Source organism: Cyrtonyx montezumae, unplaced genomic scaffold, assembly GCF_038088225.1.
Source record: "Cyrtonyx montezumae isolate F1298 unplaced genomic scaffold, pur_monq_1.0 scaffold_11, whole genome shotgun sequence".
Classification (NCBI taxonomy): domain Eukaryota; kingdom Metazoa; phylum Chordata; class Aves; order Galliformes; family Odontophoridae; genus Cyrtonyx; species Cyrtonyx montezumae.
Genome location: NW_027071837.1, coordinates 10289482 through 10430761, shown reverse-complemented (window position 1 = coordinate 10430761; position 141280 = coordinate 10289482). Strand labels below are relative to the sequence as shown.

At 48.4% G+C, this 141280-nt stretch overlaps 7 protein-coding genes across 7 annotated transcripts in view; 1 reads left to right on the top strand and 6 right to left on the bottom strand.

The window, feature by feature from the left end:
* The window catches only part of LOC136044291 (gamma-aminobutyric acid receptor subunit gamma-4), a 31598-nt gene extending 1480 nt beyond the window's left edge, over positions 1-30118 (bottom strand). Inside the window, exons 1-8 of the mRNA XM_065729531.1 lie at positions 29915-30118; positions 25101-25249; positions 24829-24896; positions 6788-7008; positions 6115-6197; positions 4690-4827; positions 3130-3282; positions 1055-1257 (exon numbers count right to left, since the gene is read on the bottom strand). Of these exons, the coding sequence (XP_065585603.1) occupies positions 1055-1257; positions 3130-3282; positions 4690-4827; positions 6115-6197; positions 6788-7008; positions 24829-24896; positions 25101-25249; positions 29915-29973 (1074 nt within the window). The 5' untranslated portion in view covers positions 29974-30118. The remainder of the gene's footprint in view (positions 1-1054; positions 1258-3129; positions 3283-4689; positions 4828-6114; positions 6198-6787; positions 7009-24828; positions 24897-25100; positions 25250-29914) is intronic.
* Positions 30119-39279: 9161 nt separating this feature from the next.
* Positions 39280-40386, bottom strand: LOC136044494 (heat shock transcription factor, Y-linked-like). The gene is made up of 2 exons (XM_065729819.1): positions 39877-40386; positions 39280-39624 (listed from the first exon to the last, which is right to left on the bottom strand). Exons 1-2 carry the CDS (start codon positions 40384-40386, stop codon positions 39280-39282), a joined length of 855 nt encoding a protein of 284 aa, XP_065585891.1.
* Positions 40387-41356: 970 nt separating this feature from the next.
* LOC136044493 (syncytin-A-like) lies at positions 41357-42862 on the bottom strand. The gene is made up of 2 exons (XM_065729818.1): positions 42856-42862; positions 41357-42168 (listed from the first exon to the last, which is right to left on the bottom strand). Exons 1-2 carry the CDS (start codon positions 42860-42862, stop codon positions 41357-41359), a joined length of 819 nt encoding a protein of 272 aa, XP_065585890.1.
* A 2328-nt stretch (positions 42863-45190) lies between these two features.
* LOC136044492 (heat shock transcription factor, Y-linked-like) lies at positions 45191-46384 on the bottom strand. The gene is made up of 3 exons (XM_065729817.1): positions 45872-46384; positions 45382-45619; positions 45191-45297 (listed from the first exon to the last, which is right to left on the bottom strand). Exons 1-3 carry the CDS (start codon positions 46382-46384, stop codon positions 45191-45193), a joined length of 858 nt encoding a protein of 285 aa, XP_065585889.1.
* A 618-nt stretch (positions 46385-47002) lies between these two features.
* LOC136044491 (heat shock transcription factor, X-linked member 4-like) lies at positions 47003-48391 on the bottom strand. The gene is made up of 2 exons (XM_065729816.1): positions 47660-48391; positions 47003-47407 (listed from the first exon to the last, which is right to left on the bottom strand). Exons 1-2 carry the CDS (start codon positions 48389-48391, stop codon positions 47003-47005), a joined length of 1137 nt encoding a protein of 378 aa, XP_065585888.1.
* A 9830-nt stretch (positions 48392-58221) lies between these two features.
* On the bottom strand, positions 58222-116997 carry LOC136044290 (gamma-aminobutyric acid receptor subunit alpha-3-like). The gene is made up of 10 exons (XM_065729530.1): positions 116849-116997; positions 109576-109704; positions 106519-106640; positions 88600-88667; positions 85767-85987; positions 77825-77907; positions 72781-72924; positions 71515-71667; positions 69112-69323; positions 58222-62095 (listed from the first exon to the last, which is right to left on the bottom strand). Exons 1-10 carry the CDS (start codon positions 116995-116997, stop codon positions 61766-61768), a joined length of 1611 nt encoding a protein of 536 aa, XP_065585602.1. The 3' UTR covers positions 58222-61765.
* On the top strand, positions 75041-76210 carry LOC136044476 (heat shock transcription factor, Y-linked-like). The gene is made up of 2 exons (XM_065729802.1): positions 75041-75553; positions 75806-76210. The coding sequence occupies exons 1-2, from the start codon at positions 75041-75043 to the stop codon at positions 76208-76210; spliced, it is 918 nt and encodes a 305-aa protein (XP_065585874.1).
* Positions 116998-141280: the final 24283 nt, after the last annotated feature.

Below are 141280 nucleotides of genomic sequence, written 5' to 3'. Positions count from 1 at the left end.
TTAAAGGAAAAGAAAATGCAAGAGAACATGTTTTATACACCAAAAATTATCAAACTGGCAATTGGTCAGTTCATAACATAGGCATAGCTGGCTGGAGTGGGATGACTGTTCATCTCCCTTCTCTGCATCTGATGGTAGCTAATCCTTGGCATGCTGTGGCGACTTGGCAGTTACCTGCACAACTGTGAATTTCCTTCCTGCCTCATAGGGCACAGATTTAGGCAGCAAAAATCTACTTGCTTCTCCAGCTCTGCGACAGTCAGCAAGTAGGGTGTTTGCTTTCAACTCTACTAGCCCCTTCCATCATCTGAGGGCAGAGTACACAGTCCAGATATGCCTTCTGGTTGCTGTCATGTGGTGGGGGATAGCTGGGGCAAGGCTGTTTGCAATTCTTAATCTCGTGCCCCAGTAGAGGAGGCATACCACCAACCTCCCAGAAGAGTTCCCTCCACCCATGCTGGGAAATGAGAGTGGGAAGGAAGAGAACTGTCTTTTTGTTTTCAGTTGTGTGTCGGCGCAGAGGCCTGTTTCATCTGATGTGTCAGATGAATCTGCACTAAGCCTAGGCAGATCTCAGGAGGATAATGGCAACTCTGGGTTCGCTGTCTCCACACTCAGCAGATTTTCTGATGACAGACCACAAAAGACAGCAGGTCTCTGCATCTCTGTGACTGAAGATACTTACATAATCCTTAAAGATTAAATCAGTAAAGACTGAAGAGCCTGGGTGTGGATTGCTCAATCTTAAATATTTAGTTTTATTTATTTTTATATTTAGTCATGTAAACTATACTGATAAGCTCTCCAGCAATTGAGCACAGGATTCCTGGTCCCTACAGAGACCTCCTTGCTTTCTGGGGGTCTCGGGGGATTTTTCAGGTTCTGCATGAATTTCAAGTGCTCTGACCCAGCACACAGATTGGTTTGAGGACCTTATGAACAAAGTACATGTAAGGCACTAAACAACTTTCCAGTGCAGGCTCAGGAGAGATATTCCTAAAGGACTCAGAGTTCTAACAGCATGCAGCTCTGCTGGCTGGCTGCTTCAACCTACCAGCCTGGCTTTCCTGCTGTTGTGCTCCAGTGGCTTCTTGTTTCCTACCAGGTAGTTGAGTGTAGCGTACTCCATGAGGGCGGCGAAGACGAAGATGAAGCACACAGACACAAAGAGGTCCATGGCTGTGATATAGGAAACACGGGGAAGGTGCTTGCGGGAGATGGTACTCAGCGTGGTCATTGTTAGCACAGTGGTGATACCTAAGAGGGAAAAGAGCTAGTTAGGGTAAAGAAGAAAAGCACTTCTGTCTTCAGCATGCTCCCAGTCCCTCAAACACCTCAATTTCCCTTCTTCTGTGGGAGAGAAATGCCTTTAGATGTTGGTCCCTGTTTCACTCTGCTTAATCAGATTCTGGTCCTGCAGTAACCTCTGACAATATGCCATGGAAAAAGAGCTGTTTGAAACCAGAACATTGCACAGGCCATCAACCTGTACTGGTAAAGGAGCATGGAACTTGAACTCTGTTTAAGGCTGCATGCAGAGTGCAATGGCTTGGATACAAGGAAATAACTGCTAATAAGCAGCAATGCTGGGCAGATGTCTTTGGGCAGGCAATGGATGAATTGTTCTCCCTTTGAGTATTTGTCCCCAGGATAAAATTGGCCCAATGGCTCATCAATTGGATGGGAGATGATAATGAATCTCTTGTGGCTCAAATGGGGCTTGGAATGGATTTCTAAGTAGCACTAGTACTCACAAACCTGTTTTCAGAGATCAGGCATTAGGAACCAATACACGATCAGCTCCAGGAGTTGGTTTTGTGCTCTCATCCATTGTTTTTAGCAGCTATTTCACCTGCTCCTCTTTCTCTAGCACTCATCTAAATCCACCTGTCACACAGGTGCTCACCCCAGTGGCTCTGGGTGGGAACATAGCATGAGATTTTCATATTTTCCTACTGCATTTGCATTAGCAATTGCAGTGTGACTTCCATATAAGTAAAATGCCAGTGGAACTGGTCTGGTTTACATCGCTTTAATGTAGGCTGATGGGCTTGAAATGTAGTGTGGATCATATATATGAAGAATATATTACTCTTGATGTGCCAAGATCATTTCCTACAGCAAAGGCCTGCCTCCTGAGGGAGCCTGACTCTGTTTTTGAGACAGTCACCACAGTGGTGTCCTTTTGCCTCTTGCTGTTCACTCCTTCAGCAGCCATGGACTATGGTGTACCTTCACCTCCATTGGAAATGACACCCTTCTCCTCCTCCTGGCCCTATCCAAGGTTCTAAAGAAATCGATTTTGATAAGGAGGTGGAAAGGAATGTTCAGAATGGATGGGTTCTGAATAGCCCTGCCTGACGTTGATGGCCCCTTGCCACTCCTCACCCTTCAGAGGCCTGCAGGCAGGGCTGGAAATGCTACCTTCAATTATATGGAAAGTCAGCAAGGCTGGTTGGAGGTACAGCACTGGGAAGCAGAGCTTGCCGCAAAATACAGATGCAGCTGAAGTGCATCAAAGATTTGTAAAGCTCTCTCTAGCTCCTAACAAAGCAGGAGTCAATCAATGTAAGCTTTTATCCTGCCTCAAAGAGCCACTGCAGATGGTGGAGCAGATCTAAACAATAGGTAGAACTATTGCCATGTGCTGAGCTGCCAATATGGTGTGACTGATGAAGTCTGCCTACTCAGCTTCTAGCTCCTGCCAGAGTCTGGGACTCTATTTACATGGCCAAGCAACTTTGCTCATTACCTTACAACCTTGATGCCACTGGACCTACACTGAGTGCCTGGGAAGTGACAAGGTGATCTTCAGTCAGCACTGCATTGCCACAGTACTCCCTTTTCCTCTCCCTTTTGGAGCATAAGAACACCACACTGTCAGCTTGAGAAGACTGTGTTCAGAACTCAGATTAAAACATTAGCCTTTTGCCTTCTTAAAGTAGTCCATGCAAGCACAGATAGAAATTCAGCTGAGCTTGAGGACAATGGTATGAACAGAAAGAGGGGTGGACTTCACTAAGCTGAATAACACCTAAATGCTTTAGGAGCTTTCAGAATCCAGCACGTCCAGTCTGCTAGCGTTGCAGCAGTCAACAAGCAGCATATATGAAACAGCCCTTCTCTTACCCAGAGATGTCCTGGCTGGTGTAGAGTCTCTCTTGATCCAGAAGGAAACCCAGGAGAGAACAACAGTCAGGATGCAGGGAATATAGGTCTGAATGGCAAAGTAACCCATACGCCTACTTAAGTCAAAAGAAACTGTCATCACCATGTACTCCCCTAAAAGAAAAAAAAGAGAGAGAGGGACATTGGAATCATAACATGTAGCTTACTAAAGTACAGAAAGCTTCAGAATTTGGAGTGTTTCTGTTGCAGTTTACTAGTTGTTTTAAGTGTCCATCTGGCTGTTTTTGTGCCTGACACTGTGACTGCTCAGCTTGCTAGCATCATGGATAGCAGTGTGCCTGGTTGAGGTAGGTTTCGTGACTGGCTGGTGTTGTGGCTGACTTGCTGTTTTAGCAGTTGCCTAACTGGCCAGCTGTCTGGCCAAGCACACTGAATACTCTGTCAGGGAAAGTTTCAGGGAAGAAACTCAGGAGAGTTTTCATCTTCAGCTGATTGCTTCAGTGGTTTCTTTTCTATAGAAAGCTTTTTAGCTATAACAAGGCTGCATGGCCTGACTTGTCAACTAACTTCCTGAGCTGCAACAAAGGAGGTATCCGTCAATCAGTTCTTAGACTCTGGTTCTACCCCTGAAAAAGGTACGTGGTGGTAGACATCCTAATTGTTCATTTGGCAACTCACAGCAGAAGTTCTTCCTCTTTTTCAGAGGCTTATAGTGAGGACTGAAAGAAAGCAACCTGACAACTCTGGGGTTAAGACGGAGCCTGCAAGCAATTACGAAGAAAGAGAATTACAAAGGGCAAACTGGTGCATTCAATACACTGTTACTGCACCACTCCTCATCCTGGTTTGTGCTGCTTTTCTATCCAAGTTAGAGGCTGGCTGACAGCACTGGCAATAGTAGCTCTCCCCAAGGTGGGAAAAGCACTGCTTAAACTCGCTGCTTCAGAGGACTGAAAAATATGACCCACACACGTTTGACCACGTGAACAGGGATGCAAAGAGGCTTTCCTCAGTTGTCTGTGGGAAAGAAAGGGGATGTGAGCTACTATTAGGAGGAGCTGAAGGGCCTCCATCTCTTTGTTTCTTCACACATACAGCATTGTTTCTGGCTCTTAAATTATAGTTCAGGCATTTATCAGCCTCACACCACTTTACAGAAGGAAACACCAAGACAGAATTGAGATCTGCAAGTTCTGCTTTCTCCATCTGTGTTCTGATTATAATCACCCAGGAATCTACATAGCGTCCACATACACTATCAAGAGGGAATCTGAACTCCATCTCTTCTCCCTCATGACCCTTTGATTAAGGTTAGTTTCACTCACATCAGCATTGTCACCCTACAGTTCCTAAGTGTCTGTATTCTGGCCTGCTTTGGCTTCACTGCACCTTTCATGTTTATTACTTCTACTTTTAGTAAAGGTTTCCATTCTCAATGTTCCTCTAACTGTACTGTTGTGACCTCCCCCTTCCACCCACAGAGCTGTCCGGTGATCTCTTTGCATCCCACGAGGTTTCTTTTGCACTGATGTTTCTGTGGGCTGTCTCCCTTTGCCTCACCTGCTCCCGTCCTGAGAACTTCCGAGGTGTTCCTCAGCCCTGTGAAATCAAATTGGTAGAGCCTCCAGGTGCGCTGGTCAGAGACCTCAATGGAATAGCGTCTCCATCGGTAGACAATCTCCTCACGTGGGTAGCCATCTGGGGAAAGGGGAAAGATATCAACAAGAGAGTACATGATGTGCTCTCCCTTTCACACATCACCTTGGTTTACAAAAGTACTTGCACGATATTCTAGATGGTTTGTGAACATGAAGTTTTCAGGTAGATATTTCTGATGCCCTTGATTAGATTACCTTAGGTGTTCCTACATTCAATGGGAGCAGGGACTGCATTTCCCTCTGTTGACCATTTTCAGTCCTAGGGAAGGGAAAAGCAATACTAGAAATGCAGTCTTTCCAAGGACTAAAGTGCTGGGAAGTAGACTTGAGTTGGTGTAGCAGGACTCCCCCAGCATGAAATCTTTGAGGATTCCAGCACCCCTTGGGAACACGTGGCCTTCACCAATCCTCAAGGCTACTCTTCCTTCCCAGACATCAGTACTCCAAGAATACAAAGCTTCCAGTGTGGGAAGAAGCATGGCTGCGCCTGCTTTGAGTCTCTGTACCTCTCACACTGGGAGCTGATCTACGTATGGAGAAGGGTTGTATCCGCAGGCTGGAGAATGGCTTCTCCTGGTTCTGCCTTTCTTGGCAAAGAAACAAGCCTACTGTGAAGAAGAGACCTTGACACCTACAAGGAAGCTCCTCAGAGGAGGGAAGGAGCAAAGCTTGGCAGCTAAATCAAAGTGTGTTTCTAATTATCAAGACCGCATAGCATGTACGGTTAATTAGCAAAGAATGAGAGATGGCAAGAGATGAGGTAATGGTATCTCCTCAGATTGTTGCTTCCTTCTGAAGCAACTCAGAACCATGTGAGTTGCAGCTCCTCTGTGGCAGGGTAAGCAGGAGAGGCCAAAACAGGACTACAGTGACTAAATCAAATTTCCAACCAACGCATGAGGACAGGAATCTCTCAGTGCAGAAAGACAAAATTACCAATGAGATACAGCATTTCTGTACCAGTGGGTAGGGTCTGTGCAGTCTTCCTTGTTCTCTCCCCTTAGAAAGCAGAGGAGAATGGAGTTGCAATGCAGAATATCTTGTTTAGGAGGTCAGAATGAACAGAAAGTCAGTGAAATAAATAACTCCAAATGTTCACTCAGATAAAGAAGAAACTCAGAGGTGCTGTGAAATCTGTATCTGAACACCTCTTCTAGACCAAGACTGGAGGATGCTCTAGGGAATGATCAGTAATGGCCTCGGAAGAGGAACACAGAAATCAGGTGAAAACACAGATAAAAGGGAAGAAGGTCTTTAAAAAGAGTTTTACTGTGCTGAAGTTTCTCTACTTGCCTTCTAAAACTATTTTTAAAATACAGATACTCACAACTAGAAAAAACCAAGGGGCAGGAGTGAGTGTCCATTGGGAAATTCTGCAGCTGGAGCAGACATTCAGCCTCGATCGTCAGCCTGAGAGAGAAAGGGAGAGAGAGGCTGATGTTTTGTTTTAGTTCAGGTGGTTTGATTTCAGCACCATAATGTGACAGAGGGATTCTCGCTTCCTTAAAAGAGAGACACTAATTTGTTGAAGATCAGCCTGGTTGCAAGAACATTTCAAAACAGCAGCAAAACAAAGCATATGTTTGGATATTTTCAAAGTGAGGAAAAACATCTAATTTTCACATTCAGCAAGCCTTTTTGTTTAGTGAGCTTTTCAGATTCATTTCTGAGAGGGAATTTATGGGAAAAAGCACAGATGTTTATTATCAAATCAAAATAACTGGACTGACCAACACAGAGATTAAAACAATTTACACTTTGGAAACCATTTATACTTTTGGTTTTTTTTTTTCTCATACGATACAGAAAAATAGTTTAACGTTTTAGGGGGGGCTCTTTTCTTAGGAAGAGGAAAGACCATTCTGCAACCAGTATTGCATGTCTGGAAACATCAGCACTGGGAACCATCTCCACTACTCTGTCCCAGAACATCTGGAAAACACAACTTAACCATCTCGTTTCCTCACCTCAGCACCATCTATTGTACCATATGCACATACCTGAGTGTGTAGAGCACTTTTCCATCATTCCAAATGCGGAGGAGTTGATTCGGAGTGGTTATCCAGTGGGAATCTGCCCTCTTGGAGTTCCTAAAAAAGGTATCTGGGATCCAGATGCGGCTCACCATGTTAGTGTTCAGTGTGAGAGCCTTCAAGGTGCTGTTGAAACGAAGACGTCGGTCGTACCACGTCTGAGCAAAGAAGATATCAATGGTGTATTCCTGTGAAAGAGAAAGAAGAAAACACCTTTCTGAGAGGGATTCAGGCAAAGCAGAGCCATGTCCCCTGATCTGAAGGCCGCCAATTTGTATGTGTAGCCATAGTGGCGATATACATTAACCCAGTGAAATACCGACCTAATTTATAAATCATTTATACGAATAACTGAGACACTAAGGGCTCCTGGGCAGTGCTGATGATTAGAAAAGGAAGCTTCGGAAGAGCTGCTACGGATACATCTCATTTTTTTGTCCAACTGGTTCAATATTTGTTTTAGTATTTCGTAGATGGAAAGCAGGATTTCCAGCGTAATGAGAACTGGTTTTAGTGAGAGACAGAGTACCCAGGTAACCCCTAACTAGCACTTCTGGGAGGTAGCTCCTCTGGTTTTAGTGAGAGACAGAGTACCCAGGTAACCCCTAACTAGCACTTCTGGGAGGTAGCTCCTCTTTGGATTGGACTTGCACTAGTTTGCATCATTAGCCCAGCATTCTGCTGCTTGCTGCTGCGAATCAATTTGCTCCTTACCCTTTTTTTTTTTTTTTTTTTCAATCTAGTGGAGAAGGTGCTAATTAGTGCCATGCAGGAGCGTGTCTGGCACTCAGTGGTTGTTTGAACCAGGCCCCCAGCCTGAATCCAGGTCCACCAGCCTATACTGATGGCTGTCACCTGCTCCTGACTGCTCCTCTATGACTTGGTCTTTGTCCCCCTTCAGCGTTAAACAACCATGACCACAGAAGCATTGTTTCCTACTCCTGTGAGCAAAGGAACCACATCTGACTTCCTCATCTCTCCCCTTCTCTCTATTGATTTATCTCAGTGGAATTTTTATAACTGTAGCATGTCCTCCCTCACTGCTGGTTCAGATCTCACTTCTCAAACCACACCATTAAAATAGTCCCTCGGACGCTGTGTCCTGCCTGGAGGAGGCAGAGCAGGGCAGCATACAGCTCCCTGCTTCTTTTTCCTCACCCTTGCTCCGCTGTCAGCCGACCGGTAATGAATGATTGGAACCAGAATGTCCCTTGCATAGGAATGAGAGCATGAGAAAAGAGCATTTGCCATCAGGTGGTCAATTCACTCTCTGGGCTGGTCCTTCACCCTGGTTAGACAAGGGGATGAGCCAAGGTAATGAAAATGAGGTCCTAAAATAGCTCTAAATAGAAACAGATGCTGCACGTTAAGCTAAAGCAAGTTAAAAGTGATGACATTGCCTCCACAGACGACTCAAAACAGACACGAGGAGGCACAGCATTCCCTTTCAGAGGCACAGAGCTCAGACAACAGCAGTCCTCAAAGCCAGGTATGCAAGCATGCCCTCTGCCTGAACACTGGTGGTGGGGAAAGACCCTCTGGCATCTGAATGCTCTGGATTCCAGGTACTGCTGGGAAGTGGGCTATCTGGTGACAGAGGCACAGCTTATACTGCAAAACCATGAGATAGGGCTCACAGGCAGGCAAAGAAGCACTGCACAGCATGGACGAGGCAGGGGAGTGAGAGCCCAAGAAAACAATACTGACGGGGAGGGCTGACTTCATTCTCCCTGAGGAGATTTTCTTTTCCTTGCCAGCTTCTAGAGCCAAAATAACACAACACTTGATGTTCACCCGAAACTTCTGAAAGCCCTGTTAGAGTCACTACAAACTTACATTACTCCTCAGGAACAGGTGTAGGAGCAAGCAACAAAAAACAATGCAACAACATATCCAGGTTCCACGCCACCATCAGTTCTACCACTTAACTGGAAAACCCTGAGAGACCTCAGCAGTGTTGGCTGCTCAGGGCAGAGGCCCTGCTGTGAAGTTCATTATTCAGGTCTAGGACAACCAATGCTAAAGTTTCAGTAGAGCTGAGGGTCAGACATCCCATGGGTTTAGTGCTTGCTGTCAAGCCCAGGCTTTCAGAAGGGATCGGCATTAAAGAGCTCCTCTTGTGCCATTGACAGCCCTTGCAAAAAGCATAGCACACAAGTCATTTAGCTCTTCTGAAAAATGGGAGCTGTTATTGTCACTGTCTTGTAGTTTGATCTAATTTCAGTGGCTGTTATGCATGAGGAAGCACTCACTAGCTGAGGTACGTCCCTTGCCTTTAGATGGGGAGCCCATTGGGAAACATTGGTATTTACAAATGTATTTTCATTCAGAATTATCAGAGGCAAGATTCATATGAAAATGTATAAATCTGGCATTTGGGCATCTCACCAATAATTCTTTCTGGCTATTACTACGAATAACTCATTGCCTTTTCTAGATAGCAAGTCCTTAGATCCTTTAGATATTGTGCTTTTCACATTCCTCCTTCCTCCAAGGAGGCATTTGTGAGGGGAGTGCTCTGTGGTTCCACAACGACCTTCTGACCTTGTGCTTCACATCTTGTCAGGAGACTATCATGTGCATGGAGTAACACTTTCTCTTTCCATGGATCCCACCTCAGATGATTCACATCGCTGTGTGAGATCCATTCAGAGGAGCTGGACTCCCAGAAAACAACCTGCTGCTCTCCAGGGGACTTGGAGGCAGGATGAGCTCAGCTCCTAAAACTCGAGGACGTGCCGTTTCCTGAATTCATGCGTTTTCTCTCTGCCACTGATTCATTCTCAAGCATCAGAAGGAGACTTCTCTACACCTCGATTTCCCCATGTGAAAAAAGGTTATTGTAAAAAACGCCTCCAACATTACGGTACCATCTGCTGTGCAGCACATGGAGGTTGTTAACTTCTCTGGAACAGCATGGGCTTTTTAGGATTTTCAACAGAAGGAACTAGAGAAAAAAGAGGTATCGCTCTAAGAGTTGGGCTGTGCCATTTGGATCACATGTGGAGTAGCACACACATTTTGGCGTGAATGCAATCTCACGCTGAACTTCACTCATAAAATAATATAGCAATCTATCAGTAGAGCAAACACTGAAATACGTTGGAACACATATACACCATCACATGCGTTTATCTAAAGCCAAGGAACAACCTGCAGCATCAGCATTGCTGGTTGTGTAGGCTTGGATCTGGCTCAGCCTCCCAGCATGCCCTGCTGGCTATTGGGCACCCTCATCAGCAGGCACTGCCCCCCAGCTCGCTCCTTCCTGCACCTCCTCTCTCACCACTGTGCACATATGGGGAATCAGCCAGCATTTCCAGTTGGATTTGACCCAGGAGCTCTAACCAGGATTAAGTTCCTTGCTGTAGACCACGCCGCCAGATCTAATGCAAGTGAGGGCTGCCCGGTTTCAGACTAGCAGCTTAAACTTACAGGGTTAGCACGACACAGTCTGAAATCCACATTTTGCATTTTCAGGTTACCTTGTGCACCAGGCAAACACAGCTGTGCATTGCCAGGAGATCCTTGTGTAATCTGCACATCGACACCTGTATTGGCACCTGTCCCCCTGTATTCATCTACGAGATCCTTCCTCTGTTTTCTTTAGAGCTCAAGTAGCTGACAAATACCAAAACGAAAAGAAAAGCCACAAGCTGAAGGTAATTCTCCCTAAATTAGGATGAAGCTGAGGATTTAAAGACTTCTTTCTGCAACTTCAGTTTTTTGAAGGCATGGGGTTTTTTTTGTTTCTTTTTTTTTTTTTTTTTTTGCATTCAATAGCAACAAGAAATCTCAAAATAGAAGAGACAGAGACCTGGAAACGGTTTTCATTTTCTTCTACTGGAGAGAGACCTTGGAAAAATCCTAAATAACAGCTGGGGTGAGGGATTAATACCCTAGCTGGTCTCATTCTAGCTTTGATTGCTCTGATATTTTTCTCCATTTGTGGCACCCAGTTCCCTCTGCATCTCCAAGCACATCCCTTGTGCAGCACTACAAAGCAACCTGCTTGCTGGGAAGCATGGCTAGCACTTCAGGTAGGCTGATGTGAATCTGATGGGTCCATGCTGTCACTCCATCACAGAGTGAAACAAAGCAGCTATTTCAGGCACACCCTTTGGGATGCTGCAACTTAGTGAAATCTCAGGACTTGTTGGAGGAGACCCAGGAATGGGGTGCATTTCTTTCAAGGCCTGGTGGGTGCAGCTCACGCTAGGAAGCTTCTCCTCCAGATCTAGCTGCACTGAGCAACTCTCCACCCACACAGCCTTGCGCAGGCGAGCATTTCCCTCTCCACAGCATCCCACGCATCCCTCCCTGCCTGCAAACAGATCTGACAACACCTGAGCCGCACCCCGCAGTCAGCTTCATGCTGTGGGGAGCACACAAAAGGTCTAGAGAAGCTCTCCACGCTTTGATGCTAAATGAAATAACCTTATTTCAGAATAACCTTCAAATCTGATGCAAAATTTCTTGTCCACAGACATTGTGAGCAGAAACTTCCTTCTAGAATGATGTGTATGCACTGTTAAAAGGCAGCAGAGTATACATTTACTAACAGCATGAGCTGCTGCCTGACAGAGGTTGGGCAGTGCCAGGTTTTCCCTAGTCCTGTCACTGACACACAGTAATGACCACTTTGCTCTGGAAGCCCCCATTTCCCCACTCTGGTGCTGCTTCTGAATGCAGGGTGTGATGGAAAGGAAGGAACGAAGCTCCAGTGCAACAGAATTGTGCAAATCTCAAAGTGAAGAGAGACTCAGCTTTGTCTTCCCAACACAAAGAGTAAAAGAAGGAGAATATAAATTCCACAATGTTTGCAAGGTCCTCCTCTCTCCAAGTCACACCTCTGACAACTCTCTGGCCACGATGCTGGAGTGACTGGGGGAGCTCTCAAGGACAACAGGAACGGAGCTCCAATGATATGTGTTTTCAAGGTGACACACTGAACTTCCCATCTGTTTCACTTCTGCAGTGCTGTCCTTGTCTGAATGTCTTTTGCCTCTGCCCAGGGAATCTCAGTTGAGAGAGTGTTCTTTTTATAATACATCACCACGTCCTGTGCTCTTGTCAGGTGCCTTCCAACAGGACATGCTGTACACGCTATGCTGTCGATTGCAAACTCCCCAATCATGCTTTGCTCACCTTTGCAGTCTCTGCAGATGGAACTGGACAGGGCTTTCAACACCAAACACTGCCTCCTGAGATCTCTGCCTGCCAGCTCCCACACACCTCTGCTCATGCCTGCTCCCATGCATGCGCAAGCAGGGACGCGACGCTCAGTCCCAGCTGCACAAAAAGAAACCTAAACTTTGAGATATCCATCCCGCAGTGCAATTCCCTGTCAGAGCTTCCTTCACATCAAACTGCCAACAGTGGTGACCCGTAGAGTTACAGATTCCAAAACAGGCAGCTGTAGTTCTGGCAACTTACAGGTTCCCAGCTGCAGACCACCCAAGGTCATGAAAAATTAACTGGTTTGCTGGCACAGAGGGCTTTGAACATGTTTGAACACTACTCATCCTGTTTTTGAGTAACTGCTCACCAGGAAAAGCAGGCTTTTATACCCACCAACAAGCCCAGATTGCTTCTTTCCCCCAAACCCTTCCTTCTGAGCTGTTCTCTTGTAACGCCACACGCTGTCCTTCAGTATGTTATCTCCTTATGTGAAACCCCCATGACAGCTGATGATATTCATTGTACCTGCTCCTCTGTTCATGGGAATGTAACCCAGTACACAGAATCTGTCACTGCGAGCTACAGGGGCACGTGACCTAGACGTGTGTCTGTTGTAGCATCTGATTAACAGTCATTACCCAAAGGATCAAGGAAAGTCCTTGAGTCGAGACATGACATCAGCCAGACTCTGGTTTATAGAAGCACGATCTGTCTGCACTGTCCCCGATGAGGCTATTATTGAAAAGGCAGAGGCATGCGATGCTATATACAGATGGGACAGAATTGATTAAAGAGGAAGATCCTGAACACTTAATGAAGTACTATGCAAAGCACCACAGGGAAGAAGCTGCCTCTTTCCAGTTTGTATTCACACCACCCTCAGGACAAGGCATGGCCTGGGTGGAAATTCACGTGTAAAGACCTTCAGAGCCAAGCAAGGATGCAGCCCAGTTACTGGAATCTCTAGGAAATGCCTGGGCTGCTTGCAAAGCAAAGCCATGCATGGCTGAAATGTTGTTTGCATATCAAACTTTACCTCTGAATGCTTGTACACCCTCCATGATGTTTGTCTTGCAGCAACTCTGTGTCAGAAGAAGAAAGCAGGTGTTGGGAGAGACAAGGTGAGGACAGAACCTCATAGGATAATGGGAAGAGAATTCTTAGCACTTCAGGCAGGAGCTCTTGTTTATTTGTCCTTTAAGCTGATGGGGTGTTTGATGAGACAAGAAGAGATTTCCTTTGCAAGGGCTAAAAGCTGAACCTTCTCACTGTGTACAATTAACTCAGCAAGGCTGCTCCCTCAGGACAGCCTCGTAAGATTCAGATGAGATGCTGGAATTCCTTTAATTGCACCTCCCGTTCCCATGCCGCTCACTGCAATTAAAATGAAGCACCACGATGGGCACAGTCCGACTCTGCCTAGGACTGCAAGAGAGGCTGCTGCAGCCCCCCAGGTCCACACAAAGGGAGGTGGGTGGTCCCATTAATCTCCTCCCAGGGAGAGCAGTCCAGAACACTGTCTGAGATTGTCATGCCATCCCTGTGGAGATGTCTCTGAGGCTCTCATTGTCTGGAACGTGGACTACTTGGACCTGCTCCTTGCCCCCTAAAAAAGCAGAGGCAGGAGCAAGAAGTGTGTCCTGTTGCAGAGAAATGGCTCACAGGTGAAGTGAAGGAAAGCAGGCAAGTCCACCAAATGCTAATAAATGACATGAAGCATGTAGCTGTGCTGTTTCAAAGCATTAAATCAAGCATCCTGCTGGGTGTAGGGCACACCAACTGGACGTGTCCCTCTGCCTACAACCTGGCACCTCACATAGAAGGGGATTTTGGTTTGGCTGTACCACTGCCTTTTTACCAGACCCAAGCACAGCCTGCAGCTGCTGTTGGTTCACCCAATGGAGGTGTTGAAGTCAGCACCGTCTCTGAGACTTAGGCTCTGATTCTCACTCACACCCAGTTCCTTCTACACTACTTGAAGGGAGCTGAGAATCTTACAGAGGCCAAGTAGTTCAGTGAAAACTGTAGACCTCTACAGAGGTCTCAGCACTCTGCTTTGCTTCTCCTGCTTTCAGTACCCCACTCTGTAATCCTTTCAGGCAGTAGCTCATGACTCTGCTTTTCTGCCTCATCAAGAAAGCATTGCTACCCTGCCCATACGCCCCCACAAACAGAAACAGCTTCAATTATAGTGGCCCTATTCAAGCATCACATCATTTCCCACCCCCTTGGTACCTTCTTAAGGGACTTTGCTTCATCAAGTAAGGCATACACTCTCCAGGGCAGCGGCTGATTCTCTCTATGGACTGGAACATGCCTAATGATCTCAGCTGGATGCTAATTGTCATGCAAAAAGAATAAAGAAAGTCCCTCCCACTCCAGACTTAACGATGGAGAAATTGCTACAGAAGCTGAGATTTGAGGTCAAGATGGAAAGGAAAGGGTGGCAGAGAAAGGGAGCCACGAGAGCTTTGCTTTCTATGTGGATCAGAGCTGGAAGCATCCTCCCAGCGCAGAAATCTCATGGCATGGCACAATGGTGTGCAAAACCAGAGAGGATAAGAATAGGCAAATGACGTCAGGCAGTGTCCTCTTGCCCCAACAGACTCCTACCATGGCCAACTGCAGGAGTTTAGGGACAGAGTATGCAGAGCAGGGAATGCACTACAAGCTTTCCCTAATTATGCTCTCCTCTGAATGACCTACTTGCTCCCAAAAAGCACTGAGCTCTCACACAGCCTTTTCAGGCAGCACGTTGGCAGGATGTCCTGAAGAAGCATTGCTAACCACAACCATGCTGTGCCTAGGGGATAAATCACAGGTTGTGGTGAGGCAGCAGACTTCCCAGGGCTGCCCCACACAAGAAGTCATAGGATCATTTAGGCTGAAAAAGACCCTTACGATTAATCCCACCATCAACCTAACACTACCAAGTCCACCTCTAGATCATGTTCCTAATGTTACATTCACAGCACAAAGCCTCACGAGGAAGAAGCCTTGCTTAGGCAGCATGGCTCAGCTCTCCAAGAATCAGTGAGCCAGGATGACACTTAAAGAGATCCATGTCCCAGATGCTGATGCTACAATGTCCTCTCACCAAAACAAGTTTCAGAGGGCACAGTACATCCCTACTGCCCACATCTCTGAGATTCTGTCCATTGTAAAGAAATACGTGTGCTGGCCAGGAGGAAAACCAGTGTTTGTCTGTAAAAATCCCTTTCTAACCCTCAACTCCAAGGGAAAAAAATTACATACCTAAAATTAAAAAAAAAAAAAAAGAATCTGAGGAAGTTCTGCTTTCACAAAGTGGGAGGGTTTTGTGCCCTCTGCAGAAATTGTCACTCCTGACACTGTGCTCTCCTGGTCCTAGATAAAGAATGAGCATTCTCTGTTCCAATGACTCTTTCAAGGAAACCTGTTTCATCTTGTCTCTCATGCCCCTTGCTGTGCTTGCCAGTTTTCTCTCCTGGCCCTGCCAGTTCCTCAATTTAGCTTCTTCTCCCTGCTTCATGTTGTTTTTCCTTTCTCAGTTCTTCTTTTCAAGCTACCATAAAAATCACAGCCCAGCCTAATGTGATTTAAAGGGAGCACAGGCTGAGGGAAGCAGCTGGGAGAAAGGAATCAGGTTACAGAAGAAGGACAATTTCTGTATCAATTGTTGAATATTCAAGGGCAAAGCAAGCTGGATCACAGTTACGGAAGGGACACCGAGCCAAGTGATGCTCCTTTCCAGCAGCACAGCCACTTTTCAGCCATTTGGAAGCCAGGACACCAGCCACTGGGCAGTGAGGTGGTTTTCCTCCCCCACTCCTGTGTTTTGATTCACACGTACCCCATCCAGCTGCCTGGGAGCCACCATCACCACCTGCCATTCTCCTATTGATCAGAGATCATCAGTCGGCTAATCCACTTCCAGCTAACTGCAGATCAGAGAGCAACCACAGAACCCTCACAGCAAAGCCCTCTTTGCATGAAGATGGACATAAAATGTCCCCAGCTACCATCAGTTCCACACCTTCAGCATATGCCCATTTCTCCAGGCCCTACCTGCTCCCTCACTTGTGACCCTAACAAATCTCCCACCAGCACAAAAGGTTGAAGACTGAGGCACCCAAGACATGCATGGGGGGAAGCAGAGTGAAGTGGAGCTCTTCTTCAGCCCCTCACTGAGGCCTGCTCACGTGCAGTTTGCTTCATGGGCAATTAGACAGCAGCCCCTCACATGAAGCTGGGGTGAGCAGTGCTGCCCTGACACCATAAGCTCCATCTCCACCTCCCAGCACCTCTACCAGGATGCAACAGTCCAGATATTCAGCTCTGAGCATCAAGGCACGGAGAGGTTCGTGATGCACATTGCCTGTGGTCCCACATGGCTGCTGAATTTGGAGAAACATGCCATTTCCCTGCACACTTACTGCAGGCAAATTTCACGCAGCCTTTAAGGGAGATGGTAGGACGCCTTCATCTGAAGGTGAAGGAAATAAATAGAACCAATATCTACCGAAAAAACTTCTGCTGAAAATAAACTAAAAGCGTCAAAATCTAAAATGAATTACTGCAACCACATCATTTCACTTAGAAACTTCTTTTTCTCTTTCAATAAGCTAACAAAATATTTTCCTTTACCCTTATCTGATTCATTTCATTTCAACTTCTATTTCCCAATCTTCATTCTAATGCTTTAGTTACAGGGCAGAATTTATCACCGTATGAAAAGCAAAGCAAAGCATTCTGATGATGCCACATGTAAATGTTTTGGTTGTCCCTCAACCCATTCTCCCTCGGAAATGCTGAAAAAATTTTATCTGTCTCAGCAAAGGTGGGAGTGAGAGCTGCACCCCAGTGCAGTGAACCCCAGACCACAAACCCCAGACTCTGCCACCGCACTGACTTTCCTCTCATGCACCTTAAATATCCTGAACTCTCCTGTGGGGAGATCTAAAGCCTTCAGCTCAGATAAATCAACTGCCTTAAAAATAATTCAGCCCATCAAGTGACAACTATTGGTACAGCTCAGAGCCTATATCTTTCAAATTTGACACAATAGTGCTTTCCCTTTGACTTGGGAGAATCAATTTAATGAGGTTCAGAGCACAGATTAGTACTAGAGTCAAACACATGCTTCCTGGCCCGGCCACAAATCCACGTCTGTGCAGAGACGTCAGCCTCTGGGTACCTGAAGAGCATCTCCATTAGCTGATGGGTTTGTGATGAAGACAGCCACATCCACACTCCTCTCGATGAGCTGCAGCTGTGTGGCTGCTCCAAGCTTGCATCCCCAAGGCACATCCAGGCAGAATTCCTACTTCTCATTGATCCAAGCCACTTCTACACCTGTGCACCCAGCAAAGCCTCTTCTGATGCTCTGGCATAGCTCCTACTGACTGAGACAGATCACACCAGAGCTCAGGGATGTCCCTGCAGCCTGGCTACCCTACTCAGAGCAAGGAGAGCTGGCTGTTACTGGGAAGCTGTCATTAGGGTTTTTTTTTAAACAACAGGAGACCCGGTGCTGGTGGAGATCTCTGGAAAGAGAGACCCAGATGCAATGGTTGCAGCTATGAGATATGTTAGAAAGGTTTTCTGTGGTTAAGGGTGAGGAATTGCATGTTACGACACAAGCATCTCAGCTCACCACACAAACATCCTTCCCTACCTGCAAGGACTCTGGGCTACAAAAACTTGTGTTAAGATTGGAGAAATCTCCTTTTTCTTCAGCCAATGGCTGGCACAAAGTAAATGCAGAATGGAGCCATTTCTGCCAGCAGAAGGCCAGAAACCAGATCTGTGAAAGAATTTACAGAAGCCACTTGCTAAATTACTTGCATTAGGTCTGATTTTTGGGCAGTCCTTTGTGGAGCCAGGAATTGGGCTCAGTGATCCTTATGGGTCCCTTCCAGCTCGGGATAGTCTGTGGTTCTATGAATTATGAACGTTGACATCCCACACTGCCCAAGGTCTGCTTCCTGAGTGCTGTATTGACACTGCACTTTGAGAAACCCAACAGGGCACAGTCACCATCTCCATTTAGCATCTGATTGGGGATGTTAATTAACTCTGGGGCTTTGTTCTCCAGAAATGCCTCCAAAAAACAGCCTTTTTCCTCTCCAGAATCCATCTGTCCAGGTTGTCATCTTCTATTGAGCTCCAGATTCTAGGAGCAAACCCCCAGCTTTTTGTTCATCTTTGCTGATAAGAAACTCCTCGTGTTTTCTGCACAATAAACAGCCTATAAATAAAATGCCGACATGGATGTCACACAGAAAATATCTGGAGGGGATTAGTGTATGTTCTAGATAATAAATGGAGCTGGTTGAATTATTCATAGCAAATAAATCAGCCCTTATCTGGTTTGGGAGCAGACCCTGAAACTTGTGAAGCTCTTGGGATATGTCCAGGGTGGGAATAACTCATTTACTCCATTAGACCCTCTGTGCAGCTCATGATTTGTCCCACACATAACACATGACCTCCTATTCCTCAGTGGCCTCGTGGATTTTTTCTTAAGACAATGACAGATTTTGTTTCCAGGAGGGCTGGTGCCCTTCTCTGCCTACCTAACTGCACCACCACGGGAACATGAGCAGCTACATGGGGAGCAGTCCCCCTCCTAATGCTGGGGCACGCAGGGCGAGGCTCAGGTGGCTGATTCTGAATGCCAAGGAATTGAGAGATACGAGCTCCCTGAGCAAATGAGTATTTGTGCAGCTGTTAGAAATGCACCGCCAGCCCCAGCGAGGAGCTGCACCGAGCCACCACTCAGGCGTGGAAACCAACAGCCAGGAAAAGCACCAGGACCCTTCATACTCATTTCCCAGCACTTTAGTTTTCTACAACATACGTCTTTATTGGGACCAAAACCTGACCTTGCTCATTACACGAGTGTTTCCTGTGCTGCGCACCAGGCAATGCAAGTCCTTGGCAGAACACCGCTGCGCACCGTAGATGCTGCAGTCCACCCCAGCCGTGGGTGCATCTGGGCTGTTGCCTCCTAAACAGATGATTTGTGAAGCGTGTTTAAGTCCTTTCAGTTGAGAAGAGCTGCGCAACTGCTGGAGTGTTATCAGGAAAGGAGGGGGAGGTAACACATTCCCTTTACCTATAGGCTTATCTTGCGCTCCAGAGCACAGCGTTCAAGCATCTTAAAAAGCAAGCCATTTTCATTTCATTTCCTTCCTACTTATTCCAAAGCAGCTGAGGCTAAGTATAATCAAGACTTAAGTGTTCCTCAGAGCCAGACAATTATTACCGGTCTCGCTTTCCCCATCTATTAAGAAGGAATGAAGATATTAACCTGAGCCTTGCAGCCTGACACCAGGGCTGTTGCTCCGGGCTTCCTGCAGTGGTTCCCATGCTTGCTGCCTTCCCACAAGCCCAGCTCACTGCTCAGGATGCAGCTCTGCTTCTGAGCGAGGTGCCACTGAATGCCGAAGGGCTCTCAGCAAGGCTTAGCCAGGTAAAACCCAGCTCCTCCCTTGGAGATCTTTGCCCTCGCTGCTGGGACAGCTCAGACGAGCACAAGCAGCTGCCGACTCACCGCACGCAGTGGCACCCACGGGGATTTTGCTCCGAGAGCTGCACTTCAACCTCTCAACCACCCGCAGCTCCAAGTGGGGAAGGAGCAATGAGGGAACAGGGCTGTGCGGGCAGCCCCTGCCTCCCCGTGCCACTAAGGCAGCCCTGTGCAGAAACCTGCAGGTGGTGGTGAAGAGCCCAGGCCCCCCAGGCCTGCAGCCCCCTCCCACCACTGCCCCACATCAGCTTCAGCTGTGGCAGCCCGACCTTCCCTCCCGACTCCTCAGGATTTCATGAAAGCAGTCAGTGGGGAGTTCTCCTCATTCACGCTGTGCTTATACTTTTAAATTATAAAGTGTGTCAAATGAGGATTTAATTTATAGTTAACAAGACAACGTTTGTAAATTAATTATTCATCATCTGATAACGAATAAACATTTCCCCTGTTCTTCCCCCACCCCTCCTTCCTTCTTCCCAGGGTTTCACAAATGCATCATACATGCAAATCTATTAAATCTATTCTGCAATACTCTAGACACGGGAAAATATGTTCTTCATCCTCAATTTCGTTAGTGTGTTGCATGGTAACTACTGCAGCCAGGCACAGCATTATGAATTTAATCGTGCGTAGCTTCTCCTACCTAAAGAGGGGAGGGAGGGAATGTTCAACACGTGCATTTGGATACATCACCCTCCTTGGATGCCAGTTTCCCCCTCAGTGGGGGAGGTAGGACAATAATTTGTCGCTACAGTGGAGGCAGGAGCTCAGTGCTAGCCCATGGAAAAGGCATACTCTTCAGGAGCAGCAGAATTTGGTGATTCCTGGTGAATGGCAGAGCCACCTTTTGCTCTTTTTGTCTTTGGTATCATTATGACCAACGATGGTTTACAATCTCAGCAGAACTTTCATCAAGTTAGGCTACAGAATTGCATGCACAGGGGCATCTTCTGTTTTTAACACCTTCGTATGCACCACAGAGGAGTCTCCAGCACCAGAACTAACTCAACCTTCACTACCTTTAATCCTGATCACCCGAAGACACCAAGGCAAGCCCCTGTCTGAAAAACATGTGTCCACTTGGCGAGGAGGCTGCTGCAGTGCTTGCACCATGTTCTCCACATTAAGTCCTTGTGCCTCACATTTGGTTTTGCTCAAGAAAGGAAGAAAAGTACATTGCAACTCAGATCTCTGGGAGGACATGAAGAGCAGGACTTGCTCCATTGCAAAGCTAGGAACAGAAGCAGTTTTTCAGTCCCACCCCTTGCTGATCCTCATGGACACTTTCAGGACTAAAAGACACTCAGCCCCAACATTTGGCAAATAAATTCTTTCTACAGAACCATTTCCTGAGAGTTAAGCATTCCTAAAAGAAGGTGATCCAGAGCTCTAGGCGCCCTTGACACCAGTGAAAGCCATAATCCTTAGCAATAATGCCATTACCAAACAAAACCAGGAGCAAATACCTTCAGCAAACAACCAGTCAGTGACAGATTTGAACCCAGAGCCCCACCCCTAGGTCCCCAACTACTGCAGCCCTCCCTAGAATATCTGCCTGTGAACACTTAGAGAAGAAGCAAGGCAGGTTTTTGCATCATGCTTAGTGACACGCCAAGGACACCTAACATCATCTGTGTTAATGGGAATCTAATTGGGCATCCAAATCTGTGGCACAGCCTGGAAAACTACAGCACTGCGGGTGATAACTCATTTGGCTTGAGGCGCTGCTGGCTGGCACCCAGTGGCAGCAGGCAGCCCTGGAAGAGCTTGCAGCCACGTGCCTTTCCCCAAAGGCATCTTCCCAATACCCTGGGAAACCCAAGTGCCTCAAACACAACAGGTTCAGACGATAAGAAAGCCACTTGTGCCCCTTTCAAAATCCCAGCCCACTCAGCAACCAGAGTATGAAGCACTGGGGCCCGACAGAAACAGCTCCTTCTCACACCTTTTCCTCTCAGCGCATCTACAGAAGGATACAACCCTACAGAGGCCTCAGGCTCCTAAATACTATTCCTTTAATTTAACCATCTCCTTGCTTTCTTTCTGGAGACTGCCCCAGAGCTGGCACCGCTTAGAAAGTCCTTTTCATAGACGAGGGAATACAAAATATGCTCAAGTACCTAAATAGGAAACAAGACTGCCATTTTGATCTACAAGAGATACCAGGAAATCACTTCACATTTCTTCGCCCTCCAAACCTGCCTGCGTTCTGCTGACTCCTGAATGTTAATGTTATTTATGACAAATGATTGATGAGAAGGATGCAGAATTCACACTCGGCGCAGGGCATTTTCAAATCACCTATTCATTTTTAAGGACCGGAATCAGTTTTGCATCCTGACGTGATTTATCATTTGGAGGTTGAGCAGCAGCGACGCAGGACCAGCTCCTAAGCACTGACAGAGCATCACCAGGCTGCAGACAGCAGTGAGTGGTTAACCCTGTGAGGGGTGAGCAGAAGATCACAGGACACTAGTAGTCAAACTGTGTTGTTTTCCTGGAGCTTCCTCCCCTGCCAGCATATCAGATGCTCCTTCAGACGTACAGGTCTAACCCAGTAGCCACAGTCATAGTGCTGTATTTCTTAAGGCAAAACTGGGTGTTTACCTTCTATACAGCCTGGCCTCGTGCAAGAGAAATGTTTACACCCAAGATGCTGTTATTGCAATGCTCCTGAAAGAGATCAGTGCATCATTTCCCCTCCAGTGTCTTTTCAGCTTGCATGAAGCTCTGTGTCTGCAACAGGCACCACAGACGCCCAGGTGGAACAGCTAAAAGAAATCTCACCATGGACTCAGGAAAGATCTAGATCAGAGATTCTTGTTCCCTTCCCCATGTATTCCCTCAGGTTGTTTATGAGGGGAAAAGAAAAAAAGAAATGAAAGTTCGGGTATATGGGACAGGCCTGACAGCTGAGAGAAGGCAGAGCTTTCCTTACAGAAGGAGCTCTAAAAATGGGAATGGTACATGCCCAGCAAAGACGATCTTGGATCACACACTTGATGCCAACCTGCCAGTGGCTGGCACAACCTTCTGAATGACTTAATTTGTTGCATCAGTGGGGAAGAACAAACAGATGAAGCAGCCAAGTTCAGCCATGACACTGTGGCAGTTTTGTTACAGCCCTTTTCTCGTTTTTCAGAAGTTACAGGCAGGTGCAGTCTCTCTCCTGAGCCAGAAGAAGAATACAGCAGTGCAGATGGCAGAAGGCTGCCAACCAAGATTAAAAGACCTAGGTCCAGCAGTCCTCAGGACCTTTAGTATCAGCCCAGCATCTCAGAAAGGAAGGTTAATCTTAAGGGCATCCCTGATTCAAGCTTCAGAAGTTATTTCAGAGGATGGGGCAGCAGAGATTTTCCCCAAGTACACTCTTACAGACATCATATGGAAGTGTCTTCAGGTCCCTCCCAGCAGTGACCAGAAAGTCCTGTGACCCCTCTGAGATGCTAGGATGAGAAGGAAGCAGTGGACACAGCTACTCTATCTTATAGATTTCCCAACACAGTGAAGAAGCTGAACATGCCTGAAGGCCCAAGATTTGCTGCCAGATTATCAGCTCAGCGGATCAAAAACTAGTGAAGGACTGGGATGGGCGCACATACTCCTCACATACGCATCACTATGGCATAAGCTTTGTTTCTTAGGAAACCAGACTAACAGTGCCTGTTGCCTCTGCTTTGAAGAAGAGATGAACTCTGAATGGGTTCTTCTGAGCCACTCTTTGCTCCCCACCCCCACTTGTGGTCACGCAGAACTCCGAGGGAAATGGAGTTTCCAAGAGATCGATAAAAGGGTAAGGGAAACAGATGAAGAGGAAAGTGGAAGCATGAGAATATGCACTGTGGCTTGGCTTGAATTTCTTGGCACTTCCAGGCAGGTCAAAGCAGATGTGTGCTGACAGACAGAGGTGACAGCCCGGGTTAGGCACCACCAGCTGTGGTTCTTCTCCCAGAGACCTGACCCACAAATATAGGGATAGGAAAGGCTGCTTTGAAATGATTTTGGGATTGAAACTTGTCCTACATCTACAGTGCCATTCCTCCATCCCCTGAAGACATTGCTTAGTGGAAATTTTCTACTTGGGAAAATAAAAAGGTATCCATCCTGAGAACTCTCTTTTTTTCCCAGCTCCTTTTTAGGAGGGGGGGGGGGGGACGGGGGACTTGTTTCTGCTCCATTTTGTATGGAGAGAGACAAAGAGTTAGGCTATCCTGGCTCTCTCCCTCATCCTCTCTACCATGTTGCCCCATGTCTTTCAAAGTCTGACAGAAGATGAAAAAAAACAGTAATGAAAGCTTCCTGTGAAAAATAATCAACACTTGCTCTCCAGTGTGTGGCCTGGAGGCTCTGCAGAGCAAGGAGCATCTCTATGGAGACTTTCCAGAGCTCCCAATACAGCAGAGGCTTGAACCATGAGCAGAAGCCATCACAGTGACAGTGGCATTATCTAAGGTGGCAGGAGCAGAAGCAGAGTATTGAATATGAGACATTCCCCTCCCAGCATCACAGGCTTTCTAGGTGTCCATACATGGCAACAGTTTCTCTCTCTCCCAGCGACTACAGCATGAGCTCTGACAGGGCAGAGCAGTTCACCTGAAGCATCCTGGTGCTCATGTTCTTCTCGGCAGAGCAGGAAAACCAGGCAGCCACACGTGGCTGGTGGAGATGAGAAAGCTTGTGAGGATGGCAGGGTCACTGAGCTCACTTTGCTCCTCTCCAGAAATGGCAGTAAAACCATCCACACCCCAGTTATCAGCAGGTCAGAGCACTTCTTCACAACAAATCCACCTCTTAGTATCATAGAAATGTTAAAGTTGGAGAAGACCTCTAAGATCAAGTAGTCCAACCACCAACCCACTCCCCCCATGCCCACTAACCACATCCCTCAGTGCCCCAGGGGCAGCAACTCCACCAGCTCCCTGGGCAGCCTGTTCCTGTGCCTCACCACTCTTCTGCAGAAGAAGTTTTCCAACCTGAACCTCCCCTAGCACAAATTGAAGCCATTATCTATTACAGTTACCTGGGAAAAGACGCCAACCTCCATCTTGCCACGGTCTCCTTTCAGGGAGTTGTAAAGAATAACAAGGTCTGCCCTAAGCATCCTCTTCTCCAGAATAAACAATCCCAGTTCCATCAGCCACTCCCCATAACACTTGGGCTCCAGCTCCTTCGCAGCTCCATTGCCCTTCTTTAGGCATCTCCAGAGCCTTGACATCTTTCTTGCAGTGACACCAGTGAGACACAAGCCAGCTGCCTCCCACATCCCATGCCCTCAGCTGCAGCGTTCTGCTCCTACAGCAGAGATGCCACTCACCATTTGGATGACAGACACAGGCCCAATGCTGTTCACGTAGATATCCACATCAATAAATGTAGGCTTGACTGTAAAGAAAATAAAATATGTAAGAGAGCTGGGAGCCAGAATCACTAGTGAAGGACGAGGGGGAGTTGTAGGTGCGCAGCAGGGAGAAGAGTGGCTCAACCTGACCAAAAACCCAACTACAGCAGCCTCATTCTTTTAATGGAAAACCTGGGCCAGGTCACCATCCACTGCCAGGCTGCCCACGAGAGCTCAGGGACACTTACTGCCAATGTCAGGCCTCAGCTTGTTGTCGTAGTTCTTCAGCAGTGAGTTAAGGATCTGTGTAGCATCTGTTTCCTGTGCCCTGGGGGTGAGGACCCAGGTTTTATTGATGCTGAGGTAATCGTAATCATACTCCTCTGTGCTCTCACACCTGGAGCAGAGACAAAAGCAACATCACTGTGACATCTCTCTGGTGCTCAGAGGGAGTGGGGGCACAGCTGAGTTTCACAGGCACTAAAAGGGAGGGAGGAGGAGGAGGAGTGCAAGGAGCTTGGAGATCTCCACTCAGCAGTGCTGTGGAGATGACACACCTCTGCTCATTGCTGACCCAAGGGACCTTAGCTGGGCTCACAGCTGCTGACACCTGGAGCAGGCATCTTCAGGGAAGGCAACAGTGACCAAAAAACATCTGGGGCAAAAAGTGTCTATAAAGAAAACACTTCAGAGAAGAAGTCCTAAAGCCACCAATCCCTGCAAGCCTGGCTCACCAGGCACGCAGCCATCTGCCCTGTACAGATCCTGGGAAATTAAAGCCTTATGCAAACTCCTCTGCCCTCGGGCTGTGATCTGCCACAACCCATTCCTACTCACCAATCCTTCCTTCTCCACTTAGAGATGGAGAAGCTGGAGCATCTTTCAGTCCCAAGCCAGTATTTGTCCCCCTTCAGACATTGCACCGAACAGCAGTTTCTCCCCACCCCTTTCAAAAATGCCCTCTCTAAACCCTTAGTACCTCCCCTTTTCCTAAAGGAGCTTTCCTATCCCCCTCTCTAATTAAATTAGGCCCACGTGCTCACAGTGCTCTGGGCAGCTCATTCACAACCCAGTCCCTACAAAGACACAGCCATACAGGTGAGAGGATGCCGAGCAATCCTACCTCCCACCCAGCTCATCGTCTGACGTGTCAGCGTGTCCCCCGCTGCCGTGCCAGGCAGGGGCTCAGCAGGAGCTGCCTGCTGCTGACACCTCCCAGCTGGAGCCCGCAGCTCCGAGGTGTAAGTGGGCACCTCCGGTGCCTTCAGTGCCAGGCAGATGATGAGGGGAAGAAAGGCGTTGCGCTGACGTGCTGCCATTCGTTTACCAGAAGCCCCTCTTTTAAACCCCCGATGCAAGTTGCTTTCACAGCCTCTTTCTGACTCCTTGCATCTCCCCGGCTTTCAGGTGCTGGAACGCGTCTCCCGGCAGGGGCTGGGCTGTGTGCGGCTGCCTGCCTGCCGCTGCACGTTAGGTGCTGCTACATCAGCTCGTCGTTCCCCGTCTGACTGCGCGCTGCACTTCCTAACGAGGCTTAAGGAGTCTTAAGCAGGGCTGTCAGGTTGTGCTTCCCTACCCGAGCCGGAGCAGCACCAGCTCGCAGCCTTCCAACTGCGGCCCAGGGGCAGCTCTGCAGTCCTGGGACTGCACCCACCCCAAACCTGGCTCCTGGGGCCAGGGGGACAAGCAGGGGAGAGTGAGAGTGAGCCCAGCTGCTTTCCTTGCTGCCTTCAGTAAAGTGGGAACACAGCAGAACCTCGTGCTGGGATCCAACCTAGGATCCATCACCTGAAGCCATTCTGCCCTCTTGCTGCCCATCTGAACCCAGCTCCTGCAGCTCTAGGGCCGTGGCAGAGCACTAAACGTTCCCCCTGGGCTAAACCAGGCCAGGCTGCATACTCTGACCTCAGCTTTCTGGCTTTCCCCATTTTGCACTATTGCTGAACACCCTGCAGTTTGGGGTAGGAGCCACATCCATATTACAGATGCAGTGACACTACCGAAAATATATTTTTTTTCTCTATCTCTCTCTCTCTCTCTTTTTTTTTTTTTCCTAATGCAGCTAATCCTGGGCTACTAAACCACGCTAAGCCATTTTAGCATAAGCAAGCCAGCTTTTGCTGGAGAAAATATGCTTTTGCTGAATGCATGTAAGACATACAGAGCAGCTCTTGCCTGCCAGATATGATTCTGGTGCCACTCTCGAGCCCCCTGCCTCCCCAAAAGTGGCCCTAGTTCAAACCAAGAAGGGAAGAGCCCAGGAGCTATCACAGAGGACAGGAGCTAAGGGATGGAGGCTGCGCGTGTCCCACTCGAGCTGCAGATGGGAATGTCACACCACAAACCTGCAGCGATGCCCAGTGCTCCTGTGCACAGTGCTGTCCCCGTGGCTCTGTCTCCTCGCTCTGGCTCTGGCTGGGTGACAGGGGAAAGCCAGCTCCCATATGTCTCCGTGCAGCCAGAAGGAAAGGCAGAGCCACATTTCCTCACCTCTGCTCGTGGAAATGTCAAAACAGCCACCTCACAGCACTGCTCCTCACAGCCACAGGGTGCAGCTGGGAGAGCAGTGTAGGGACAGCGGCACAGGAGGGCACAGGGACACTGCAGGGCAGAGCTGGGGACCTGCGGGGAGCCCTGCTCTGAGCAGGCAGCCTGGCAGGGAAGTGTCCTGTCCGATGTGCCCATGTGTACAGATGGGATTGGACAACACTCCTTGGGCAACCCTGGGCATTACTGCAGGACACTGCCAGTTGCTTGCCTCCCTTATTCTGCTTTACTCAAGCAGGCACCTGTTTTGATGAGGTTCCCAAGAGCACTGATGGGCAGATTATAAGCCAGGCCAGCAAAGTGGGTCCCAGCAGGTGCAGTCCCAGGTTGTTGAGTACTTGCTGCCCTTCTGCCCCTTTGCTGTGGACCTCAGCTCCGTCCTGCCCTGCTGCATGGGCAGGGGAACTGAAGGGAGGCCAGCAGAACCGAGTGCTTCTCCCAGCTCTGCTGTGACCCTGCCCAGCAGCCTCAGGTGTGCCAACAAAGTCTGGAGCTGGTAGCATTTCACACTAAGAGATGCCACCATCGGGGTGCTGGTGCCTGCCCTGAGCTCCGTCCCCGGTCCTGAAGCAGAGATGTCCAGGAGAAGGTGCTGACCCCGGGCTGTGAGTGTCCCACCCCTCTGCAAACGCAGCTCAGTGCCTCGCCTGCACCACAGGAACAGACAGCAACACATCGCAAGGACATTTCACCTGGCTGACACAACACTGTGCTCAATCCCAATTACCACATGCTAATGTGTCCTTGTCACCCATCCCAATGCCTCCAAGGGCTTGTAGTCACAGGAACGTTCAGGCCAATTAAACTAAATCAGAAGTATGCAAAGAATTTAGGGAGAGGGGGCTCACTGAACAGTACTGTGTGTGTTTTACCTGTCCTCATACCTCTCCTTGTACAGCACACTCACTGAAGCCCTGTTGGTGAAGCCTGCACTATCAATCTCAGCTTTCTGGAGGTGTAACATTGTGCTAGATACACCTCCAAGGTTCTGAGCTGGGTGCCCCATCCCAGCCAGGCAGTGCCCTGGGAAATGCTGATGGGGAAATGGCCTAGGGATTGCTGAGTCACAGCACAGAGCATCCAGCCCACCCCATGCTGGGGTCTTGCAGCACATGCTGAGAGGAGAGCTTGCACACACTGCATCTGATCCTAGCCCGTCACCCAGGCACCCACTGTTAACGCAGGGCTGCCTGCAGCCAAGAAAATGCAGTGAGTGCAGGATGAGACCCCAGTGGTACTGCTTGCTCCTTTACTCCTTCTTCTCCCGCAGTCTTCCTCTGCTGCTCCATCGCCCCCACACCAGGCACAGCTGCTTCTCCTGGCAGCTCAGGGAAGAAGTAGGTACTGGCACCAGGCAGAAGGGAACCTGGGCCAGCTGTAGGGTATAGCTTCTCGCTCAAGGGCACGTAAATACAGGACTTAACACCACCTCCGTCCAATTTTGCAACCCGTCCCGTCTAAGCACAGTGTGACAGAGGAACTGGAACCATCACAGGCCCCTCTCAGCTCTGAGCCCCTCAATTAGAGCTTGGGTGCCAGGCATGAGCCGTGGGGCTGCTCTCTCTGTCCCCATGTTGGCACAGCTGATCTCTGGAGGACACCAGCACGGACCGGAGTTCAGGGAGTCTGGCAGAGGAGACCATCAGTAGCAGGATTCGTGCTCCTTGCCCCTGACTGCATTTGTAATGGGATTTGATCGGCTTTAAGGCGGCTTATTCTGTCAATTAGCTTCAGCCAGTGAAATCCCTCTTCTCTCGAGCCCCGGGGGCAACAATCTGCTGACTTGTTCTTCCCCGATCCAGCCATTAAACTCACCAGAGGGGATAGCAATTGTCAAAACGATAGTAATAAATAAAAAATAAATTAAAATATAAATAAGAATAAATTGGGGGGGGGGGGGGAAGAAAAAGGAAGGAGAAATAAAAAGATAAAGAAACTTAAAAACCCCTCGTGCGTGGGGCCTTTCATTGCTGTTTACAGAAGGGTGCTGGGGGAGAGCCATGCCCCCGGCCCCGTGCCCTCGCTGCCCCCTCGTCCCTATCCGCGCAGCACCCAGGCCGGCCCCGGTGCCAACCTGTGGAGCGGGGCAGAGCTCGCACCGTCCCCTCCCGATAGATGGGGGCAGCGGAGGGGCGCCGCTCAGCTCCGGGTGGAAATGCTCCGGTGATGCTCGGAGCGGCCGGGGCATGCCAAGCTCCCTCTGGTTGTCGTGTCCCCCCCCCCCCCCCCCCAGAGCTCAGCCCTGGGCGGGATTCGTGCGGAGAAGGGATGGCGATGCAGGGAACGAGGCGTCCCCTCGATTCGGGGCGTGCAAAATGGGGGACCCGAAGCGCAAAGGCACCGCGCGAGCACGGTGCGGCGGGACGCGGATCCTCGGGGCGGACTGCCAGGAGCAGCCGAGGGAACGGCGGTGCCCAGATCCCCGCCGAAACCGCGCCGCAACTCCGCGTCCGTCATCATCACCCCGACGGGAAACTGAGGCAGCGGGCGGGCGCCCGTCCGGCGGGATGCTCACCTGGCGGAGCGCAGCGCCGGCCCTAGGGCCAGGCAGAGCAGCAGGACCACCGCGGGCATCTCGGCGAGGCGAGGGCCGGATCCGGGCTTGGGGGGAGCGGCGGCGGCGGGACCCCCCCGATGCCCGCTGCGCCGCGCTCCAGCCCCGCCGCCTCCCGCCCGGCTCCGCGCCGCCGGGGAGGCAGGGGAAAGTTGGGCATCTCTTCTGCGAGTCGGCGGCGGGCGGAGGAGGGGCTCCGCGCAGGGTCCTAGCTCCCCGCGAGGGGCCGCCTCCCGCCCCCAGAGGGCCGGGCAGCAGCGGAGGGGGGGGTGGGGGGGCTCCTCGGAGAGCCGCCGTCACACAGCTGCCGCCACCGACAGCGGCAGCTGGCACCGGGCTGGTTCTGTCCCCTCTGCGGAACGATGGGCGGCGAGGTCCTCACCTAATTGCTTTCAGTGTATAGGGTTTTCTTCTTCTTCATTTATTTTATTTTATTTTTAGAGAGGGTCGTCATCATCATCATGAAAATAAATAAATGAAGAACGCAAGGCACGCGGTGCTACCGTGGGTTCTGCCTCACCTGTTGGGCTGCGGCCCTGTGAAAACAAGCTGGTGGGGTGCACGAGGGGCTGAGGGTTTTGGTCTGCTGCTCCCTGCTCCTGCTCTCCCTGGTTTGACGAGCATCTCGGGTATTTCTTCTCTCTGCTGGCATCCTGCGTGTAAACAGGAGTAACAGATTCCTTCTTGGCATGTTGTAGGTCAGAGTTACTGGGAATCAACTTTGTTACAGCTACATGCAGGAGAAATAATTATCTTCCATCAGCTGACAGCCTGTGAGATGCAGGAGCCTGCTCCCCAAAGGGCCTGCTCCTGCGTCTCGCAGAGATCACAGAATGGCTCAGTTTGGAAGGGACCTCAAAGCCCATTCAACCCCCATCTGTGCCCCTGACTAACTCAGGCTGCCCAGGGCCCCATCCAACCTGCCCTTGAGCACCTCCAGGGGTGGGGTGCACACAGCTTTTCTGGGCAGCAGTGCTGGGGCCTCACTGCCCTCAGGTAGGATCACAAATTGGGATTTGATGACGTCTGATGAACTGCCACCATGGGCAATGAGTTCCCTCGGCTCTGCCACAGCCTTTCTGCCCCAAGGCACAGGAAAATCTCTTCTTTGTTCTCCACTGGTAGCATGCTGGTAACCACTGTCTCATTGACTCAGTTCAGCAGGACAGGGACGTGTCACTTCCCCATGCTCACTCAGTGTCTTACAGCCAGGACCAATCTCGGTGGGGATGAGGAGGGCTGCAGCACACCCAGGGGATTTTGCAAGACTTTTCCTACACAGACTCTCCCTTGCTGATTCTTGCAGTGATCACCTTAACCCTCAAATATGAGATCTGAGCAGCATCAAAGCTGTAAGAGGCAGCTGCAGGCATCGCAGCTCCAAGATGGAATTTCCTTGTAACGGAGCAGCTGCAGCTGATGTTCTTTTAGTGCATGCACAGAAGCCACTCTGGGATGATGGGTTTATAGGAAGCACATGTCAAAAGAGTAAATAATGAAAATCAAAGCAACAGTGAAGGTGAAAAGAGCTCTTTCAACTTCAAAGCAAGGCACCAGATTGCCCCAGCAGTCCTTCAGGGACCCAGATGAAGATGAAGTAGGGAAAAACGCAACAGGAGGATGCAGCTGTTGAGGAGTTGTGGGCTTGAACAGATCACAGAAAATCCAGGGGTTCATACATGTGCTCTCAGCTCCCCCTCAAGACGCAGGATGTGAAGTGGTACGTGTGGAAATTCATTGCACCAATTTATTTGACTGCCTCTCCTGCAACATGAGGATGGAGAGACCTGGGGCAAGATGGGGCTGGCAGAGCTCAGAATGGCCCAAGGAGAGGCTGAGGATCAGAACATTCATTTCTGGTGCTGTTTTGGGGACACCTTCCAGGTGGTTGTATGTGCTGGGGGCACTGAACAGCTGTCCTCCCTGCTCTTCTTCACCGGTGCTGGTTTCTTGATTCAGCTGCTATTTACTTGTGCCTAAGGTAGGGATGAAGCATCCCGGTGGTGTGTGTAGGAGAGGAAGGGGAGGAGGGCAATGCCTTTCCAACACCTGATTTACCAACAGTGCAGGCTCAAGCAGGAAGAAACCTCTTCAAATTCACAGTGAATGGTTTTGAACAGAAAAGAAACAACGCTCAGTCTGAATGCTGAGAAGCACAAGATGTCCTGCATCAGTGTGCTGGGAGGAAACAGTCCCTGTTTTCCACTTTGAAGAGACATTTGTTTGGAGGTCTCCTGTTGGGATTCTCTGAACTTAAACAGGAAATGAAATGTTTCATTCAAGAAGCTTTTCGTGCCTTCTGGTGTTATGGTTTAGCTGGCAAACTGATAAAACCAATTATTTACAGAGTCCTCATGAACACAGAGCCCAGGGGACTCTGCTGCCACAATGAATGAGGCTTCCACCTGCGCAGGGGCTGCAGAAACAGAGCTGGGAGAAGCAGAGGCAACTCCAGCACTGTGCCAAGTCCCCTACGGCGCAGGGCTAGCAGGTTTCCCGAGTGAGCTGCCCCATAACCAGAGCCCTGTGCAAGTCTAGGCACACCTGCAGCCCCTTCTGAATTCTGCCGGTCTCAGTCCAAAGCTCCTTTGCAGTGTCGGCCGTGCTTGGAACCGCGGGTTGGGGCTGCGGGAGGCGGAGCGCTGCCCTCGGGCAGCACCACGGACAGCGGCCGTGTCCCGAGCAGGCAGCGATTCTGGGCTGCGTCGGGAGGGATGTGCCGAAGGAAAACCGATGCAAGTGCGGGAAGGTATGAACCCGAGGCGTTTATTCCCTCCTCCTGTCCGTGCTCTGCATCATCATCTGCAGGAAAGGGGAGGACTTGAGTTGCTGTCGCTGATGCTCGCACTCCGGGGCCATGCTGTGACCTGGAAGCTGTGGTTCCCCATGGGTTCCCTCCCCGTTCTCAGAGCTGTGGGACATCCCAGCAGAAGCTGAGTCCAAGGGGTCCACTTGGAAAACTCGGAGGATGAAAAATTCCTCGATAAATCTAAACTCTCTTCTCTGATTTGGGGCATGTCCTGCATGGTAGAAACATTTGTTTCCTCTCTGAGGGCATTTGTTGAACACAACCCAGGTTTTGTCTGTTCAGGCTCACCAGGCAGACCGGGCACAGCAGCAGATGCTGGGCTCACGCGACATCAATAACTGCTCCAGCTGGGCTCCAGCTTCCCACTGATAGGAATGGTGATGATGGATGAAGCAGAAAGGACACAATTTGAATTTTAGGTGCTGGAGTGAACTTGCAGATTAGAAAAAAAAAAAAATCATTTGGAGACTGAAGAAATTCGACATGAAGATTTTCCAAGGGGAATTAAAGGAGTGGGAGGACAGCCCAGGCCGAGAGCTGATGCAAGCTGTCCCAGGGGGTATTGATGGGAGCAAGAACTTTGCTTTCATTCTCTGCTACTACATCCTGAAAGAGCCTCCATGTCCCTTTCCAGTGTGAATAATCCTTTCAAGCTAGTTAGTGGGAAGAAATCACCAAGCAGATACACAATCTGATCCTGGGTGTCAAAACGGTTCTTGCTGTCATCCTGGGGATAGGAACAATGCCATCACCAGCTCTTTTTTATGGTTCTGTTCTTCTGGCACTCTCTCCAGCTCGGGGCTCAAAATGCTATATTCCTCTTTGGGATCAGTGTATGAAAAGAGAACATGTACGTAGGAAAGTGTGTGGAGGTGAAGAGAGTTGGCAGCATTTGGTGAAAAGGGAAAAAATCGCAGCAAATTGAGCAGCAGGAGTTCCAATGCAGTTTCAAATGGGAATTCATAGCTATGCCATCCAAGCACTGGATGTCACACGTCCAGCACAGGACCAAGAGCTGTGCTTTGGTGTGTAGACAACATCACAGCTGGGTTCAGGGCAGAGCCTGCACATGCACAAGCTGGCGTTCATGGGAAAACCCCATGGGGAGACACAGCCAGCCAGAACACTGCCTGGTTGCCTCCGTACTGCAGCTCTGCAGGAACCCACTGGCCTCCCTGGCAGGACTTAAAGAAGGAGCACAGTTTATATGTTGTTAATGCCCTTAGGCATTTCTGCCTGGAGCTGTGAGGTTTCAGTGACTTCTTTCCACGCTGAATCGGGAATGTTTATACAATAGTAAATAATGCTAACTGCTCATCTGTGGCTGAGCTCAGCTGCTGCAATTGTGACAGATGCCTGCAGCAAGCCCATGTTCTCACACCTCTTCTTGGAAGCTGTGAGGCATTTCAGGGTCCCTTTACTTCCCTCTCTTGTGAAGCTCTGACATCCCCCTAGCAGGAAGGAAAAGTCCACACTCAAGTGCCTGAACCCCAGGAACACATTTTGCAGGGGCTTGCTTCTGCCATGGGCTATGGATGCAACACGTGGGATGCTGTAGACCACAGTGCTCCCCATCGTGGCTGTGCTGGTGAGAGCTCTCTGGGGAAGTGGTTCCTGGGCAGATGAGACCTCGCATACCTCAGTGCTTTCTGATGGGCTGCCTGTACAGCCAACTACTCTCACCTGAAGCACTTAAGGGAAGAGATCATCTGATCTTACCACCAACCCATCCCCACCGTGCTTGCTATACCATGTCCCTCAGTGCCGCATCTACACTTCTCTTAAACACCTCCAGGAACAGTGACTCCACTACCTCCCTGGGGTGCCTGTTCCACTGCCTCACTACACTTTCTAAGAATGAATATTTCCTAACATCCAACCTGACCCCCTCGGTGCTCTCCCCCACCACCTCAGCCCCTCCAGCTGCCAGCAGCAATCAGAGGCAGCTGAGGCACAGAGAAGCCAACACAGAGCTGTGCTCAGTGCCCTGCGGCCTCCACACTGCAAAACCAATGGGGCAGAAATGCCTGCATTTCTGGAGAGAGATTCTGGCACTGGGGTCTAGTAATTGCCAGCACATCAGGAAAGAGAGATCTTCTCCTAATGCTGGCTAAGCTCCAGTCTTAATCTTGTTTGCCGCTATTAAGTCTCAGCAAAATCGAGCTGATGTGGTGAAAGGAGGTGAAATAAAAAGATTGGAGAGGAGATTGGAAGTCTGTTCAAAAAATGGAAGAGAAATAATCTTCAAAGATGACCACACACCCTGGACAGGGAGAGCTGCACAGATAAACACTGTGAAAGCAGCAGGAACCTCGCAGGGTGTGTTTTCGATTAATAGATTGTGGGAGGAAATATATTTGAGGCTGGAATGTCAAGGAACAGGAATGAGAGTGGAGTGACCAGAGCTGGGTCTTCAGGGTATGAAGCAAAGAGGTTTGAGAACACACATGGGGTACAGCACTATGGTCTCTCCCCTCCATACAAGCAACGACCAGGTATTCTCACAGATGCAGCTTCCACAACTCGTGCTTATCACCTCCTGCTGCTGGGTACATGTATCCTTCCAACAGCCTCAGGCAATGTGCTGCAGTTCAGTAAGGCTATGCCCCAAAGGCACTTCCCTTCACTTTGCAGAAAGTGCATCTGGGATGAAGGTCAGGGAGCATCTCTTGGGCAGCTGCATGCATTCAGTGCACAATGCTGGGGTATGTGGTGAAGAGACTGTGGCGTGGGGGATACGTCAAGGCAGAATGGAGTCCAGTGGTGTCCACATGGAGGGCAGCATGCAGAACAAAACCATCAGCTCCTGGAATAGCCATGCAGCAATTTTCCCTTCCATCATCACTAATGAGTTTGGTGGACAAGGGACTCTGTCTCCCAGGAGGCTGTTAGAGAATGCCTCCCAACAGCAGTCAAATCCCCCCCAAAAGAGCAAGCCATAATTACACCCACACAGCTCTCCACACACCGCACTAAGCTTCACCCAACCCCCCCCGTCAGAAGCATCCATACTGATGGAGTGGATACGTTGATTAAAAATCCCCAAAAATGAATAGATCAAGAGAAATGTGCCATATCCCTGCAGCAAGGGTGAAGTGCTTTTTAATTAAGGACAAAGAGATGCAAATGTCCTGAATCATCACAAGCAAATAGCAAAATAGCACCTGTCAGAATATGAAAAAACAAGCACTCAGTGTTCCCTTGTGATTAGCTTGAAGGAGGCATGGAGTTAAAAAAAATAAAATAAAAATAAAGTAAATCCCACTGGGAACTGAAAACTGAGATGGGGGAAGCAGACTTTCATTTCTGGCACCCAAAAAGATTCCTGTCTAGATGGAAAGGATGTGGGGACGTGGTGCTGCGGAGCACCCCATGCACACAGCTGTAGGACTGCATCCCGAACAGTGCCCTCAGGCATCCCCTGGCTTAGTGCCACCACTGTCCCATCACTGAGAAACCACTACTGGGCAGGGGGGGGGCACGAGGGAAAGGCAATGAAAGGAGCAAGTGTTGGGAAGCACAGTGAGAGCCAGCATGGCTCAGAAGGAGTGACAAAGGGCTGTGAAAGGAAGGCAGAGCGAAAGGGAAATGCCTGGAATAATAAGTGACGGACGGATGCCTTTGAAGGGGACTCGGGTTTCTCGGGTCTCCAGCCTGACCTACTTAAAACTGTCGTAATCTGATGAAGGAGCATCCTCTGGCTCTAAATATAAACTTCACTCCTCTTCACTCACATCTCTTCCTGCTGCCACTCTGTGTGGTCAGCAGCAGACTGTGAGGTGCTGTGTGCATCCCATAGACCCCAGAGGGATGAGAAAGGGCACCCCACCACCATGAGGACCCCACAGGGCTGCAAAGCTCTTTGCCCATGAGGAAGGGTCTCACAGCAGCACCGAGTCCAAGGAGACTGCGCTGGCACTGCATGACTTTACAGCAGTGTCTTTGGGAACAGGAGCAGCACTCTGAGTTGCCTGTGCTGCAGTGCTGCCAGGTAATGGTTCTTGGTATAAGCAATGCAGAAGCATGCATCAGGACCCAAAAATAAGAACTCCCAACTCCTTGTACACGTGTGATTTGCAGTCAAACGTTTCTTGCTTAAAATGAATCATAAATTTAGTTGCATGACAGAGTCCTGCGGCATCTAAACAATTAGCAAATTTAGGCAGAATTTGGCAATTAGTTTTAGCTAGAAGAAAAACAAACAAAACCATGATCCAAGAATAAAGAGCAGCTATCAAAGCACTTTTTTTTTCTGCTCTGTTTTGAAATGAAATGTTTTGCTTAAGAATGCCAAAATGTTACATCTATCCATTTTCTAAATTAAATACTTCAAGTTCTTCCACCTCAGCACACCACTGCTCATTGAAAACGCGACCTTCTCCGAGTAAAATAATGGAAAAAGAACCACTGTTTTGGCTGGAGCAAAATACCAAGAGGACAGGACAATTTTTTTTCATTTGCCCCATTTCGCTGAAAAGCCATATAGGCAAAATTTCCACTTCATAGAGTCATAGAATCATTAAGATTGGAAAAGAACACGAAGATCATCAAGTGCAGCCTGTCCCCACCATGCCCGCTAACCATGACCCTCAGTGACACATCTACACAGTTCTTGAGCACCTCCAGGGATACTCCCCCACTCCCTGTGCAGATTGTGCCAGTGCCTCACTACTCTCTCTGAGAAGGAATTTTTCTGATATCCAACAGGAACCTCCCATGGCATTATCGGCAGATTGGAGAGACTCATCATACTGTCATATCAAGATATTTCATCATACCCTTGCACCCCACAGATAAGGTCTTGAGGACTGATGAGCTGTTTGGGAACCTTCATACACCTTTACCCAACTTCTTTACTTTGGAGGCAAAAGCCTATGTGGGAAAGAAACAATTACATTTCTTTAAGAAAGTCATTACAGAAGCTAGCAGGCGGTGTCTCATACCACCAGCAGAATGAGATAGTTTGTTCCCTTTGTGGCGACAGGCCCCGTTAATTTTCTTGGCAGGACCTCCCATGCTAAAGCAACAAAGCAAACGTTTGCTTTGACTATTTTTGACAGTGTTTGTGAACACTGGGAAGCTCAGGGTATGTATTGCTATAATGCTATAAGGTGATGGAAAGTACAGCAATAACAGGCGGATGGCACAATCCTAGGCTGCAGCAAATGAGGACAAGTCCAAAAGTAACAGCCAAGGACACAAAAACATAGGATGAAAATTTGCCTACAATTGGAAGACCTCAGGTAGGCAGGAACATCCAGCATAAGCCCTCGTCTGCACCACCACCCCATAAACGAGGTCTGGGAAGGGTCACTCAATACATTGCATGCACCTGAGCTCCCCTTGGTAGGCCCTGCCTTCCCACCAGGTGCTCAATCACTGCTTCAAGCTGTGACTTAGCATTTCCACTACAGGGCAATAAATAAATAGAAAACAACAGATATTCTCTTAATGTGAAATGCTATTCACGTTAATTTTGGCAAAGCTCAAATTTAGGATAAAATGGGAGCTGACAGATTCTCCTTGAAGGGGGAGGGAGGACAGAAGAAAATATTTAGTAAAGAGAAAGGGAAGATCAGACAGGCAAAATGGATTTTTTTTAAAGCTTGCAAGGAGATGCTAAGCTCAATAATCAGACAAGAAAGGCAGTGAGCAGCTATCAAAGCAGCACCATTTTAAGAGCCATACTCATCTGAAAGCAACTTTTAGTTCTCAGGAAAACTGCCGCCTCAACAGCTGTCCCAATTAGAGCCAGCCGGAAATTTCCCAATAAACCAACATTTTGTGAGAAAGTAATTCGCTGAGTCTGAAGCGCTCTGAGTTGGCTGAACTGCTGCTGGATATGAGCGGGGCTGCGGGGGGGCTGGCATTCAGCTGGCAGCTCTCTGTCACCAGCAGGAATGGGGAAGGGAAAGGCAATGCTGGGGAGCGGCTGCAGGTGCCAGGAGGTGCCTCGTCCGTGTCATTTACGCTCAGGATTTGGTTTCAAAAAGATAAAAAGGCAACCGAGTTTCTTATGAACATGAAGTCGAGCCAGACAGATTTGTTTACGCCACCATCCCATATGTCTGACCCCATTTTAGGATCTGGAGCATGAATCATCCCGAAAAAACCACAAACCGAAGTGCTGCCGAGTGGCCCATGCTAGAAGCATCACGGGACAGGCGGGCATGCTCATGGCCATGAGAAAGTACGTTTGCCCTCTGGACAGCAGGGGGCACGCCAGGGGGCTCTCACGTGGACTATTTTGCTGCAGCTCTGTTATTCATCGCATGCATTGGACACTAAGGGGCAGCTCCAGCTCACACCCTGTACCTCCCCGCTACCACCGTGTGCTGCCATCTTTGCTGGGACCACACCAGAGAAATGAAATCCCCCTCGTGTACCCCCTACCCTTGGGCATAGGAAGAGTAAGCACCAAATGAAGAAACAGGACAGGACAACTGGAAAATGTTCAGAACATTTATTTCTAGAACTTCTATACACTATTGCTCGCTACATACTTTATCTGTTCTGCCTATAGCATAAATTGTGCTGGCAATCCAACCTCATCACCTCCAGCTCCGCTGTCTGGTCCCAGCCATGGTGGAGGAGGACGATTTGGTTCAGGAGAGGCAGCGTGAAATGCAGGAGCAGCAGAGGCAGCAGGAGCAGCTTCCTGGCTGCTGCCGCAGGGCTCACTGCCCGCTGATGCCGCAGGGCCTGGCTGTCTCTTCGGAGAGCTGCTCAGGTGGTCCTCCTTCACATCCAGCTCTGGTGGGAATGCAGCTGGTACTCTCCGTTGAATGACGGTGCTGTGCTTGAACTTCCATTGCAGATGGGGATAATCTCTCTGGAAGTAAGGACTGTAGTAGCAGAGGAGCTGCAAAATGCAGAGGAGAAGAGTTAGATGCTGCCATTTCCCAATTGGAAAAGCAAAAGGTACGACAGCTAATCATTAGAATCTCAGAAGACAAACAGGGAGGGCTCTCAGGGAACACGAATGGAGGACTTCCACAAGTACAGAAGTGGGTTTGGAAACCCCACTACCACCAACTTGCAGCCGCCTCAGCTGGGACCGGCCACCAGTGCCACCTGTCCCAAGCCATGTTCGATGGGAAGGGGGACTGCGTACCTCGCCAGAAGCAGGCATGGCTCCGGCTGCTGACACTTTAGCACGTGAGGCCGATGTTGGTAAATCCGCTTCAGTAATGAAGAATTTGTGCAGATGAAGCCAGCGGATGAATGTTATCATGCTGCCGATGTTGAAAGCACTTAGAGGCCCTGTTGTTCCCAGCACTTCTGTTCTGAACAGGTTTTCCTCGATCACAATGATGTTTCCATCATCGCTCCACCAAATGGACTGAAAGCGATCACTGTCCACGATCTCCCGGAGCTTTCTCAGAAAGGAGGCTGACGAGACACTGCCTCTGAGTTTGCAAGGGCCCTTCTCGGGAGGATTCAGCTGTTTCCTTGCACAGGATTCCTCCTGTGATCCTCGAGAAGTGTTTTCTTCTCGTTCTCGTCCTAAGTCAGCTTTGTGAGCTGCTCTTTTACCCCGTCTCTGTGGGGCACGAGAAGCTGAGACTGTCGAGTCAGCAGTCTCGGCAGAAACTTGAGGTGTTTCTGAAGAAGATTTGTCCATTATAATGACTGATTGTTTGGCCTGACAGAAAGTTCTGCACTCAGGGGTTTTCCCAGCCGACAAGGATCGTCCTGCCAAGCAGCACGATGGAGCGCAATGGCACCGTGGGGTGAGGAATGGGGAGTGGGTTGGGACGTTCACAGAGGTCACCACGGTGATGGTGCCACATCACGGTGACGTCACAGACAGGTGTCTGTTTGCTAGGGAAATGGGGCGGCGGCATCCTTGTTAATTAGGGAAATTGGTAAGGACCGTATCGCTCTGTGCAACGACCTGAAAGGAAGATGTATCAAAGTGGGGATCAGCCTCTTCTCCCATTAACAGTGATAGGATGAGGAGTAATGGCCTTAGGACACACCAGGGGAAGTTCTGCTGCCTTTCCCATGTCTTCTCCCTGAAGAACAGGCAGCTCCAGCTCACATCCTGTACCTCCCCACTACCACCGTGTGCTGCCATCATTGCTGGGACCACACCAGAGAAATGAAATCCCCCTCGTGTACCCCCCACCTGTCGTCACTCCAACAAGCCTGGGAACTATACGGTGCTGGTGCTGCCTGACGTAAAGGAACTGCACCAATATGGTGTGGCAAAAATTCCGCTTTTATTGTCTCGTACATCTCCTTATATCTTCTTCCATGGCTACGCCTCTTAGGGTCTGTCCCTAACTTTTCTACCAACCCCGTATCGACACATTTTCTTCTTTTACCTCCTACTATTGTTTATGCTTAGTCAAGCCTAACCATTAGTTACTGTGTAAGCTTGGTCATTAGTTACTGTGGTTACTATGGTCATACCCTACTGCTTTTTCAGCTACTACATCTCCCCCCCTTTATGCCTATATCTAGCGTGCTATTTTCTGAGAGGACCCTAACCGCGTACACCCCGAAATCCCTGCATTGCACCTATACATGCAACAGTCCTCTCAGGCAAGCCTTGCCCCGTTACACTGCGATTCGCAAAGCTATCCTATTTAAAGTCTTGCCTGCATCCTACGGTACTCTTCCTGTTGGTGAAACATGGCCTGCATCATTTGCTGCATGCCACGTTGCAAGCACTGCAGGAGACAGGGTAAGCAAAGCATAATCAGCAATACTACTATGATTCCTGAACCAACTACAATCAAAATATGCTTTAGCCATGGTCCTATACCCCCAAATAGATTTGATAACCAGCTACCCAACGGGTCGTCTTCAATCCCAATCTTGTTCACATGTTCCTTCAGCCAGTCCAGCTTCTTGTGCATGGATTTGCTGTGGTCACTCAAGTTGAAGCAACACATGCCGTCAAAATCTTGGCTTCCATGTCCTTGAGCAAGCAGTAAGAAGTCTATAGCTGCTCTATTTTGAAGTACAGCATGCCGGACTCCTTCAACATCCATTAGCAACTCTGACAGAAGTTGAGAAGTCGCGTTGGCTTGTTTTACCGACCAACACGCTAGTCGTTCAATCTCTTTGAGAGCATGTGCTGTTCCAAAAGTGGGTAATATGGAGGCAAAAATATGTGCTGTGAGATCCAAGAGGCGAACCTCATCCCCACAGTCCTCCGTCAAATGCTTAATTGATCTCTTCACCTTATGTCTATCGCTATCATGTTTGGAAGTCATTACCTTCATCAGCGCTTGAGATAGATTCCCTAATTGATCATGTCGAGGGGAAAATATAGTTAATTTTCCTATGTAACAGGGGCCCCCAAGGGGGTTTCTTGGAATGCCTTGCCATGCTCTATCCCCACATATCAGAAATAGTCCCGGCGATAACACTTTCGCCGTGGTATTGTTCCATACTACAGGGGGAACTAGTGGCATTGGTCCCCAGCAACACCCATGCCCCTGCCTACGATTACAGATTGGTGTGCTTGCATTGCCACCCCCTGGCAGGGTAAAGTTATACCTTGTTCCATTAGGGAAAAATACTGCCGCTTGGTCGGTATAGTTGAGACAAGATGTTGGGTCATTTCCCTCTGCATAATACATTACGGGGGCAGAGTAACCACAATGTGGTCCCCAATGCCTGTAAGCGGGATGGGTTGGATTGACCAATGTAAAACCCACGGTTCTGTTGAGACTTGGTATCCAATATGGGTTTTTTGGGCGCATAATCTGTAGTATCTGCTCTGAGAATGTTCCAGGTACATGCCAGTGTCCCCATGAAATGCAAGCAGCTGGACATTTCCACTCCCCATCTTTCCATTCATCATTACCGACACTTCGTGAGCCAAGTAGCCGTAGCTCAGGTGGATCACGAGGAAGGGTAACATTCAACATTCCCACCAGGCACCTTACTGTGTCTGACCAATCAGTTACATTATGCTCTACCGTTGTCATGAACCTCATTGTGATGTTACGTTCACAACTCCTCTTCCCCTCATATGGTTCCCAATCCCTCAGTCGCCAACCTCCGGGGGTCCCAATCAAACATGTTCTAAAGGGAGATCCAGCTGACTGTAAACCGAGGCAAAAATCTTTCTGACCCGTCATGTTCGCCCATGTGACCCAAATATTCGCAGGCTGCTGTATAAGGTGGGCCGCAGCAACCAACTCAATCCTTAACAGAACGACAATAACAACACACCAGCACCCCAAACGACGGTAACTCCCCACTCACTCCAGGAAGCAGTGCCCATTCGGTGGTCTGGGGGAGGGGCCCTGGGCCTGAGGCACCCTCCCGTTCCCGTCTCCCTGCGGCAGCAGGACAAACTTTCAAACAAATGCAAATGCTCAAATCACTCCTCCATTTACTGAGAGAAGCATGCAAAAGACGAAGATCAAAGAAAATGCTAATACGTAAATCGCTCCTTACTTCTCTGTGAAGCCACACAGAGGGAAAACTTCAAACCCCACACCTAAGTTCGGAGGTACCCTTAAGTTTCGAGAATGCACAATAATAATCTTCACGGGACTCAAAATTACTGAATAGGTTCCCGAGAGGCACACACACAAACAGTTCCAAAGACACAGTTCAGTTTCAATATGCGGAGTGATCTTCCTGGAGAGGTGCTCACGTTAAAATTCTCAAATTATCACTCCTTGCAACTCCAGGAGGTGCACACAGGAAAAAGATCAGCTTTACTTATCAAGTTCCCACAAACACAGCTAAGGTTCAACATGCGGAGATCGTGGTGGGCGATCGCAAGCCCTTTTTCCCTATCGTCTCAGCGAGGCGAGTCACCGCTTTCGGATTCAAAGGGATCCAGTGCGGCCCCTCCGGGCCTAGCATAACCAAACAAGCCACCCTCAGTCCTGACTGAGTTCCTGCCCCACTCTAGCCCAGGGTGACTGATAAGAGAGGGGTGGGGACTCCATGCCGCTCCTCTCCAGGTAACGCCCCTCTGGGGGCTGAGGGCTGTATGTGGGCGGTGCCGAGGAATCAGCTCCACCCTGTGGCAGGGAAGGATATACCGATGAGCTGGCAGGCGCAGGAGGCGGGCCAGATGAAACTTCTGCGTTCCGCTGCTCGGGTACGCGTGAGGAAGAACTACCTTCTTTGCTCTTCCCTGGTGGTTTCCAGGGAGGGGCACGGGGCTCCGGCGCCATCTTGGAGTCTGCAGGAACAGAACAACCTCCCCTGCCTGACCCCCCTGTACACCCCCCTGTACACCCCCCTGTACTCCCCCCTGCACCCTTATCTGAGTCTCCACATCTTAACAAAATGCGTGCAGCCAGAGCGATCTGTTTTTCATCTCGAGCCGCTTTAAGGGCTCCCAAAATCAACCCCCGTGTTTTAAGCTCAGCTGCCTTCCGCGTAGTCATAGTATGCTGAGACAAAGTTGTTGTTAAAAGAACCCATTTGTTGGGTTCATAAATCTCCATTAAGGAGGTCAGTAATCCTTCTTTCTGAAGCAGCGTTAAAACAGCTGCAATCTCCTTCTTAGAAGGCGCGTACTTACCACAGTACTTTTTACAAAGTTGGAGCAATACCATAATCGCGGATTCCATCGCGGCACCTGGGACGTTCCGCTCCCCCGCCGCCTTTCCCGGTCCCTCGTACCCGCGAGAACCAGAGGCTCCAAATCGGCGCCTAAGCCCCAGAATGTGGCCAACCCCCGCAAGGCTCCTCCACCGCTTCACCACGGTGGGCTCCTGCATCCGTGTCACAGCCCGTCAGCAAGCAGCCAGCACCGTCACGCGTGCCCGTACCTCACGTCGGGGTCGCCATTTATCGTCGCTCCGACAAGCCTGGGAACTATACAGTGCTGGTGCTGCCTGACGTAAAGGAACTGCACCAATATGGTGTGGCAAAAGTTCCGCTTTTATTGTCCCGTACATCTCCTTATATCTTCTTCAATTGCTATGCCTCTTAGGGTCTGTCCCTAACTTTTCTACCAACCCCTTATCGACACATTTTCTTCTATTACCTCCTACTATTGTTTATGCTTAGTCAAGCCTAACCATTAGTTACTGTGTAAGCTTGGTCATTAGTTACTATGGTTACTATGGTCATGTCCTACTCTGTGCAACAACCTGAAAGGAAGTTGTATCAAAGTGGGGATCAGCCTCTTCTCCCATTAACAGTGAGAAGATGAGGAGTGATGGCCTTAAGATACACCAGGGGAAGTTCTGCTGCCTTTCTCATGTCTTCTCCCTGAAGAACAGGCAGCTCCAGCTCACACCCTGTACCTCCCCGCTACCACCATGTGCTGCCATCTTTGCTGGGACCACACCAGAGAAATGAAATCCCCCTCGTGTACCCCCTACCGTTGGGCATAGGAAGAGTAAGCACCAATTGAAGAAACAGGACAGGACAACTGGAAAATATTCAGAACATTTATTTCTAGAATTTCTATACACTATTGCTCGCTACATACTTTATCTATACTGCCTATAGCATAAATTGTGCTGGCGTCCCACCCCGTCACCTCCAGCTCCGCTGTCTGGTCCCAGCCATGGTGGAGGAGGACCATTTGGTTCAGGTGGAGGAGGACCATTTGGTTCAGGTGGAGGAGGACCATTTGGTTCAGGTGGAGGAGGACCATTTGGTTCAGGAGAGGCAGCGTGAAATGCAGGAGCAGCAGAGGCAGCAGGAGCAGCTTCCTGGCTGCTGCCGCAGGGCTCACTGCCCGCTGATGCCGCAGGGCCTGGCTGTCTCTTCGGAGAGCTGCTCAGGTGGTCCTCCTTCACATCCAGCTCTGGTGGGAATGCAGCTGGTACTCTCCGTCGAATGACGGTGCTGCGCTTGAACTTCCGTTGCAGATGGGGATAATCTCTCTGGAAGTAGGGACTGTAGTAGCAGAGGAGCTGCAAAATGCAGAGGAGAAGAGTTAGATGCTGCCATTTCCCAATTGGAAAAGACAAAGGTACGACAGCTAATCATTAGAATCTCAGAAGACAAACAGGGAGGGCTCTCAGGGAAGACGAATGGAGGACTTCCACAAGCACAGAAGTGGGTTTGGAAACCCCACTACCACCAACTTGCAGCCGCCTCAGCTGGGACCGGCCACCAGTGCCACCTGTCCCAAGCCATGTTCGATGGGAAGGGGGACTGCGTACCTCGCCAGAAGCAGGCATGGCTCCGGCTGCTGACACTTTAGCACGTGAGGCCAATGTTGGTAAATCCGCTTCAGTAATGAAGAATTTGTGCAGATGAAGCCAGCGGATGAATGTTATCATGCTGCCGATGTTGAAAGCACTTAGAGGCCCTGTTGTTCCCAGCACTTCTGTTCTGAACAGGTTTTCCTCGATCACAATGATGTTTCCATCATCGCTCCACCAAATGGACTGAAAGCGATCACTGTCCACAATCTCCCAGAGCTTTCTCAGAAAGGAGGCTGACGAGACACTGCCTCTGAGTTTGCAAGGGCCCTTCTCGAGAGGATTCAGCCGTTTCCTTTTCACACAGGATTCCTCCTGTGATCCTCGAGAAGTGTTTTCTTCTCGTTCTCGTCCTAAGTCAGCTTTGTGAGCTGCTCTTTTACCCTGTCTCTGCGGGGCACGAGAAGCTGAGACTGTCGAGTCAGCAGTCTCGGCAGAAACTTGAGGTGTTTCTGAAGAAGATTTGTCCATTATAATGACTGATTGTTTGGCCTGACAGAAAGTTCTGCACTCAGGGGTTTCCCCAGCCGACAAGGATCGTCCTGCCAAGCAGCACGATGGAGCGCGATGGCACCGTGGGGTGAGGAATGGGGAGTGGGTTGGGACTTTCACAGAGGTCACCACGGTGACGGTTCCGCATCACGGTGACGTCACAGACAGGTGTCTGTTTGCTAGGGAAATGGGGCGGCGGCATCCTTGTTAATTAGGGAAATTGGTAAGGACTGTATCGCTCTGTGCAACGACCTGAAAGGAAGATTTATCAAAGTGGGGATCAGCCTCTTCTCCCATTAACAGTGATAGGATGAGGAGTAATGGCCTTAGGACACACCAGGGGAAGCTCTGCTGCCTTTCCCATGTCTTCTCCCTGAAGAACAGGCAGCTCCAGCTCACACCCTGTACCTCCCCGCTACCACCATGTGCTGCCATAATTGCTGGGACCACACCAGAGAAATGAAATCCCCCTCGTGTACCCCCTGCCCTTGGGCTTAGGAAGAGTAAGCACCAATTGAAGAAACAGTACAGGACAAGTGGAAAATATTCAGAACATTTATTTCTAGAACTTCTATACACTATTGCTCGCTACATACTTTATCTATACTGCCTATAGCATAAATTGTGCTGGCGTCCCACCCCGTCACCTCCAGCTCCGCTGTCTGGTCCCAGCCATGGTGGAGGAGGACCATTTGGTTCAGGTGGAGGAGGACCATTTGGTTCAGGTGGAGGAGGACCATTTGGTTCAGGAGAGGCAGCGTGAAATGCAGGAGCAGCAGAGGCAGCAGGAGCAGCTTCCTGGCTGCTGCCGCAGGGCTCACTGCCCGCTGATGCTGCAGGGCCTGGCTGTCTCTTCGGAGAGCTGCTCAGGTGGTCCTCCTTCACATCCAGCTCTGGTGGGAATGCAGCTGGTACTCTCCGTCGAATGACGATGCTGCGCTTGAACTTCCATTGCAGATGGGGATAATCTCTCTGGAAGTAGGGACTGTAGTAGCAGAGGAGCTGCAAAATGCAGAGGAGAAGAGTTAGATGCTGCCATTTCCCAATTGGAAAAGACAAAGGTACGACAGCTAATCATTAGAATCTCAGAAGACAAACAGGGAGGGCTCTCAGGGAAGACGAATGGAGGACTTCCACAAGCACAGAAGTGGGTTTGGAAACCCCACTACCACCAACTTGCAGCCGCCTCAGCTGGGACCGGCCACCAGTGCCACCTGTCCCAAGCCATGTTCGATGGGAAGGGGGACTGCGTACCTCGCCAGAAGCAGGCATGGCTCCGGCTACTGACAGTTTAGCACGTGAGGCAGATGCTGGTAAATCACATTCAGTAATGAAGAATTTGTGGAGATGAAGCTGTTGGATGAAATTTATCATGTTAATGATGTTGAAAACACGTAGAAGTCCTTTTCTTCCCAGCACTTCTGATTTGAACAGGTTTTCCTCGATCACAATGATGTTTCCATCATCGCTCCACCAAATGGACTGAAAGCGATCACTGTCCACGATCTCCCGGAGCTTTCTCAGAAAGGAGGCTGACGAGACACTGCCTCTGAGTTTGCAAGGGCCCTTCTCGGGAGGATTCAGCTGTTTCCTTGCACAGGATTCCTCCTGTGATCCTCGAGAAGTGTTTTCTTCTCGATCTCGTCCTAAGTCAGCTTTGTGAGCTGCTCTTTTACCCCGTCTCTGCGGGGCACGAGAAGCTGAGACTGTCGAGTCAGCAGTCTCGGCAGAAACTTGAGGTGTTTCTGAAGAAGATTTGTCCATTATAATGACTGATTGTTTGGCCTGACAGAAAGTTCTGCACTCAGGGTTTTCCCAGCCGACAAGGATCGTCCTGCCAAGCAGCACGATGGAGCGCGATGGCACCGTGGGGTGAGGAATGGGGAGTGGGTTGGGACGTTCACAGAGGTCATCACAGTGACGGTGCCGCATCACGGTGACGTCACAGACAGGTGTCTGTTTGCTAGGGAAATGGGGCGGCGGCATCCTTGTTAATTAGGGAAATTGGTGAGGACCGTATCGCTCTGTGCAACGACCTGAGAGGAAGATTTATCAAAGTGGGGATCAGCCTCTTCTCCCATTAACAGTGATAGGATGAGGAGTAATGGCCTTAGGACACACCAGGGGAGGTTCCTGTTGGATACTGGGAAAATTGTTGTTTGTGAGCATATGCTTGTAACACTCTTGCCCTCATAGCGTCAAATCTTCTGCTGTCCCTTTGTCCCATGTCTCAGTGCCTAATTGTTCTGTTTTTCAAAGCATCCATTTATCTCCTGCCATAATTCTGGTCTTTGTTTCACACGAGGCAATAAAGCAGTGACTGGACAAAGAGAAATCAGACACTGAAGGGCATATGATTCCGTCCTTTGACCATGCACACAAAAAAGTCAGATCTGTCTGCATTTTTGTTTGTCAACATGCGTCTGGTCCAGGGAAGATAATAACCACAAATATCTGGGGCTGGGGTGCAAAGAATTGGGAGGGGGCACTGTATTGCAGCTGCATGAGTGGTTCAAACACTGGCATAGCAAAGCCTTTTGTCCATTTTTTTTTCCCCTTGCAGATTACTTTATGGTCTGCCTTTTGTGATTCCCCCTCTTTCTCCAACCACCTCATTGCTCATTTTGGAGGATATCTCCAGAAGTTTAGGGCTGGCAAACCACAGCCAGGGCTTTCTGTGTCTGAACCTCCACTTGTATGGGTCCCATTAATTTTAATGAGCAATGTCAGTCACAGATGGTTTCATCCATCTGCAAGGTGATCCATGTGCTGCACGACCAGCCAGCCAAGCCCCAGCTCATTCTTTCCTGTCCTTGATTAAATGATGGTATGTTTTTCTAATCAGTAGAACCAGAGAAGTCAAATAAATGAGATGGCGGGGAAAAAAAAATCAAATTAATATTTATTTATGCTAAAACACACCATTGCTTTTATTTGTAACATATCCATGTATCTGAGGCACTATGATTGCTTTGAACTTCTCTGATCAGCTCAAGCTCAGGAGATTTGGAGATATGCCATGCAAGCAGGTTTGATGCAGGGAAATATCTTAAGAACAGAATACATTCATATCTGATTCTTGGATTCCCCAATACTCCTGCTGGTGATTAAAATGAGTGGGAGGGAGGGCCTGTTTAACTATGGAACTCCAAAATGGCCATAGTGTCCTCAAATGTTTTAGAGAGTGCTTGTGATACAGCAAGAGCCAGGGATTAAGCTCTAAATCCATGTTTTGTCCTCAAAAAGCTGTTGTGATCACTAATAAAGAAAACTCTGTGCTCTCGAGAAATGTTTATCTACATCATTTAATCTCTCCACTGTTGTTGGGCACTACTGGCAGGCAGCAGCCAGGAGCAAAGTGGTCAAAGCACTTCTGTGCAAGATGGAAGCATCTAGCTGAGCAGGGCAAGGGGATGGTGGGAATAGCCTGGGTGCTGCTGGGGGTGGAGAGGCCTCATCGGAGCCCTGACAACACCACTAGCAGCCCTGGTGACAGGGACGGTTGCGTTAGGGCAGAGCTGCAGAGTGGGACTTGGAGGCAGTGGTTCCTTGCACCCTGCTGCCTACATGTAGCTTTTGTCCACCTGTTCTTTGTGTCAGTCTCATTTACTTCAAGCACTGCAAGCAGAGAGCAACACACATTCAGCAGGCTCCGTCAAACAGCAGTGCTTTGCCAAACGGGCTCTGCTGTTTCAAAGCATCTTCCAGGGATGAGAGCACTGAAGACTGTGCCCTCACAGCCTGAGCAGGGAGAGGTGATTCCTCCCCTTAAGTGTGGGCTCTGGTCAACTTCTGCCACTTAAGTGAGAAGCTGCTTTGCACCACCAGATGATAGTACCACGGGGGCATGACTGTTAGCTGCAGCCCTTACAGAGGGCAAGAATAAAAGGAAGCAAGGGGGTTGAGTCTGGGTGCTGTGGGAGAGGTCTCAGCATGTTCTGTGACTCCCTAGGTTCTGGAGTACTGCACATCCCACTGGTCACAGGGAAGTCTTGGCACATGAGCACAGGGTCCTGGGTGTTTTGCTGGAGGAAGCATCACTGGAGACGCTCCAAGGAGCCCTAAGTCAGCTCTTCCAACTGAAGAGATGCTTACATGGAGACAAAGTGCACAAAGCCTAACTGCATGATTGCATGAGGCAGGGAAAGAATGGGTGAGGATCCTGGGCTCCTGTTTCTAAGGCAAGCTCATCAGTGGTCATCAAATGAAAAGGGAAAAACATCATCCCCCAAACCTAAAGGAAAGTTCTTCATCCCATTAAGAAGCAGGGAAAATTCCCTCTGTGATATATGGCCACAGGTATGAGTTTAAGGTGCTCCAAGATCAACTCGTGGAACAACAGCACAAAATCCATTGAGAACTGTTAAGCACGAGGACTTCTGCTGGCAAATCCCTGAGCCACAGATTGCTAGGGGCCGCGTGAGTGCTGGGGCTCTCATGCACTTTAGCCTCTCATGCATCTGTTGTTTGTCTGGTATCAGGAAGCGGATACTTTTAAGCCAAGAATTTTAGCTTTCCCACTTTAGCATTGGTACCTGGGAAATTGTGAGCCCAGAAAATACCTGCACTAAAGCTAGTTTGTTTTAATACCTTCCTTCCCCATACACATAGCTGGGTAATATTTTTTCAGCAAATGGCTTATTTGCTTTAAATACGTGCAATTTCCAGGCATCCAAAGTGATGCAAAAATCCAGGTCAAATTCCCTGAATAGCTTCCACCACCAAAAAAAGCAACAAACGCTCTGAAGGGTTGAGCAAATCACATGGAGAATGGTTGGAGTCCTTCCGAAATCTCCTTTTTCACTATTTCCAAAATACTTCTATTTCAGGCACTTTCTATATCCGCCATCCAGCAATAGGCTCTTTGTGAGCACAAGTAGTGCAGACCCCATTCCCTGCTCTCCCCAGGGTTGCAATGCTCAGGGCTCCCTCCCCAGCTCTGTTCTCACCTGCTGCAGCCAGTGCCATTCTCTGGAGCTGCCCTGAGCACCCATTGGTTTGGGGCAGGACACAAAATGGGCAGGAGGTGATGCCAGCTCTGCCAAAGTCCTCACAACAAGGTTCTCCTTGTCTTGGGGATGCCAGGTTATGGAGCTGAAAAAACTTGCTTTTCTCTGTGACTTGAAGTGTCTTTCTGTACATAAGCTTAGAGGCCAAATGATTCAGCTTTGAAGGAGCTATCTTTCCACGTGACCATTGTACTCCAGGCAAGTGAAGAGATGCAGCGTTTCAGAGAGGTACCAGTTAGACTGAGCAGGGCTTGGATAAATGCTGCAACCCACTTTCTACTGACATTAACACACCAACCCCTTCTGACATGCTGCAGCCTTTCCAAGTAACTCTGCTTGTAGGTCCTTGGGTGCCCCCATGGAGAATCTTTAGAGACCACTGAAACAAATCCCCTGTCCACAGTATCAATGATATTTCACTTTGAAACAAAGTCAGATCGGTACAGCTTTTGCTGATGGCACACAACATCCCCAAACTGCATGTCTCCCATCAATCCTAGGGCTTCCCAGTTAGAAACATCTCTCTAAAACCCTGGACCAGGTTGACTCGTATTATAGAAACACAGAATGGTTGGGTCTGAAGGGACCTTAAAACCCACCCCGTTCCAACCCCCTGCCGTGGGGGGGGGAGGTTGCCCCTTGCCAGAGCAGTCTGCCCAGGGCCCCATCCAGCCTGGCTAACACCACGCGAGTCTGATTTCCATGGAAGCTATGAGCATTCACAATCATAATGGCTCATTATAAACAGGTAAGCCTTGAGCTCTGAGTGAGCCGTCCAAAGAGCTTTGGCAAACACAACACAAATTTTGGGAACAGTGAGGTTCTTTGATCCAGGCTGAGAAAAGCACAGCACACTTCAGGTTAAATTTGAAAGTAATTAAAGATTTCTGCTATCAGGTACGCATCCATCATCCCTCTGCATAACTCCAGAGGCACTGCAGCACACGAACGGGTCCCTTCCCCTGGCTATGGGACCAACATCCCTCACAGGGGAAGGATGGCTTTGGGAGCGATGAAGCACTGCACATCTCATTAGTGTTGCACTCCTGGTGGTTGGTGGAATGCTTCACAAAACCTTCCTCTTTGTAAAAGTATTTTACTCAACTGAATTCCACACAGTTTTCCTCAAGGCAACAAATGAATTTTGTTTACCAAGTCTTTCAACAGGACTCAGAATTTCATTTATGGAAAGGTGGCTTGAGCCTTCGGAGGCATTTGAAGCCATGCTGAAATGTGGCAATTTCAAGCACTTACCTGCCTCCTTCCTGCGAGCCTTCAAAGCAAAGGTTACCAGGACAACAGAGCCCACTCAGTCCAGCAGAATGAATTATTTTGTAGGTGATGTCATTATTAGCTGGAGACCAACAAAATTATGCAGATGAGCTCCCCAGACATCAGGAAAAAGCCCGACAAGAAACACAACTTCCCTCAATCAAGAAAAAGTAATGCCACGCAAATCCTAATAATTAATATCTTTAAAGCCTTCCTGAGGAAGCTGGCCTCATCCCAGCACCCCTCCTGGTAGGGCCTGAGCGGGGTCCTCCAGCACCAGTTGCTTGAGGGTTCCTAATTGATAACAAGTGTGTTCTGACAGCAGCTGTTCGCTGGGAGAGGAAATCTCTCAGCACTACGTTACACTGCTATGGATGGTTATTCAAGCTTAATAAATCCTCCTTATCAACCCTGTCTTGCTACCCCTCATAATTTAAGCATGGTGTAATAAGGCAGTGTGAAGTCAAGGGCTAGTTTTATGGTCAAACTGGGGATTACAGTCTGGCACAGATATTTAAAGATTCACAACAGCAAAGAGAAATTGTAAGAGGAGCCTAAACAACTCGAGCTCTGGGAGACGGGCTGATGAGTTACGGTCATTTCCAGTGCAGGGCTGGGCTGATGTATAGCTGAGCTGGGATCAGCCCTGAGACTTACTGCTCCTCGTGCAAATGTAAACCCTGCACATGTGAAAAATTATGCATTGATTTCAGAGGAGGTATCTGTCTGCACTACATGTATTGTTCTCTCTCTCTCTCTCTTTTTTTTTTTTTTTTTTGGATCATGAATATTGCATGGTTTTCTTTCTTTCTCTGAATAAACTCAGCAGTGGTGTTTTTTGGACACCTTTCCCTTTGTAAGTGACTTGCCTTGCTGCACAGAGTGAGGAGCTTTTGCTCTCTGATCACCTCGTTATAGAAGCCAGCCCAGTCCAGCCCACTCCTTCCCAGGTCTAAGCCTAAAGTTCATTGCACCACATCAGAAGAAGACTCTGTGGTCCTGACAGCTTGGCTTCCTTTCCCTGTCTGTGTTATCTGAATAATAAAAATGCATTGCCTCTTCCCACCAGTTTTTCCTCATTTACATCCTTACACTATCACATCTACAACTCTACCTCAGCTTAAGCCACAGCTGGTCATTCCTAGACTGTTATTTATCAAGTGCTCAGCCAGCTCCTGCATGTCTCCTCTTCCAAAGGAAATCACCCAGTACTGTTTTTCAGATGTTGTCTCTCTCGCACCCTGGAGGGGTGACATTTCCCACTGACAGCAGGGAGGAGCTTTCCTGTGGTTGATAATTCTGTGGTTTTGATGCCGGTATGTATTCCACATCACAGCATCATGTTGGGAGTTAAAGAGTTAATGCTCTGGTGGGGAGCTGAAGACGGGTGGAGCTGGCACACTGTGATGGATGAGCACAGTTGCAGCTAACTGCTTGATGCTGGTGTGAAGGTGGGGGAGGACATCTCCATCCCCACGAAGGAGTGTGAGCATCCACAAGCGGAGCTGGGAAGCAGTGTGCCTTGATGCTAGTGCTTCACCTGTCTGCTTAGCGTGACAAGAGGAGGTTAGGATGGGGCAGGGGAGAAGTTGCAGCCTTTTTCCTCTTCCAGTTTGCAGGAGGGTATGCTCCAGGTGCCAAAGCCTGGTGCCCCCTGTGAGGCCCCTGCAGCCTGACACTGTGTGGAAGTTTAAGGAGTGAATTCCAGCAAGCCATAAATCCAACTATCTCGGGTGTACTCCATGGAGTGGAGCGACTGCAAAGTCTGCTGACAAGCTGCTGATGGACGAGTTTGGTCAGGAGCATCAGGGCTTTGCAGAAGAAAGCACTGTTTGCTTGCAGGCAGACAGCATGGAGAAGGAAGAACCCCATAAGCAGGAGTCCTGAGGCATCATCAGCCCTACCTGTCTTACAGGAAGAAGGGGAGAGCAGCTCACAGAGGGAGCCCTATGTTATATTGGATTTCTGATCTCAGCACCTGGATGCGTGAAAGCTGACTGAAGGCCTGTGTTGGGCTCTCACCCCTCCCCATGAGGAGGCAGTACGCAGCTCTGTGGTTGTGGGGCTGTCTGGGCACAGGGGACACATTTCTCTCTTCCCAGTATGGTGCATTGCAGGAGCCACACATCAACAGTTCCCTCCCTGAGCACTGCTGTGCTATAAGCACCTAATAATAAAAGCTGGCTACTGCTTCCCTAAGACACCTGTCAGCTTGTGTGCTAAGTGGCAGGGTAATAAATACTTGTTCTGCTCTGCCTTTCTTTGTGAATTCTCCCGGCTCTGCCTGTTTTCATTAGTATTTCTTTTCTGTGGACACTGCAATTACACTCTGTTCCTCTTCAGGGCCCTTGTTCCAGGTTCAAATAGAGAAGTGATAATGCAGGGAAGCTTTTTACATCGCTGTTTATTTTCGTCTCCTGAGTCAGGAAGATCTTTTCAGGCTGGGTCCGACCCTGTGCTGTTCTGATTGAGGAGAACTCAGGGAAAGGGGTGAAAGCTTTAATCACTGAAAGCACAGTGGGCTCCTTCCTCATATGCTCTCACTGAGATCATGATCTATGCTCCTTCCTATGCTCCTTCCTTGGGAAGACATAAATATGCAGCCTGTACTGCTAAGACCTGTGGTAACCATCCATCTGCCACGGCAGCTGCGAGCCCGCCGCTCCCGAGCCTTTTCTGTCATCTGAGTCTGAGCAAGAAGGAGGATTCAGCTGAAAGCAGCAAATTCAGATGTGCAACTTTCCTGTTCAAGGTTGCAATATGCTTGGAGATATTGTCCCGCCAGCAAGTCCCTGGTGGAGCTTCCAGATGGTGCTCGGGGAAAGGGGAGAGAGTTTCACTTTTTCAAGCGCAGAGAACTAATGATCCAATTGGGTTCAGAGGTCCAAATGAAGTCCCTACACCTTAACCTTCCTTGCTAGCAGACAGCACAGTTGCCTGGACATCCACCACTGGCTGGGTGTTGTGGCATGGTCAGCTAGCTGCTATTAATTCTCTAGAACAAGGGCGGCCACAATCAAAACGCTATCTGAACTATGGCAGATCTTCAGTCACACCTGGGAGCTGCATGAAAAACCAAAGTGATGCTGGTTGTTGTAACAGCTGAGCAGAAAAAGTAGCATGGATTGAATTGCCCACCACTTTTCCTTACAGTGTGTTCAGACTAAGGGCTAAAGGCCTTCCATGTCCTTCTGTCCATCAGGGTCACTTTATGGTATGCTTCAGCTGAAGAAGCTTACATGGTATGCTGCATAAAACACCGTCCTGGCCAAGGCCTCTTCTGGTTGCCCCTCATACAATGGAAAGCACAATTCACGTTGCATATAGAGAAATACCAAAGTGCTTTACTAGAAAACCAAGGTCTACCCATAGCCAACACTACAGGCAAGGAGCACACCTCCAGGTCTCTCTGTTCACTTGCCGTACCACCACTGTCCTGCCTCGGGCTGGATCCCAAACTCTCCAGCCAATTGGCCTTGAACATATATTGTGCTTTCTGCTGCTGGAAAGAAAAACATTTTAAATATGGTACAATGGCAACCGTAGCATACCTTCAAGCTTTTTTATTTTCCCCTGGAATACTCTTTTTTTTTTTTTTTTCTTAGAGTAACTTGTCTGCTCATCACAGGGACAAACTCTCCAGCTGTGCTGGCCGCCTTAAGCCCAGAGGACTTTCTCTCTTTGGTTTTGAGAACCAGACCTTAGAAAACAAGCAAACAAACAAACAACAGTGCAGAGGCATGGTTGTTTTTTTTTTTGTTTTTGTTTTTAAATATGAATTTTTATTTGTTGATCAGAGTTCAAGAGAGTGGGTAGAGTGGAAAAGCGGAGTGAATTCATTCAGTGAAAAGGTCTAGTCCTGCCTTAGTGTTAGGTCAGGAAGTCAGTAGGTGGTCAGAAGAGTCCTCCTCATCCACTCAGCCTATTGACGTCATTCACATAGCTCTTGTCTCTGACGTTTTCTAATCTCTCTTCAGAACTTCACTGTAATTTTTGAGACATTTTTCTGTTGCTTTAACTTGCTGAAAAAGCTAAAAGCTGAAAAAAATCGCAGGACTCAAAATCCTGCTCATTAGAATGGGCAATATTTTTTTTTCCAGCAAAGGTTGAAAAATACGGTTCAAAAATACAAACAGGCATTGAACATTGCACCAAAAAGCATCTGAAACACAAACCTCGGAAAGAGAAAGAGAGAGAAAGAAAGGAAAAACAGAGTGAAAGAGGAAAGTCACAGTTTCCATGAAAAATCCCTTAAGAAAGTGGCTACCAGATAGTCATTAGAGAAAATAAAGTCAACAAAAAATTTAAAAATGTTTTTTTTTCCTAGTTGTTAATTATTTACAGCTGTAATAACAGGATTGTCATGCATTAAACTGCTGCCAGCTAGATTCTTTCTAACAGTGAAATAAAAAGAGTCTCACATGATGGAAAACAAAACAGAAGACATAGCAGGAGCACGGATTCAACCTGAGGCAGTGAAAATGAGCATACTCTCTGGCATTTTGTTGCGATGTGCTCTTTCTTTCAATGGGCTGCCCTAGTGTGATGCTAATGCAATGTCACCTAGCAGCGGACGCCAAGGCTTCAGCTAATAAGCAGCAGGTATCTCACCTTCAAGACAGGACACTGGCCTGTGGGTATCCCAGAGTTCTAGCTGAAATCCTAACTGATGTGGGGGGTACTTGTGGCAACCTGCCCAGATTTGGTGGGCTCAGAACCTGCCCTGTGCCAACCAAGAGAAACTTTTCCACTCTGAAGACATCCTGGCAAAGGTAACCTGGTAGTGACTCAGGTTTCCCAACTTTACTCTTACTATTTTTGTAGTTGCAAAATCAAGTTGTTCAATATATGATCTCCTTTACGTTTGCTGGTTCCCTGCAAAAAGACTGTAGAAGGCGACAGACTTTTCAGAGGAAACAGTGCTGCCAGCAGTGTAATGTGAGCCAATGGGCTTAGCAAGCTGACAAGACCTTCAGGCAGCAGCAAAGAGCCAAGAGCCTTCGAAGACAGTGAGAGCATCCTGGCTCATGTGGCCAACTAAGGGCCCAGCTTCCCTCTCTAGGTGGATGGGATCTTTAAAGCTCAGGTGCTGCTCTTACCTGCAGCATTCCTCTGACCATGGGGATGACAAGAATGGATCCAGATAGGCTTTGTGCTCCCTCCCAAAGCAGGCTCAGTCTGCAGCCCTCTACTGCAGCACCTCAGCTGCATGCACCCGGGTTGTGCTGCTGTGGGAGTGTTAAAGGTTCATGGCATTCAGCTGCTGAAAAAGTTACACTGCCTTCCTGAGCTCACCCTAGCATCTGGGGCAGGAATAAAAAGGCTGCGTTAAAGAAACTGTGACATGGGGCACTAACGTTTCCCAAAAGGTGCTGGGCAGTGCTGCCAGCAGTCACCTTGGTCTCAGCTAGCACGTCTCCATTAAGGGCTGGGTGTGGAGAGATTCTCCTGCCTTGCTCTTCTCACTCCCTCTGCCTCCCAAAGCCACCTGAGGATCTGCAGAGACAGATCACAGAAGATTTAGTAAAGAGAATGGGAATAAACTAAAAGACCTGAAAGTGGCAATTTTCCCTCCCAAAGAGAAAGAAGTTTGACTTTTTGATATAAAGAGTTTGTAAGCATAACTACACACACACACGTGTATATATATGTGTATACGTAAAAAACCTTGACTGACTGAACAACAACAAGGTCAAACAGTAAATATTTATACCTTGAAGCCATCAATCCCATCTGTGCTGTGGCATCTCGCCAAAAATGCCTTTGGGGCAGTTTAGCTTGATACAGAGAGAAGCTTAGTGAACTGTTCAATGTTTTTTTTTTCCCCTACATCAGCATTAATAGAGCATTTACATTCTCATGAATATGCCTCTCCCCCTGGCTGAGCCCTCCCCACCACCAAGGAGGCAAGGAAATGCCTCTCTCAGGGCTGCAAAGCCTATGCAGATATTTGGTTCAAGAGAGACAGACCATTTAGGCTACGAAGCAGGGGTGAAGAGTAACAGATTGCTTTGGTCGCCTGTATGGACTTGTATTTCCCTTCTGGGAGACTCTCCTCAAGTCAGAGGGCTTTTGGTCTTGCAGAAAAAAGATAAATATCGGCACATTTAAGTGACGCCCAGAGCCAACTGTGCACAACTGGCTTTCTGTGGAGCAAACTGTTGGTGGCTGTATGCAGGTCCATTCCTGCACAGCCCTAGTTATGAAAGCAAGGCCCTTAGCTGCTGCCACAACAAGGATCCAACCCTAGTGGCTGGTGCTGGGTTAGCTCTGTAGAAACAGGACCCATCAGCAGCCTCGTGTTAGCTGGGAGGGAAACATCCCAATTTGAGCCTCTGACAGAACTTAAAAAAAGAACATTATCTTCTCTGTGATGTCTGCTGGCAGGAGATGCTAAACCACTTATTTATAACTATCTTCCTGAAATGCTTCCCTGCTTGGAAGCCAAACTACAAATCCTGTTTGGTTTGTTGTCTTTAACCAAAGGATGCCGGTACTTCTGCTTCCAGTTGGCAGGAAGACTGAGCACCAGTGCCAGGCTGTGGTGGGAACAGACTTGGCTTTCAAGGCGCATTCACACTGATCCAGGGAGGGATCCTTTTACCCAGCAGAGAGCAAAGTTTTCAGAATCAGGAGAGCGAAGGCAGGCCAGCAGGTGGGTGGCACTGGCGGAGAGCATCACTGGGAGGAATGAGAGCCTCAGGCAGCAGGAGGGGAGAAGTGGAGAAGTGCACCTGACAGCACAATGAGCTGCACAATGAGTGGGATCACCCTCAGGCAGGAGGGATTCTGGGGAACGCCTGGGTGAGCAGAGGGGATTAAGGTGGAGACTCAACTGGATCCCATATTTAGGCTTGCCTTTGACATAATCCCATCAGTAAACACAATATACTCTTTGTTAACATTTTATTGTGTTTGTTTTGCTTTTTATAGGGTTTCTATTTCATTCACTTAGGCCTGAGTATTATAGTGACATGAATGTTTTATGAGATACACTTCATCTAGCTTATTTAAGAAAATGACATCCAAGTACAAACCAAACAGCCTCGCAGCCAGTTAGTGCAGCAGAGACTGCTGGGGAGCCCAGGAGATGGAGGGCGGCAGCAGTGGCACTCACTGCTGGAGGGGATGGTGCTGGTATGGGGAGAGCACGAAAGTCCTGGGGGGGCAATGGGTGTGGGGCAGTGCTTGGGCGGCTTGAAAGCAGCAAGGCTGTGGCCCCATCCAGCAGAAGAGCTGGGGGTGGTGCACGCTCCTTCCACTCCTCCAACCTGATGCTGGGGCTTTTCCCTCCTCGCAGCCCTTGGGAATGAAAGGCACTGTAGAAATGTCATGGGCAGCTTGGGGTCAGAGGCTGGGGACAGAGGTGGTTTCCTTAGCAACTGCTTGGAGAATGTGCCATCTCTCACCCCAGGCTGCCTGCTGGTGGGGAGAGTGCTCATGGATGGGCCACACCAGGGGCTGAGCCAAATGACTGAGTTCCTCTCCTCATGCACTGTTGTTGAGCCAGCAAGAGAGGTAAGGGACAGGCAGGACACCACCAATGCCACACAATCTGCAGGATGAACCATCCTGCTCTGCCCTGCACCATCCCCATGGATATTCCAGGTGGGGTGAGCCCTGTTCATGCACCAGATGGAGAACTGAGCTAGGTGCATAGACTCAAAGCAATGCTGAAGACATCAACCTGGGGGTTCTGGGTCCCTGGGGTGGCTGCGTGGACCCAAAATGTGCTGGGGGCAGGTCAAGATGGGCAGCAGAAGGTACTGGAGGGCTTTTCTTGGAAGAGTTTGCAGGTGTTAGAGCTGGGTCTCATCTCAGTGGTTCTGTGGGATGGCACCTGACTCACACATCTCTGGGATGTTTCAAAGGGCCACTTCTGCTATCACTGGGTAGTGAGAATGCTCAGCTGCATTCATGGGGGACAGGTAGGTTCTTGGGAACAACTGCAGCCTCAGGTACCCCCACAGATGGCAAGGTGGCTCATGGTGCACAAGGCAGGAAAGGGCCTGCATCAGCACTGCTGCTGCTGCTCTAGTGCATCAGAGAAGGATGCACCATGGGACATGTCAGGTCTGTGCTCCTCCCTGTTGGTAAGGCTCCCCTGGGAAGCACAGGCTTCTATGCCTAAATGCCCCTTCAGACAGTGAGATATTGCTGAGGGTGCTGAATAACCAAAGGAAGATGAATGGGGAGCACAGGAGATGCCAAGAAGGGAATGTGGACCAAGAGAAAGTGATAAATCACCCATCTGAACATGATCTCTATGGCTTCCAGTCCTGGAGCTGAATGCATGCAGCCTCACAGCTACAATATTCTCTCAAAGGCATTAGAATTGACTTCAGTTGCTGACTGACCCTGAGAAAAATTATTTCTCTGGTAGAAAACGTCCCATCCTCTGACAGGAATTGCCCCAAGAGTACAGGATGTCTGACAGACAAGACCTTTCTCACCTGTTCTCATCTGGAAAGAGACATGGAAGAAACCAGCAGCTGGGTTTGGTGGTGACAGAGAAGAGGAAGCCCTGTAGATACCTACGAGGTGCTATTACCCTGTTCCACCTTTGCCATGGTTCTTCTGACCCCAGGGCACTGAAGAGCAGCCCAGCAGACTGCCTCTGGAGGCCTCCATGTCCTTGAGTCCAAGCCACCATGAGAATCCAACACGCTAGGGCAGTCCATCACAGAAGAGGAGGAAGGGGCAATAGTAGCAGCCCCCAGTGGAGTGGTGCATGAGATGGCAGTGTTGTGCAGACCATGCAGACAGCAGGAGGTGGAAGAGGAGAGACGGAAACACAGGGCGACTTGGACAGATGGGGGACATCAGACTCACGATGTCAGAGGCACAACTTGTTATGATCCTTTTCCTTTTCTTTTATCATCAAAGTAAAACAAAAATAAACATATACAGGATTAAATTAAAATCACAGTTTTGTTTACATTATAAAAGAATGGTCTAATAGTAATAATAGTATTAATTTCAAATGAACAATAATAATTAAACAAAAAAGGAAAGAAGAAAGCCCTGGAGAATTCCTGCCTGGATGGTGCTCACTGATGGAAGGTTTGTGTGATCGGTTTTATTGTTTGGGGATCATTCCTTTGATAGCTGACTCCCGGTTTACGTAGGTGGCCCAATAGACTAAGTTGAAAATGGCAAAGAGGACTGGAAAGACGATGCGGGACATCTTGTCTACCTTGCTGACGCTGTTGTATGTCTTCTTACTCTCTGGGAGCTTCTCCTCTAAGCGCGGCATCTTGGGGGGGATGTTGGTGGCAGTAGCAGTGGCAGCAGCACTCTTGGAGATGGTGGGCAGGCCGGGGTCCTTGGCAATGTTGAGGGCATATGTGGTGCCAACTATGTTGTAGGTGTTGTTGGTTTTCTTCGCTAGTGCCACTGGTTCTTTTTTCTAGGGAAGGTGGAAGAAAAACATAACAGAGATGAGGTGACTGTAGAATTACTCAGAGATCATTTGTCCTCTGAGTTCACCTGCCTGTCTGGATGAGAAGATGGGAAAGGATGCAAGGAGCAAGAGACTGAGAAGACAGCATTGTGGAAGGAAAGGAGAATGTGATGAGAAGGTGACCAGAACTTGTGACATCTGCCACATGAGGGCTGCAGGAACAGAGGGATGTGCTGAAAGTCTCCTTCCATTACATCAGCTGTTCTGTGTAAGCCTAGCACAAAGCAGCTAGGTGCTAGGTCTGGCTCCAGGTCCAATAACTGTAGCAACACAGCTGTGTTTGCAGCCTCCTTGCAGCCCCTAAGATCAGGGCTGTGGCATGAAAAGTTGTGTGCAGCTGCACTCCAGCAAGAGCTCCCCAAGATGGGTGACCCTTCAGTTGGCCGAGTGCTTCCAAGTCTATGTTGCATATTTCCAGGTGAGTAGAAGTGAAAGCAAGCTCAAACTATACACAAACTCGATTCTAACTCATTTGGGTTCTGTTTCCTGTTATATGTAAGATTCAGCCATGGAGAGATGAAGCAGGAGTGCACTCCTTACAAAGGAATGAGACCCAGTGTGGTCATCCTAGGAGAATAACCTGATTTTCTGCTTTGCCAGTCTGTTTCCTGAATCAGGTGAGAGGGAGAGACATCTATTGACAATTATTTTTATCTCCCTGTTTTTGTTTTTTCCCCAGCAGAAAGCCAGTGGCCTTAAGAACATGGGTGACCGCATTGCAGTGTTTTTGAACCACGATACTAAAAGGCCATATCTTACACTGCCTTGGTGGCCTGAATATTTCACAAGGACATCACAACGTCCAGAATGCCTCTGGGATTCTTTAGGACATCGCATGGCCTCCCAGGTATGATAAAGAACCAACATAAAGCATCTGCAGTAGCCCTGGATTTGAGTATTTCAGATGGTATAGGAGTGGAGGGAAACCTTTCATCTTGTCTTCATATCGAAGGGCTGCTGCAAATTGAGGGAGATAAGTGCAGCCCTGCCACAGGCTGCAGGGACATCAATGCTGTCTGTGCTGAAGGGTGGAGAGCTTCTCAAAGAAATGGAAAGGATGCACTTATGTGTTTGATGTGGTTTGTCAAAGGATGAAGGAGAACGCTTAAGACAGAAAGTTCCAATGTTAATGAAGATGAGTGGATGGGAAGACAGCTAGAAAGTCATGATGGAAGTTTACCCTACTCTGGGAATCCTTTTGTTGCTGTCAGGGACATGGGACCAGCTACACTATAGGCTATATTGTATGAAACAATTCATATCTACTGGGAAAAGCCCATTGAATGAAATCTGTTCACGTGCAGACATCAGGCATCCTACACAACCCAGCACCTCTGTGTGCCCATGTGGTGTCCACTGTAATTACACCAGGAGTCAGAGCTAGATGCAGCAATGATTCACAGTGGGAATATAAAATCTAAACTCAGAACAAAGTGTCACTTGGGATCTCGTCTTCTATTCAAAAGCAACTGGAAGGTAAGGACCATCTGGCCATTTCCCAGAAGTGCTTGGTATGGTCTTGCATGTATGCACATGGGAACCATGTGTAAAGGGACAGCTGGGAGAAGAAGAGAGTAAACAGCCAGCAGGATGTGTTTGTCTCAGCCTCCCAGCCTGGGAAATGGTAGCAGGCAATACCTCTGAGTAGCAGTAGGAACTGGAAAGGCCAGACTGACCATCCATCCTGTAGAGATGCTCCAAGGGTCTTAGCTTTCAAGCTGCACTTCTGTTGTAAATGCATTCACAACTCCAGGAAAATTTCTGGTTACCTTAGGAAAAGCAGACTTCTGTGCAATCTTTAAATCCCTCTCCAATAACACGTAGCTTGGACTGCAGCCTCACGGTAATTACAGCAATTACAGAAATTAACCTGCTGTTAGAACAAGGTCTTCAGAGTCCAGATCAGACCAAACCACTGATCAGACCATACTCACACTCCTTTATGGATAATGTGGAAGAGGTTGTTATGATTTTTAATGATTAATTGAGTGACTGATTTCTGCAATCGCTGGAGCCATGTCAGCCTTTACCCTCTATACAAGAGGTGAACTTTTCCTGCTAAAAAGCTGACAAGAGGTAAATAAAAGACTAAAGATGTTCCACTTTCTAAAGCATTCAAATCTGTTTTAGTACAATTAGTTATTAACATAGCTACTGGAGGTAATTAAATAATTAACAATCAGTAATGAAATGAAAAACACTGTTGTTTGCAGAATGTAATTTGAAGTGCACTGTGATTATCTGAGCAGTAATCAGCCACATTACACAAATAAGATGTCTATAAGTGACATGACATTCTCAGCTTGGCTAGCTTCTCTGCCCCAGAACTTTCAGAGTGGCTTTTTCCAGTTGTCCAGTGGTATCTTCTGCCCTGAACAGAGCTGGGAGCCTGGGAAGCCTTTCCTAAACCTCCAGGGCACCAGCTTTCCATCAAGGCGTACATATGTGAGAAAACAGGCTCATGAGATATCAGAAGAAATGGCTCAGCCTTAAGTCAGTAGACTGGATTTTATAGATAAGTGTTTCAGGCAAGATTTTGATAATTAAACAAAGCTAAATGTGCTTATCAGCTGCAAAGTAGCCCTCTGCTCTCCCCCTGCATACTTCTCTGCAAGGAGTTCCATGCTGGACTGAAACACAAGGAGAATAGAAAAACAGGAGGAAACCCCACATTTGCATTTGAAAACTTGTCCTAGTTAAAACATCTATGCCGAAAAGCTATTCCTGATAGTGTGGCCCAGTTTGGGCTCTGGGAGACCAAGCCTTTCTGAGCTGCTATCTCGAGGGAAAAGCTGTGAAACCTGGTCTAAAGATAAATATGTTCCTGCATACTGTAGTCTGACAAGTTCTTCCACAAACACATACACTGGAGTACAATGGCATTTTTGTTAAATATTCTTGTCCCCCAGTCCCTCTGTTGAGGAGCTAAAGGCTAAACCCCTGCAACTGTGGGAACTACCTGTTCTGCCAATGACCTCTTGAAGACTTAGCTCTCTGCTGCTGCTCCCTGGCTAGAAATTTCAGTTGGAAGCTTTCTTCCTCTGACAGGACACTGAGAGTCACAATCACAGGTCATGAATTGTACAGGAGAAATGCAATGTATGTGCCTCTTGCCATTGCAGAGAAAAGTCACCTTAATGCCTCCAAGTAGCTCTGGTCTGGGTATATTTGTGCTCTATAATTCAAAGTCCAGTAACCACAGTCGATGTTCCAATAAACATGGCACCCCTTCCGCATGCCAGCCATAGCTGCCCTCTGGAATGTGCCAGAACTTTGATTGTGTTTGACTAATGGGGTGTATTACACTTAGATGTCCGCAGACTGAGAAGAGCCAAGGGCTTGTAGCAATGCAGTATTGCACTAACAAGCAGACTGTGCTGAAGCCAGGATACTGTCACCTGCTGGTGTGACCCTTGGCATCATGGAATCAGTTACGCTGGAAAAGACTGATAACTGAATCACTTGCAGTACTATGGGGAGCCACAGGTAACCGAGAACATGGCAGGACAAAGGAAACATGGGCTGCAGAGCAAGGGAAGAAGTCCCATCAAAAACATATTTGTCATAGTGAAGTGGAAAAAAGAAAACAGATGGGTCTGAACTGCTCCGTGAGTCTGTAAATTGGTTGAAGATGGAGGCCTATGAAGTTTTGTTCTAGATCCTCTCTATTGGAAGGAGGGAACTGAAACAAAAATGCCATGGGTTGAAAGAAACAAAGGAGGAAAAATAATGATTCTCAGGTGACCTTGGTCAAGGGGCAAACTTCAGAATTGCTGAAGTTGGGACAAAAAAGCTTGGCTTCACTCCACCTGAAGCGTGTCCTTATTTGTTCTCATGTGTCTGAGTGCAGCTAATTGAATTGTTTTTATTGTGTCTTTCCACCACCCAGCATCGGTGCAGGATAGTGCACAGGTACAGAACTAAAATGGACTTTATGCACAGTTGTGACACTGCCAGTGGAAACAGATTTAGGTTACTGTCTTCCAAGCATGCTTCATCATGAGGAAGAAAAGACAGGGTTCACGAGTTTCCAATGGAGAAATCACCATTCAGGGCTACCACTCCAGATTCCCTATGTCAGCTTCCTGAGAAATGACCTCGTTGGCTCCAGAGATGGCCAACCCTATGGCTGAGATGGATGAGGTACAGCAGGGCCTCAAACACAGTCCTTCTGTCCTGAAGTGGATCCTTTTAGTGAGATTTGTTAAGGATGCTGGAGATAGGGAGTTTTGCTGACCACTGGAGTCCATCTCTTTGTCCTTTCACTTCTCCCCAGCTACTGTTGTTTTCTACCTTCTTCCTGGTGATGTTTTCTTAAAATTCATGTCTACTAACAACTGTTTTCTGCACACTCTTTCCAGTTTAACTGGCATCTCTAGGTTGGCTGAAGCCACTATGCCACAGAAAAAAAAAAAAAAAAAAAAACAACAAGAAATTATCTGCAATGAAAAAGTAGTAGTAGAGAGCAGGAAAAACTTGGAAAATATTTGGCCCCAAGAAGCATTAGTCAAATCATATTAGACTATGCGTTAAAATAATTTTTTTTTGTGAGCTCTATGGTGATACCTGTCTGACTCACATTAGAGAAGGACAGCAGAGTGTATGCAGAGTAGCTCCCAGCCAGAATCAAAACCCAGCTGTGGTTGTAGCCACGGCACTATCATTTATGATGCAGAGATCAGCAACTCACCAAGATCAGCCCATTCATTAGGTTATACCCCAAAAGACTTACTTTTCCCCACGGAATCCTTCATCTGAATTGACGGAATGGATGACGAGGACAAAGAAAGAATAGGATGACCCCAAAGAAACTGGATGTGCTGGACCACCTGTCAGCAACCAGCAGCTTTTGCAAGGCAGTGATTTCTTCTAAATCAGAAGGGAAGCATTGCTGCTGTGCCTGCATTTGAGGTGATGGCAGGGCTGACACCTATTGATTTTGCTCACATCCATGCAAGGAAACAATCAAACCTGGAGTGAGTGAGGATCCTCACCACCCCATCAATGAAGAACACTCTTTGGCTGGGGGAAGGCTCTCCTGGGGCCAATGCTCAGCGTGGGCTTGTCACTGGCAGTTTTACTCCTCTTTACCAATGCTTAAAAATGCCAATAGTTATTATTTTGCCTCCTCTTTCTTTCGTGGTTTCAACCACCTGGCTTGTCAATTGTTTCCAGAAGAGCTAATTAAAGGCTGGAGCTAAGCCAATTAGGCACCTTTACTGTGTAGCAAATTCACTGCTTGGAAATATTAAGTAGAATAAAGATGAAAGCAAATATAGTGACACATCATATTCAGCAAGCTCTCTGAAAGTCCACAGCTGGTCAGGGAGTTCTCCTCAGAGGGGTGCTTTCAGATGTGACTATTTGCATCACATATAAAACTGTGATGGAGAGAATGGGACAGAGTCAAAGCTTCTAAGCTGCAGAGAACAGGGGTGGGTGAACTGTCTGACTTTGGATCAGGGTTGGCTTGAAAAGGCATCTACAGATTTGGAGTCCTTCCTGATTCTTCAGCTGACAGCAAACACACAAGAAGTGCTCCCTCTGAAACATTTCTGGTCCTGTTTTGTTTTCTTGTTCAATTACCATATGTACAAACACTTTTACCCTATTGTTTCAGCATGATTACTTTTGCAGTGTTAGGTCAATAAATAAATTGAGGAGAGAGCCACTTTTATGACGAATCGAAACCTTTGGAGCCCTTGCTGCTTTTTTGACGGTGCTCAGTTCACATAATTGCCCACATCTGTGTGAATCCTGACTTGGCACTGAAATGGGCACAGTTGCTCTGAGGACCTACTCTGATTCTTTGTTCATGCCAGTGACCCAAGAAAAGTTCCTCTTATCCCCGAGAAAAGTTCCTCCCATCTCTAGAGGCCCGGTTACTGTACACGATGGATGTGGAAGACCACCAGCAGGCCTCCTCTGGAGCCCTTCTGCCATTGAGTCTGGTGCTCAGACCACAGCTGCAAAAGCAAATGGAGAAAGTCCAAGAAATACAAGACAGAGGCATTCAGCACCCAGTGATGGCTATGGTTCTTCATAAGGCCTCTGTCCTCTTGCTGTGATCTCCATACCAGTGAGAAGACTGACTGCCATCCTCCCAAAAGTTACAGCAATTCTGCCAGGTAGAGCCCCACAGTTATAAACAACACATTAAAATGCAAAGGAGAAAAATATAGAGGCTCCAGAACCAAGAACAAGGACAAATGTGATTTTCAAATTGATTCAATAAATACAAGCAAGGAGCAGCATGCTACGGTAAGCGATTTCTCTGCGCAGCTGAGATAAAGTCAGTTAGGAGGGAGGGGGATAGAGCAGTAATGGTGATGGCTGTCAGGAAGGATGCTACCAGAGACGCTGAAGAGAAAACGTGGGTGATGCCAGGCACTTTTGCTGCCAGTTGCTGTTTCCGATTGCTTGCTTCCCACCCACCCTCTTTGCCCAAGCTTACAAAGCAGCAGCTGTGGTCAATAACACGAGTGCTAGAAGCTCTCCACTGCTGCACCATGCTTGTCCATGCTGAGGGAGACCTACGGCGAGGGGCACCTGCTGCAGGTACACAGCAAGGTTGGCATCCCGTGGTGTATTTATGTTTGTGCAGCATGCAGGCAACATAGAGCGGAGATAAAGAGATACAGAGAAAGGAGATCACCAGAGGGCAAGACCACAAGATGCATGCATTTCCTTTTCCCCTGGCAAATGGTCATGCAGAAGGACAGAGTGAAAAATGAGCAGTTTGATATGGGTGCTTTTCTCCAGCTAAGCACAATGTCCAGCCCTCCTCCCTCGTCCCCCAAGAACCGCTCCAGTCAAGACCCGAGCTGGGAACCCCAGTAAGTAGCACCCAGCCTCCTGAAGTGCTACGAGGCTGCATGCTACCTACTCCTGGTCCCGGCGCAGCTCTCTTGTGCAGCGTTTCTTCTCTGTCACTCCACCCTGGCCTTGGCCGTGGGGCTCACCTTCATCTCCTGGGCCTCCAGCACCTTCTTGCCATCCCAAGCCCAGCTGCGCTTGGTGAAGTAGTTGACAGTGGCAAATTCAATCAGCGCAGAAAACACAAAGGCATAACAGACGGCTATGAACCAGTCCATGGCCGTCGCGTACGCCACTTTAGGTAACGAGTTTCTTGCGCTGATGCTTAGTGTGGTCATGGTGAGCACAGTGGTGACACCTGTGGAAACACAGCAGAAGATGAAAACACTGACAGACCATGCACTTGCACTCAACCACTTCTGGCATGTTTGTCGTCTGCCCTTTCTAGGGAGGAGGCAGCAAGAAATCTTGTCATGGGTTACACTAGCCTGACCAACAGATATGTTGTCCCCACAGAAAGGGGGACATCCTGTCCACCATACACATGGTCAAAGACAAGAACTGAGGGCAGGAGCCCAAGTGGATGGACAGAGGGACTCCAGGTCCCGTCAACATGTTCAGGCACACATCAGTGACCCAAGCTGCCAGAATGAGAGAAACAAGGATTTATCTTATAAAATGATCTGTAGCAAAATGCCTTTTAAAGGTTTTTTCATTAAACCAAGCAACCATTGCTATCCATTTTCCCCAATAATATGCTTTTCAATTAAAAATGCATTAAAAACATTATAAAAATATTGACTAAATTTCACTTCCCTTAAGCTATACTCCTGGTAATTGAAGAGTTTCAATAATATTGTTGGCAATACTTTCAGAGAGGAAAAAAAAGAATAAACAATTGGAACTCTCATTATTTTCTTAATAGCAAAGCAAAGCAATTTGGGAGCTAGGACATTTTTCACAAAGGTAGCTTTTAATTTTTCAATCAGCTCTCTCCTGCTGAATCCCAGTTGCTACTTGAGGAAACCATTCTAATTGCAAATATCAGGATAACATAAAAGGGAATCAAATATCTGCAGGCAGGGTCTTGCCCCAGGCACTGGGAGAGCTGGTGCAGATGTGGGAGCCCACCTGAGGCACAGACAGGCAGTGGTGCCTGGGTGTGGGCTCTGGAGGGGGAAACTGCAGATGATTCACAGCTAGGTGAGTGGGAAATGCTCAGCGGTGCATCTCTTTGTGCAGGTGCTGGTCCTGTTTTCCTTGTGATATCTGTCTGAGCTTTGAGATGTTGGAAACCATACCATTTTCTCTCTCAATCAAAAAGATGAGCTAGTGGTAACAACTGTCCCCTCTCTGCTTGGTGACTTTTGTGCATTATGCTCTGTTGGGCTGTATCTGCATGGCACTGTTATTTCCAGGAAACACTCCTTTTGGCATCAGCAGAGTGGGGTATCAGGACAGACGCCTGGGATGGTGTTCCAGCACCAAGGCTCCAACTGCCCCCTGGCACTGAGGTATGGTAGGGGAGTTTGTGTGCATGAGGTGTCTATCCTGAACTCGAGGTCTTGGCAGGAAAGCACAGAGCTGTTCTGTTACATATTTGTGAAAGCTATTAATGCAAACGCAACGCCTGAGACTTTGCCTCAGAGAAGGAATCTGAAACCAGTTGAAGAAAATAATAATATATTTACCATGCAGTTATACTGCCTCAGCTCAGAAGCCTGTTACATAGAGGTCTGACCAGGGGCACATTAGCAACTTCAAAGGTAGTGCATTAAATGCCTCCCTATGTATCTATCCTCTCCTCAACTCACAAGCCAATATAGATAAGCAGACACAGTCAAATACATATAATTAGACGATCAATACTTTGATTACTGTTAATATTTATGACTTGGCTTGTAGCAAAAACATGGATAGGGGTATTTTTGCAGTGATTTAGTGGAAGAAGCACTAGGAAGAAACTGAGAGCTATTCTGAGAAAGGGACATCAGCTTCATCAATGCCAGCAAGTTGGAGATCAGAGAAGACTAGCTCCGATGGCTGGTCATTCCTTTCTCGTTTCTCAGCCATCCCCTGAAACCTGTTCCTTTTTGTTCCCATCGGCTCTTTTCCCACTCTAACAACTGCCCAAGCAGGACACACTGACTCAACTCGTGGCAGCCTATGTGCACTGGAAATTGGCATTCTTGATAATTTGGCTTTTTCTGCCTGCTACGTATTAATAAGGCACCGCATGGAAGGGGAAACAATCTATAGGGGTCCCAAGTCAAACTCCCTGGAACAAAGCAGCCCATACACTGCCTCAGGTTGTCTTCTCTCCATGGCTGTAACACTTTTGAAGCCGAGATGCCATCAGCCCCATCAACGTGGGCCAACACCCTGCAAACCCCCAGGTTACTCAAGCAAAGGGAGCTGTGTCCAGAGTGCACTGAACTTGTCTACCTCCCAGAGGGATAGTGCAGGCAAACAGTCCACTGCATGTGCCACATTGCACATCTCTCTTTCTCCCCCAGCCTGACTGGGGACCCCCATGCTCACAGACTCACCAAAAACCGTTCTGGCAGGGACAGACTCCCTGTTCAGCCAGAAGGAGACCTGGGACAGGATTACGGTCATGATGCAGGGCAGGTAGGTCTGGATGACGAAGTACCCAATCTTCCTCTTGAGGTGAAAGTGTGTGGTCATGACAACGTACTCCCCTAGGGACACAACCAGTTAGAGGCACAAAACCACTGCGTGTTTCAGGATGGGCCAACTGAGCACTGAGCCCATCTCCAAAGCAATAAAGGTCCGTGTTGAGTGAACCTGTAAACTCTTAAGTTTTCTGTGACAATCCTGAAGATATTCTGCTTTTCCTCACTTTAATCATCTCAGAAAATAGGGCAAGTTCTGTAGTTCAAGGTCTGGGCTGTAGACCAAAAGAGCAGCTGTCTCTATTTTCCTTCAGTGCCCTATTCATCCTCTCAAAGAAATGCACCAAAGCTTTGAATGTTTTGCTGGATTATTGTGCCTTTTTGTTGTGAGTATGGCTCTGCTAAGTCATTACACACAAGAGCCTTTAGCAGCTTTCTTGCCATTTCAGGTTATTCATCTGTACATTTTACTACAACTTAAGTAGAGAGATGGGCCAGATATGATGACATTTAGTCCCTTGGACTCCCTATATTTCCCCAAGGGAGGTGATATGAGTTGTTACAGACAGACACTATTAAAATCAAGTGCACCAGAGAGGAAATATCCTCAAATGAGAGAACTACTGGTGCATACAGGAGAAAAAAAAAAAAGCACAGAAAATGGGAAAAATGAGAGAAACACACAGAATAACAGAAGCTATCAGTACCTGAATTCAATGGGAGAGAAAGATGATTAATATTGGTCATTAATCAGAGGAAGCATTTATCTGGGAGAATCTTCTATTAGCTATGATAATATTTGTGTAAGCAGATGCAGTGAAAATCACACATCATCATGTTCCATTTGCCTCCCCTGCCTGCAATGCTTTCCTGAGGGGCTGAAAAGGGATCCAAGATAAATGAACCTGCAGTACCAAGGACTAGCTGGGTAAGATGGGGCATATTTTCTATACATCATTTTTAGAGGGTATGGGTAAAAACACTGAAAGCTAAACAACTTACTGTCTCGTAGAGGCTGCCCCAGATGTCCCTAGCTATATTCTCCAACAGCACCATGATGCTCACAGCCTGCAGGTACTACCTCTATCATTATGTCAAATAGTGGTATTTAAAGCCCATGGGTCCATTTTGCCTTACAGCAACCTCAACCTGTGCATCTTATTGTGGCCCCACAAGTACCTGTGCTGGATCGGACCATCTCTGTTCCAACAACGTGGCCCAGCAGGTCGTACTGGTTCAGGCGAGATCCTCCTTTTGCTACTTCTACTGATTTATCTTTGCCCAGTGTCCAGGTGTAGATTACCTCTGTCTTTGTGTAGGCATCTGTGGAGGAAAAAGAAGAATGAGCTCATGTTTCTGGCTGACCTAAAATACACCAAAATTAGCCTGTGGCCAAATTAATCCTTGCTGTGCATTCCTCAGAGCCACATGGCTGAGCACAGCCAAGCATGACCAGAGACCAAGGCAGTTCAGCAGCTGCTGATCAAATGAGCCAAAGGGAGCTACAGTTTTGGGAAAGCCCCACCATGACCTGACAAACACTGGGACAGTCCTGCTGGGAGTGGCTGTGAAGACAGCTAACACACAGATGGGGTTGAATTATTTGCTGCTTCATTTAAAAGCAAAAAATTAAAAGCATTTACCTTCAGAAGAAACCCTCTCCAAGCCTCACAGCTCTGGAGGTGGCGTGCCCTTCCACCAACCTGCATTTTACACTGCATGATCCTGTGCTTGCCAGCATGCAGGCAGCCCTCCTGGCAGTGAGGGAGGGCACTGCTGAGCAGAACTTGCCATCACTGCCACAGAGGCAGCCAGCAAGGGCTGCTGGACTGCTGTAAGGGGCAGCGTTGGGCTCAGAGCCAGGGCAGCCTTCCAGGGATCTGTGAGCTTCCCTCTCCATCCAGCTTGCCCAGTGCTTCTCTAAAACCAACACGGTCATCACGGCTTTTGTAAGCCTTTTGGTCCAAAAGCCTGCTTGTCCCCACAAGTGCTCCCATTCCCAACAAAACCCACATACTCTCAGTGTTGCAAGGCCTACAGTATTTAGAAACAATTTTTTTTCACACACTACCAGGGGCCATGACTCTTCATAATGCTCAAGCTTCTTGTCTAGACCCACTTTGCACTACTGCTCTTGGCAAGAACAAAGTTCACTATCTGCAAAATGCTTTAACATGAAGTTTTTCATTCATTTTTACCACCACCTTCTCATATTGAGACATCTCTGCCTGGGGTCAGGTCAAGCCTACTATGGAAATTTCTGGCCTCCTGTTTTGTTGTTGATTGTATCCTTAGGTAACCAGATCACAGAATCATAGAATCATAACGAGTCTAAAAGACCACTAAGATCACAAAGTCCAACTCTCAACCCATCCCCACATGCCCATTAACCACGTCACTCAGTCCCAAAACCAATTGTTTCTTGAATACCTCCAGGGACAATGACACAACACATTCCAGACAGCCTGTGCCAGCACCTCACCACTCTCTCAGAGAGGAATTTTTTCCTAATATCCAACAAGAACCTCCCATAACACATCTTAAGGCCATTACCTCTCACCCTGTCACTGTTAGCTGGGAGTAACACAACTTCTTTTCAAGTTAGTTATTGCAAAGAGCGATACGGTCTCCCCTGAGACTTCTCCAGACTAAATGATCCAGATTCCCTGAAGGGGAATGTCATTTGTCCATTTTATTCCACATCAGGACAGCCCGAGTCACCGGTGCTGCACTCTGTAAAACTCAGTGAAAGGACAGCGTGTGGCTAACCCAAGAGCTCCACAAGTAGCCAAGGATACACAGCAGTACTTTACAGTGAAGTCTGACAATGGAACATTAGGTTTGAGAATAAGAAATCTGAGTATGTAATCATAGTTCCTGAATAAAACACCCATATGTAAAGAGGAAGATGGCAACAGCATGTGAAACTGGACAAAAAACCTGGGTACTTTCCAAGAGATATTGCTCAGTCAATGGCTCAGATTAGAAAAGCGAGAGATCTTTATTAATAGAATTAGAGAACATCTAAAGCTGGCATAAAGTCATCTAGAAACAAAACAAAGAGGGAATAGTAGTCCCAGTAAAGTTAACCGATGGAAACAAACTTCATAAAGAAAAATACACAATGAAGATGTTACTGAAAACATCAAAGAAAAATATGGGATTCTTTTTGCCTACTGGATCATATTTCTTTACCAATTTCCCTAATTAACAAGGATGCCGCCGCCCCATTTCCCTAGCAAACAGACACCTGTCTGTGACGTCACCGTGATGCGGAACCGTCACCGTGGTGACCTCTGTGAACGTCCCAACCCACTCCCCATTCCTCACCCCACGGTGCCATCGCGCTCCATCGTGCTGCTTGGCAGGACGATCCTTGTCGGCTGGGAAAACCCCTGAGTGCAGAACTTTCTGTCAGGCCAAACAATCAGTCATTATAATGGACAAATCTTCTTCAGAAACACCTCAAGTTTCTGCCGAGACTGCTGACTCGACAGTCTCAGCTTCTCGTGCCCCGCAGAGACGGGGTAAAAGAGCAGCTCACAAAGCTGACTTAGGACGAGAACGAGAAGAAAACACTTCTCGAGGATCACAGGAGGAATCCTGTGCAAGAAGGAAATGGCTGAATCCTCCCGAGAAGGGCCCTTGCAAACTCAGAGGCAGTGTCTCGTCAGCCTCCTTTCTGAGAAAGCTCCGGGAGATCGTGGACAGTGATCGCTTTCAGTCCATTTGGTGGAGCGATGATGGAAACATCATTGTGATCGAGGAAAACCTGTTCAAATCAGAAGTGCTGGGAAGAAAAGGACTTCTACGTGTTTTCAACATCATTAACATGATAAATTTCATCCAACAGCTTCATCTCCACAAATTCTTCATTACTGAATGTGACTTACCAGCATCTGCCTCACGTGCTAAACTGTCAGTAGCCGGAGCCATGCCTGCTTCTGGCGAGGTACGCAGTCCCCCTTCCCATCGAACATGGCTTGGGACAGGTGGCACTGGTGGCCGGTCCCAGCTGAGGCGGCTGCAAGTTGGTGGTAGTGGGGTTTCCAAACCCACTTCTGTGCTTGTGGAAGTCCTCCATTCGTCTTCCCTGAGAGCCCTCCCTGTTTGTCTTCTGAGATTCTAATGATTAGCTGTCGTACCTTTGTCTTTTCCAATTGGGAAATGGCAGCATCTAACTCTTCTCCTCTGCATTTTGCAGCTCCTCTGCTACTACAGTCCCTACTTCCAGAGAGATTATCCCCATCTGCAATGGAAGTTCAAGCGCAGCATCGTCATTCGACGGAGAGTACCAGCTGCATTCCCACCAGAGCTGGATGTGAAGGAGGACCACCTGAGCAGCTCTCCGAAGAGACAGCCAGGCCCTGCGGCATCAGCGGGCAGTGAGCCCTGCGGCAGCAGCCAGGAAGCTGCTCCTGCTGCCTCTGCTGCTCCTGCATTTCACGCTGCCTCTCCTGAACCAAATGGTCCTCCTCCACCTGAACCAAATGGTCCTCCTCCACCTGAACCAAATGGTCCTCCTCCACCATGGCTGGGACCAGACAGCGGAGCTGGAGGTGACGGGGTGGGACGCCAGCACAATTTATGCTATAGGCAGTATAGATAAAGTATGTAGCGAGTGAGTGTATAGAAGTTCTAGAAATAAATGTTCTGAATATTTTCCAGTTGTCCTGTCCTGTTTCTTCATTTGGTGCTTACTCTTCCTAAGCCCAAGGGTAGGGGGTACACGAGGGGGATTTCATTTCTCTGGTGTGGTCCCAGCAATGATGGCAGCACATGGTGGTAGCGGGGAGGTACAGGGTGTGAGCTGGAGCTGCCTGTTCCTCTTCCTCCTCTCTGCCTGTCCTCTCTGGGTGGCTGCCACGCTGGCAATGAGCCATTCAGCTCGTGGGGATCCCTGGTGGTCACGGAGGGGAATTTGGCTGTTCTGTGAGCAGCATGTGCCTGGCAGCAGTACTGCCCTTCTGCTCACCGACCTGAGCCATGCTGAGCTTCTTGCCAGGGAGCAGCTTCCAGCTGTGGGCAGCTTTTTGGTGCAAGTGCTGATTGAATCCCACTGCAGCATGAGAGGTGAGCTCAGACAGCACGCAGATGGACGCTTTAGAAATATTCTTACTGACATCAATCAGAGATAGCTCTCTGAGCTGATGTGTCACAACTCCCAACATTCAGAGAAGAAATCAGTAAAAAAAATACCCAGAGGAGTCCCAAAGGGTGTTCTAGCACAAATAAGCACATCTGTCTCTTTTCCTCTCTGAGAGAGTAATTAGATATAGAGTCATCTGCCCCTTTGAAAGTCACATAGTAATCCCAAAGTCTAAGCCTGAGGTCTGAGATTTTATATCCCTCCTTACAAGGTCTATTAACATTAATAAGTCATCCTGCTCTAAGGCGTGTTAATTTACTGGCCTTAGTGATGCCTTGTGGCAACTAGTTCTACATTTGTTAGGGATTGCTGGAGAAATTACTTCTTAGTTGTAGTTCTGAACAATTCAATTTCAAGAACGTATTTTGTTATGGGGCAGAGTGGCAGATGCACATGCTGAATGTGATTTTTTGTGATGTCAACCAAACTTCTCAACTTCCCCCTTAGTTACATCCCAGACAGTTACAGGAAGGAAGTCTCCATTTGAAAAAGTTGTGATAACTCTGTTTTCTCAGAGTCCAAGAGGGGGATTACTGGTAGGGCTCATTCTGTAGGTGAGAGCAGGTGCTCGCTTTGTAGGATGTGGAAGAGACTCCATACAGAGCTGGACTAGGAAATGTACTTCTACATTATGATGAAATTTATTTCCCACTTCATTTAAGAACAAAAGTGGAAGAAATATTGCTTGCACATTGGTGAGAAAAGAGAATTTGTTTCCAGGCAGGGGACAGGAAGCCCAGGCAGATGAGTGGCTACAAGCATGGTAGGCTGGGAGCAGCCTTCACCCCACCAAGAAAATCCTCCCTAAAAGAGGACTTGGTAGGTGTTGGGACTGAGACTACCAGTCTGTAAGCCCTTCACTTGAGAGCAACCTGCCTGACAATGTTCCTTGCTTGTTTCTGATGACAGCAGGAATTACGTGTGAGATACCAGAAACAAATATTTAGTCAGTTGTGTTCCCATCAGCAATAAAGCTATAATTAATAACACCATTAATAAAACACTGGAAGGCACTGGCCACGTGAAGGACTGTTCTGAAGCCACATCCTTACAGAGGCTGATCAAGGTACTTACAGCTCCCAAATTTCAGTGGGCATGCATGCACATCCATTGGGAAGTCCTCCAGGTGCATGGGGCACTCTGCATGAATGGTTAGCCTACAAGACAGAACAAAGGGCATGATCAGAAACACCAGGCTGCAGAGAATCCCACTTGGCCCTTCTGCCATGACATCTTCACACTGCATCCATCAAAGGCAACAAAGGCATCAGTGTGGTCACTAACCTCTGGGTCTCTGGGCAGAAGGCCATCAGCTGCTGAGCACAGCAAGCACACCAACCTGGCCACATTGTATGTTTTATGAACTCAGCTCTACTGACTGAGTTTATCCACTCAGTGTAATCAGAAAATCTGTCAAGGCTCAGGACTTGTGTTTGCTTATGAACTGTGCAAAAAGAGCTCATTAAAGCCTGATGTCAGGGGATATCTCATGGACCATACTGGGAAACAGAGGAAAAATGCTTCCAGGGACAGCTAACATGGCTTTTTCATCCCAGTGGCCTGGAAGAAGCTAAAGACTCAGATTATTCAGTGAAGCCACAGTGTGCTTCAGGTATGCTGAACAAAGTCAGAGCCACGTGCATGTGGGGCACTACAGCCCGTGTCCCCAACCAGTAGTGGTGGCATTGTAGAGGATGCACAAGGGAGATGAGGAATTGAGCATTGTGGGCCTGTTGTGGGAGTGCAGGATAACTCTTGCCCTTTAAGCATCCATCATATCCCAGTGGGATGCCCTGTCAGGAAGCAGCCTCATGAAGGAGGCTCAGCCATCATCACAGCACGCTGCAGAACACGGGGCCAGGCATTAAAGGATCCATTATAAAGGGCTCTAAAAAAGGAAGCTCTAAACTCTTCTTCCTTGTTGAAGTATTAAAAAGCCTGCAGACTAGGAGGGAGAACCAGAACAGATGACTTTCCAGGAGACTTCTTCTCTGGTGGTAAAGTTTGGTCCAAAAAAGACCCACTTCTGATGGCTCAGAAATAACAGCCTCTTATACAGAAGTAAGAGAGGGATGCAAAGAGTGAGCGCACAGCCTGAAGGCTAAAGGTTGCCTGTGGAAAAGTCAGGTCAAGAGGCACAATGGAAAGCTTCTAGAAAGACATATTCCTTTAACTGCAAAATGGTCTCCTAACAAAATGAAGACCTCCTAACAAAATGAAGTTGGGATTAGTTACTGTCCACGGAAAAGTAGAGAGGAGATGTTTTCATGGGTGAAAGGATTCTATGAAAAAAAAAAAAGTTTTGAAGTTGCCATCAAAGAGTTTTGCTGGACAAAAGCAAACACTTCCCAGGTCACTCTGAGCACCTCTCTGGGGAAACCAAGCAGAGGGAAGGTGGTTTGGGGCCAGTGGGGCTCTGGGGCCACTCAGCAAGGACAGAGGCTGTGGTGATGGTGTCTGCAGGCGGCAGATGGTTCTGCAGGAGGCAGGAGTGAGCTGTTTCAGGGATGGAGCAACAGCACACACCTGCAGAGCTGCTCCACTTCTGCTGTACCCTGGAAACATCCCATCAGTGATTAAGTTTGCTCCACTGGGCAAAGAAAGGAGACTGGTGATTTTGGACTTGTATCCAGCTTCCCCTGGTGCTTTTAGAGGATGTGCAGAAGCTGGCATCCCAGGAAGAGGCACTAAGGAGGTGGAGAAGCAGAGCTGGATGCTGCTACAACTTTGACGGCATAAAGTGGCCAAAGTGCATGAACACTTTGGAGCTCCTGCAGCACTCACAATGGGTGTAAAATCCAGCAAATCCATCCTTTGGAGAGGTCTGCGAGGATAGGCACATGGCCCCATTGCAGTCTACATCTTAGTCTTATATGACATGGCAAAGGAAACAGGTGAGGAAATTGGTTTCCTGTGGCCTTCTGCATCTCTCCCCCAGGTAGGTCTGTGGTACATCCCTGCTCTGTAATTCAACAGAAGCAAATGCTCATTTCTGCTGCTTTTCAGTGCCAGGTACCACCATCCTGCCTCCAATGGGCACATCTGCCCCAGAATCAACCACACAAACAGCAACTCCAACAGTCAGGACAGGCTCTGTTCTGGTAAGCAGTGCTCAGCTAACTCAGCACCAGCAGGACATGGCCCCATACACCCCACAGAGCTCTCACCCCAACCACAGTTGATGCAAAGCTGCATACTCTGGCCAAATAATCATAGGTTTAATGTGTCTGTGCAAGTATACTCCATGTAAAATAGAGGAGACCAGTGGATGTTTATGAAGAAGTAAAAAACCCAGGCAAATTCAGAGCTTTTGACAAGTCTATGAGCTCAGTGGTGCAAGGATTTTCTTCCAAGGAACATAAATGATGCTACCAATCAACTCCTCCTTCACTTTTATGTCTCTTTTTTTGCAGTCTGGGTAAAAATTAAGACTTCATGAAGCAGGTATAAAAACCTGGTAGCAAACTATGGGTTAGACAGTCTTGCTCCTCTCATTCTGTTTCTTGTGAAATGTGCCAGCTTGAAGATGGAGAGCTTCATTGTTTGCAAGCATGTTCTCACCAGCTTTATTACTACATTCTTTCTCTTTCCTTTCCAACTGCAGTGGACTTTTTGCTTCTAGTATTTGTCATTGTCACTTGCATAAAGGAAATGCTGATGCACAAAATTTAGCATTCCACCTGTCTCCCTCAGGAGGCCAGACAAGACTTTTCCTTTTAACCTTCCTGATGTTTCTTTGGCTTCATCAATTGCTTTATGATTTCAAAAGGCTCTTAGCTGGATGCTCCCAAAGCCAGCTTTTCCAAAGGACTTTTCTTCCTGCTCAGCGCTTTACTTCTGATGTGTCCTGAATGCCCAAAAAGCAGAGTGGCCTTTTTCATCCACTGTACTGGCTGCAAATTTTGACTGTCATCAACAGCTATGGATAAGGCTGACCACAAACAACTCAAGGGAGCAAAGATTATGGGCTCAGTAGCTGTGTGCCACTCAGAACAGCCAGAAAGAGTCTCAGAGGGCACGAGGCAGCAGCAGAGCTGGGCACAAGTTGGCCTTGGCTGTACCCTCCTTCCCAATCCAGGCCATGGCTACCATGAGCAACTGTTGTCAAGGGAAGGAGACAACTTTATAACAGTTCTGGATGACTTTAGTTGTGTGGGAAAACAGCAGTCACATTTTACATCTGGAGTGCGTTTTATTAGCTGAGTCAGTAAGAAAAAAACAAAATACAATAAATCCATCAACAAACTACTGAAAAAGCAACCTAATCATCCACCTCTACCGCCCACAATTGGAGGAGGGTTTTTAAGTCTCCTGAAATTAAATAAAAAGGAAAACACCATATCATCCCAGTGAGATAAGTCTAGTTCAGCAATTTTAGCTAGCCTGAAGTCAGCACGTTCACAGACAACGCTTGCTGAAGGGAAAAGGAGTGCAGCAATCTTGTTCTCAGATACTCTCCTTGGCCTGAAGCCTCTGCCTTCACCCCACGAGTGCTGGCTCCCTGAGATGCTCTATCCCACCACCCTGTATGCACTACTCGCTTCTGCCCACTCCTCTGCACCCCTTGGCTATCCTTCACACCCCTTCACCATGCCCTCTCCTGCATGCACTCATCGTTCAGTGCACTAATTAGCAGCGGTATTTAGGTGAGCTGTGGCATCAATCACTGCTCAGCAGAGTGCCCACATCCCCCTCCCCTGCCTAAGCCTTCCCTGCCACCTCTTGTTGCTGGAAGAGGACTCCTCAGCGCCATATGCTCTGCCTAATGAAACGTCAAAATGTCAGACTAAGAGGAATGTATCTCACTTCCCAGACAATTACCGCGGCCTCTGCTGCATTTGGGTAGAACGGTTTGTTGCAGAAAGCCTCATCTTTGCCCCTGACCCTATACAAGCTAGCCACGGAGGTCTGGACATCTGAGCCTTGAAATGCCTTCACAAAGCCTAACCAGAATGTGAAAAATAGCCGGACTGGCAGCAACCACATCCTCCAGCTGGTGTATCCTTCGGCTCTTCTGTCCCAGCCACCAGCAATAACTTGTGCAGAACTGTCTTAGAATTGAACTGCAGACTCCTCGTGTTTTCCCTCTGCTTTGCAGCCACAGCAGCACCAGAAGCGGAACACCCAGCGAGAAGCCATGTTTTCCTCTTTAAAGTCATGGGAAGCCCTTTGAACTGCTCGACACAACGGCAAGAAGCGTGAGTCAGGCTAAACATACCTCTCCCAGGGCTGGCGGTACAACAAACCTCTTCAGCTGCGTTCTCATGGTTACCGGCAGCTTAGCAAAGCCTTTGATGTGTCATTAGAGCCCCTGTCGTTACCTGCCTTGTGCTGCAGGATCAGTGAGAGCCGTGGTCCAATTCCTGGGACGCAAAATGTAATAATCCTTCGGTGTACGTGTGGCACAAAAACATGACAGCACCCCGCGCAGCAAAGCCAACTTTGTTTATGCCAAGGATATTGCTTGAGTTTTGTCCTGATTTATCCTCCAAGAGATTCATTAATAACCACAGTCAGGACATGTAGGTGGTGGTTATGATTTGGGCTGCTCTCAAATCTAGGTTAGGTTTAATTGCTGGGGTTTGAGTTTAAAAGTCAAGCTGCTTCTGGAATCCTTGTGCTGGATATTAAAGCACCGAATTCACTCTGCAGCCTCCGGAGATTTCAGCCCGTAATGGCAGGAATGCAGGGAGAAGTGGTGATCTCTGAAGATTTCTTCCTCCTGGGACAGCCTACAGATAAACCAAGTCTAGGTCGTTTTTGCCTTTGGATCCACTCTGGAAACTGTCTGGAAGGGAAAAGCTTCAAAGTGGCTCTGCAAACCTCAGCCCATCTAATCAGCTGTATGCGTGCTCAGCAGTCTGCTTTTGTCTGCTTCGGTCCATTTGTGCTGCTGACTACAACTGAAGACAAGGTGGGAAGAAGCCAGAGCTGCACAATAGTCCGAAGTGCCCAGAGGAGCTGGTTTTGTGGTGTCTGAGCTGCTCCTCTGGCAAAGAACTATGGCTGTGCCTCCATCATATGGAGTAAAGACAGTAAAGACAATCCAAAGGCTTTGCTGGGAGTGACCCTGCGAGACCCGGTGACTTCAAAAAGCAGGCTGGGTGTCCCTGCTGCTTTGCCCCCAACTTATCCAGGGCTTCAATTTTCCTTTCCAGGTACTCGCTGCCTTTAGCAATACAGGTTCCTGAGACACGCAGCTGGATGCATCACCCCGGCAGTAAAAGAAAACATCCTCTGAGTGCATAACTTGAGCACATACTGTCTGGGAAGCACTCTGACAATAAGCACAAAGCCTCGACATGCCACTCCAACAGCCCCTCTGAAGAGCAGAAGAGCTCTTTAAAGCCTGGATTCACATAGTTGAATCCCATCAGCACAGCATCAAGCTTTCTCTGTTTTCATGTTTCAAGGCCAGGAAGAACCAGAACATTATCGATGTGCCCCACACAATTTGAGGCAGAGATTACACTGCTGCAGCAGGCGAGTTTTTGTCCGTGCTTTATGTAAATCCATGCGCAATCCCCAGTTTGCTGCACTCAGCTCTGACACCAGAGCTTTGAGGCCTTGGTCGGGCTTTGCGAGCTACTCAGATCGTGTAGGAGCTCCAGAAACAAGACAGCAGAGGCAGGGCTACGTGATAAGGCTGTGTTTCCCACACCCTCGAAGGCAGCCAGAGCAGCAGGGAAGAGGCTGAGGGATCAGTAATCCTGTCCATGCCTCAGCAGCCAGAAGGATGGGAATACAGAAACACAATTTTGTGCTGCGGTCACGAAGGTCATCTCATCACCTCGGTGCCAAGCCTGAGCCAGGGATCAGATGTCTGTACTGTGGCACTGCACTGATCTGAGACAAGGCTGTGCTGTGACTACAGGCAGCCTCTGGATGCCCAGCTACAGCAAGTGTGCAACTCCTTGAAGCTCCGTTCAGTGACAAAGAGGCTCTCTCCGGGAGTTATAAATATTGTCACACAGGTGTAATTTTGCTGGATGCATGTGTCAGATGATCTGTTCCACCAGAGCAGCTTCATCCATAAATGTAAGCCTTGACTAAGAGAAGTTGGCTTTCACAGCAGGATAAATAACAAGAGACACGTCTCTAATTGCACATCAGCAGAGCTGATCCCTCAAGGATATTGGCTGGTACAAGGTAAAGGAGGAGGATACGTCTCAGGAGTCAAATGCGTGGCAAAGTTCCAGTCCTGACTGAACGTGGAAGGGACTGCCTGGGCCAGAGGCAGTACACAGCCCTGACAGCCCTGCCCTGACAGCATGAGGTTCGCACGTACTACAGTTCTCAGTGATGGGCAGTGCAACCTGTGACTTGAGCAGGGTCTTCCTTGCAAAGACATATATTTAAGAGGGGCAAAAGCAGACACAAAAGTAGGTCCTTTGTGGCTTCCTTCATGCCCCCTCCTTCAATGGGAGTGGGCAAAGCTGAAGGATGTGCTGAATTTACCTAACAGTCCCCATGACTCCGCTTCCTTCAAGAAGCTCATTCCCAAAAGCCTTGTGATGCTGGCACCTGCCCCGCCCTAAACAGAAGAGTAAATTCAATACTTTCTCTGTCACACAAAACTTGCAAAAGGTAATGGTTGTTTGATGAATAAAGAACAAGCAAAGTGATATTAAAAACCCTGAAATTAGGTCTTTTTTCTGCCTTATGCCAGTAGCTCTTCTAATACTGTACAGTCAGACAATGATACAAAGTGGGGGAGCGTTAGTCATCCACATGCAGGTCAGACAGCCGGGAACAGAACTCAGCCCTCAAGTCAAATTGGGCTTCTCTCTTCATTTACCCCATCTGCCTCAGTAACATGAGATCCCTGATGTTCAGAGACCCAAACCCCCAGGGCACTGGCAGGATTAACACATATCTGAGAGCTGCTGCACAAAAGCAGAGCATTGTTTATCAATGTAGGCTGTAAAACTTGCTGATGCTGTAGATCTGCAGCCAGCATAGCGATGAAGAGATGAAATCCTGTCTGGTCCTCAAAGAGCAGAGGTGAAAGTGCAGCATCTCAGCGAACCAAACACACAGAGAAGCATGCTATTGGCTTGAAGATAGAGGCAGGGAAAATAATTTTTGAAAATAAAAACGCGCACCTTTCCACAAACACCTCAGTACCATTTTCTACCCATCTATGAGTAGTTTGCTGCTCCTCTTATAGATCCATTTACCTTGGAAAGTGGATTAGCACATTGCTCCCAGGTGGAAAACATTATTTACATGGGTGAATAGCTTTTAAGAATATGGGAACCTCTCAACAGTTCCTGGATGAACATACACTTAACCCAACCTCCACCTGTTGCAGTTTCTAGTAAGTGTATATACCAGAGCCATTCTTGAGAGACACAGAGCGTTCCCAGGCATGGTTCCCAGCAACCACCCATATGCAGAAGGAAGGCCCCATTGCTGGAGCTCTCAGCTGAATGAGGCAGCTTGTAATGCTGCCTGAGGACTCACGCTGCACAGCTGTCCTGTGGCTGGGACTTCTGCTGGAGACCAGTTTTTAAAAGCTTGTGAGTTTTTTCCTAGTGATGACCACTGATTACACAGAATGGGATTTTGGATTCTGTGAAGTAGGAAGAAAACCCTTGTTCTTGCAGGCAAGCCTCACTGGACTCTGGGGTAATATGCTGAACAAATTCAGATCTGTTCTCGAGCTAATGTTTCCTACCATTACCAAAAACCTGACTTCATATCCCATCAGAGACCAGGAACACAAATAACCTCAGTGGCAAAGAAATTCCACAAACTATAAAGACTTCCACCTCATCACAGAAAAGAAAGAGAAGTCAACACAAAAGATGAGAAAAAAGCTACTTGCACAAATGTGCTGAAGTTGAAGACCAGTGATGTTACGTAGGTAGGAAATAAGGATAGCAGGGGTAGCAGCAGGCTGACACTGCTATGCTAACAGCCAATAAGAGTCCATACAAACAGATGCTATGTACCCTTGGGGTCCCATGATAGCTTGCATATGTATCTGGAAGACCCCGACGCACAACCTCACCTCATGGTGTACAAGAGCGTGCCGTTGTCCACCAGGCGCAGCAGCTTGTTGGGTGTTGTCATGTTATGGGCAACTGATTTCTTCCCGTTGTGGAAGAAAGTATCTGGAGTCCAGATCTTACTGGCCAGCAGGTTGTTCAGGGGAAGGATCTTCATGGGACCATCGAACTTCAGCCTCTCATCTCTCCAGGATTGCCGGAAAAAGACATCAATGGTGTATTCCTTTGTGGAGAAAGGAGAGAAAAATGAGTCTTACCCTTTTCTGTAAACACCTCTAATACTTTACAGTCAGTGATAGAAACTGGAGTAGTGTTAGTCATCTACAAGCATATCAGACAGCTAAGAGTCAGACCAGAGCAAAAACCCTACAGCTCAGTGGAGACCCCAAGGCAAAATGAGATTAGCATGTGGTGCCTGCATGTGGGCTGCCATTCCTCTGAGCCACGCCACCCTGTGCCCTTTCTGGGTTCGTGTCACTCAAGGGAACTGCCTGATGCCATCAGCATGAGCTGCTCCGCTGCTCACCTCTGTGACATGTGCCTCTTCCTGCTAAAAAAGGATCTCATTAGTTCCCAAGGTTTTCAGAGAGAGATGAGGACTTTGGAAAATCTGTCCCAGCTGTTCTTCCCCTGCCGCTGCAGTTTCATAGTCTTTATTTATGGGCTCCTGGAGGCTGCAGAACCAACTAAACTTATCATTGTGAGTGATTTCTTTCCTGCAGCTCTTCTCAGCAGCATTTAAAAGCTGCTGCGCATCACTTTCCTATAGGTCACAGAAATTCCTACAGGTTTTGCAGCAGATGGCAGCTAAACAAAAGCATCTCAGAAAAGAAATTCAGCCTCACTCCCTGGCTACAAAGCCATTCTGTTCAAACATGAAGAGAGAAAGAGAGAACCTGATGGTCCCACAGCTCTTTACCCATATGGGATATTCTGCCCCTCCTCAGAAGGTGACTCTCCTTCAGTATCTTAAGTTCAGTGAAGACATGAATCCAAATGAATGAGTCTGTATACAGCCACAGGAGGTAGGTTTGGCAAAGTACTTAGTGGGATAAGAGCTATCTTCGTTAGAAACCTTTGTTCCTATTAAAGCTAAGGAAATACACCCAAAGAAAAGAGATACCATACAGATATTCTTCCTCTCTATTTTTTATCCTTCCCTCCACAAGAGCATCATTTCCAGATCACCCCTTCCAAGAAACACACTAATTTTTAGGCTATGCTCCTCTCTGCCTTATGGAAATAACTGAGCACACAAAGACTGAGTCCTCCTCCTGATTCCATCCACCAAAGCTTAAAATTCTCTTGATTCCTTCTTTTTTTTTTTTTTTCAAATTTCTTGGGGACTAAGGCAAAGCTGCAGGAGCTCACTACTGAAGATTTGGGCGTATGTCAGGTCCCTTCAGGCTCTCCTTTCCCAACCAAACTGAAAGTGAGACAAGAAGTCCCTCGGAGCACCTCTGGGAGAAGGCGCACACGTCCTCCTCCGCGCTTCATTATCAGCTGCTGTCCTCCGCGCTGCACGGCAGCTCTACCTGCCTCTCCTCCATCACCATAATTACAGTCTGTGTCTGCATCACGGTGCACAGGAGCAGCTTTCCATCGCGATGAGTAATGGCTGTGGGAGGGACGGAGCCAGCTCATCAGGCAGATGTGAGCAGGGAGGGAGGGACTTCCCCGCTCCCGAGATGAAAGGAACCCCCACGGAGGAGTGGGCTCTCCCCATGCTTCCCGGGGAGGTGGGTTTTTTCTCACACATCCCTGAGAACATTTTACACCAGAACGGCATGCTCAAACACATTCTCCATGCATTTGTAAAATACAGGGAACCAAAGCACGCGCTGGGGAAATAATTTATTATTCTTTAACTGTCTCCCTAATTTTAAATTCATTTTGTCAAATCACATCGCGGAGAATACCTTCCTCTTTTCGATACCTCATATTTCTTCTTCACAGTTCATTATACACGCTCCCTTAATCAAATATGCTCCACCTTGGAAGTAATTATCAGATACTCCCCACGGGCTAAGATTGCTGAATGTATTATGGGTCTCTGCTGCAGCAGGAAAGCGAGAGAGATGAAGAGAACTCAGCTGAGATTCACACTTGACATTCAGTTAACCCCTCACCCCAGAAGAATTGGTCTTTCCAAAGTCATATGGGGCTGTGTGTGGGGTTAGCACCGCAGAGAAGCTTAGATCTCCATCAGATTGTTGGTGGGACAGCCAAAGAGATGCACGTGAGCGTGGAAAATTAAACTTTCCCTGCTTTGAAAGGACTGTGAGATGCCAGACAACACTGCTTGGCCCAACTGGAGGGGGCAATGGCTGCTCCCTGCTGAGCTCAGCTCCCTTCAAGCCCAGAGCTTCCCGCCAGGCGGCCCCAGCAGCCAGAATCCATCTGCAGAAAGGGCCATAAATGCACGATGTCCTCATGTGGCAGCCCTGACACTCTGAGCAGCCACAGCCAGGCAGCTCCTGCGCAGCGGGGCGCGCATGGAACTCAGACTGCAAGACACGTTGTTGAGAAAGCTCACTATTAATTATGCTCCACAGTCCTGTTTTAATTAGAAGACAAACTGATGTGGGAATACAAGCCTAGATTCAGACCTCAGGCCTTTTCATTAATAATTTTCCCTGAACATGTCAAAATATCACAGTGAGTTCACTCTTCTTTCTACTTTGCCTCCTTCCTGGCTCAAGCACTGGGGACTGTTCATTAGAGGAATCCATCCTCTTCTGGCACTGCCATCCATACAGGCTGGACCTGAGTGTCTTCCCCTCTCCCAGGACCAAGTACTCCTGCCCTGCCAGGCAGCTTCCCAGCAGCACTTACCATGTCTGTGTCTGAGACGGGGCCAAAACTTGTCACGTAAATATCTGTCTTGACTTCGGTTACACTGTCTAGAAAAAAAGAAAGAAAAAAAGAGGAAAAGGAAATTAGATAACAGAGTTCATTTGTCCAGCAAGAAGGTTGGGTTTTCACAGCAGATGCCACCCTGGCAAAGCCCTTGGTGAGTTCGCACCACGCTCTCCACTGCACCTAGCATGACAGCTGCTTTTATCACTTGCAGTCAAGCAAATCCCTCTCTGAGCAGCTCTGGTGCTCCCCAGTTACACCAAGATGAGTTTGTCCCACGCAGCCTGACGCTGTTTATTTACGAAACGCACACAGCTGCTCAATGCATAACACAGTACAGATCCATTTTCAGTATAGAGGTATGCGCTGAAACGCCTTTTAATCTGCAATCCCTTTGTGCCTCCCAGTCTTATAAACAGCCGAGCAATGTTCTACCAGTTTTAGGAAACCTGGGTATTGTTACAGCTTCAGGCTTGTCTGTACATAGAAAGAATCAATATTCGGATTGCCTTTTTTCTCGTGCCATGCTTGCTGTTCTCCTGATGAGCAACTGCACATGCAGAGCTGCTGCCTCCATGCATCACACAAACAGCTGCATCCCAGTGTGCTGCCCCCGGGGATGCTGAGCTCCAGACACTGCCCATTGCCTCGCTTCCTTCTTGGAGCATCAAAACTTGGGGCAGTGTTACTCATGTGCCTTCAGGTCGAGATGAACCGAAGTGCTGCCCTGAACAAGGCCAGCAGCAGGCATTATTCACACCACACAGCACACACATTGCTCTCATTTTGACTCCCTTCATTACAATCTCGGCATGTTCGCTAAATCAAATCTCTGCTGCTGTCCCATTTTGCAGGGAAAACAAGGCACAGCAAGTGGGTGACATTCTGGATTCACATCGCTGTGCTCTCTGCCCACTGGGTTATACTGGAAAATGATGAATGAGATGAGTTCAGCACTACACTACCATAAATCCTTTCTGCTTTAGGGATAGATCATGCAGTTGTGCTCCTTTTGTATAGCACTGGCTGGCTGAGAGCTACTTTCCCAGCGGAAGAATCAATTGAGAACCACAAGTAAGAGCTTTATTATATATATTTATCTGCAGTGTCCCATTGTGGCTACTGCAACAGCTTTGAAGGTAGCCTGGATGGCCCATTGCTCAGCTCAGCTATGGAAATCCTTCCATCCTCTGACAGTTACTTTGCCATATTATGAAGCTTAGCTTTGTGCTTCAAAGTTTTGTATCCAAAAATAAGATAATGCATTCTGTCAGGGTTTTCTCCTTAATGGCTCAAATATACGTATACATGTCTTTAGTTATTATGGCTGGCAAGCATCTGACGCAGCCTGTGGCTGGTATTATTGTGCTATATAAGTAACCCTTGATCTTGTCTGGATGTGATAAAAAGAAGGTTAAAGAGAAATATGTATGCAATACATATCTTTCTGAAACACCCAGAAGCAAATGAGACAGCATCCTAAAGTGATCTCTGCAAAACATAAATACTTGGGGTATTATCTCCGCCTTCCTCCAAGCAAGTCCCCAAATGAGATATACAACAGAAAAGAAAACTACCGCAAAGTGAGGCTGTTCAACGTATGCTGCAAGAGAAGACATTATATTTCAGCGAAATCACAATATTTCTCCCTCACCTCCTCTTTTCCTGGTGTTCAGCTTGCTCACCATAAATAATTTGCAGCTGTACATCTCAGAGCAGCTCCATGGCTGCCCATGCAATGCAGCAGCCAGGTGAGCCTAGTGGGAGCTCTGCAAGCTGTGGGGCAGCTCCAGCACTGTCACACACTGGGGTTATGGGCTCAGACAATGAGTTACTATCTGTCCCATAAAATTGGGGAAACTGGGCTCCCTGCATCCCTCATGGCAAAAACCAGACTGAACCTTCCCATTAATATGTGCTCTTAAGGCAGGGCAAAAAACAATGAGGATCTGGAGGGATTTCTGAAATTGAACCATTCCCAAGCAGAGATTTCAGCAGAGCTGGGGAATCCTGTGATGAGGAAAACACCAGCACAGCAGCTCCAGCCCCTGGGATGCTGGGACCTGAGGACGCCTGCACTGCTCACAGCCTTGTGATGGTGAGACCTGCTCAGCCCTGCAGCCCCAGCAAGAAGGATCTGCACACACCTGGACAGCACTGGGGCAGAACTGCCTGCCCCAGTTCCAGAGGCACAGCAGAGACACCCCGATTCCTTCCCAGCCTGCAGCGCAGATGCCAAAAGAGATGTGATAACTAAGCAGAGGGTTAGCACTATCCATAGATCTCTTGCCGATCATCTAGCAGCACCGTGTTCCTGGCTGCTGCCACCTGGGGACTGGGAATAGAAAACAACACCTGGAAACAGCCATGGGACTAAAAAGCAAGCGATTTGGGGGCTCAGCATTGTGGAGCACGAGCAGAGTTAAGTCACCCAAGTGCTGCGTCCTGCTCCTCAGCCATTCAGAACCATGGAATAATTAAGGCTGGAAAAGACCACTAAGATCATCTGGTCCCACTGCTGACCCATCAGCACTGCCCCTGCTCTCCCAGGCACTAAGTCCCTCCGTGTGGGTAACGCTTTGCTCCCGCTGCACACATCCCACTGCTGGGCAGATCTGCAATGCAAATGTAAAACAAGTGCTGTAACATCCCTTCCCACGGCGTTACCATGGCACTCCCTACACCTGCCTGCTCCTTAAAGCCGCTCCTTTCTTTCTTCGGGAATTTGCTACGTCCTGCGTGCAGGCAACAAACCCTCAATTAGCATTATGCAGAGGGCTGGATTCTGCCACCCCATGCCAGCAGGGTGGGCTGCCTCCCTTTCACATGCAAGTGCAAAGCAATGCTTTGAGGCTTCCATTCCACAGCAACCACTCGCTCATCCCCTCCCAGCCCTGGTTTCTCTGTACACAGCCAGGCAGAGGCGGGCATCCCCCTCCCCGCACTCCCCCCCTTTAAGTGCTCACGGCTCCCCGGGCCCGTGAGGAGATGGTTATTATTTACCAAATGACTGAGTGCTATTTTTACTGGCTTCTTGGAAGCTCTGGGAGCAGAGGCAGAGCCGGAATACAAATCACTGCGCCTCTCTCCTCCCGGCTGTGGATGGCAGCGCTGCCTCGAGCGCGTATAGGGGGACTCGGGGGGGGAGGGATGGGGGATGGGGGTGGGGAATGGCTCTGAAGGCTCTTACTAAACGTCTTGATGCACTCAACGAGTGCTGCTTATTAACGAATCTCAGCCGCGTTATAACCGACTCGTCCGATTGCGTTTCGGCTCTGGATGTGCCGAACACGTTCTCGTTTCCCAGCCAGGGCTCCCGGAGCCGCAAAGGGATGTACCGGAGGTTCCCCGCTGCTGCGTGCTGAAAAAACAGGGGCAAAGCCGCCGCAGCTCCGTGCTGGGGATTCCGGGCTGCCATGCTGACGTAGAGAAGGCTGCGCAGCCTCAGCTCGCCGAGAAGCTGGGTGAGAGAGGGACGGGGGTTTCTGAGATAACTGCACTGAGCAAAGAAAAGGACGGTGTTGTTGCAGCACCCAAGGGTACCAGCCCAAAATCTGCTCCTGGACAGTCCCTGTATGCGTGCCGTGAGGTCACCATGCACAGCCATCCCTGCAGCATGTCACCCAGAGTGAGTGCATCGGGTGGCACGGTGCACTGGAGCCCAGCATCTCCAGGAAGGGAAACACCGAAGGGCAGTCTGTACAGCCAGCCCCACCCTCCTGCCTTCCCCCAGGCTCTTGCCTCGATAACTAATAAGCAGCAGCGGATCATTTTTGCAGCTGCTTTTTGTGTGTCTTCATTCTCATTTTCTCAGCTTTTCACTGTGGGGGATTTAATTTCCTACCGGTGTCAGCCTCTGGAACAAATGAGGAATAGGACATCCACTCCTCCCACACCCTGTGCTGCAGCCCCAGGAGAACAGCCTTTGAGGAACACAGAGCTGATCTGTGCCTGGGTTGTGCTGCCCTTGGAAGTGGCACACTGCAACCCCACACCTCACCCTGAGCCCTCTCTGCTCATTGGCATCTCAGTCCCATTGCACCAAACTCAGAGTCTGTATTTCCGAATGCCACCTGGCTGCTTTAGTGCCTCAGCATCCTTGAATACAAAATCACTTGTCCAGAAGCAAAAGCCACTCTCACACCACATGCGTGTGCCCAGGTTTCACAAATACATCCTCTGAATTTTTCCCTAAATTGGATGACAGGATGCACAGGTATGCAAAATAAATAAAAACACAAGAATATACATAAGATGCTTTAGTCATCTAATCCACTAAGAACACAAACAGCAGAGAGCTCTATGATGAACCTTGCTGTCTCCAAAGGGAGACCTGGCACCTCTGGCGACATTCACCTCTCTCTAGTGAGAACAGGAGGAGAGGAGTGCGAGGGTCCCAGGGACGAAGGCTGGCAGTAGCCTCACACTCCAACCTATAAAGGGCAATGGGGCTAAAGACAATGGGATGCTCACCCACTGCAGAGGGGGGTCAGCCAAGGACTGTGCATAGGGAAACTTGTTCTCTGCAAAATAAACCACAGTGCGAGGAAAGAAACAATATAAATGTCTGAAATAAATGTCTAATCTCAGCAAAAGCAGGGGTGAGTAAAAGCCTGCAGGGGATTGCCAATGAGATGTTTGGATCAGATCTGTATCTAGCTCTGCTTATATGTCATCAACTATTTGTCTAATGTGGTTTGCTCGGCTGTTAGCTTGTTTTCAGACACGGTCTCACAAAGTGGAGATAACTCAGCCTGTGTAAGGGATCTGACCCCCCTCCATTAGACTCCCAGTGACTTCTGAAGATTTGGGATCAAACAGACTTCACAAACATAAAGGAAACAAGGCTGTTGGTCACTCTCCTTGAAAATATCAGCCAATTGCACCCAGTGCCCTTCACAAGAACTGGACAGGGGACCAGCACCTCCATACCTGACAGATACCCATCCCCAAGGACCACTGCTACCACCCGGGTTCAGGCTCTTCAGGTTACACAGGGAGGGCCAGTTCAGCCTTTGAAACAAAGCAGCCTCCCTGCCTCTTTGTTCCAATGCCTTACACCATTTGATCCCATCCAGCAATCCCTTATTTTTTTCATTCATCTGCATAATTTCACAGATCTTGCAAGGACTTGACATCTTTGAGGTACCTGCTTTTCTGCCAGCCTTTGTTCAGGCCTGCAGATCAGCTCTAAAGCTTTCAGAAGACAAAAGGCAGAAAGAAAGCTGTGATAAACCTCACCCCATTAGGAGCCCAGGCAGAAAAAACTACCAAAAAGGCTTTATGGAACCATGCGCACAGCTCATGTAATTTAATTTAGTTTTCCCTCATTGCTCCACGCAGACACGCACATATTCTTATTACTGCATTAAATGAGTAACATTAAATACATGCTCAGAGGCAAGAATCAGTATACGGTGCAAGCTATTGGCAATACATATATACATATAAATTAAAATATCCATGCAGAGAAGAAGCAGTGTGTGAGGATGTGCAGTCATGGAGGCTTCACACACAACCCTCGTCCTCACACATCCAGACTACAAACAGAGACTACAAATTAGCTGAGCTATTTTTGCTACAGACAGAAATGAGAGAATGAACAAAGCTACTGTAGTTACTATTTTAAGGACTCAGGACACCCTCAGATGCCGTAAAGACAGAGGAGGAATATGTGTGCGCGAGCGTGCTTTTAGAGCTCCAACTCTTTGAAGCCCCGTGGTAACAGAAGAGAGATGCTACAGAAATGTGTTTGTTATGCGTTATAAATACCGTGAGAAATGCAACCGTAAATTAGCATATGTAATGTCACACATTCAGCACTGATATCTGCCCTTGATGGCTCAGCCAGGGGCGCTTAGGGGAAGGCAGTCCTGGCATGGGCACAGTGCTGCTGCACCTACCCCAACCCCATTGGGTTGTCACACACTCTGCTTAGCTCAGACACAGGAAGCCCTTCTTCAACACGAACTCACCTCTTAGGTCCTAAAAGGGCATTCATGTGCTCAGATAGGAGCTGCAAAAACCTCATCACATTGCCAGTGAAATCCTCAGCTTCGTACTGATTGCTGAGCTCTGTAACTCATCAGAGCTCCAGGAAACAGGTAACACGAGGGTGAAATACAGAACTGCTATTCCTAACCTGATAATCATTGAGACATAGAAAACCACTGGAAAGGCTGAAACCCCAGGAAACAAGCAGGAAAAAAAAATCAGAGACTTGCTGCAGTACATTAATTTTATGTCAATGCAAAGGGAGAGAGAACAATACACGTGGGTTGCAGGCTGAGCTCAACGGTAGCTCCAACCTGCCCTAGGAGAGCCATGCAGCTCTGCTATGCCTCAATTTCCCCATGTCCCTCAGCACTGCTTTCCCATGCCCATAGCTGTGCCTTGTCCCAGGCTGAGTGATGGACAGCAGTGCACAAAGACCAGCAAAAGCAAAAGGCGTCAGCTCCTGGGGCTTGCTGTATGGCTCAGAGCAAAAGCCCATTTAATTTTCAAGCCTGTCCCCCGAGGCCAGTGCCTGGTACAGAGAGGAAGATACAAGCAAACCGTAGCAGGGAGCAGCACGGTAATTTGCACGCTGGCTCCCTTATTTCCCCTGTGAGCTCCTGCCTGGCATGTCCATCAATGGGAGAACTCAATCAGCCCCTGCAGCAGCGTGCTGCCAGTGACACTGCGGGCACCCTTCACTGCTCCCAGTGCAGTGGCACACACCCCAACACTACTGCCTTTGCCTTTCTGAAGGCTGAGGTGAGGTTTCCAGGTGCTGTCTCCTCCCTGTGATGCACAGGTTGCTTGGCTGCACTATCTCTGCTCATTTCGTTTGCAGCCATGCTGATACGTGGTACAAATAAACTTTTAGATTCACATTGCCTGGCCCTGGTCAGCTCAGCTGCTGTCCCACCCCCAGGTGAGGAAAACCCTTTGAGAGGAGATTCCATCGTGACTCCAAATGTTCCTCTGTGCAGCAGCTTTCAGACAATAGCACTGCCTGCCCCGTGGGCAGGAAGGCTCTTTGCTCACTGCAGTTCCACAGGGCAATAAATATCAAACCCTCAGTCCTGCCCACTACGTGAATTACGCTGTGCTGCACCACAGTCCCAGCAGGGAAGCACAGAGGGCAAATGCCTCCAGATGTGATTTTTGATTTCCTTTGCTGGGGATAATGTTTTCTTGTTTTAGCAACGTGCGCATTCAAAGCATCCCAGTTCCCATGGCAACTCCCTGCTTCCATTTAGATGTCATTTCTCATCCTATCCCGTCAGAATTAGACATCTCCTCGCAGAAGTTTTGAAGAAATGTCTTTCTCAAATATATATTTATTAGAGACAGTGTATGCCAGTGTTCTTTACTGACATGTTTTTTGGCGATTTGCAGCCTACAGAGGAGAGAGCTGTCTCCAGAATATGTTTGCTGCCACACTGCCTTTTCTCTGCCTGTTTTCAGCAAGACTCTTTCTTTTTCCTTGCCACATAAATACCCAGAACCTGCTTTCTTGTCTCCTTTTTTTTCCCCCCTCAGTTCCTTGTTCCCATCACTCCCCTATGCCCAGCTCCTTGCTGACACAGGGGTTGCCTGTGAGTTCTGCAAACACACTTGAAAGAATCCAGTACTGGGCAGAGGCTGAGCCAGGCTCCATCCCACACAGTTCCCTGTATCCATCTCTCCTAGGCTGCTCCAGCCCTGCTGCACTACAGAGGAAGGGACTGGGTGTAGGAATGGGGTTGATGCTCTTCCCTGGGTACCAAAGACAGCGACCCCTGCTTGCGCCACATCCAGCACCTCCAACCAGCACACAGCACAGAGGCCAGTGCTGGTCCTGGAGGGTGTCCTGGCAGAAAACCACATCAGAGCACCCTAATAGAGCTGTAACATCACAGCTTCAAATTGCCTGCCACCAGGAGACAAATCCGGGCAGACAAACTGCTGACGGAGCTAATCCCAGGTATGTTTAAATGCAAAGGCCCGGGGAGCCTCATTCAGACCCCACACGACCACTGAAGTTCACTGCTGTGCTCCATTCTTGTGATCAGGACTGTGTGGAAAGCACAAAACAAGGCAGAGAATAAGGAGCAGGCTCCACTGGCCCCCAGTGAAGCTTCCACTCATCCAGACGTCACACAGATCAACGTTACCGCTATCCCACAGAGAAGTCGCTCCATGTTTTCTTAGCCCAGCCTCCAGCAGGGACACGCAGCCCAGGGGACACTTCTTGCTGACTCCAGGCTTCTCATTAATTGTGCCGTCCCACCAGCCATTAATCAAACGTCTTCCACTGGCGTTTTTATTGAAAATCAATTTAATAAAGTAGGTGGGAGTCCACATGCTTCCATAACACCAGATAAATATTCATGGAGGCTTGTGCTGCTTTAGCTAAACGAGATTTTTAAAATTAACTGGTGCAATTCCCATGTACCTTAATATACAGCTTGGCTTGCCCTTGTTCGGGGCACTCAGTGGCATACCAAGGAACAGTGCCTTGCTATCTGGCAAGGATGCTGTCATTGGAAAGATGAGCCTGCTGGGGTCATTGTGACCTGGTGCAAATCCCCAGAGCCACGGCTGGATTCAGGAGAGCTACCTGGAGTGCAAACCTCACATTAAGCCACTAACGCTACAGTATGGCCATTTCTACCTCTACGGGTGTGCTTTCTGATTTATGCTTTTCCCTCCTTGTTTAAGCAACTGTTGTGCTCCAAAAGCAAATGAAAGCCATGGGAAATACTTATCCTTATTGAAGGGGGTTAAAAGGCTTCCAGCAACCAAGCTAACACACCCACACAGCGCTTCAAAACGCACAGGGCACAAACGCTGGGAGCAGAGCCAATGTCAGGCTCACTCCAACGGGACCACCTCCCTGCCACAGCAGCACTCACCCTGGGGTAGCCCCTTGCTGCAGGACAGCAGTGCCCAAGGCTCCTTCCTGCAGCTCTCCTCCTCAGAGACAGCTATTAGCATCCAGATGGAAGAAAGTAAAACCTGACACATTGATCAAATTTAGTAGAAAGGCAGGATCCAGACAGCCCTTATCAGTGTGGGACTTTTATGGTGTCTAACAGCTTCATTGTTAACTGGAGCAGCGAGGAGCTGCGGCTTCCAAAAAGCAGCAATGCAGGGCAATTCAGCTGCTGCCAGGACTGCTGTCATGTTATCCTAGTGATACCCTTCTCTTGAAAGGCAGTTCTTTGGAAATCAAGTGCATCATCATTTTGCCTCTGCTATTAACGCAAACTGACTTGTTTTCATCGCTACAGCCTCGACCTAATTCCCCGTGCACGCGCTCCCTACAGCGGCTCAGATCTCTGGACAGGATTTGCTTTCTCCGTGCTTTTGACATGAAGGCTGTGACTAGCCCCAGAAAGCCTAGGACTGAGAAAAAGGTGCAAAGTGCACTCCCTGCTCTCCCAAGGCAGTGACAACCTTGTTTCCAATGCCCGAGCTCCAGGCTGGAGATGAACACAGCCCACAGACTGCAACCTTAACCTCCCACCCCCACCTCCCCTTATCCGCGCAAAGGTGAATGCCCACTTTCCAATCCTATGAGAGAGTCCAGTCACTGAATTCCTCCACATCCACATCATTTGCTATGGGGACCATCCTGCAAAACCCCAAGCTTACTGTTCCCCCTTGTTCAAGCAGCCGTCCTTCCAAGAGATCACTCATGCTGGAGACAAACCGCCTGTCAGCAAACAGCATTAAATACAGGGTATCATATTCAACAGATAATGGCATGCTTTTAATTTATTCTCTCTTGGATGCAGGTCACACAACTAATGTCATCTCCAAACACTGAAATCTTGGATGTGAAAAGGTAAAGCTTAATTGCCTTGAACAGCAACTCTTGTATTGACTCCAGCAGCAGGCCCATAAATATTAATACAGCTATATTTAGCCCCTTTCAATTACACATACAAAATTAAACATCTTTCTGGGAACAAATCAGTCAGGATAGGGTTCAGGTTTCCTTCTTCCCCTTTTTAATGCAGTGTGCATCAAAATAATAATTCTAATACAGCTGTGGATTAAAAAGCACAACAACAAAACAGTGGATGGAGGCAGAGGCTTGAAACCTGCCTCCAACAACTGTTCCGCACCTATTCACACCAACAGCACACTCCTGACCTGCCCCATCTTCTTCCCTGCCTTCTCATCTGCTCCATTCAGTCCCATCCCTGCCTGGGTAGGAGCAGGGACCCCACCTACACCATGGCCATGCACAAGCAGTGCCTTCAGCAGCTGAAGAGCTTCTCGTTTGTATAAAAATCACATAGCTACCCTCCAGATGTGCAAATTAATTATACGTCGCTTTCCTTGCCAAAGTGGACCTAATGGTATTAGTGTTACATGACAAAGAAAAGCGATCAGAAAGGCTTTCTGGTAATGACAGTGAGATCGATGGGAGAAGAAGAGCTGAGGTTTCATACTTTTGTTCTTTAACTCTCCCACAGGCAGGCAGGCACGATCCTTTTCTAGGAAAAGATTTTTCCAAATTCTCAGCATGAGAACAGGTACATCTCTACAGAAGAGCTCTGATCTCTCTAACAGAACACCTCTAATTTAATTCCCACGTGTGCAAGTCCCTCTGTAGAAAACAGCGTCTGGAAAGAGAAGTTTACACCTTCATTTTTGGCAGAACTTTGGCTTTAAGTGGCTAACACGGCACTCACAGCACTACAGGAGACGTGTCTTCATGTAAGCATCAATTCAGACTGCAAAAATCTGCCCTGGTCTGTGTGAATGCAAATCACTTCTTCATCAAGTGCTCAGATGGGCGCAGAGCCTTTGCTGCACTCCCCCTTTGCAAACCGCAATGTGTGTGGGGGTTCTTTCTTTTCTCTATTGTCACTGCATCCCTTCCCTTACAATGTTTACCAGAATTGCAACCGATCCTTGCAAAAAAGCAACACCTGAAATTACTTTTGCATTTGAAATAATGCCTCCTAAATTTTCAATTTATTTTGCTTCCATCATGAATCATCCCATCCACTTCTTCAATCTAAACTTTGTCACCAATAGGATTTTTCCAGTCAACTTGAAGGAAAAAACCACTTGCTTTACCCAAACCTGTTGTTGGTTTGAATTATGCTCTTCTAGAAAGTGAACAGGATGTCCTTTTCTCACAATGCAAATTGCAGATTCAGAACGAAACTATGCCCTATGTTTGCAATTAGCAGTACACCACAAAAGCTTTTTTTTTTAAATAACCATTAGTTGTATGTCTTTCAGAGTCACATTTTTAAAGCAACGTACACGTTAGGATACAAAGACAAATAAATCTGCAAGAGTAAATTCCTGGCCCCACCAGACTAAGTGAGAGCTTTGCTATTTATTGACAACAAAGGTGAGAATTTCACTTTCAGCAGTACTTGGCTAAGGGGGCCCTTAGGCTCAGCCCACACAGCCTTGTATCAACTCGCTCCCCAAAGCCCCACGAACACTCCAATACTTTGATTTAATCAGATAATAACCTTTAAACAAACAAAACAGCATTAATACACCAACAGGTCTAATTCTGCTGCAGCAATCCTCTTGTCACAAGGAGCCATGTAGACATGATTTGATCTCTCCTTCCAGATGGAGCTAGTCTGAAATCCACCAGCAGCACCATCAATGACTTTTCTTCATCAAGCAGACACAATCAGTGCCTCTGTATAAATACATGAATTGCTGCAAGTGTTTTGTCTTCTAGCACAATGAATAAAATAACTCCTCTTTCCTCAATATTTGACCAGTTGTTTCAGCAGAATGAACCAATTAAAGTTGTTTTTAAACTCAGTAGAAGCTAATAAAAAGAAAAATCATCTTATTTCACAATCTGAATTAAAGACACATTACAAACCCCTTACATCGGACTAAACGGATGGAAACTCTAGTAAATGCCTAGCTGCCATGGTCCAACAGATCAATAAAGACATCCTCACAAGCAGTTTATAGCCATCTATAACACCATCTACTAATGTTCTTAGAACCATCTAACACATGTTCAGCATGCTTATACATCAGCTCATGCCTTCCAGAGTCGTCATAAACAAATGGCATCATCCTGTCTCTAGCTCATACCCACAGCTTCCCCTCTGGGGAGGGATGAGCTGCCTGATCTCTGCACTGGCTCAGGGCAAGTCTAGGACTGAAGTTCTGAGAGGTATTACAGTATAAATGAGTTGGGTAAAAAGTCCTCCAAACAGATTCACTCTCCTGGAAAAATTTCTCACCCTTTGGGAAAATCTTGCCAACATGTACATATACACAGTGGGATTAGTGGCTTGGGAAACACTCCTCATTGGAAACACACACAGTAAATTAAGGGGCCACCTAAAAAGGCACCCAAAGCAGATTGAGAATCACCTTTACCCTCCCCAGTCCCTGCAGCTTGAAGGCTTGGTCACTTCCCCATGAAGAACCCAAGTGACCAAGGACAGCTTTGTCACTGGGGGTTATTTGGCTACACAGCTTCTGCCTGGACAGGGCTGCTGGCAGGGACCCACACGGTGCCCATCCCACCTGCCCCTGTCCCCGAGGGACACAGCACTGACCTGAAACCCAGGTGCTGCTTCATAGTGGCAGTGATGAATCTTTTCACAGTGGGTTTCTGACCCCTCCGGAGTGTTTGTGATATCCCTGAAGCTCAGATACAAGCCTGTTGCCCTAAGCAAATTCATAACTTATTTAAGAGAAGACTTTCACCCTTAGGCATAGCTGTCAAGCCCGTATTCCTCACTCGCCTTCTAATGTGTACATGCCTTTACACACTGAGCTCCCTCCCGCTCTGCACCAAGGGTTTAAACAGCAGCACCGGGGATTTCTGCACAAGAGGGGGGAGCATCAGGGGCTGTACTGCCTTCAGAGAGCTGCACTCAAGGGGAAGACAGCCCTTTTTTTTTTTTTTTGTATTTGTTCATAGATCTTAACTTCAGAAATTTGACAAGACAGAGCAGGGTCCCTGTTGCCCGGAAAGGTAAATAGAAGAAATCACTGCTCAGGCAATGTCTCAGCTTCAAATTAAAACTCATCAAGGAATCTCAGACAAAGACAAAAAGCTGAGATAAGACATGGATTTTCCTCTATGAAAAGGGAAAATTCCTCCCCGGAGTAATCAATGCAAGTCATGAAGTCAGATCAGAGAGAAAAGATGAGAAGTTAGGAGAGGTGGAATATTAAGGCAGAAAAACAGATTAAGCATAGCCCTGAAATCCTGGAAATCGTAACAAAACATAATGGACCACTGGGCTTGTCATCTAACGCTTCCCCTGCACAAACAACGGATCGAGATAATGTTTATGACATGAGCCATAGGTAGCTCCATGACACACAGGTGAAAAACAGCACCTTGGAGAGCAGAGGAGCTCCAGGGCAGACAGAACCCGACCCCCCTGGCTCCTGGAATCAGCTGCTGCAACAGAGAGCAGGTCTGTCATTCTTTCATTCTATCTCAGCCCCTGGGTGGCCACATAATAACTGAGAAGCCGTTACCTGCAGGAGGCCATGACAAGAAGATGGAGGCACTGGGGTGTAACACACCAAGCAGCACAGCTCACAGAAGTGTGTCAACCTTGAGGTGCCACTCTGAACCCAAGACCAAAACCTTCTGGCCATCAGCACTCGAGTCAGTGAAACATGGGTGGTAAAAGAGGGATACAGACTTCTGTTTGCTCAGAAGCCATCATGCCAAACTGCACCATCAATAAAGCCAACAGGAAGGAACACTGCACTGTGGAAAGAAAACAGGGAAAGCTCCAGTTGGGGTGTGCTTCACTTAGAGAAGAAGAAAGAGAATCTATTAGGAGGATAAATATTAACAGGTGGCTACAGATCAAAACCAAAAGCAAGGCAGAGCTGACATAACAAGCCCAGATAAAAGGCACCAGAGGTGCCTGTGTTGGTCACCCCTGATTTGAGTTCTGTTGCAAGAGGCAGAGCCTGAACCCTGCTTGAGCCAAAGGGTACATGCACTGAGCCCACTGCAGGCATGAAAATGCTGACAGCAAGCCATGAAGAACAACAGGCCATTGGAGATCAGGAAGAGGAGGCAGCCAACAGCCCCAGCTGTGCGGGGAAAAGCTGGGACCCCCTCACTGCCTGAGGATGATGCCTGAGGATGACCCCCTTGCTGCCAGCCCTGAGGATGATGACCTGCCCCCAAGAAAGAAGAGACCAGAAGGGCCACGTGCCTTGTTCTTAGGGAATGGCATTGTTTTAATTCAGTTGTCTGTGTTTGCTGATCCCTAGCTGTAGGCCCCTAACCCTTATCGCATCATGGGGACACAGACCAGCAAGGTATCAGTCCAGACACTGCCCTATCAGCAAGACCAGGTCATTCATCCGAGGACTCCACAGCAATGTGGTAGAAGAGTTTCCAAGGAAAAGTCACGAATTGCCCTGAAGGAGAAGCTGCATCCAGGTGGGAGAACAGCCATTGAGACCATCCCAGCTGCTTAACATGCTACAAATTACTATTTAATTCCAGCTGGCTTACCCAGAAAGTTTAAAGTCCATCTCTTAAAAACTGTGTCCCATGGACCTTCTCCTTGTGATAAAATGCTTTCTTTCTTGGCAGCCCTTAGGAAAGGCCAGCAGCTTTCTTGAGCACAGACTTCTCTGGCCACCCAGTATGGAGGTTTTGTCCAACACTGCTCCAGACAAGCTCAAAATCTCATGCTTACCACCAACCAGCACTTTAGACGCCCCCCACCTCCTCCAAAGCAGACAGCTTTGGAGGCTTGAGGAGGCTGAGATGGGAGAAATTCTTCTTGTGCTTTGCAAAGGATATATAGAAAGGCCCCTGAGCCTCCTCCCTGAAAGCAAAGGGAAGAAACATTGAAACTCTTTGGTGTGGTATTGCCAAAGAGCATTAAAAGGAAGGAAAAGGCAGTGAAAAGTCTGGAAACCTCCCTTCTACTCCTCTGCTGGCATTCATAGGATTGGCTTAGGTTGCAACAGAACAAAGCCAACAACCACTGGATGGAAATAACACTGCTGGAGGTGAGAGCACGGGGACCATCACTGAACCTCAAACAACCCAACAACAAGCACTATGACCCCTCTGAGGCGACAGTGTGAGCATCCAACTGGCTGTGTAAGGACTGCAGAACATCAATCACTCTTCACAGTAAGCAGCCGAAGAACATACAGAGTTCTGTGTGCACCAATCATTCTCAGAGAGTCACTCAGTGTGCCATCACTCACATTCACATCCTGAGCACCCTTCCTTTCCAGGTGTATGATGTCTCTCTCTTTGTCAGCCAGCCCAAACCATTTCTCCTGGTCACATCTCCTCTTTCTAATCCTGCCAGTAAGGTGAGCATCAGGTTCAATGCTGAGGCCCCTGCATGCCAGCTATGCAGGAAGCCCCAGAAGCAAAGAGAATTTGTGAGCTATAAATAGATGCCCCTCACCACAGCCCTGCAGGGCCAGGCAGAGCATCCATGTGATCGCACCGCTCCAGACTGAGAGGGGAGGCCAAAGCTGCCCATACAGAACCTCTCTCTGCAGGAGATTTTCTTCTCCCACAAGACTGGCCGTGGCAACAGATGTCCCCATTCCCTCAGGGTCCATTTCTATTCGTCTTCTGACTTAATAACCCATCTGCACTGTGTTTACCCAGGGGAAAGACAGGTTATCTGCTCTGAAAGTTTCTTCCTCTCCAAGCTCCATAACACGATCCATTTATGTAGCTACTTCTTTCCCAAGCCCAGACCATTTCAGTGGTCATGGGGTCAGACACAGCAGAGGACTCAGCCCATTGAAGCAAGCCATTCCTAAGACACGTGGTAGAAACAGGGGAAAAACCTCCTACCAGCCATGGAAGACTTCTTGCTGAGACAAGTGGCTGTGTCCCCACTGTCATGGGTGTGCCTGAAGGAGGAGAGGTCTGACAGACACTTCCCCCCTCAGCCTCTCTTTCAGCATGGCTCAGGGGTGCTCCCAAACCTCCAAGAGTCATCAGGACCACAAGGACTCCTTACTGAAGAGGATGCCCTGAGCCACACCTCAGGGATGGGGCAGCACCCAGGCACGGAGCCATGATCTCTGCAGTGCTGGGTGCTCCTAAGCAGCCTCAGCACTGCTGTACTTCAGTCTGAGTCTGCAGCATCCTGGTGGGAAGAGGAGCTCTGGCATGGCAGCTATTAGAGTGGGTGGCAGCAGATGGTGGAAACAGAGGGGATAAGAAAATAAATACAAAGAGGCTATCTTGAGGGGAGAAGTCACCACATCAACACTCTGTTGCTTACACAGACTCCTTTCCCAAAGTCTAAACAAACATTGCTCAGTTCCCAGTGTGCACGTAAAAGGCTTTGCTGGATGCGGGGGCAGGAGTCTGGGCACAGCCAGCTCTACACCCCTCCCATGTGCTGACAAGGAGGTTCAGAGGAACGTGTCTGACACAAAGCAAGGAAAACAAGGCCAAGAAGCGAGCCTGTACACCCTGCAGCCTGGTTACCCACTGGCTCTTGCATAACCTTGCACATCAGAAGCCCATCTCTTGCCAACAGTCACCCCAGAATGGCCACTCAGTCCCCATGTCTGTGATTTGCAGCAGGACCATTTCTGCGTGACGCCCCCGAACCCACAGCCTTTGTTAAAACCTCCTATCTGCATCTGCCAGTGTTCCACAAGGGGAAGAAGGAGGTGAAAGCAGTCTTTGAGCATGCAATGTCTGCTCAGGCAAAGACAATTTATTATGTTAAGCACATTATTAAAGGATCTAAAGCAACAGAGCAGAGATATTCCAAGAAAGGTTTTAACTTTCCCAGCAAGGGGGCTCCTGGGAGTCCTCTTGTTAATACTTTGCACAAGGCTGTCTGCAACCGAGCCTACAGTGAACATAAATGCCCCCTCAGTCCCCTCTCAGAATCGTTTGAGTTAAATCAATACAGCCATCGGGGAGACTTGAGGAAGCAAAGCTATTAGTGGGACCGCAGTTAATTCTGGGGGAAAGAAACAAGCAACAAAAGCAATAAAACTGATGGATAGCCTATGCAGATAGAGTAACTCTTTCCCTGCTGGGCCCTGCAGCATGGCAGCCCATCTTCACTGGAGAAATTGTCCTTCCTCAGATTATGGCTTCTGCTTAGGGCCCTCTAGGAGAGATGTAAGCAGATGGCCGTGACAAGCTGGGGACAAGGGGCTGGACAGTGGAGCACAGGGTGCAATTCCTGGATGTTGCTGTATAACCAGCATGCAGGAATATAGAGAGCTCAGGAAAGCTTAGCAGCGAGGGGTACAGCGAATAGCAGATGCATGGAAGTCCAGCTCTGGGTGGGAACTGCAGTTTCTCCAGTAGGGAGGAAGATCTCTCCGTTGCTTCTGGAAGGTGAGTATCTATGGTTTTGCTTTCTAAAGCACTTAAACATCTGCAGGTGCTTGGAGAAGAGCTCAGCATCTGCTGCAATAGCAACGTTAAAGGAAGCTCAGGAGATAGCAGAGCCTGGCTGAGTGCACGGTACCCAGATCAGTACACATAGAAGATCCCCCCAGGTAATAGCTACCTAGGAAACAGCTGAGAAGGCAGCAAGAGAGAGGCTCTGCAGCAAAACTCTCTAACTAAAAAGCAATGCCACTGTAGATGGAAGGTTCTGCAAGCTGCTGGTGCCATAAGTTAGGACACCATACTGTCTATTAAAGAGACATAAATAAATAAAATCTTATTTGCTCCATCTACAGGCCTACCCATGTAATGTCACAGAAGACCACAACAGCTGTAGAGACTTGCACCTCTCCTCACAAAATACCAAACAACCAGATAGAACGGACCCAAAACAAGGCAACCAGCAACAGAATGGCTCTGGCTCTCCTCCCAGTACCATCAGTCTTGTTAAAAAGTCATCTGTGCAGCCCCTCATTTCTAAAGCCATACAGAAGCAGAGAACACCGTCACTCCACCCAACTGACCTCCGAGTCCCGGCCTCAGGCGGTTGTCATAGCCATCCAACAGCCTGTCTAGGATGCGTGTGAAAATGGTGATGTTGTCTTTGCTGTCATCAACGACGTCTGAAACATGCTTCTGAGAAAGCCTGGTGCATTTGGGGAAAAGAGGAGAGAGGGGAAAAAAAGTCACAATCGGAATAGAAATACTTTTTATATGCTCTATGTACCTATTGAAATGAAAACACACTTACTCATGTCCCAGCCTGATTAGGAGTACCCTGCCCTAGTGTCCCTCTCCTGCCCTATGAAAGGCTGTTGGAGGAACAGAGGCTTTGAGAATCTCAGGGTTATTGAAGTGCTGGTTTCTCCTCGTGGGAGGCATGCAGCAAGTGCTGTCAGTTATTTACCATATCAGCCCATTTCCAAGTGCTCTTCCCCCGGGAAAAGGAAAAAGGGGCAGAAAAAATGGGAAATCAGTAAAGCAGGCTGGGAGGCTGAGTCTGCCATTAAAACCTGATGTGAGCCATTTCTGCAGTTTGTTGAATTTTCCCTGTTTATAAAATCAAATGAGTTTTCATGTTCCTATCTCTGCTCAATGCAAGAAGCCTGGGAACCCCAAATAAAATGATTTCCTTGGGGTATTTTCTGCCCCAGGTGGAACAAAATAAGCAGCACATTTCTCAAACAAAACTCATATCACCAAACAAAATATCCAGCACAATTTTGCAAGCCCCAGGGGCTCAAATAACACATTTGCATTTTGCGTCTCCCTTTCAATCAACAGAAAGAAGCCTATGAATCCTCACGAAACTGGCTGCTTCTAAAGATTTTAGATGGCACAGAGTATCTATCAGTGCTGAAGTTCCAAGTACAGCTTTTCCCAGCAGAAATAGCTGGTAGGAACAAAACTAATGGAAAGGCAGAAGACTAAGAAACAGAAAACAAACAAAACTCAATAGAGATGCTGAGATTGCAGGAAAGATGGAGAAGGGAATAAAAGAGATACTGATGAATAAAAATAAAATATAAGAGAGACATGCAGCGTAACACTGGAGAAAGCCCAGCCAATCCCTTCTTGGTGCAAAGCACGAGGAAAGTCAGTGTCACCAAACCAGGGCTCTAGAGTTCTGTTCAGGAGTTGGGAGTAGCCCCAGAGCACAGAACAGGGCTCAGCCCATCAGCTCTGCTCTGCTCACGGGGAGCAGCCAAAGGCTTCTGTATGAGCAGGAAAATGAAATGCAAGGATTGAGAAATCACTATGGAGAGGAATGGAAAAAAAAAAAAAAAAGGAGGAGGGAGGGTGCAATATCAGTGAAGCTGTTCAAAGTGTAATCCTGCAGCATCCCATCTGGTTACACGAGCCACCTCTGACATTACGAATCCACTTGTAAAGATTCTGTCAGGGGTCAAGAAGGTGAAAAGCAGCAGAGCTGCTGGGAGTTTTGTACCAGCAGAATGATTCCCCAACACAAAATCCCCCTCCTGTAAGATAAAGGAATAAAAAAAAAGTGTTTTCTACCAAGAAAAAAAAAAACAAAAACGCTTGGAGCAGGAAGTTTGTATTTATTTTTAGAGAGAGGTTGAAATCGATGTTATCCGGCATGTCGCCATTAATTGAAATATCTCATTTCGAGCAATTCTGACATTAATCTGTCTGCATCAATGACCAAACACAGTGGGAAACTGGCTTTCAAGTGCTTGAGGTAGGTTTCTCCAGGGATGAGATCTCACATCTCATGAGGGTTCTTGGTCTCTGATTCGTAGCAAACCAATACCAGCTCTCATGGGAGCAGTGGTCAAGGCAGAAAAATCAGCCTCCAGCCACTGAACAAGGGCATGAAGCACTTGAGATGCAGCACCCATAATTGCAACATCACAACGCTGAAACAGCAAAACCCCTCAGCATCACAGCCTTTAAGACTTACCTGAATCAAAACAGTAGTTCTGGCTTTTCACTTGGACATGAACACAAAGGAAATTTGAAATATCTGCACTCCCCCAGGTAAAGGGGATTTTGAGGAACTTAACAAGTGCCTGCTGTAATTAGTGAGGTTTCAATTGTGCCAGCTTTCACTGGATGTCACGGTTAAAAGCAATCTGTAACCATGTCTGCTGATGGGTATATAACCATCTATAACTCATGAATAGCTAGCATGCTCGTGAAAGCTCATTCATTAATGTTTTATAAGCTATCTTTAAAAATTACCCATAATATAAAGAGTGAGAGGACAGATTTTTGTGAAAGAACTCCTGGCAGAGGCTCAGCAGCAATGGCAAAAAATGAGTTTACAAATTTCAAAGTGGTTTTACTTAGGCTGACACTTGAGGTTTTGACTTCAACGTGAGCAGTGTAGGATCTGCTCAGGCAGCACCAGGGGAGCGGTGCAGGCAGGGGGGAACAGCGGCCCCAGTGCAACACTCAAAGGAGAGATGAAGCTTCTCATTTTAAAATAATTAAAAGGCAGGGAAGACAGTTATACAGCAAATTTAATTAGGAGAGGCTGGGGGAAAAGTCATTACATCCCCACTGGAACTGGAATGGCTCAAGATCCCTTCCAACCTCAGCCATTCTGTAATTCTATGATCCTATGTGTCCACTTCTCCCTACACCATGAACAGCCAAACTGCTGAAGCAGCTTTGTTTTCCAGAATGTTTGTTTTTAAATTGTACTAAAAAAAATAATTAAGAGTTGGAAAGAGGTATGTGTATCACTTCCAGGTTAGAAATCACCCAAGCCCACTCCTCACCCAAAGGGAAATGCAGAGAGGCTATGTCTGAAAATTGGTTTTGTTGCAAAAGATGCTGACAACCGTCCTTAACAAGAACACCTCAAATAGTGCTAATGTAATCAGTCAGCTCGGTTGTGCGGGACTGAGCAGTCACTGGGTGAAAGGCACAGGCACTGAGAGCAGAGGCACTGGCAGCAGTCACTGCTGTCGCGTTATGTGCCCACAAAGGCTGCCCAGGAGCACAAACAAAGAAACAGCAGAGATCCTTTTCAGGATTTCGCCCTGAACTGCTTCATGCAGGTATCAGCACAAGTACACTGAAGCACAGAGCCTTGCCTCTTGCCACCTTACCCGGCATCAGCAGGGACAGCTGACAGCAGGAGCAGGAGTCCGAAGGCAGCAAGACCGAGAGATGCCATTCCTGTGAGCTGCTGTGCCATGGCCTCAGTGCGCAGTGAGCAGCAAGCGAGCCTCCAAAACCTGCCATGGGGCACAGAGGAGAGGAGAGAAGAGAAGATTTCATTTACTAGGAGGAAAGCAACTGAGTTGGTTCCATTTTTTCCCCAGCAGCTCATCCATAGCAGCCATTGTCCTATTTCTGGAGTGTCAGGTTTGTTGGACTAGAGGCAGCACTGTAGGGTCAGAGCCAGGAACGTACATACACATACACATGTTCACTGACCATCCACAGCAGCTCCTCAGGTGCTTTGATCCCTTCCAGTCATTGCACAGTTCCACTTCCAAAGTGATCACACTGCTTCTTGCACCCATCCTTTCCTACTCCTCACCTCTAATGCTCAGGCATCACCTGGCAGCAGCTCCCCCAGCCCATGCTGCCCAAGGACACCCATAAGTCTCAATACCCTTTCACCCCCAACCCCCTCCCCTCCTTTATAGTGTCTTTCTGGACAGTTAGACCCTCATTTAATTCTGCTAATGACACCACCTGAAATTATCATAAAGTTTGGGTACCGAGGCCCGAGGTAGTGGGAGTGTTCAACTGTACCACACTTAGTGTGCTCAGATTTTTCCATTAATGTTCAGTTTTACGTTTATTGTGATGCTATTACACATTTAACTGCCTTTCCCCTTTATGTATCTCATTATGTTGATGCACCTTGGAACAGCACTGCCAAGCAACAGCCTGGATAAATACAGCTTGTCATGACGTCTGCCCAACAGGCAGCTCCCGCCTGGCACACGCGGGCAGCTCGGTGCTGCCACAGCCAGGGGTTCCTTTTGACCACAGCCATACACTGAGTATTCCACAATTTACCTTTGTCTTCCTCCCTATTACTCATTTAAAGCCTCTGCAAATATCAGCACACGGATTAATGTTGCGTAGCTGAGCATTTGGCTGTAGGTTCAGGGCCTTATTTAAGAGGAATACTACCAAGTGGAGCACAACCCTCCCACCACCAATAAGCAAACACTTTGGGGGAAGCTGTCCTTCGGGCACACCTACACCTGCATAGGCAATGAGCCCTGCTTTGGAATCAATCTTCTGGCTCCTGCCGCCCTATAGCTGAGTAGGGACACGGGCTCGGATTTCAAGTATCTGCTGATGAAGCACAGCTTAGGGAATGAACATCTGCTCTGTGGGAAACTCCATCAGTCTGGGGAAGCTTGTTCCAAAACAGAACAAGGACAGCTAAAATGTTGATGTTTCTTACAAGGCAAATTCAGAACTCCTTCAATTAGCAGCTCCTCAACAGATTTCCTTTCAATTCTCTTAAACTTGCAGATTATACAATAGGATTTAATTAAAATATTTCTTTCCTAAGACAACTTCAATCACTAGCCAACAGCAAGAACCCACTGCTGGCTTTCCTCTCCCTTCCCCACATCACCACTAAAGAAATCACACTGAAACCACTTTCCCATTCAATAGATTTCAATGAACTGCCAGCATTTATTTTTTTTTACCAGTGCTATCCACGTGAACCAGGACCCTCAGGTGCCTCCAGGCTTTGCAGAAACTCCTGCATTTGGTGAGACCACAGGCTGGGAAGATGATGCACCAAGGCTGAAAAAGAGCAGCTGAAGAACTGGTTCAGGCCAGAACCAGTGACAAAAGCTATTTGATGGCTGTCTGAGCCAAGAAGGTCAAGACAACCATGCTTCCACTTGGAGGTTCAGGGCTACCTGAATCAAGTTAAATACATGCTCAAGTCTCATTTTAAGGATCAGAACCAGCTCAGCATACCTGCATTAGGAGAATATCTGTTCTCACCACGCTCCTGTTCTGTGTGCTCAGTGCTCTGGCACACAGGACACCCTGTGAGAGCACATGCATGGCTGGTTCACTGTGGAGGCTCTTATGGGCTCAGGAAGGACTGCACAGCATGAGAATTAGCTTAGCACTGTTTCCTAACTCTTTCTTTTGGTTCTTGATTCATATTTTGCCTGGGGGATTTGGAGAGAAGAGACTGCACTGTATTTTCCTTACTCTTTGGCTCAGTTACACATTTCAGACACGGATGCATAGCAGACCCAGTCCGAAGGATCGTGGTTGGCATTCCTGACTGGGACAGGGGCTCTTGCTGCTGGTGGTGAACCCTGGTGGCCTTGAGATGCTGAGCCAAGCAGTGCTGGGGCAACCACAGAAGGAGCAGTCTCCTTCCAGTGCTGGTGTTCATCACCCCATTGCCAGGCAAGGACTGCATCTCTGGAGGATGCGAGAAAACATCAGCAGAGGACTTCACTCCTCCTTTCCTTTACATTTATGCACAGCTTAGTCAGGGCCCAGTTAGTCCCCATGGCACAGCAGCTCACAGCACCATCTCTATAAGGATGGGAAGTGCTCAAAGCAGCTCTGCACTTCCTTCCTCCATCTGCCCATGGCTCATTTCTTAATGGCACACTTAGCAAACACATTCATCGCTAATTCTGCAGTTGCTGGTAACCTCCACAGCTGAATCAAATGCAGATTTTCTAAGAAGCCCCGCTAACATTTTGCAGCTGGGATTCGGCAACACTTAAAGAACAATTCAGTGCACTCAGGATTTTGGCAGGTTCCTTTATAACCAGATACCTAAAGGCATCATAAATATGCCCACTCCTCTCCAACACATGCTGCCTACCCAATCTCCAGAGCACCATAGCAAAACAACACTCCCAAGAAACAGAGCTTTCCTGCTGCATGCAGTTTGGGAAGGAGGAATTGGAAAAGCTTCCCTCTCTCCAAGACAGTGACACAATGGTTCCTCTTGCAATGGGATTTGGGAACCAAAGGGTGCTGGCACCTTTTGGATCAGCAAGGTCTCCACACAGTTATGTTAACGAAAGGGATCTCCTGACTCTGCAGGCTGGGCCTGATCTTTCAAGCACTCCTTATCATAGAAGCCATTAAATATTCTGAAATTCTTTCCTAGGAAATTATGATTAGCACAGGTTTCATGCTGACAAGGGAAAGAGCTCTGGAGGTGGAGAATGAAAGGTAATGCTTGCAAAAAACCTTGGGAGAACAACTCAGAGAGGGAGAATGCAAGCAAAGAAAAGCAAATAGAGTGAAGAGCCCTGCACACAGATACATTTGTGAGAGTCACATTGGCGTCTTTCTCCAATTACCACCTCCTTGAAACACACACAGCCAAGGGAGCAATTTGATTCACTTAGCAAGGCTCATCATGCAGGTGGCACTGATGAAGCAGCAGCCCATAGGACACATCTGCCCCGTGTTACCACACCCAGAGTCTTGGTGTACCTGCAGTGTCACTGAGCTGATGTGCCCAAGTGCCATATACCTCTGTCTGTCACGTCAGCTGGAGGAGTGCTGAGCTCTGCAGCTCCCACTCAGCCCACAGCCCCCAGGACCTGCAGCTGCTCTGCATCTCTGCCAAATCAGGTATCTCAGGGGGTATGTGCAAAGAGGAGCTGGTGCTGGGAAGCCAGCTGGAAAACAGGCTGGGAAGGAGAGGCAGCTTCAGTCCAAAGGCTCAGATAGAAACACTCCCACATCAGGAAAAAAGGATTATCTCAACCCGGCTGGCACCAAGTATACCCACCACCTGCACAGTAGCACAGCCAAGCACTGCAGGTGACCTCATAACACCTGCATATTTACCCCACCGATTGCACTCACACAGCACAAGTGGCTCCTTAGCGCCCTTCTTTATTCCCTTGGAGCCTTTCAAAGCAGGTCCCAGTCATCAGGAGAGATCCTTTGACATTCCTCACGGATAGCAGTGCTGCCCAGCTGTACCCACCCAGCCCCGATTCCCCTGCAACACTCCAGCCTTGAGATCGTCACTGCTGTGGGTAAGGCTCGGAGCTCTCTGCAGAGCTGGGCAGCCAGTGAATGCATGGTGCAGCAGCAATAAATGCAGATGATGCACATGCTGCCTTGTGTTCCTGGCTGGAGAGGTTTTGCTTCAATTCTCAATAGCTTCAGCAAAAAAGGAAAGTTTCTTCGAATAAAACTGTTTTTTGGGGGAGGTGCAAGGGCTGCAGTGAGCAGCTGTGGTTGGTCTGGAAGCCTGGAAATCATGGAATAAGCGTGATGCTTCACAAGACTCCTGTCTGGCAGGTTCCCTGCTATAAGATGAGCTAACCAGGAGGTACACGCATGCTGCACAGCGCAGACACCAAGCCAGCATGCACTGGAAGCACTCCAGCCCCACCAGCACCATTCCACCTGTACCAGCGAGCACAAGGAAGGCTGTCTGTCAGCCTGGACCAAGAGGAGTGTTCTGCTTCCATCATTCAACATAGCCCAGATTTCTGACTTGGCTCTCTGCTCAGCTCTGCTTTGTGCTAAATAGATGCTGCCAGAAGCCCAACAGCTACTAGAGCATTTATAAGGATCAGAGAACAAGGAGAAGGCAGCAGTACCCCTGCCTACCTGAATCAAACTTGCTGTTTACCATCTCAGAGAAACAGCGCTGGCTCACAGCAAGCAGCACATGGTAGAGGAACCACAGTCTTCAGTTCAGACATGAAAACATTTGTGCTTCCCACCCGAGAGGAACGCAATGAACAGTCCCTATCAATGCACGCCCCGCATAGGCCATAAACAACCTTCCCATCAATCTGCCATGCAAGGAACAAGGCACACGTGATGGTTACCAAATGCACTGTCTGCGGCTCTGCAAGAGGCACCAGCACAAGAGGACACTTAAAACCAGGGGAGCAAGGGAAGGAAATGTAAAGGTTTAGATTAGCACAGATCATGAGAGCAAGCGTTAATCTGGGTCCCTGCTGCAGAAGGTTGGTGATGGAGCTAAGCGAGCTCAGTGCCCAACTCCCAGCTTAGCTTTAATTTTTCAAAACAAGAAGCTGCCTGACAGTTTCTCATCAAAACAAAACTAATCTCAGTATTGCAGTTCTCTACTTGAAAACACATCCAGAGGGACTGTAGAGTGATTCACACCCACAGCCGCTACAGGAAACCGCTTGCACTCACAAGTGTAACAAGCCAACACTGATTCACCCACACAATTACAGGCAGACACTGATTCACGGCTACTGCAACTGCAGACAGACTGACTCACAATCAGAGCAACTGCAGACAGACTCGGGCTCAGAGCCCTACTGGAAATACAACCGCGCAGACAATGCCCACAGTCAGCAATCACATTGTAAGTACACAGATCCTTGGGAAACTAGCCAGCACCCCAACCAAGCAGCCAGCCAACCCTGTGCCCCTGACCTTCACCCCACAGCCATCTTTCCCTACTGATGGAACAATAACCACAGCTCAGCAGTCGCTCCTTCCCTGACTTCATGCTTGCCAAGCACTATTCTCACAGCCCGCACCCAGGAGTGGAGATGTGTGATGCACATTCAGACACGCAACGTGTACATGCAAGGCTTACACAGTGATACTACATACGTGCACTGACTGCACTGACTTTATTTCCAGAATATAAGTAAAAGCAGCCAAGTGTAATACATTCACCCCTGGGCTAAAGGAGACGGCAAAAGACTCTCCACTGGGCAAAAGCTTGAAAGCAGGATTATTTACTACACTCTGGCTGGGTATGTAATTATGTCAGCATTCAGCCTGGGTATTGTGCTACTTTTTGTAAACAGTTGGCAGGAATACTCCTACTGAGATGAGGAGCTGGGCTTCTCCTCTAGTGTTGAGAGGGAGCAGAGTGAAGAGGAAGAGGTCTGCTTAGAGAAAAAGAAACCGAGGTGAAAGAATGAATTAAGCAGGAAAAGGCAAAGGGGAAGCTGACAGTGAAGTGGGACAGGTGGCAGCTTCAGACAAAGAAGAAAGGAGAGGAGAAAGCAGGAGGAGGAGAGCTGCTTGATGCAGAGCGATGATAAAAGCTCCAGAGCCAAAAGCAGCAGCCCCCCAGTGCAGCGGTGCAGCAAATGCACGTGTGCATACCCACGGCACTGAGCACTGCTGTGAACCGGGAGGACATCGGAGGGAAAGGGATGCAGCCCCTAGCCAAGCGTGTGCCACGGGGCCCAGGTGCAGCCACAGCCACTCCAGCTGCTCCCATCTCTGGATGTGAACAGGAGCTGCGTTCTCCTGGCGCTGCACTTGTGTGCACACATCGTAGGGCAGCCAGCCGCCACAGACACCGGCACAAGGACAGCAGACAGAACTCCATCCACCACCACAACAGCATCTTCTCAAAGCAGCCTGAGATCCTTTATCCATCAGGGTAAAGAGAGTTAGGAGACAGACTACGGAAAAGAGGCAACTTGCCCGAAGCACACACAGCATCTCCTAGTTGCAGGCTGCTCCTGCCTCACCACCTGTTATTTTTCTTTTTCTCACTCAACATGAGGATTGAGATGTGAGGGAGCAAACCTGTGCTACTGCCGCTGTCAGAGCCGCTCAGGTGAGCAGGGACCAGAGCTGCTCCCACCTGCCAGCCCACTGAGGGTCCCAGAACCCCTTCTCTGTCTGAGGACTCTGCTGTGAATGCAAGCAGCCTGAAGGTTCAGGAAAGCTTGTGGCTGCAATTGGCCAGGGAAATGAACTATTTGCTCAATTATACTCCCCTCATCCAGACCAGAATCAATCTGGCAGAAGGCAGAGCAGGGAACAATGGATAAACGTTGCAGTGGGAACTGTCTAATGCTTAATTGCATTACGCTGCTCCTTTTAAATGATCCATATCTCAGTCCCACTAATTTGCAGGAGGATCTGGAGCCCTTTTTCCCTTCCCTCCCATACTGTTCTCAGAGACCACCCCCCCCCTCCTTCCCTTTCTTCCACATCCCAACCCCAACTCAGCATCGGTGCCCGTTAGGCCTGGCTACGGGATTCAGGTGGAAATTTGACTTTGCTTTACTACGTTGTTCCCTCGGTTCAGCCCTTCCCCTGTATTCACCGTCCGGGTCCAGGACCCGGGCTCATCTCGTTCTCTTTGGGTATTTCCTCTCTCCCCACTCCCCAGACGGGTGGGCTCGGACTTGGGGTGTCCCCCACACAGCTCGGGCTGCCGCTCTGTTCCGGACCAACGCGCTTCGGAGTTGCTGCGGGATCAGGGATGCTCCGTCTCAACGACCCCTCCTCTTCCTTCTCCCCCTCCCCTCCGCGACCGCTCACCGGCCGGCAGACAATAGCCGGGGGTGCAGCCCCTCCCCGCGCGCCCATCTCCACACCCGACGAAGGGGTGCCACCCAACAAAGCAGGGACCCCCGCGGAGCACTCACTCACCGCCGCGCCCGCTGCCCCAGACGGGGGGGGGGGCCGGAGCCCGCACCGCTCCGCGGCCCCGAGCCCGCCGTGCCCGGGCTGCCAACCGCCGCCTGCGCGCTCCTCCGGCCACGGCGAGGGAGGGAGAGACGGAGGGAGGGAAGCAGCATCCCCCCGCCTTCCTCCTCCTCCTCCCCGCGGCCCGGAGGAGGGTTTAACCACCCGCTTTGTGCCGAGCGGAGCGGGAGGCAGCTCCCCTACCCCAAGCGATGTCACAGCCCTCCGCCGAAGCCCAGCATCGCAGAACCGCGGCGGTGCCCAGCATCCTTTCTGCAGCGCAGGACGAACGGAGCACAGCGGGCTGGCTCCCAGCACCTACCTGTTGAAGGGTGGGTGCTCCCCGAGGCGCTGAGGCTCCGCGAGGAGGCGGCTGGCACCCCCAAAGGGTGCTGTGCCCCGGCTCCTATCAAGCTGCTGCCTCGTCCTCGCGAGGCCCGAATCCTGGCAGGAAAGTTGGGACCGCAACTTGGAATTGCCGGAGGTTTATATTGCAATAAAACGGCATGCGGAGGAAAACAAACGCGGAGGAAGGGGGGGGAGGAGGAAGACAGGTTCAGATGCTCCGAAGAGTAGGCAGTAAAAGCAAGGACAAAGTGGCAGCACGGGGATCCCAGAGGAAGCCAGACGAAGCGATGCACCGGACAGAGCCAGCTGGGCTCAGGAGGCTCTGCAGAGCCCCACAGCTGAAGCTGGGCAGACAACAGCTGACAGTAAGGCGCACTCAAAATATATTGACCCTGCAGAGCTCTCCTTGTGGAACGCTCTGCAGGACTCAGCCGCAGCTGAGACTCTGTGGTACATAACCACTGCTCAACCACTGAGGGTCTGGGATGAGGAAGGGTGATAACTGGGACGAGGAAGGGTGATAAGTATCACTGCCCATCTCAAAAGTACCTCTGAGTACTAAAAATAAGATGCAAACATCATGGCAACAGTCCTGAAGGAGAGCATGAAAACAGTTATATCCAGTCCAAATATCAGTTCTCTGCATCTCTGTAGCAGAAAACAGCCCAATCCTTGCTTCCCAGGAGAATCTAAAGCATCACCAAAGTGAAGAGTGAGATACATGTGCATGCCAGCAGAGGAGCTTTTTTTTCCTCCACAGTTGTAGGAAAACATAGGAAAATTCACATTGGGAGAGATTGCAGGAGTTCATCTAGTCCCATCTCCTAATCAAAGCACACAGAAGAGTCCAGGGAACAACAAAAGCCAGCCATACTTATTGACACCAAGTCTGTGCTTACTTCAGAGTTTCTTCCACAGCACATCTCCTTCTGTTCCTTACTACCATGCTTGTAAATAAGTGTTGGCAAGGGAACAGGAGAGATCTCAGCAGGAGGCCCAACACACAGCTATTCATTGAAGTAAAAGTCCCAAGGACCCGAGCCACCACCACCTTCCCATGTGGAAGTGACACTCCATGGGAAAACACCTCTATGAGCTATTCCCAGAGATAAGGCAACACATAGGACCTTGACAACTCAGGGACGTTGATTCCCTATAGGATCAGAGCAGAGGAGGCCCTCATACTTGTTCTTCCTCCTTTCCAAACTGACTCAGCTGCTGGCAAGAGCTGCCTTGGGTAGGAGAACAGTCATGAAACACAATCAGCGAGACGAGCGTATCCGGAGACAAGTGACTCAAGATTTAAATGGCTCATATTGAAGAACATTCCAAGATTTATAGGTTCAAGTAGCACTAACAATAGTCTCAGGCAACAGAGGCTGTGGTTCTCTTGAGGCCTGTTCATCCATAAGCAACAGCAATACAGAGACTTCCCCAGGAACAGCATAGCTCACTCCACCCCCGGATGGCTGAGACTGAGAGGTCTCCTCTGCCACTGCCGGCAGCCTGAAACAGTCTTGGGCCTGAAGCTCTTTATTGAAAAAGTTTTCCTAGCAACCCAAAAACTACATGAAATCCCTCCCTTTGCAACCATAACATACAGTAAGTTCTCTTTGTATAGGTGGGGGAAGTGGCCATAACTGGGGTCAGGAAGAAGCACAAGCTGAAGGCCCACAAGGATGTTGTCACATGAACAGCGACAGCTGTCACACAAACAGCTGCCAGCACAGCAAGAGGTGCCGTACCTAAAACCACTGTAAAGGAGAAGGGGGTCAGCAGATGTGTACACTGCAAAATCCTTCTCATCCTCTCAGGTCACATCTCACTCAGACCCTTGGCAGAGCAGAGACCTGTGCTCGACAGCAAGGCCTACCTCCAGCCAGCCAAGTCCTAGCCACCACTCCTACTGGAAAAGCTCCAAATTTTTGCACGATCTGTGCCTCTTAAGGGCTATCTGGCCCTCCTGCCACAGGGATATCAAAGGAAGTCCCAATCCTAATGGAGGAAATTGACCTTTCTCACCCCAGCAAGTGAAGATTCCAACTAATCATAGAGAAGGAGAGTACTCCTGTCATCTGGCCAGTGACATAAAGACACAAGGGTCTTCAGCAGAAGCACGTGGCAGCTTTGATCAACAGGGGAGCTGAGACTGTCCAGGGAAGAAGATAGCCCTGCTTTAGGAAACCTTTTCTGAAAGAGAAGGCAATGTTATCAAAGCTGCCCACAGCTGGCCAGAACTGTCTTGATCTTAGCTCTGTTTGGAAGAATACAGCCCTCCCCTAAACATCAGCCTCTGTAGATAACATCCATCTATTTCAGAGGCATAAAAACATCATGTGAAACCTGTAATCAGTTATCTTTTAATGCATCCCTCCATCGTAAAGCTTTATTTCCTTCTTAAAATATATTGCAAAAAATAAAAAAAACTTTCTCCTTTACTTATTGAAATGCTTACCTGAAGTCTGGCACACTCCAGAATGAGATGGCACTGAGGCAAAACCCTTTTTATGATGATCAAGGTTAAACTTTAAGGCTGTCACCATATTACTGAAGAGTAATCTCTCAAAATGGAAGTACAGCAGCCTGGGAATATCTTGCTTATAATTAGCTAAGCCTTTCACTTCTGCCACCCTGTTCAACCAGCCAGAATAGAAGCATGCTTAGTTTTAGATCCATACTACAGTGCCCTTGAACTGAGAGGGATTGCAGATTTAACAACTGCTAGCCTAGCAAAGCATTTAGATTGGACGTTCCTTTCTGAAGGTACAGGGCAAATCAAGGGATAAGGAACGCGCAGCACAGCTCTGGCACATCCAAGTTCTTCGAAGGCAGAACATCCACATTCATTCCAGCTGACACCCAGATCCAGCACCCAAGGGAGCTGCAGCTCTCATGTAGCAGCAGTCAGGGTACAGTGCTGATCCAAGGAACACCAAAAGGCAGAAGCACTGTGCTGATGGAGGTGCGACCCAGTGGCACATGGCTCCCCAGAGCTGCTGGGTGCTGGAAACCTGCTCTGAGGCTGAAGGCTCATCAACACCAGGAGAGTACTCCAGTCAGAGTGGTCCTCACATGCAAGCACCCACTTAGACATGAGGCAAGTCCCATTTTCCTTACAAACCACCTAACCACGAGTGTGGCTACAAGTCTGTTCCTTACAAACCACCTAACCACGAGTGTGGCTACAAGTCTAGTCTACACTAGTCCTGCACTGGGTGGCCTCTGCAAGCTGACACCCCATCTATTCTGAGGCTCTTTTGAGCTGCTGGGGAAGCAATCAGTCCGTACACAGTAAGCAAACAAGTAGCTGACACAGGCAGGAGACCGAAACGGGAGATGCTCCAGCTGCACACGGGTCCAGTTCCTTCACCAAAAGCTATCAGTTACCCCCAAGGAGCACCATGTTGACATATTCTTCCTCAAAGGGCTGGAATGGGAATCTCTCCTCTCTTCATCTGTCCCTCAGAACAACCAGGACCATCCCAAAAACCCAACTCTTGTCCCACTCTCCTGGTGTTCACCCTCCATCCCCACCACACCAGTTCCTTTTCTCCACCCACCCTCTCCTTGCACCCATAGCAGGGCTTCCATCGTCAGAGCTGGCTGCTGCCTTGTGCTTTATTAGCCTGTCTCCATGGCAACTCGCCTACAGCTTAACTCTGAGAGACCCCTATCTCACCACGGCCATAAATCAGCCACCCGCCTGCATCCCCGGTCAGAGATGGGGGTCACAGCTCATTCTGCATGCTGCTGGCAGCTCTGCAACTGCCATCCCAACCTCCAGGGCTGTCCCACACACGCAGAGTGCTGTGCACCACACTGCAGCCCTCAAGCAGAGTCTAGCAGTGATGCAAAGAAGCAGAACCAAAAAGATGGTGGTTTTCCCAGTGTGTGGTCAAACTGAAGCCATCCGTGCAAACTCTTCCTCCTTTGTGGAGGGAGAGAAGCCTTGGTTTGGGAACAGGTACTGCTGCAGTCATGTGAAACTGAGGTACAGTCTTCTGCAGCATGCAGGAAGGGCTGCACCACTGAGCAGGACCCAGCAAGTGGGCAAAGCACTGGGCTGAGGCAAAATGGTAACATCTGCCCCCCACAGTAAGTACGTCTCCTCCCTTTTCTACTCCAGCATATCCACAGTGAAGCTTCTGAAGGGGACAAATGCCACCTGAAGTGGTGTGCTTTGCCTGGTCTTCCAGAAACAGCCTAAGAGGAACCTCTGCCTCAACACAGTGTAAAGTGGCAGCCCCCCTTCGAAGCTTTCTTTCAGCAGGACTTCCTTTTGGATACCCCTTTACAGTAAACCCATTGGCTGGCATCTCCTGTGCTGGGTGACTGGAAGTAGGTGGAGGTAAGAACCCACTAGTTCCTACAAAAGGCAAACTTTCCCACTCTGAAAGTCTCCAACCCTAAATCTCAGGGTTTGTGAAAGGAGACAGCTTTATATCCCACATTACACATTATGCAGCCTATCACTTCACCCATACATTTCAAGAACCCAATGGTGGGGCTTAACCTTGGAAACAAATGCCAAGGTGGCTCCCACAACCAGCAGGAGTGCAGTCTCCACGAACCTGGCAAAGCAGACAAGGGAAGTACTGCCCGTAGGAGGTGCTGGTGCACTGCAGCACTGTGCAGGAGGGAAAGAAGAGGGCGATGGGCCAGGGCATAGCTTTCAGAAGGTTCACTTGAGATCTGAGGCAAGCCGTGACAGAGCAGTCAGGGAGTGTGGAAGGCTGGGGAGAATTACCTGGTTGGTTGGTTGGGTTTTTTTTGTGTTTTTTTTTTTTTTTTTTTTTGCTAGACCTAGAAGAAGCTGATCTACATGCAATGCCAAGGGATACCTGAGGTGCTACACAATGCTCATCACATAATCCTTGCTGCTCCAGGTAAGAACCTCAACGTATCTGGAGTTTTACCCATACTCAAAACATGTACAATAAAATCCAAGTGTCCATCGGTGTGGCTGTAACTCAGTTTTATACAGATGCTCAACTCATACATTCACCCAACAACTCAAAGAGCTAAACAGCTTCCTATGTGACAGTGCTGAGCTCCAGGTCTGTGCCCCAGCAGATGCTGGCAGAGCAAAGAGCAGGAGCCTTGTTTCTCTGACAGAACGCGTTCATCCCAATCTCCGGAAGGCAGACCCTGCTATGTGGAGAAGCACCACAGCTCTTTTAGGAGGGCTAGCTCACCGTCTTGAATTTCAAGAAATATAAGCTGGCTGTAGAACAAATTCATAAAAACTAATGGGCCCGAAAGAAACAGTATTTGTCCTGCAGTCCCTTGTCAAGGGCAAAACTAAACCTGGAGAGAAAGACCTAGACACAGGCTCATCTCTTTTGCAGCTACAATAGCAGCATCAGTTCAAAAAACCCCCTGTGGAGTCATGAGGTTTTAGATGCTTCAGCATTTCTATTTCTAACACTGTGTATGCCTGTGAAGTCCAAATATGCTTAAGCAATTTAGGTGCCTAATGCTAATAAATCAACTGCATAGGAAGGCTGGCTTTAGGGAGGGCTGGCTTGCTCTTCTGACCTGGGATCCTTCTGGGCTCATGTTTCTGGGACCCACAAAAGGGAACTTATTTTGTTCCAAAATTAAAAAATAAATAAATAAATGGAGAATGACATGAAGCCAAAACCAGGAGCTTGAAACAGAGTTAAACAACAGGAGATTCACGCTAAATTGCGGGAGCTGACAGCATTAGCTGAAGTCTCAGGAAAATGCCATATGCTCATATTACAGGGAATGTTATTCCACATCCTACTCTCCCTCCAAACACCTTCCTCAGCTTTCTATGCCAGCTTGAGCCTCTCCTTTTAAGGAAACTCTGGTCTCATCACAGCTTGATAAAATTGAGCCCTTTTTATAGTTGGACACCAAATAGTGGTAAATGTCCTGGCCCAAAGACTTGGCTGAGCTTTGGGCACAAAGACCATACATGCCAAGGGAAGTATCAATTCTGAACTTATTGCATTGGAGATTGGCTGTACTTTCATTGCAATAGCAATTTTAGGATTCTCTCCATCAAGCAGGATAGTTAGCCACACAACTTGGTTGTAAATAGAGCCTGTCAGCAGGACAGCAGAAGTTTCCTAAAGACATTTCCTAAAGACATCAGCTGAATCTGCTACTTTAACAAGGACTCTAAATGCCACTGCAGTGCCTGTGCTATGGTGCCTGATAGGTTTAACATCCTGCCATGTTTGGTAAACTTTACGAGGACTGCAGGAAGCTCAAGGACAGGAGACTGCCTAACACTGAGTGAATCTCATCAGCACTAATTAGCTGAAACAAAACAGCAGAGACTCAGATAATAAGAGCTCTTCACGAGATTAAGGTGAGTGGTGGCTGCAGGAGGCAGGACACTCCAATCTCTGCCTCCTGGAGCAGCCCCATGGGAAGCCAACATTGAGCCAAAGGCTCAGTACTTGACAAGAGAAAGAACTGCTTAGAAAGGTTTGTGATAGCCTCCTCTTGGCATGTGGTGAAGCAACCAAAAAAAGCAACCTCCACCTCCAAGCATGCCCAAGAGCCATCTCCCTGGCACTCAGGCAGTTTCTCACGCATCCACAACATGCAACTGCTGGTACCAGGGGGCAGAAGACCAGCTTAGCCACCAGTTCCAGTCCACTCCATCCCTAATTTCTTACTGCTGTCAATAACCCTCACTCTCAGAAACAGAAACATCATCGGATGTACGTCGGAAACCGCTACACCAGCTGCATCAGAACTGGTACAACATGGAGGCTTAAACAGTCCTCTTTTGTCTCCCTTCACCCCATACCCCTTACCAGGCTGCTAACCAGCAGACAGCATTAGGCCCTGGGGCAGGATCTGGGACTTTTTTCCTGCACACAGCACTGAAGATCCATCTGCCAGTTGCTACTACCACCAGCAGGCAACTCCCTCCCAGGGCCTGTCTTGTTTCAGGAGGGTTTTTAGTACTATCAGATCAGAGACTAACAGCACAAGCCAGCAAAAGGAGTTGAGCATTTGATGATAGGAAGACACACAGCAGAGCAAAGCAGCTATGCTTAGGAGGAAGAGCCACAGGGCACTGAGGAAGGCAAATGTTCTGCTGCTATCAGCTGCTTGGCAGGGGGATGCACAGCCTCTGGAAATACCAAATAGGAAAAGATGGGCCCACAGATTTAAAGAACACTCGAGAAGAGAGATGCTGTAACTGCCCCAAAGTAGCAAGACTGAGATCAAACCACCAGACCAAGAGCAGCCTAACATAGCGGGAAACCTGGAGGTTGGCAGGATTTTGAGGGCGACTGCTTCCCTTTAGTCCCACACCTTCACTTCTGGGAAATTTGAAACATCAACTTTGTCTTCTTCCTCCCATAACAGCTAGAAACAGAACAACACCGGTCTGCACTGGTTTGGTCAAATGCTTACCAAAGTTTTGAGTGGGGCAGCTTTTTCATCTGCTCCCCAATCCTTGACTGTTCCAGATGACTTCAGAAAAGCTGCCAGTTCCAGCCAGTCCTGGCTCTGAGTTATCCCTTTCTGATACACATCGTCTACAGTGCTGACTCGGACATCAGCTGTTGGAAGGAGCCAGCTGCAGCATCTGAGCACATTTCTCAGGAGTTACCAAAGGAAGCTTTACTTTGTTCCAAGTGACTGCATATAATGGGAGAGGATAACAATTAGCATATCCATTCTGCTTTTTCCCAACCTGCCCCCATTAGGGAGAAAAGCTCCTCTTGTCTGGGAGCCACTGCATACAACACCCTCTTGGTTTGTAATTAGTGGAATAGGAATGCTCAGTCAGCAGGGAAATCTGCTCGAGTAAATGACATCCACAAGTGCTTTCTAATCCAAGGTATGCAACCTCACACTTTGCTGCTAATGGGGTACAGTGGGAGTACCAAGATTTCTGCTGTGGACCCACAAGCATCCAGGAATACCTTTCAAGCTAATTCACTCCAGAATCCATGCCAGCAGCTCCAGCCTATCACCTAGAAGAACTCCTAGGACCTGCCAAGAGATCACATCACTCAGGCCCTAAGCCCTTCCCATCTCCTCAAGGCATTTCCAACATATTCACTTTAAGGAAAGTTTTGGTCAAGGGACAAGGGAGCAACAGAAAGCCAGGAGCAGGTTCAAGGATGGCATGCAATACTGTTAGCACAGACAGGACTTTAGAATTGAAAGAACAGAAGTTACGAGTCAAGACAGGAGCTGCCCAGCACCTGGAAAATCACAGACTAGAATATTAATTAAAACAACCCTCTGCCTTACTTCTGCATTCAGATGCACAGGAAAAAACATCCAGGTAATTTATGGTGTGTAGCTGCTGGTATGTCAATTAAAGGAAGCCCAGAGTAAGAAGTGTTAAGAGACCTCATTGATCGTTATCTCCACAAGCACAGGCTTAATTCCTCCCATCCTAGTTAATCAGGTTACTTTGTTTTATTTCTTAGACAAAAAGGGGAAGCAATCAGCGGGAAGCAGGGTATCATGTATGCAAACTCCCAGACAACTTCCCTTGTCTGGAGAGAGGACGTGGAGTTTAGGATAGCACATGTTTGGAAGCAAATCTTAAAGGTCTCCCACCAGCAGTTTTCCAGAGGACATTTTGTTTCATAAGAAGAAATTTTGCCACATCCAAAACGCCAAGATTTTGATGAAAACCTGTTAATTTACAGATACAGAAGTGATCAGAAAGGCAGGAAACGAAAGCCTTCCTGAATTCCAGGAGGCTGCAGTCAGCTTTCACACAGGGTGCATGGCCACATGTTTTGCCAGGAACCCAGCAGACCTTGCTCAGTGCATTGCAGATGTGATGCCAACCTAGGTGCCAGGAGCTGCAGCAGGAAAAGTCACTGCAGCAACTTCTTTTTCACCTTACAGCCAGATGTATCCATCCCAGACTGAATTAATACAATGAATTGCCAGCAGATCCTGTTTTACATATGTCTTGGGTCTGCCTTACAGGTGCGCTGGGCAGCCACTATTACTCAAGAGAAGCTTGACTCTGGAGAGATCTCTGGCGGTAAAGTATTCCAAAATCACGACCCTAGATATCTTCAGTTTGACAGCCAAAACTATTCACTGCTTTTTTTCTTTAAGCACTGCATGTCAATTTTCACAAATGCAAGATAAAAATAACCTGACTCCCTGTAGTGGTGGTGTGAAATTAAGTTCATTACCATGTGTGAATCAGTCTGATACAATGGTGATGAGTACTACTGTGCAGCACCTGAATAAGCAAAGAAGCAGATCCTACAACAGGCAAAAGAAGACAGACTGAAGAGCCACACTGAACACAAGCACTGGGTATCACATTCATTCAGTGAAGCAGCAGTGCTTCAGAGAAGATCTATGAGGATGCCAGATAACTGGGATATTCTGATGAAAATGCACAGTATGGGGTAGAGGATAGGGCAAGGAGAAGTGGGCTTAATTTTCTTCCTCCAGCTCACAAAGATTAGGCTTCTTTGCCTGAACATTTCATTAACATCAGCATGCAAAATACTGAGGCCTTTCTCAAAGTACAGGTTAGAAATGGAACGAAGAAAAACATTGGGCCAGAAAGACAGTGAAATCAAGATAAAGAAGACTAGACTTGCAAAATGGCTTGGGCTGCTCACAAAGAAACATGGCTCTGTTTGAAGAAACAGTACTTCATTCACTCTAAACACTGCAGCTGTGAAAGAAAGCTGTGAAAAGAACACTGCACTGTACCACACGTAAGAGAGAAAGGGAACTGGGCAGGAAAGAGGTTTCTATCTCTTGGTAAAGAAAACGTACATGAAAGTGGAGCTATCAGACTCCAGTCATCCTAAAAGCCGTCCAAGGCATGCTCACCAAGCACTGCTAAACCTTCCTACCATGGAAACACCCCTCAGTTCTCAGCACAGCCACTGGGCAATGGTTTGCAGCCATACGACAGTGCCACTGTCAGGAAGCAAACAGACCTCACCGTGTATCAGCTGCACTGGGTTCCAGCACCAGCCTGCTAGCAGGAACCAGATACAAGGATGGGCTGCTGACAGCTTGCTGAGATCAAAATAGAAGAAAGTGACACCTCAGTGACTTCAGAAATACAAGGTTTTAAGAACTTGAATTTTTGTTTAAGGACTTTCCTTTCTACTTTAAGCTCTCTCCGAGATAGAACAGCAGTAAGAAAATTTTCAGAGGAAATTTTTTTCCTTTTCATCTTTCCATCCACACATGAACCAGAAAGAATATTTTTCAGAAGCTTCTGCCTTAATCTCTTCCTCCACTCTCATTTTACCTCAAGAAGTGATGTGGGCTTTCCATCACTGAGGAAGCTGATAAGGCCTGGTAAGTCTCCCCACAAGAAAAAAAAAATTAAACCAGAACAAAAAGTTTTGTTAGGTGAAAACAAATGAGACAATTCAGAGAAAGGTTATTCCTCACCAAGAAGCCACCTATTTAAAACCATTTCAACTCCTCTGCCAAGACATTCCCCTAAATAAGAGGGCTTAGTGCTTGCTGCTAAAAGCATTTTTAACTTGGGCTGATAATCACATCACTGTAAAACATTACAGAATTAAGTCATGCGCTGTATGGAGATGGTAAGCTGCCTTCACCCTCACAGAAAGCTCCTAACCCCAAGAACAAGGCAGTGCTGCACACAGACAGATGTGCTGCAAGGAGCAGCCCCAGCCCAGGAGGATGGGGTCAGAGAAAACACTGCCTGGAGGAGGTGCTTCACACGGGGTTAAACACTCATGAAAGTTACTCAGATTTCGTGAGACTACAGCTTGATTGTGAAGAGCCTTCCTAAAATACAAAGGGAGGGAGAGCCACATCCAGAGCGGCTGTGGAGTGTGCTGATCATGGCCTCTTTCCAAACAGGGCTGCTGTTCCTGTGGGAATGTCTAGCACCAGAGCGCCCTGTTTCAGGGGACCTAGAGAGAAGCATCCACAGGAAGGAGGTTACCGAGGGATTCCCTCAGCTATTGACACACCGAGATACTTGGCAAGATGCTTTCTCTGGAAACGTCAGAGACACAGATGCTGTGCAAGCTCCCTCTGGGGCTTTTAAGAAGTGCCTGACTCAAATGGAAATCAATGCAAGGCTGGAGTCAACCTGCTCTGGAGAGAAAAAGCTCTATGCAGAGCCAAGCCCAGGGCTACGTTTGTGCATCATTCTGGGGCCAAGAAGGCATGTCCCAGGCCCCCAGATGGCTCACAGGGACGGAGCAGCTCATCGGGGGGGGGGGGGGGGGGTATGGGAGGTGCTCCATCTCCCTCCACCTCAGCAGGGAGTTTCTTCCCGTTTTACCTGCCTTCTGCTCCCCTCCTTCCTTTGCTCGGGCTGCAGCCACAGACCGTCCCAATACCCAGGAACCTACGCCCACGCCCAGAAACCCGCAGTGCTGCCTGCAGGCTCGCCTAGGGATGGAGCCTGAGGGGAGGACACACAACACGAATACAGTGGAGGAACTCGGCAAACCGGCCGGGCTAACCGAAACATCTGTTGCCGAGATCAATGCCTGACGAGTCGCCGCACTCCTGTGGAGGAAAAACCCCCCGCGACCGCGCCCGGCTGCCGGCAGCACAGCCGCGGGGCACCGCGCAGGGAGAGCCGCCGTGCCCGCCCCGCCCCGCCCCGCCCCGATCGGGCTCCGCCGCCGGTTCCGCGGCTTCTGCTGCCCTCTGCCAGCCGCGGGAGGGAAGCGCCGCAGCTGCGGCCGCAGAGAAAGCCTCGGGACGCAACTTCGTAGGGACTGGGCTGTGTCCCCGTAGAGAGGTGGGAGCAGTCTGCCCTACAGAACAGACTCAAAGCTGCTTCCGGCAGGGAGAGCTCCGTCCCCTCACTCGCCTCCCAAGAGCGCAGAGAAACACGCATTCGCCAGGCCACAACAGCCATCCGTTTTCCAAAGGCACTTGTTCGACAGAAACCTCCAATGGTGATAGCAGCCTGCCAGATGAGCATTGCTATTCATAAGCAGCAATGATCTGGGTGCACAAAGCATGTTTATTTATTCATATTCCTGCAGAGAAGTAATCAGACAGCAGGCAGCACTCGCTGGGAATCACTGCCCAACAGTGGCAGCTGATTGTTGAGGAAGAAGACTGCTTTGAGAACTTGCTTGCTTTCCTGACTCCAGCAAAACCTAAACCCTCCAGTTAGATGGAGGCCTGTCTTCAGATACCACTTCACACACACACAGCACCTCTGACAGCCCTAAAACATACCTCTGAGTGCTCTCTCTTTGGTTGCTCACATTCTAAGACAGGCTGTAGATAAATAATACCACCTGCACACATGCATCGCAGCCATTCGGATCAGTGAGCGTATTTCTCATACCTAGAAATGTCCACGGGAGACCTCTGCTCTCCCAGATGAACTTCCACTTTAAACACAAGCTTATTCAAGCATTAGCATCCCACTGATGCATGAAAGTGTCCCTCTTGTAGGTGAAGTGACCATGAGATGATATTTTTACATCTAGACTTAAAGAAACAGCTGAGCTATGGATAGCTATTCATGTTGTTTGGTTTCTTTTCCTCCCCCAGGGAGAGTCGGGGTTTAAGCTATAGGCTTCACTAACCCAGGTAGGACAGACCTCAGCCTCTCAACCTACTCATCAGTATTAGGGCCAAAGCCAACAGAATATCTGGCCAACCCTCTTAACTCAGCAACCACAGACCTGCAGAAGTTTCTTGCCTATGCAGCTCTTGATATCCCAGTAGGACATCTGCAAAATCATGGGTTTCATCAGATGTATTTTTGAGGGACAGTAAAACTCAGCTCCCCACAGCTGCATTAACACCCCAGACAGCTGGTTACAGCACACAGAACCCCAGCTCTGCTGCCAGGAGGAGGAGCTTCTGCACAGACTGGCTTCATCCTCATAGCTTTCAGCCATGCCCAGACAGCAACTTACCACTAGACTTTTTCCAACTGTGCCAGTACAGTTATACAGTACAGACATGGGCTCACAGCAACAGCTGCATGCCTCACCTAATGCAACAAATTGCACATAAACTAAGCCCCACCCCAAAGCTGGCACACCCCCATAGCAAGCAGATCAGTTCACTGACCTCAGTAGTTTCTCCAGTGCACTGTGCTTCCAAACCATATATCTGACTGCACACAGATTCATAGGCCATCCTCTCCTGCCACGTTCTACACTGCTGCAAGCTCTGTAGAAACCACTGTTTATTTTTATTTTTTTTTTTGTTACATTTCTTATCTTTCTTATTAGGGCTACTTAGCTGCCCACAGCTTGTAGGCAAGAGCACTGGGTTCCATCCCTGGGCTAAAGAACCTTAGTTTGATCTCCAGGAGAAAGATCAGCCTTTAAGAACTGTTCAGAGAAAATGACAAAACAAGGTATCTCTTTCTTCAACAGATCTGCTTCCCTGTATTTGTTTGAAGTCTGACCTGATTATTCTTGCAATTGTATTTTTAACGCTCATCAGGTATCCTTAGAGAAATGGATAGTCACTTTTTTTAGATCACGCATATGCAATCAGACAAACAAGACAGCTCACCTGTTCTTCCCATCAGCCAGAAGCACATCCCTAACAATGACTCCAAAGAAAGCAAAAGCTGATCAGATGGGACAGAGGATCGCTTTCTTATCTGCCTTGGGCACGCACACCAGAAGCGCCATCTGTCTCCATCATAGGGACAAATGCTGCCCTCATACTGGAATATGCCAAAGGAAGTTGTCTGTTACTCATGCAGTTGTCCTATTCAAGTTAGGAGGTTGTGCACACTGTGCTTTTCTGTTTCTTTTTCCCCTATGTAAAGATCTCACTTTTGTACAAGTTCACCTAGGTATTTAAATAAGGCTGAAAGGCATCTCCTGTGGCTGGGAAGCACCTGCCTCTCCCAGGTGCTCAGCCCGCTAAGACCAAGGCCGTGTTTTCCTCAGCTCTGCTGCTGAGCAGCTGCTCTATGAGACTGCCACCCTTTCTCACCTCTTCCCTCAGCACACCCACAGCCTCTGGCTCTGCTGTTGAGCCTCCCAACAACAGGGTTGGGACCAGAGACAGTTATGCTGGGGGCACAGCACATCCCCACATGCACCTCAGGAGTTAAAGCCACAGCAACTTGTTCCTGGAGGGGATTTTAAGGCAGAAAGTTTGAGATGTTGCAGAGTGCTGCCATAAGCAGAAACCATGGACACAGGCAACCTCTGTATCTCATAAATCATTGGGAGGGGGCAGAGAACTAGCCAGTGCTTCATCAGTTAATTACAACTGTTAATCTTATTTTCATTAACCTGAAATGAAACTGCCAGCATTCCCCCCATTTCCACCTCATGCCCCCAAACTCATTTCTCAAATAGCATTTCTTTGTCATCCAGGACACGTGCTGTTGTTTGCAGCATGCATCTGTGCAGCATCCCATTTACAGGGACTTCCAGACCCTACTGCCTTGCCTCTCCTCCACATCTGCTCTTGAACCTGCAGGGAGCGATGCCCATCTCCTGTGCTGCTCAGCACCCTACAGGCAGCTGGAGCACCCACCAGCAATTCTCCACACTCCAGGTCTGCACACACTTCCCTGTCAGCTTCCAACTTAGGGTTGGAAAAGATTACTAAGATTGCCCAGCTCAACTGCCAACCCATCCCCCCATGCCCACTAAGCCCTGTCCCGAAGTGCCGCATACATACATTTATTGAACACCTCCAGGGACGGTGACTCCCCACCTCTTGTGCCTCTTCCTCTCCATGTTATCAGTGCCTAGCTACACACTCAAAGACCAAGAGTGAACTCAACTTTTTGCTCTTCTGCACTACCTGCAGGGCTAGAAGGAGGTCAGGCCTCCAGGGCTGAGAGAAGAGCTTGGTTATAAGCCATGACCAGAGACTTCATGCTCCAGAGTGGCTTTTGCTGTCTCCCTCTCTCCCACCCTCTAGGAGCCCTAGATGCACTAAGCAGCCTGTAAAGGTGTTAATGGGAAATGTATCACCTCTGTCACAGCCGCAGTACAACAGAACACCCAGCCCAGAAATGAGATATAAAGAGCATACTTACTCTCACAGTGTGAAAACTGCTGGGTTAAATAGAACAGAGGATTGCTGGCTCCAGCAAGCATAGCTGATCTCTTCATTTTATGAAGAGTCTTCAGACCTCACGGAACGGGTGGTTTCTCCTGTGTTAAATGTCTTTATATGTTACCAGGTGTGATAGTGGTATATAAACTGTCTCCGTTACACACACTTCTATAGAAGGTGTCACAACAACGTCTTGCAAGATGAGCCCAGCTTTTGTCATTTGCTGAAGTCTTTGATGGGTCTTGGTAGCAGTGGTTTCTGCCAAAGAAGAAGGAGAGTTGCAAAGAAGGGCCAAGAAATCTTTCATGCCTCCATGGCGGCTTCATACAAAACTTGCCATCATAACTCCTCCAGTCTAGGGACAGGAATTAAGGAAATAAAAGTCAAAGAGGTGCACACTCCCCTCAATGTCCTTTTTAACAGCAAAACAAATTCTTCAGCTAGAGAGCAAGATTTCAGTCTTTGCTAGTGTGCTCTCAGCTGAACAGGAAGGAGGAAAGAAGAAAGCAGAAGTCAGTCTGATAAAGGAAAGCCTTTTCCGACCCAGTTTCCCAGCTTAGTCTACATTGCTGTTCAGTTCCATGTTCCAGAAATCCTAAACGAGTTCCCATCCTCATCTCCCACAGAAGTATCCCACAGATACATTCCAGAGGAACAGTACTTTTAGAAGGGGTCTCCTACAACCCTACTGGTCCAGGATCCTTACCTCAATGGCAGTACTCTGCTGTTGAGCTGGAGAGGTTTCTTGTCCAATTTGCACCACAATCAGGTGGTCTGGTATCAAACCGTCAGTGCTCCAGAAAGACTGAGGATTGAACTTGATAACTCAGAGGAAAGCATGCAGCACTCCACCCCACCCTCCTCCACAACATTCCCTGGTACAGAACAGCAAGCACAATAAGATGAAATGAAGGTATCTTTTAGTTCACCTTTCAAAACCAAATGCTGATACAAGACATGATGGGTAGCACATTGTCTCACAGCTCTGACCACTGCATTCAGGCAGAGCAGCAGACAAACCTTGAATAAGCATGCATTTATATTAATGGCAAACAGAAGGGAGATGCTGTAGTGCTCATGTAGGAGCCTGGTGCTTAGCTAAGGAAAGCTCACTTTCGCCCTGATGCAGAGCCCAACTCAGAGACCTTTGCTGAACCGTAGCAGGCAATGCTGAGGGACTGCCTTTAACAGCAACACAGTTCCTCCTGCCTTACTCTGCAGGACCCAGGAGGCTCTGGCAGCACAGAACCAGCCAAGCTGGGGCAAGGACACTGCAAACAGGCCCCAGGATTGGTACAGGTCAGGACCTGCTCCTGTGGCAGCTCTGACAGTTAGCATCTGCCTTCTGGTTAAAGCTTTAGCTACAGATTTCCTCAGCCCCTTTGTGCTTACCTGACCTATGATGCCCCAGACAGTCAGAGTGAGGATTATCTGCATTTGTAATATCCCATCACACTGACAGCACAGACTACTTGGCATTCACCCTCGGTCTCCCTCAGGATCATTTGTAATCCCTTGGACTTCAGGCCCAACACAGGACATCCTTATCAGCTACCAGTGAGGAGAGCTTAAATGCCAAATAAACACTCCTATGAGCTACATACCTGCTCTCCCTGCTAAGCAACTCCTACACCTGGCACTGGGCCGGACTGCAAGCGCTCACCTTCACTCAAAGGTAAGCTTCAAATACAAAGCTCTACATTCAGCAGTAAAGTTGACTTACTTTCACTCCTTGTTCTCCCCATGGCTAAACAAGTCTTGGTTGTCTCATTTCTACCATAAAATAGCAACCTTCACTGTTTGAAATAGCCAAGGAAAAAAAAAACACTTTTAATGGCAAGGATAATTAAATAGTACATCCCCTGCAACTGCATTCCTAATTTAGCTGGTTGAAGAGCTGAAGCCTTGCACCCTTAATAAGGGTTGAGCTGCCAGGCTACTTCTAACATCACACTAGCTACCAACATAAGAACACGTCACTCACCTTAAGAAAGTCGGCATGAATATTTACTAACTGAATGCAAACTGCACAGCAGCCCTTCTCTGCGCTGCTATCTGTGCCAGCTTTAAAAGCAGCCCAGTGAAGGCACGGCAGCATGACTTCTTACAAAAACAGGTATATCTGACCCAGGAATGTGCCAAGGGAGCTTGCTGAGGACTTTGTGGAAAGCAAGGAGATTCATCATGTTAAGTGCAGGGTATAGAACTGGGTTAGATGGGACTTCCCCCAGGGAGCTGTTCTGTCAGTCATTGGGGGAAAGCATCTTTTAGAGAAAGCTGCACAACTCTCAGTGCTCCCCGATGCATTTTGAGATCATGGTCCTTTATCAGCACTGCTTATCTCTGTAGCTGGGAGCACCAGCTGGGCAGATGGCACCCTCAGCCCTCCATGATTTATCCCAGCAGGGTTAGGGCACAGCCCCCATCTTCATGGCAGCTACGGTGTAAGCATCACCTCCCTTTGCAATATGCTAAACTCAAGCAGGTCACTCTCGTTAGAAACCCTGAAGAGCGGCTGCTAACACATCTTAGCTTGCTTTCAAGAAAAGACCACAAGGTTGGCAAACCCTGCGTACCCGTGGTAATTCTCTTCATTTTAGTACTTAGCACTGTGACACAGAGCAATTCAGGCTGCAGCTGAAAGACCATGCCCAAATTTTCAGCAGCACATCAGACAGTAAACTCAGCACCAGGAGAGCTGAGAAGCAACAGAACCTGATTGGCCTTGTTTCTCCAGGCTGGAAGCAGTGTTTTGAAGACACAGGCAAAGGGGAAAGTTCCAACTCACCTGAAGCATTTTGCTAAAAATAGCTCCTCTAACCCCATCACACACTCAGGTTAGACTGTTCTATTTTAGAAGAAAGGTTACAGACACAGCTTTCTTCTCTTTCAATTTCTGCTGCAAATGCATTGTAGCGTGCACAGCCCCCAAACAATCCTGCCTGTAGGGCTTGGGGAAGCAGCAGGTTTACCTCAGACACAACACACGTGCCATAAGGCAGTAACTGCTCAGGTCCCCTCAGCACAAAGCAGATGGAAGTGCAGAAAGAAGTCCAAAACGAAAAGCAGAAGCAAGGAGCAGCACCAAATGAGAACAGACTGCAGGCAGATCCCCTCCCCTCCAGACCCAGGTCTGGTCTCTACTCCACAGCCCCACCACAAGGACGAGACAAATCCAACCTGTGAGACGTCCCCATAAAAACACAGCGCTCACAACCACTTCAGTGCCCTGATTGAGATCAGCCGGTGACTAACCGCAGGTTTTGCTGCAGTCTGGGGGCGGCTGCAGGGCTGTCCCCGGTGTCACCTCCCCGTGGCAGCACAGGAGGTGGATGCTGGCACTGCTGCCAGGCCGGGGGTTTGTTCGTGCTCGGGCTGGGTGAACGCAGCACTTTGCCGAGACGATCAGTGCTCAGAATAATTCCTCAGCAAACACCCCACCTGGGGAGCAAAGCCTTCCTCGCTAATGCCCTGCTTTTGCAACAAGATGTTTTCGCAGGAAGGCTTTTTTTTTTTTTTTCATTGGGCTTTAAAGTCATCTTGTCTGCTCCAGATCACCAGCGAGAGATGATGTTTGTGCTAATGCTCAGCTACATATCCCAGGGCAAAGGCCAGAGAGAAATACTGCAGGAGAGCAGAGAGGGAGGGAGAGGAATTCCCTGAGCAGAAATTATTTTGAGCAGAGAAAGCTGCAGAGCGGTGTGGAGTGAGGCAGAAGAAAAAGGAGAGGGAGGTGGCTGTGCTGGGGGAGATGGAAAAGAACAGAGGAGCGGAAGCTCAAAGGCTCCTCCAGAGGGGTGGGCAGGACGGACGCGGCTCACCGGGCTCCGGGGAGGTTCCCTGCCAGGAGCTGGGCTCGGCCGTGCTCCTCCTGCAAAGGGATTTCCTCTGCCACCCACTGCCGGCGATAAGCCGCCGGAGTGATCTGCCCTCATGCACGGTGAGCAGCGGCCTCACCCCCCCGGAGAAGCAGCATTCTGTCCCCGTGCGGTTCCTGCGAGAGCCAATGCGTTTCATCCTGCCGCGTTAGGGCAGCCCCAGCCCGCACCAAGCAGCCTCGCAGAGCCGCCGTGCTCCCGCGTGCACAGCAGGGGCGAGCAAAGCAGCTCCGGAGATGCAAGCCCCGTGCTTTGTGCGTTCCTCGTTTGTAAAGAGGAGCTGTGACACCCACCAGAGTGCAAAATTTTACAGCCTAAAACCCTGTCTTAAGTCCAAGCTGAATCTTTACAACTAACTGCTGATTTTCTCTGACATAGACTTTCCTGAGTGACCTTGGGACACCTGCTCCTTGCGTAGCAGCTAATTTTAAGTGAAAGCCCTTAATTTATTACCTTGAAGGTTGTTTAGGAGATGGCCTCCTGATCTGCCTAGTCCCATGAAGGGCTCTGCCCAACTACAAAGCGTGGTGTAGGAGACTCAGATAAGCACCTCCTTTAATCCTGGTACCTGCCTTTCTTCTTAGATGCAGGCTGCAGAACAGTCCTCAGCAGGCTGCCCCACTCCATATCAAAAAAGCAGCAAGAGCAGAACTGCCCCACAAGGAGGGATAAGACCAGAACCAGAGACCAGGGTGCATGACCCTGCTGTACTTAAGCACAGTCCCACATAAGGTCACAAATCAGAACACCCCGCTAGAGATAAGATCACAAAGCGCATCTAAAGAGTATCTAACAGATACATTCAGAAGCAGCAATAGCACAGCCCAAAACAGAAAGCACATACATACATGAGCCTGAGCTTAAATGGAGCTGTGGGCCAATGGATGGTGTGGATGGGTGGGTGGGGGATATCCCAGGTGAAGCTGATTAGGGCAGTCAGGACCTGGCACAGCTGCCACATCATGAGGCAAAACTCCCCAGAGGTTGCTGCATCCTGAAGTTGTAGTGCGTTGGAGTTTTTTTTGCTGTCACAGGTGACTTTTTCTTTTGTCATCTTCGGTTTATGCTGTTGTGGTTCAGGAAGCAGCAGGATGCAAAGTGCTGGTGTAAAGTAAAAGCCTTGCAGAGCTGTTCAGAAAGTTGTGTGGTGCTCAGAAGCTGGAGGGAAACCTCACTGAGCCCTCACAAGAAACCTGAAGAGCAACCTGGATCAATCTGGGAACCCAGCAAGGGAGAAAGCAGAGCATCCCTTTGAGATACTTGAACAAAAGGCAGCAAAATGTTTAGCCTGGCACTATCCAAAACTATGTGAAATTATCCTAAATTATGTGCCTGAGGTTAACACGCCTGCCTGCCCCTTTGAGTCACATCACATCCAGAGTGGGAACAGGGAGCCCTGCAGCTGCCAGTTGTGCAGAATACCCGTGTGTCCTCACCAGTACTCCAGAGATGCTGCATGGAAGCAGTGAAGGTTTGGCCATGCAAACAGACCTGCTTTTTAAACCACCTACTTCTTTGTTCTTGTGTTTCCTGAGGCTTTCTAAGTGAGCAACTATTACCTTATGCTTGAGCTTTTTTTTTTGTTTGTTTGTTTAAATATAATTTAGAGTCCAACCTGCAATAGGGATGTGAAAGCTATGCAGGGTGATGATGAGATCTGAGGGATACCACAGCCCACATAGAGCCTCGGTCTCCCACTTGTATCCCAGATCCTTGTCCATCACTTGGCTTTGCCTCCCCAAGAGAGGTGCAGGGAAGGAAAAGGGGGATATCAGAAGAATACGCTCTCTCTCCCCCATCCCTTACAGCCTGGGCTCAGATTACACTGTTTTTCTCCCACCACAATAAGATATTCAGCTTAGCAGCACGAGGTGGAGTGAGTGAGGGAGGACGATGATGTGTGGCTGGTGGTTTTTTAATCTGTCAAACATTTCCTCATTCTCCCGACTGCAAACTCCTGCCTGGCCATCCCCTCCGCAGCATCCCGCGTTGCCATGCCAACAGAGGCTGTCATCCCCGTGTCGTGAGAGAATGCTCTGCTTTCCTATGGACCACAGGCTAGCAACGCGCCTGACTGATGTTGACCCCTCACCAGGGCATTCTGGGGGTTGTTTTTCCCCAGATTTCCACTCCCAGGTAATAATCTACCGCTCATCTGCTCCTTTAAGATGTCATCATCAGTATTTGACTTAATCAGGACACCTTAGCATGATAAACAGCCTTTTCCTGACCTCTGCGCTTCCATTGTGAATCAGATACAGCAAAGCAAACAGTTCTTTGCTCCCTGCCACACACCACCTCCCTGTCCTCACCGCTGTTGAGCAGGCATAGCTGGAGGGAGCCCACAGTGCAGGGTGGCTGAGGGGCCCTGTGCCAGCATGGGTTCTTTTGGAGAGAGTTTAAAACTTGCCAAGCAGATATCCTGCAGGCTTACTCAGGAAACAGAAAGTTAGATGATCTTTGCTTCTCTCCACCAGGGTGAAGATGCTTGTGGGAGGGCTGTGGCTATAGAACTGAGCCAGCGTCAGAAGATAGCATCCTCCCTCAGGGGCTGAGGAGATCTGAGGAGGTGGAAGCAGTGGCTCTGTCACCTAGTCCCCAGCATGCTCCAGTCTGTCCTCTCTGGAGGGAGTGTCCTTGGGGGCATAGGACTCATGATGGAGGAGATACTTAAGAGCACACTAGCAGCCAGCACTTACTAGAGAAAATGTGAATTCCCTTAGATGAGGGCTTTGCCTGGTTGTTTTGAGGTATGGATTGCTTGCAAGGGAATAGGAGGCTGTATTGTGTGATCTCCAGAGCTCCCTTGTAAGCAGTGTTCAGGGGAGGCCTTAGTGCTCTGTTTGACTACCTGAAAGAAGGTTGTAGCAAGGTGAGGGTTGTCTTTTTTCCCAGGTAACTAGTGATAGATCAAAGAGATGATGGCCTGAAGTTGCACAAACCAGCCAGAGCCCAGTGTGGGTACCTACTGCCAACCCAGCCATGGCTTGCTGGTCCTAGCACAGCACAGCCTTTAGTCCTGCACACTTAGGCTGCTCCATGCCTGCACGGACATCAAAGATGCTGAGCACTGTGGCTACTGCTGTTCCCATTCATACAGGAAACTGCCTTTCCCTCCCAGAGGAGGTTTGTACTCCAACAGCATCGTAGGAACGTTTTTCAGCTCCATTTCCAGCTGCTTTGTTCTCCTGCTTCCCTGCAGTTTCCTTGGAAAAGTTAATTTTCCCTGTGGGCTTCCTTTAAATGAAAACATTTCCCCCCCCAATGGATTTGGTGAGCAAAGAAAACTTCAATTTGGAACCTGAATAGGAATAATTCTTTCCATAATAATTCTCCACCTTGGTGAAGAAAGAATGGTTGTACACCGGGAAATCTTGTGCCCCTCTACCGTGGTTTTGTTCAAAACATGAGATACAGCCTAAATTGAAGTCAATAGCTTTCCCAAAGCTCTTGTGCTAGCTTCAGTTTACTTTCTGATACCTTCCTCTGGCAGCTGGCACCAGCATAAAGCAAAGGTAACGTGTTACTCAAGTGTTGTCTTCGCACACACTGTAAACTGGTGCAGCAGGAGGTATTGGTTGGTGGAAATCAGATGTTTCTGTTATTGCTTCCACGATAGACAGCTCTTCTCAGGAAAAGATCTTCCTGACCAAGAAAAGGGCAGTGGAGTGAGAGGCCTGGCAGGAGAACGGCTGAGAAAGGATTCACAGCTCCTCCACACTGTGCCCTGCATGGCAGACATAAATGGATTTTGTTCTGATTAGTATCACAGCCCCTCTCAGTTTAAAAGTAGCATTGCACAATACTTGAAATGAGAAGAAAGGTAGGACAAAACTTTATCCTGAACATCTCAGAAGTAGCTGTAGTCAGGAAAAATATTCTTGCTCTTCTTCCTAAGTTGGGATAAATCAAGTACAAGCTTTGGAATTCCCTGCCAGGTGGCAGTCCTGTTACAAGGCTGCTTTCAGTCAGCATGGAGAAGTACCAAGATGGAAAGAACTGAGCTAAAAGGTTTATCTTAATAATTAAGATTGTAGACCAGAGTACAGGGAAACTGTACTCTATTGCATCGCTGCTGCTGCCTCACCACGTGAGTGCAAACACGATAGCTTGTTCTGTGTGTCTCAGAGGCAGAATGGATGAATGCCTCCTCCTGAGAACACTGCGAGATGGTGTGCTTTTTGGCAAAAAGCAAAAAGGGAAGGCAGTGAGCAGCCAGAGGGCGGGCTGACAGCTTTGATGTGTAGAGGGACAGTTCTGCATGGCAGCAGGGCTGAGCCCTGTCTCCTGCCCAAATCAGTGCTGCAGGTGGACTGAAATAAAAGTAGGAGATGGGGAATACTCATGCATTGGATAAAGCAGCATTCCCCAAAATTTTTTGGAGAATGGAGGTCTGCTGCCAAGACTCATGGTGCCATCCGTGGTCCAGATATGGGGAATCTCAGAGTCCTCTGCCTGGCAGGGTCAGCAGTGGTGAGAGAGGGACCTGCCAGTGGGAGAGGAGCTGGCACTCTAGCTGTCACAGTCCCAACAGTGGGGGGATGTGGTCTCCCTGGGGTCTTCCCCAAGGCCTGCTGGTGCCCTATATGGGATACCCAGATCAGGAACACTTGAGGATGGAAACCAATTACTCTTTTCATGCCTGTTTCCCCCACTCCCACTAAATCTTCTCCCCCCCCCCCCCTTTTTTCTTTTTTTCATCCAATTTTAATTTCAAAACAATTTAAAGGAAGTGAAGGGTAGATTCACACTATCTGTGCTGATTAAACCTGACCTGTCAATCAGTGAGTGTGGTCCCTCAGGACAGCTGGACTGGAAGCCTTTTGGGACTGGTCAGAGAGGTGCTGTTACTCCCAGGGAAGCCTTGCGTGCATGCTTGTCGCTCAGAAAAAGTCACTGCAATCAACTTCAAAACTTGCATGGAGTCTCCAAGGATCATGAGAGCATCAGGAATACAGAACTTCCTTAGAAGACAACAGGCGCAGTTCAGAGGAAAACTGCATATTTCTGCGGTTCTTTGAAATGTTTTTTATTAAATTAAAGGTGATGACCATGCGCCTTTGCAGCTCAGCCCCTCTTCCACCTTCCCCTCTCTGGCTTCTTTCTTTTACTCCTTCTTGATTGGACTTTTGTCTCCCCTACAGTCCTTCCCACGCTTTTGTGT

What these genes read in the sequence shown, in the direction of transcription:
- LOC136044491 (XM_065729816.1), bottom strand. Translation starts at nt 48,391, where the DNA reads ATGCCGCCGCCCCATTTCCCTAGCAAACAGACACCTGTCTGTGACGTC. An exon ending in CCATGCCTGCTTCTGGCGAG is followed by an intron (nt 47,408 to 47,659) that starts GTACGCAGTCCC and finishes TGCATTTTGCAG; the next exon opens with CTCCTCTGCTACTACAGTCC.
- LOC136044492 (XM_065729817.1), bottom strand. Translation starts at nt 46,384, where the DNA reads ATGGACAAATCTTCTTCAGAAACACCTCAAGTTTCTGCCGAGACTGCT. An exon ending in CCATGCCTGCTTCTGGCGAG is followed by an intron (nt 45,620 to 45,871) that starts GTACGCAGTCCC and finishes TGCATTTTGCAG; the next exon opens with CTCCTCTGCTACTACAGTCC. An exon ending in TGCCTCTGCTGCTCCTGCAT is followed by an intron (nt 45,298 to 45,381) that starts TTCACGCTGCCT and finishes ATGGTCCTCCTC; the next exon opens with CACCTGAACCAAATGGTCCT.
- LOC136044290 (XM_065729530.1), bottom strand. Translation starts at nt 116,997, where the DNA reads ATGCTGCTTCCCTCCCTCCGTCTCTCCCTCCCTCGCCGTGGCCGGAGG. An exon ending in CCGTCTCAGACACAGACATG is followed by an intron (nt 85,988 to 88,599) that starts GTAAGTGCTGCT and finishes TTCTCCACAAAG; the next exon opens with GAATACACCATTGATGTCTT. An exon ending in CCCTGCCAGAACGGTTTTTG is followed by an intron (nt 69,324 to 71,514) that starts GTGAGTCTGTGA and finishes GTGTTTCCACAG; the next exon opens with GTGTCACCACTGTGCTCACC.
- LOC136044494 (XM_065729819.1), bottom strand. Translation starts at nt 40,386, where the DNA reads ATGGACAAATCTTCTTCAGAAACACCTCAAGTTTCTGCCGAGACTGCT. An exon ending in CCATGCCTGCTTCTGGCGAG is followed by an intron (nt 39,625 to 39,876) that starts GTACGCAGTCCC and finishes TGCATTTTGCAG; the next exon opens with CTCCTCTGCTACTACAGTCC.
- LOC136044476 (XM_065729802.1), top strand. Translation starts at nt 75,041, where the DNA reads ATGGACAAATCTTCTTCAGAAACACCTCAAGTTTCTGCCGAGACTGCT. An exon ending in CCATGCCTGCTTCTGGCGAG is followed by an intron (nt 75,554 to 75,805) that starts GTACGCAGTCCC and finishes TGCATTTTGCAG; the next exon opens with CTCCTCTGCTACTACAGTCC.